General features: G+C 35.4%; 6 protein-coding genes, 6 long non-coding RNA genes and 3 pseudogenes across 25 annotated transcripts in view; 5 read left to right on the top strand and 10 right to left on the bottom strand.

The window, feature by feature from the left end:
* Nucleotides 1–4,707, bottom strand: part of LOC146935655 (phosphatidylinositol 4-phosphate 5-kinase 6-like) — a 5,544-nt gene extending 837 nt beyond the window's left edge. The window contains exons 1-7 of one of the 2 annotated variants that reach the window (XM_085750782.1): nucleotides 3,909–4,043; nucleotides 2,929–3,793; nucleotides 2,098–2,265; nucleotides 1,472–1,637; nucleotides 1,113–1,229; nucleotides 834–1,027; nucleotides 160–369 (exon numbers count right to left, since the gene is read on the bottom strand). In XM_085750782.1, the coding sequence (XP_085606908.1) occupies nucleotides 160–369; nucleotides 834–1,027; nucleotides 1,113–1,229; nucleotides 1,472–1,637; nucleotides 2,098–2,265; nucleotides 2,929–3,770 (1,697 nt within the window). In that variant the 5' untranslated portion in view covers nucleotides 3,771–3,793; nucleotides 3,909–4,043. Of the gene's footprint in view, nucleotides 1–159; nucleotides 370–833; nucleotides 1,028–1,112; nucleotides 1,230–1,471; nucleotides 1,638–2,097; nucleotides 2,266–2,928 lie in introns of both variants that reach the window. The other variant, XM_085750781.1, reaches the window with a different exon arrangement.
* Nucleotides 4,708–9,720: 5,013 nt separating this feature from the next.
* Nucleotides 9,721–15,984, bottom strand: LOC146935654 (putative disease resistance RPP13-like protein 1). The gene is made up of 3 exons (XM_085750780.1): nucleotides 11,929–15,984; nucleotides 10,152–11,495; nucleotides 9,721–9,841 (listed from the first exon to the last, which is right to left on the bottom strand). Exon 1 carries the CDS (start codon nucleotides 15,944–15,946, stop codon nucleotides 11,942–11,944), a length of 4,005 nt encoding a protein of 1,334 aa, XP_085606906.1. The 5' UTR covers nucleotides 15,947–15,984; the 3' UTR covers nucleotides 9,721–9,841; nucleotides 10,152–11,495; nucleotides 11,929–11,941.
* Nucleotides 15,985–20,903: 4,919 nt separating this feature from the next.
* On the top strand, nucleotides 20,904–25,763 carry LOC146935653 (uncharacterized). 10 transcript variants are annotated; one of them, XR_015030307.1, is made up of 9 exons: nucleotides 20,904–21,267; nucleotides 21,343–21,495; nucleotides 21,604–22,107; nucleotides 22,413–22,456; nucleotides 22,589–22,707; nucleotides 23,015–23,069; nucleotides 23,170–23,314; nucleotides 24,600–24,714; nucleotides 25,019–25,763. XR_015030307.1 is itself a non-coding variant. In XM_085750779.1 (8 exons), exons 3-8 carry the CDS (start codon nucleotides 22,096–22,098, stop codon nucleotides 25,118–25,120), a joined length of 441 nt encoding a protein of 146 aa, XP_085606905.1. In that variant the 5' UTR covers nucleotides 20,904–21,267; nucleotides 21,343–21,495; nucleotides 21,604–22,095; the 3' UTR covers nucleotides 25,121–25,763. The 10 variants fall into 10 exon arrangements, 3 of the variants coding, with proteins under 3 accessions (XP_085606905.1, XP_085606903.1, XP_085606902.1); XR_015030306.1 differs by having other exon boundaries at nucleotides 21,604–22,124; nucleotides 22,593–22,707; XR_015030305.1 differs by having other exon boundaries at nucleotides 21,604–22,124.
* A 1,375-nt stretch (nucleotides 25,764–27,138) lies between these two features.
* Nucleotides 27,139–27,729, bottom strand: LOC146935652 (uncharacterized). The gene is made up of 2 exons (XR_015033096.1): nucleotides 27,594–27,729; nucleotides 27,139–27,478 (listed from the first exon to the last, which is right to left on the bottom strand). It is a non-coding gene; the product is annotated as an uncharacterized LOC146935652 (long non-coding RNA).
* Nucleotides 27,730–42,153: 14,424 nt separating this feature from the next.
* Nucleotides 42,154–43,843, bottom strand: LOC146935651 (uncharacterized). The gene is made up of 2 exons (XR_015030309.1): nucleotides 43,191–43,843; nucleotides 42,154–42,779 (listed from the first exon to the last, which is right to left on the bottom strand). It is a non-coding gene; the product is annotated as an uncharacterized LOC146935651 (long non-coding RNA).
* A 2,128-nt stretch (nucleotides 43,844–45,971) lies between these two features.
* LOC146935650 (uncharacterized) lies at nucleotides 45,972–51,758 on the top strand. Its single transcript, XR_015030300.1, has 3 exons — nucleotides 45,972–46,136; nucleotides 49,989–50,057; nucleotides 51,443–51,758. It is a non-coding gene; the product is annotated as an uncharacterized LOC146935650 (long non-coding RNA).
* A 10,793-nt stretch (nucleotides 51,759–62,551) lies between these two features.
* LOC146935649 (kunitz type trypsin inhibitor 104 pseudogene) lies at nucleotides 62,552–63,439 on the top strand (annotated as a pseudogene).
* A 26,504-nt stretch (nucleotides 63,440–89,943) lies between these two features.
* On the bottom strand, nucleotides 89,944–97,204 carry LOC146935647 (uncharacterized). Its single transcript, XR_015033095.1, has 2 exons — nucleotides 97,116–97,204; nucleotides 89,944–90,153 (listed from the first exon to the last, which is right to left on the bottom strand). It is a non-coding gene; the product is annotated as an uncharacterized LOC146935647 (long non-coding RNA).
* LOC146935648 (uncharacterized) lies at nucleotides 91,228–95,154 on the top strand. Its single transcript, XR_015030299.1, has 5 exons — nucleotides 91,228–91,555; nucleotides 91,939–92,059; nucleotides 92,487–92,555; nucleotides 92,652–92,702; nucleotides 94,458–95,154. It is a non-coding gene; the product is annotated as an uncharacterized LOC146935648 (long non-coding RNA).
* Nucleotides 97,205–99,727: 2,523 nt separating the features above from the next.
* LOC146935646 (F-box/kelch-repeat protein At3g23880-like) lies at nucleotides 99,728–101,017 on the top strand. The gene has a single exon (XM_085757642.1). It carries the CDS (start codon nucleotides 99,728–99,730, stop codon nucleotides 100,901–100,903), a length of 1,176 nt encoding a protein of 391 aa, XP_085613768.1. The 3' UTR covers nucleotides 100,904–101,017.
* An 8,697-nt stretch (nucleotides 101,018–109,714) lies between these two features.
* LOC146935644 (putative disease resistance RPP13-like protein 1) lies at nucleotides 109,715–120,303 on the bottom strand (annotated as a pseudogene). The gene is made up of 11 exons (XR_015030298.1): nucleotides 120,172–120,303; nucleotides 119,751–120,063; nucleotides 114,142–117,902; nucleotides 113,969–114,042; nucleotides 113,078–113,142; nucleotides 112,882–112,956; nucleotides 112,556–112,775; nucleotides 112,402–112,472; nucleotides 112,037–112,127; nucleotides 111,807–111,920; nucleotides 109,715–110,169 (listed from the first exon to the last, which is right to left on the bottom strand). The product of XR_015030298.1 is annotated as a putative disease resistance RPP13-like protein 1 (transcript).
* On the bottom strand, nucleotides 118,400–119,745 carry LOC146935645 (uncharacterized). The gene has a single exon (XM_085750775.1). It carries the CDS (start codon nucleotides 119,594–119,596, stop codon nucleotides 118,535–118,537), a length of 1,062 nt encoding a protein of 353 aa, XP_085606901.1. The 5' UTR covers nucleotides 119,597–119,745; the 3' UTR covers nucleotides 118,400–118,534.
* A 3,314-nt stretch (nucleotides 120,304–123,617) lies between the features above and the next one.
* LOC146935643 (putative disease resistance protein At3g14460) lies at nucleotides 123,618–128,931 on the bottom strand. Of its 3 annotated transcripts, none has more exons than XM_085750772.1 (5): nucleotides 125,951–128,931; nucleotides 125,615–125,803; nucleotides 125,080–125,207; nucleotides 124,646–124,796; nucleotides 123,618–124,392 (listed from the first exon to the last, which is right to left on the bottom strand). In XM_085750772.1, exon 1 carries the CDS (start codon nucleotides 128,906–128,908, stop codon nucleotides 126,266–126,268), a length of 2,643 nt encoding a protein of 880 aa, XP_085606898.1. In that variant the 5' UTR covers nucleotides 128,909–128,931; the 3' UTR covers nucleotides 123,618–124,392; nucleotides 124,646–124,796; nucleotides 125,080–125,207; nucleotides 125,615–125,803; nucleotides 125,951–126,265. The 3 variants fall into 3 exon arrangements, with proteins under 3 accessions (XP_085606898.1, XP_085606899.1, XP_085606900.1); XM_085750773.1 differs by having other exon boundaries at nucleotides 123,669–124,392; nucleotides 124,646–124,823; XM_085750774.1 differs by having other exon boundaries at nucleotides 123,669–124,392; nucleotides 124,646–124,793.
* A 228-nt stretch (nucleotides 128,932–129,159) lies between these two features.
* LOC146935642 (putative disease resistance RPP13-like protein 1) lies at nucleotides 129,160–130,232 on the bottom strand (annotated as a pseudogene).
* A 1,769-nt stretch (nucleotides 130,233–132,001) lies between these two features.
* Nucleotides 132,002–132,825, bottom strand: LOC146935641 (uncharacterized). Its single transcript, XR_015030297.1, has 2 exons — nucleotides 132,430–132,825; nucleotides 132,002–132,316 (listed from the first exon to the last, which is right to left on the bottom strand). It is a non-coding gene; the product is annotated as an uncharacterized LOC146935641 (long non-coding RNA).
* Nucleotides 132,826–144,179: the final 11,354 nt, after the last annotated feature.

The raw sequence follows: 144,179 nt of genomic DNA, 5'->3' as shown, positions 1-144,179 counted from the left end.
AATGAATAAAAATGTATGAGAATCAAACAGTGTAAAAGTGAAAGAGTTCAATAACAGAAAATATTTTATGTTTGGTCTAATTGGATTCATGTGTAAACAGCGAAAACTAAAGTTCTCAAAATAATTGAAACTGCAAAGATGAGTTGATTGAAAATATACCGACTAGGATCTACGATGAGATGATCTGCATCCACTCCTGAAAGACGGGGGCCTCCATCATCGAATTCAGATGGCGTGTGAGCTCCCGAACTGCGACTGCAAGGTGTAACATTGCCACTAGGACTTGTATCTCGAAAGTGAAGACCAACCAACATACTGTAATCCATAATTCTTTCATGTTGAAGAAAGTCACAGTCCCTATCAACTTGTCTGCATGAAGGCATGTATAGAAATATCTCCGACGTCAAAAATAAAAGAAAAAGAAATATGATCAACTAAATTACAAATATTTGATAGGAAAAACTGTATTAGGGAGGCCTTCTAACTTATATTTAAAGTTTCAAACAGGTTCTTTATCTTTTTAAAGTGAAACCATAATTCTTTCATTCATTGAATCCGAGCAAAAATGGCATCGAAGTTCCAATGTAAAGCCAAAGTGGCACCAAAATTCAAAAGTAAAGACATAATAATAAATTACATTTCAGAAGAAGGCTAAAATAAGGTCATTTTGTTCACGGTTAGCATTGACTTTCCACCAATAACTTCAAAACGGACTTTTTGTCCCAAGAAGCCAATAATACGTTTAATGAAACCAAAACTTGTAAAGTGTGGTGTCCTACATGCTACAGGCACACATAAATAGTGGCAGAACAAGCACTAAGCAAGAAATTCACCTGCAAAATTCTTCGAACCAAGACTTCTGCAACCGAAATATAAAATTTAAGTCAAGATCCTTTAGTGTTGTTGTTGGCTCTACTTCTGCCTCCGGTTTATCAGTAGTGCGACCAAACGTCGAACCTTTCAAGTCAAACCGTCTATGGATGACATATTGAGAACAAAATATATTTCCCATTATGACAAAGCGAACCTGAAATTTAATGAAATGTGACTGATTAAGAATCAAAGTTTTATTTTTATACCAAATTAAAAGTTTATAAACACCTAGACATTACCTTCTTTTGTGCACTTCCTGTTAGTTTTACACAATGGAGGCCGAAGAACTTCGTGACCAGCGTATTCTCAAAAGCCCGGACGTGTTTATAATAAGCAGGAAGCATTTTCAGAAAAACCTGCAATCATGTAATAATTTTTCGATTGAAATATGATTCAGTAGATTAATGATCTTTATAATGCAATGCAGGCATCATGTGAAAACTATCACATCAAAGTGGACTAATACATATTTATGACAAACTTTCATATTTCTAAATCTATCGTAATTTTTGTTCTTTTATAAGCATATAAAGTGAAGGGTTGAGAGAATTGATAAAAAAGGCTTATATTATATCTAGCCAATGAAAATGGAACTCACTTTTACTTCTGCTTTCTTCATGGTTTTGATCATATACCGGTCATCGTTCGTCAAATAGAAAAAGCTTCCACTTTTTCCAGGAGATGAGAGTTCCCGAAGAGCTTCATTCCCACATATTGATATCATGTAATCAGCAGGATCAACTTTGAACAGCTTTCTGAGAGCCCTGAAAATAAAAATGCAATCAAATACACCCTCATGTTCTGTGAATTTAGACTATTTGTAATACTAGGTTAAGAAACAATTGCAATATCAACCATGCACAAGAGGCTTCGAAAAATGCTTCTTTTACAAATTCTGAAAACAGATCTAGATTTTTTAGAAATTTCGAAAATACTAAAACATTGTTTTCGTTGTTTCTGAAAATGCATTCTGCCTACCCTCTATCTTCTCTCTATCACAATTGTTCACTACTTCAGCCTTTCATCTCCGTGTTAGCAACTTAAAATGAACATAAATTTTAGAACTCGAAAACTGAAAAATATTTTTAGAACATAAATTTCAAGAGTTACTCTCAACAAGTAAACACTTCGTAGATTATGTTACAGAGCATGATTCGTTCATCTAGTTAGGACAAAATTTTTGCTGACATAAATAGAAAACTGATCATTCAATCCTATATATACCTGAATACTACCGGACAGTAGTCTTTCCATCTAAATTCGCATGAAGGGTGAGGTGGCGTATGCTTGGATCCTTCTGGTGGAAATCTAGTCCAAACTTTCTCTTTTGGATCAAATGCAGAAGACTTCAAATCAAGTGATGCACTTGGAGCAGGTCTTCCAACGGAATGTCTGTGCTATGGTACAAGAAATTAGTAAATGTGCAGTGAAAATTAGAATCAAGGAAGGAAATTTATTTGCTACAATGTGAAATTCATCACTGCACCATATAGCTATCAGTGTTAATGTTACCAAATTACAACAGTTACTGAGTTTTCATGAGGAAATTTTAATATATATTCTCCACGAGGGCTTTACGGGTTAAAATACTAGTACAATACAAGTATCACTCAGAAACAATAAGAAAAGGAAAAAAAAAAAACACTATGTTTGGTTTCGCTTTTGGAGGAGGAAAAATTAATTCCAAAAGTTGGGGAATTGATTTTGATATGTTTTGATATTATCGAATAAAATTGATTTGGCCTCCAGAATTGATTCTAACTTAAGCTAGAATTTGAAGTTTTTGCCTCTACAATTGACTTTTAGCCTCTAATTTATCGTGCAACCCCCTTTTATATACATGTATTCAGACATAAATCGCTTAAAAATCAGCTCACTTTTAGCGAGAATCTCTTTCTTATTGGTACAATAGCAAGAATCTCTATTACAAAATCAGTTCATTAAAAATCAATGTCTATTACTGCAGAACCAAACACAATAATTAAGCTCAGCGACACCATAAAGATGCTGAGTAAACAAAATACATGAAAACAACAATTTTTCTGATCAGTATACCTGATACCTAGTTGCAGATTCAACATAAGCTCATAGTTTTTATGTCCTTTAGATATAGTCTCTCCTGGTCTTTTAGGAGCTTTTATTCTCAACCGCGGCGATTTATTCCAGCTTTGAACAGAATTGCCTCCCAACTCATCAAATGCAGATTTTCTACCTCCTTCAGAGCTATGATTACTAAGCCTTCCATCAGCTGAACTCCGTCTAGGCTTCCCATTACCACGAGTTCCTTTCTTATGAATCGGTTTTTCTGTTCCTTTATCTTCCTCTAAACCCGGCCAATTCAATATCTTGTCCGAAGGATATGTCGTAATGTCCTCACAAGGACAAATCATACATTCAATCAACTCAACGGTGAAAACCTCTTGAGGATCCCATTCAAGATGAGCATCACTAGAACCAGATGGATAATAAGTACCACTTTGTTCTTTCGGATCTTTACTCCAAACACCGACATAAAAACTACCATCAGACCACCTAAACGTACCATTCCCTTTCGGCAAACCATTTTCCCAACAACCATCATACCTATTCCCATTTTGCCACATCATTGTACCGTTCCCATTGAACAAACCATTCCTCCATTGACCAATATAATGGTTACCATTTTTCCATTGATACCTACCATGTCCATTTTGCACACCCTTTTTCCACTCACCATCATAAAAATCACCATTAGGATAACTCTCATTACCCTCCCCATTTTTCAAATTCATAACCCAATTCCCTTTATAAGTATCACCAGATGAACCTATATAAGTCCCTTTACCATGCATATAACAAGTCTTGAATTCACCTTCATACGTAGCACCACTAGGCCAACTAAACCTACCTTTCCCCATTGTAAAACCTTGAATCCATTCACCTACATACATACAACCATCAATCCAAAGATACTTACCTTGACCATGTGGAAACTTATCAAGCCATTGTCCTGTGTAAAAATCACCATTAGGCATAGTCTTTTCAACATGACTTACCTCTTGTGAAGACGATGACGACGATTGTTTGTCGTCGTCATCTTCATCATCTACATTGGCTACAGACATTGGTTTGAAAATGCTGTTTGCCCTTTTCTTTGCAGTTGCTGATTTCCTAACTGTTGATTCCCAGGCTTTAACAATGCCATTCAGCTCCCTGCTCATTCTCTTGAAAGTCTCCACTTTGAAAATCTACAATTTTCAAACACCTTCATCCATCAATACCCAAATGAAAAAGATTTGATTTTTATATCTCAATGAAGAAACCCAGATGAAAATAATGCTGCAGAATGCATTTCTGCATCAAACCCAGAAATTATAAAGATTCAATTTTTCTTCCTCAATGAAGAAACCCAGATGTAAAAATTGTTGTAGAATGAAATTTAGCATCAAACCCAGAAATTAAAAACACCCCAAATTTTGAAACAATGACAACAATGTACGAAATCAAATCAAAATGTTGAAACCAAACACATGACTAAATTTTTATGTTTTTTTCTAACGTTGTTGTGTGTAACAACAACAATAATAGGTTGTGTTTAGATTGTGGAGGAGACAACGTTGTTGTTTTGTTTGACGAGGAAACCAAAACGTTTCTTTGGAACCAATGTAAATTTTTGTTTTTGTTTTTTTCTTTCTTTTCTTTTTTGTTTCAAAAAAATTCGTTTTTTTTTTTCTCTCTCTCTTTTTTTCTTTGTTTTTGTTTGTTTGTTTTGTTCAATTGGATTCCATTCAACTCTAGGTTTTGTGGATTCCGATTTTGGCTCCTAAAAGAATAGAAAACCATACAACTGTAAGAAAGTGAGAAAATGTGTTAGAAAGAAGATTTAGATTTTATGTAGTCAAAACTTAATGCAATTATGATGTTAGGATAGATTTGGTCGTTCGATCAAGATTAAAATATCTAAATTTATATTAGTAGTTTAAATAATAAGGAAAAATTTGTTTTAAATTTGGATTGTCTGATATTAATTGTACGCTAGATCTCTTTCGACTACATGACTTCATGCAGCTTCAACCGCATGCTAATCGGATCTCGGATGAATGCTTAGGTGTCTCTCAAATTCCCATCACCTATATTTTAGAATGTAAGATAGTTTTGTTCTAATTTTAGTGTTTTTATGTTTTGCAACTCCATATATTCGTTATTATCCCTTAATTCGTTGCTCAAATAGATAATGGCAATTGGTTTTAGGCATTTGGATTGTTTGTGTCTAGTTCTTCATGTTTCTTGAGCCAAAACAACTCAATCACATGCAATTGTCGTTGAATCAATGAGATTTATGTATCCATAGGATGAGAAGTGAAATGGAGAACTAATTTACAATCCTTTTTCATAACAATTTAATATCAACAATATATTTTTCTAATCCCAATCTTTAAGATTACCTTTTAACTAGGTTGGATGCTTTGCATATGATATACTCATGTTTTTCCATTTGCATATGGGAGACAGCTATGCTATTTGAAAACACGAAAGCTGACATGATATCTCAACACTGAATACAAATGAGTGTGGATTTCAGACATGAGGAAAGGAAAGAAAGACTCGATATGAGAGAAAAAATAATACAAAAGTTGTAAAGAAAAATGTCAATAACATTTTTAACATTCATTATTTTATCGAATGAAATCAACGTAAATCCTAAATTTTGAAAATGAATCTCAAATAAAATTAAGAGATTCACATGAATTTTATTCAATAAAAGAATCTTAGAAAATGTTAAAAAAATAGTTTAAGAAACTAATTTTCTTTTTGTATCTGATCTTGATCCATCGAGTTGGGATGTGTTGATTTCATAAATTTATGTCCACAAATAATCAAAATCTTATCAGAAAATATGTACTTCCTCCGATCATATTTATAAACAATTTTTTTTATATTTATTAAATAATTGATGTATTTAAAATATAATATAGTTCAAATACATCACTTATTTAATTAATCTAAAAATGTAAAAGTTACTTATAAATGTGATCATAATGAGTAATTCGTATGGAATGTGAGAGTCATTCTTTTCACACTTACATATATGTCTACAAGAGTTGGGCTAAATATTTTTTCGTCACTCTTTAGTATAATTTTATTTTGAGTGAAACGTACATAGATCCCACTATTTTTTATGAGACACGTTTTCAAAGGATGAAACTCACGTTATATTATATATAATTCAATATATAATAAAATATAGTTGAATGTATTTCCCTTATACAAAAGAGTGTACACTGCAAATTTTATTTGAACACAAATACACATAAAAAATATTTAAATGCATTCATATAAATGACGAAAAATAAATAAAAAATAATTTAGTCACATTATATATGAAAATAATTTTATTTATGTTTATGACTAAGTAATACTCCCTCCGGTCCTTATTATAGAAACAATTGACTTTTTAGGTTCATTGTGTAAATAATGTATTTAATCTATATTTACAAAAAGATACATTAATTATTTTATGAACCTAACTGTTTGGGTTATCCATGACTTCTCTAACTGTTTGGAATGACATCCCCATTTGTATTAGAAGCCACTATGGTCAAAATATATTAGGGTTGCCATGTTATAGGTTTGTTAATCCTTAAGGAGGTTTTGGCCGGATCCCCCTCCTTTTTTCTTATTTTGAATGTTCCCTCTTTTTATATTTAATATATCTGAGGTGTTGTAGCTTTCTGCTACACTACCTCCCTTTTGGATAAAAAAAAAATTTATGAACCTAAAAAGTCAATTGTTTCTTATAATAAGGACCGAAGGTACTACTTAACTCTTAAGTCAAACTCAAGAATTTTTTTTTCGACCCTATTCTGAAAAAAATTTCCAGCTCTGACCCCCTATGAGATGAACCTAAAAAGTCAATTGTTTCTTATAATAAGGACCGAAGGTACTACTTAACTCTTAAGTCAAACTCAAGAATTTTTTTTTTCGACCCTATTCTGAAAAAAATTTCCAGCTCTGACCCCCTATGAGATATATATACAGAAATGACCCTCTTTCTGATTTTTTTTTACTTCCAGGAAGCGCCACGTGTCACTCCCTGATTTGCTGACTTTTTTTATTATTTAATGATTACCGCCAGATGGAATGGCGGTAATGACTTTTTTTGCGTCAGTCAAACAGCCAATGACAGCGCGCCACGTGTCCATGTGTAACTGAAAATTGGGAAAAAATTTGATATGGTCTGGGCGGGAATCGAATTAATGATTACCGCCAGATGGAATGGCGGTAATGACTTTTTTTGCGTCAGTCATGACTTTTTTTGCGTCAGTCAAACAGCCAATGACAGCGCGCCACGTGTCCATGTGTAACTGAAAATTGGGAAAAAATTTGATATGGTCTGGGCGGGAATCGAACCATGCACATACAACCCAATTGCATTTAACCTTACCACTGAGCTGTCATGAACAAATTTGTTAATTACACAATCTAACAAATATTAATATTAACATTACATACAGTTTCACATCAATAGTATTCTTTTTTTGTTACAAGGCTAAAACACATCAATAGTAGTATATATATAAAATAAGATTTTTTTATGTGATAGCACAAGTAAAAGTTCTAGTAATATTTTAAAATCAATAGTATACATAAAATTTATAATTTCAACTAATTATAATATTTTTTTCGTAAAACTGATATGATGAAAGTTCAAATAAAAATTTGAATGCTTGTAAAACAAATTGAAAATTAAAAGATAAGAAAATTAGTTTTAAAAATATTATTGAATTGAAGAGTTCGAGAACTAATAAAAAATTATTATATTTATTGAAACAAATTATGTTAAATAGTGACATTGAAAATAAAATACAATCAAAATAAAATATTAAGAATAAAAACCAATTATGTATATCTTTTTACCAATAGTTGACGTCACATAAAAAACCTTACTTTATATATATACTACTATTGATGTGTTTTAGCCTTGTAACAAAAAAAGTATACTATTGATGTGAAACTGTATGTAATGTTAATATTAATATTTGTTAGATTGTGTAATAAACAAATTGTTCATGACAGCTTAGTGGTAAGGTTGAATGCATCTGGGTTGTATGTGCATGGAATCCTGCCCATATTCCCGCCCATACCATATCAAATTTTTTCCCAATTTTCAGTTACACGTGGACACGTGGCGCGTTGTCATTGGCTGTTTGACTGACGCAAAAAAAGTCATTACCGCCATTCCATCTGGCGGTAATCATTAAATAATAAAAAAAGTCAGCAAATCAGGGAGTGACACGTGGCGCTTCCTGGCAGTAAAAAAAAAATCAGAAAGAGGGTCGTCATTTCTGTATATATATCTCATAGGGGGTCAGAGCTGGAATTTTTTTTCAGAATAGGGTCGCAAAAAAAAATAATTCCAAACTCAAACCATTTCAAACCTTAACATCTTGAGATTCCAAAAGGCTAGTCGTCTAGTGGGAGTACAAGCTAGGTTTTTTTTGAGAAATTAGACAAACTAGGTGACTTGTGATTTTGTGAGGGTCACATTGAATAACACATTATTGGATCATGACATCTCAACTCTTCTTCGGTGGGATTTATCTTGTCATTACTCATAGAAAACTTCTTTTTCTCCATATTTCTAGATAATTACCTGATAAAGTTTACTATAATCATAGACGTAAATGAATAGTGTTTAGGCGCACACATCAAAATATTTTTTTAATAATAAAAAAGAAATTGATAACAAAATGATGTATTTTAAGAAAAAGATTTTTTTATGTGTGTGTGATTAAATACCATTCTTCTAAGTTTGTGCATATACAAGAATATCTCTCTAATTATCCTCTAAAAAAAGAATATCTCTAATTACTTACGGAAAAATCTGTGTTTTGTCAGGTATATATCTAGACCTTTTCAATAGGAGAAATGATATTTGTACAACCAATTTGCAACAACTTTTTGACAAGTTTCTCTCTCATACTCACATCATGTTTTTATTCTCTCTCTCTCTCTCTCTCTCTCTCTCTCTCTCTCTCTCTCTCTCTCTCTCTCTCTCTCTCTCTCTCTATTCTTTTTTTGACCAATAGAAATAAAGGAAATGGAAGTTGTCTTGAAAGTTGTCACCAACGGTTGTTCATGTATCATTACTCTTTCAATAATGACCCTATTTTTTATTAAAAATTTAGATGATACATTTATTCTTGACAAAGAAAAAAAAGGATGATACATGTTGAAGGTGACCGCAAACGTCATTGGCAGTGGTGGATCTATATGCAATTGAATACTCCCTCCGTTCTATAATAACTGAGTCATTTGTAAAAAAATATTGTTCCAAAAAAATTGACCCATTTCATTTTTTAATACAATATTAATTGTTTTTTTTTCAATTATAACTCTAATTAATACTACTTTTAACCACTCCCATTTATATATATTCTACTTTACATATATGATAAAGACGAATGCACCAATAAAGACACTCAAAACTATTTTTCTTTCTCTTTCACTTATACACTTTTTCTTAACATGTGTGAAATGAATAAAAGGCTCAATTAAAATGGAACGGAGAGAGTATTTGATTTTCTTCAAATATATCCACTGACTGTCACAATAAATTACAAATAAATATTCTGAGTAACCAATTTGCTTATCCCAAAACTTCTGTTACTTCCCAAAACAATTCAGCATTTGTCTTGTAGTCTCAAGGTGAATGCTTGCATGGAAACAATAATTTCTTTAAGCTTCTCTTTGGTCTCTAAATCAACCAAGTCACCATCGTTGTCGAATTTTCCCGGTGGCCGGTGTGCATTGAGGTAAAACTCTGGTTTGTTGATGAAATGAAGATAAAGAAAAACTCCGATTAGACGGAGATGAAAATGAAATTGTGTTCTTCTCCCACCACCAACAGCACTTACAGCTGCATCAACTTTCCCAGCCCACACATTTGGAGGTCTTGATCCCCAATCCAATGCATTCTTCAAAGGTGCTATAATGTTATATTACATTATACAAAGGATGAGTTAGTAAAAAAAATTAAATTATCATCAATAGATAGTAGCATGCAAGAGTTGACTAGCATTTGTTTTTGTTAAACAAATGTGTGTAATATTTCAATAATGAGGTGCTATACATTGCTGAAAAAACTTCGTTAAACTTCTCATCGATTCGACTTTCACTAAAACTTGTTTACCAACATACTATATAACAACTTATCATGAACAAACTTCACAAGTTTACTGATCCTTACCATTAAATTTTCTAAAATGAAGAAAAATTATAAAAGGAAAGAACCATACGAGTGATGGAGTAGTTGTAATCAGGAGAAGCAAAGAGACATAAATCGGCTTCTAAAACCTTCTGAAGAAACACTTGCAGTTCTGTCAGATATGTGCCATCCACCTCGTGTTCATCATCGACAACTCTGATATCTCGATCACACGCCCTCAATTTGCTCCTTTGTTAGCTCTATTTCTACATCCCGCCACACCGAAGCACAATCCCAGCATACTCATATTTAGTATCGATTAATATACTGTTAAGTTTATAATAACCATGAAAAAATGAATGAAATTTTATAGTCTATAATTGAGTTTTAGTTAAGACAAACAGTTCAGAAGTAATGAATTCGAACTTTGGCTATAATAATCTTTTCTCAGAATTTACTTATTTTATGGCAAAATTTCAGATTATCGGAACTCTTACTCTAACTATCATAGGGTTAAAAGAAAATAGCCTATAGTTTTAGTAGGTACTAGCATTTACCAGCATCGAGACCTCTGTTGTAAGAAGCTTCGAGATACACCGCCAGTACTTTATCCTGGCAGCAGGTTTACCAGTCCATACGTACATTTGGTGTTCTAGGAAAACCACTTGCAGAAACTAGTCAAAGAACAATGAAAGGAAATTAGCAGAGACAAGTTATATATATAAAGTTTTATGAACTTTTGAATGCACTATAATCTAGCTTGGTTATCTAATAAATAAAAATATTTGACTAACAAAACCACTTGGAGACACTACAAAAGGAATGCAAAAGCCACCACTTGATCACTCTGAGCATATACTTTCTAGGAATCATACTCAAGCTCTATTAAGCTAATTCCAACTAAGCATATATGATATGTTAGTAATCATCATACTATAAAACTGAGTCATACCATACATAAATCAAGAAAAAGAGGGTGTTTTAGTGTCTCTGACAAAACCAGGTAGACTTTTGCTATGCTCAACTACACTCTTGACAAAATAGACTTTCTTCTTTTATACAAATCAGTGACCTGACAAAATAACACAAGAATGTCAAGAATTTGTCAAAAATCTCCTACCACATGTTGGTATATTAATCATTTGGAGAAAACAAAAATCATTAGGTTTCTAGAACTGAATAATGTTTGATTAACAGAACAGATCTACAACAAATAATGGACTGAAGTTCTGTTTGTGTTAAAGAAAAAGGAACTTATCATTAGCAGGAAGTTGAAAGGGCTGATGATGCATTTTCCGGCAATATATTACAATTTTCAAAGCTACTAAACTTGATAGAAAGGAAACTGAGTACAAAAGCGTACCTGTGTTTAATATTCCATCGCGGCAGCCTCTTTATAAACAAGGCATTTGTTGCGTCCTGAATAAGTTTGCTCCTAATTTAAGAAGGAATTGTAAGATACAAAGCATATATAGTGAAACAAATTTAATGAGGTTTATCAGTTTCTTAGACTCATGGTTTAGAAGTCAAAATCCAAAATATCCAATAGAAACTATATGACTAGAATTGACGGAGAAACCAAAGCCACAAGTTGTCTTCAAGTAAGCAAATCAAAGCAGTAAAGACCGCAATAAAAAGGAATTAAAGTAAAGCTCTATCACAATGTTCAGTTAATGGTTTTAGAACTTTGATCAGTAACTCAATATAACACAGCTGTGGAGGATTTTCTTTTACCTTAGCATTGACAAAGGGAATAATAAAAACTCGAATGCAAGTGAAACAAGCTCATATGCATCAATATATGAAAATAAAATAATTTTTGGTGACTTTCATGACAGGAAAGTTGAAAGAAGTATATATTTTGGTACCTCGACGTGATACTCAAGTGATCATTTCGCCATTGATAAGTACGGAGGGAATGTGAGCAATCTTACGCCACTCTTTCCCCCGCTTCTTCTGCCAACTTGCTTTCAGTAACGGACACTTTTTGATATTCAATACTTTAAGCGAGGAAGGCAACTTCCCTTTTTTTGGCAGCGACTTGAGCTTGGGAGCGTCAATAATATCAAAATGTTGGAGAGAAGTTAGATGTTGAAGCCACTTCCCATCCAAGTATTTTATATCTTGAAGTAAAGATATCTTTAAGGAAACGAGAGAAGCGGGTAGCAATGGAACTTCCGTTTTCATCAGCGCGTTCACAATATCATCACCTCGAATTATCAACTCTAAAAGAGAAGTAAGACGTTCCCAAGTTGTATTCCACAAAACTCCTCCAACATTGCCAACACTCAGTTCCCGTAAACTGCTAGGCAAGTCATCTATGGAAAACAATTGCAGGTTTGGAAGGTCGTGAATTTTCATTTCTTGAAGGCTAGCTAGGGTGTTTATTGATTCTGGTAGGGACTGAAGCTTCCTACAGTTACACAGAGATAAATGAATGAGGTTAGGAATGGGGAATCCACCAAGGGAAAATGACTCCAGTTCATCGCAATGCTCTATTTTGATGGTTCTAAGAAGCAAGAGTTTCTGTTGTGACGCATCTTCTGAAATTAATATTGATTCCAGATTCTTACTACCGTAAATACATAGACTTCTAAGGACAGGGAGAGAGCATACGGTAAACGATGTCATAGAATTACAACTATCGGATATTTCCAAATGCTCAAGTGATTTGTAATTGTGAAAGGATTCATAAGGAAGGAACTCTAGATTCTCACACTTCCAGATTTTAAGCGATTGTATGGTTTTGGGCAGACCATTTCTCGGGAAGGACGTTAGAGATGGAATATTCCTTAAGGAAATATTTCGAAGAGCATTGAGGCAAATCATCAATTGGCTGAACACATCCGATGAATGCCTTGCCTCCATTAGTAGAGGACAGTCCTCTAACTCAAGTTCGCTAAGGGAAGGAACGTTGTTGGGCGACATCTGTTTGAGATTGGGACAATATTTAAGTGACAAACTCGTAAGACTAGGAAGGTTTCCTGGTATATTTCCTTTGAGTTTCGGACAATTACTTAGTAGCAAGCGGGTAAGACTAGGAAACTCGATAGATGCACCTCCAATCAGTTTCCATTCCTCCCACTCTTGCATATTCATAAAGCTCAAAGTCTCCAAGAAGGGAAATGGTTGAAACAAAGGAGAACTACTATTTCCATAAAACTCAGAACCAAGTGTCTTTAATGATTTCATCCCTTCAATGATGATCTCTTTTAGATTTTGTAACTGTCCAAGGGGTATGTTTCCTTTGAGTTTTGGACATTGTCGCAGTGACAGGCGATTTAGACGAGGAAACTCTACAGTTGTACCTCCAATCAACTTCCAATCTTCCCACTCTAGCATCTTATCAAATTCTAGTGTCTCCAAGAAGGAAAAGGGTTGAAACAAATGAGAAATACTTCCCACGAACTCGGTACCAATACTCTTTATTGATTTCATCTCGCTAATGAAGAGTTCTTTAAGATTACCTAATTGTCCGAGGGGTGGCAGCACTGAACAGTTTTCACAATGTGAGATTCTCAAACACACCATGTTGCCAAATAAAGAACTACCCAACCAATTTGGAAAGTTGTTTCCACCATAGCCATTGATGGTTAGACTCTTCAAATTTGTCGATGGCCGCAATTGTTCAAGTACAGCACTTTGTATTTGTGAATTTGATGAACTAGTGCCAGACCACTGTAGTACCAACTCGTCAATTTGTTTTTTCATCTCTAAGTTTGCTTGAAAAGCATGGGATGAATCAGTTACATTTTGAAGTTCTGAGATGGTAAGGTTTTCCCGTAGATGGGAATGTTTTCCCAAATCTGAAAGCTTCAATCCAACGTCCTGAATGCTTATAACAAAGTCCGACAAAGTTTGGAGATTTTCTAGTCTGGATATTTGTACAGGCATTTCCTTCAATCGAGTGCCTCTGATGTCAAGGTGACGTAGATTTACTAATTTTCCCATGTCGTTCGGCAATTCAGTGAGTCTCTTGCAGTCAGTCAGCAACAAGGTCTGCAGATTGTAAAGCTTGCATGTTTCAGAGGGTAACATTTTGATCTCAGTGTGAGAGAGATTTAAGTACCGTAGGTATATCAAATTTCCAATAGAATTGGGCAACTCAGTGATATTCTGGTAGTTTGACAGAGACAACACGTGTAACTGAGTCATTTGTGGCATCAAGTCACAAACTAACTTCCCTGGCACAAAATAGTAAGGCGACCACCACCTTCTTTGTAATGGCAAGGGTAGAAAGGTTCGAAGACATTTTAATCTATCCAATTTATCAAATTTATCGTATGAGTCATATCTCCCTTTATTGTATGACAAATAACGTACCTTTTTATGTGTCTTCTGTTCACCCAATCTAATACAATATGAAGATGAAACTACCATTGCCAAATCATTAATGAGGTCATGCATTTCAAAGCCCATTTCCTCACCACCAGTCGAAGTTTGACGTAACAAAGATCTCGACACTAGTTCATCAAAGTACTCTTCGGCTTCTTTTTCCCAACTTTTCACACTTTTGGGCTGAGGTACTAAGCCTTCTGCAATCCACAGTTGAAGTACCATTTTTTTCTCTATGATTGAGTTCTTCGGAAAAATTGCACAATAAGCAAAACATCCTTTTATAGGAGCAGGAAGATGACGATAGCTCAACAGCAGAGCTGGTTGCACCTCATCATCTGTCAATTCCCAAATACTACTTTTTAAAACATCATTCCAATAATCCTCTGACAATTTCCTGCGAAGAAGACCCCCAAGTGCTACTGCAGATAATGGTAACCCATCACATTTTTTGGCGATTTCTCTGCCAATTTTTTCTAGATTGGATCGTTGTTGGTAGTTACTTGCTACAAATGCATGTCTGGCAAGTAAAGACCAACAATCTTCCTTTTCCAATGATCTTAAACGGTGGACATAAAGAAAGGGTTGCATCGGTAGTGCAACTCTTTCATCTCGTGTTGTGATGATGATCTTGCTCCCCATTTCCCCAACATTTAAGATGTCATTCAAACTATTCCAACCAACATATCTTCCATACCATATATCATCCAATACTAGCAAGAACTTTTTGTCTCGTAAACTTTGCTGCAATTGAACTTGCAGACCATTCAAATCATTAGTCATGGTTTTTTCAGAAGTAACAGATTCAAGAAGGGTTTTAGTGATAGTGAGAACGTCAAAATCTTTTGAGACATGTGCCCACCCTCTCGCCTCAAATTTCTGCTTCACATCAGAATCATTGTAAAGGAGTTTAGCTAGTGTAGTTTTTCCTAGCCCTCCCATCCCTACAATGGAAATCACTCCTATTTTACTTCGACCATCGCTAACATCCTCTGCAAGTAGAAACTCTTTCAGTTTCTTTTTGTCATCATCTCTTCCATAAACAGCAGATTCATCTCCCACAACAGAACTTGTAGGAGTTATATGCCAAACACTACTGGAACCACTTTCTTTCAATCCAAGATTCTGGTTTCTCAAATGTTCTAATCTTACAAATAATATTTGCAGTTTAGAATTGGTCTTTCTATTAAAACATTTGAAACGAGAATAAAGTGTTTTCAGCACCTGAGCAGTAGCAGTTTGGGTTTCATACTCAGCCTCCACTTTGGATTGCAATGCCTTGGTATTGATTTCGTCAAACAAATCTTCAGCTTCAAAGACAGCATCATGCAGCATTTCCAGCCATTGCTTGACAGCAGGATTAGTGATCTGCTTCTCCTCAGCATCATGAAGTACAGCCTGAAGACTCATCAACGTTATCTTTAGCTTTTCCAAGAGTGCAACATCAAGCTTGGTGCTCCGAAATAAATCAGCGAACTCACCAGAAACAATCTTTTCCATCAACACGTCCAAAGAAGCTGCAAGAAGTGCTTCTCCAACAATAGTCGCCATAAGTTTGTTAAAATTTGCAGCAAGAAGAAGAATTAACAACCAGACTGATCAGTTGTTATTATTCAAATGTATGAAATCAAGTTACAGATACCTTACTTGGCTGTTGGTTGGTAAGTACCTTACTTGATTGTTGGTAAAAGAATTCTTGCAAGCGAAAATGATTCTTTTAAGGCTTAACCTGAGTAGTGGAGCATCTTTAAGGGTAAAAGACTTCTTGCAAGCAAAAATGATTCTTTTTCGCTACAGTAATGCCATCTATGGAGTGACATTCATCCAAATATATTAAAACAGTCCCCCAAATCAAGATATTAATGGTTTTTCTATCTCCCATAACATCTTTTTATTATTCTTAATTGGATCATTAACTGGTTGTAAACTCGAATAAGATAAGCATCCTCTCCCACCCTTACCATGGTTATGACAGCACCACCATGTTAAGTTACAGCTGTTGGATCTTGTGTTGGGGGTCTGCTGCAATAACTTGACCAAGAAGATGATGAAGATGAATATGATGAAGTGTGCACATAAATTCCAAAGATTGTTGTATATCTTGATTGTTGGGAAGAGGCTGCTGCACTTGAAACCTGAAAAGTTTAATAGTTATGCATGTAAACTCCAAGCGTATGGGGTTGCCATACTAACCTTTAGGTTCGATTCGCCCCCACCAATAACTGTATATTGGATGCAATAAGGAATGACCGGCGAATCCCCTTCAGGATACTATGAGTTCCTTGACGTGTATTGCACAACCACACCAAGCGTATCTCCTAACAGTATTTTACAGATTTATGGTTCCAGCAATTCACTCATGCATTAGAGAATTGATGGATGATTTAGAGTAAGAGAATGAGGGAGAATTATGTTGTTAATGCAACAAAATTCTGTCCAAAATTGTGTGTTGTTGTTCTGTTGTGTGTGTCCAACTAATGCCCAAATGTCAAACATTTATAGTGCATTATATGACTCTTCACATGAGAGAAAACACCCCTTTGACTTGAATCAATGCTATGATTCATTAAGCACCCATTTGCCAAAGATTATGATCATATACACTTGAATCAATGTTATGGTTCATTAAGCACCCTTTTACCAAAGGTTATAACCATATACACTTGAATCAATCTTATGGTTCATTAAGCACCCTTTTGCCAAATGTTATAACCATATACATTTGAATCAATGCAAATTTTCATTAAGCATCTCTTTGCCAAAGGTTCCAATGTATATGAATGATTCCCATGAAGAGTTACAACTTTTGGTTCTAAAGTGATTCCATTATTTTGGAAATCACCAACAATCCCCCACCATTTTCAAAATACTAAATCACATAAATCCGGAAATTCCATGCCTTCAGATAATGGTATCTCGCGATTTGAACCATTACTTAGTAAGTTAAGTTTTCGCTCATTCCCAAATAGTATGGTAGGCAAGCTTTGAACCAACTATTCATTAGAACAAGTGTGCATAACTTACACATAGAATCTCGGTACCATTGATAAAGAGACTTGTAAGATGACACATTAAGAAGGCCTTGTGTCATATATCCCTTTTCATGAGAATTTAAGAGTCAAACCCTTGAACTCCGTGAAGCGGCCAAACTTCATTCTCACATAGGTAGACTATATCGGAAATGCCCCATAAGTATGCATTCCAGCAAATATATGCTATATGTCCATTAAGAGGAAAACCTCATCCTACCCTTTTTCTTCTTATGGTCCAAGTACTTTTGCCCCTTGGGATGTTATCTATTGTCAAGTACTTCAATTACTCTAATAGTGTACTTTCACCATTGAACCCAAGACTTGATGCTACTCAAGTGTGGGTTGAGTTTCCACCATTGGTAATCAATTAGATTTGGGTTTGTACCACATCCCTAATAATGTCTTCAATGTATTCAACATCATTTCCAAAGACATCATTCCTTGTCAATCATTTCGTCAAATAATTGCAAGATTTTCTTTTAACTTTTATAAACTTTGAATATTCAATTCTTCACATAGATTTTGTATTCTCATAGCTATGTCTATGGATCAACTTATATACTCTTGATAGTATTTACCAACTATCATCAAACCATGACACACTTTTGTCAATTGAGTATATTGTAATAATGCACAAACTTTTATGTCATTACACCTTTGCTATAACAATATTTAACATGCATTTCAATTTGAACTTCAACTTTTCTTTTATATCTAGCCAAGATATATCATACATTGAATGCATTAAACATACATAGCAAACTAAAAATTGATCATAAAAGAATGTCATAACCAAACTTCATAAGATGGGATTAAACATGTAAGTCATATACTCCACATAAAATTAAATATAACACAATCATTTTGATTTTAGTTATCATATAACTAATACATATATCATAAATTCATTGTGTTAAATTCAAGTTTATGTTTAAATATGTTCAATACTAAATTTCAATAAACAATGACATAGAAGAATAAACAATGAACCAAAATCATTAATATTTTCTATGACTTTCTTCCATGAACATATATCAACTTACAATAATTCAAAACATACCCAAATTATTTTAACATCATGATAAACAAGAAATTAACCATTACTTTTCATATTATCATGTACATATAATATCAACACAATATTAATGATAATAATTTCTTACACAAAGTAAATAATATCATTAAAGCAACCACTTGATATTTTGACAATTTATCTACACTACTTTCATAAATAAAATAGTGTTTAAACATTCTTAACATATTACTATACTCATCAAAATTCATATACTTGAACAATTTCTAAATCATGTATATACATGTCACCACATGTTAAATCTAACATATTCATATTTACTTAGATACTATACACATGCATTTAGAACACCAAATATTTCATAATAGGTAATCATTTATATGCATATTATCTCATGTTCAAATTAACATCAAACAGATTTCAAACGATAAATTTCATACATATCAAAATTTATCATGCATATATTATCTACAACCACATGTAAACTTAACACAAGCACATCACATATGAAATATTTATCCATAAATTTCCATAACATATATTCATAAATGGAATTTGTTTACCGTTCACCGTAGTCATGGATGAATATGTAAGATTTCATCTCTCCCAAAAATTGCAGCCTTTAATCACAAGTAAATCATAAATCGAACCTAAAGATTGTTGGATCTTGTGTTGGGGGTCTGCTGCAATAACTTGACCAAGAAGATGATGAAGATGAATATGATGAAGTGTGCACATAAATTCCAAAGATTGTTGTATATCTTGATTGTTGGGAAGAGGCTGCTGCACTTGAAACCTGAAAAGTTTAATAGTTATGCATGTAAACTCCAAGCGTATGGGGTTGCCATACTAACCTTTAGGTTCGATTCGCCCCCACCAATAACTGTATATTGGATGCAATAAGGAATGACCGGCGAATCCCCTTCAGGATACTATGAGTTCCTTGACGTGTATTGCACAACCACACCAAGCGTATCTCCTAACAGTATTTTACAGATTTATGGTTCCAGCAATTCACTCATGCATTAGAGAATTGATGGATGATTTAGAGTAAGAGAATGAGGGAGAATTATGTTGTTAATGCAACAAAATTCTGTCCAAAATTGTGTGTTGTTGTTCTGTTGTGTGTGTCCAACTAATGCCCAAATGTCAAACATTTATAGTGCATTATATGACTCTTCACATGAGAGAAAACACCCCTTTGACTTGAATCAATGCTATGATTCATTAAGCACCCATTTGCCAAAGATTATGATCATATACACTTGAATCAATGTTATGGTTCATTAAGCACCCTTTTACCAAAGGTTATAACCATATACACTTGAATCAATCTTATGGTTCATTAAGCACCCTTTTGCCAAATGTTATAACCATATACATTTGAATCAATGCAAATTTTCATTAAGCATCTCTTTGCCAAAGGTTCCAATGTATATAAATGATTCCCATGAAGAGTTACAACTTTTGGTTCTAAAGTGATTCCATTATTTTGGAAATCACCAACAACAGCTTTTCTTAAATCTTTGTAAACTCAAAAAATTATATTGACACATGACCATTCTCCATTCAGTTTTTGGTATGCATTGATCCATAGAAGTGCCCTTGTAAGTTTAAAAACTATTCCATTTTCTTAAAAAACACTATATATGTGTCATGGATCACGAGATTTACGTTATCAAACAACGTCTATGCACCTATATGCAACAACTTCTACTTCTACGACATATCTGTCACCTTACACACCGCGCGGTTGCCTCACATTCCCCATCTAGTGTTTAGCAAAATTTGATTATTTCTATATTACAAGCAGAACTTCTATGTACTCGCATATTCTTTCGTATAATTATAAAAAAAACATTTAAAATTTTAGATTTTTTAATATGGGGTGAATAAAATATAAATTATTCATAATTAAAAAAATCAAGCTAAGATACTGGAAGTTTGGAATAATACAACGTGCTATGAAAATTTTATAGGGAGATCAAAGTGCCATTTTTTTATTGGGACGAAAAAATAAAAATCGGTAATTTTGTCGAGGTGAAAAATATAATAAACCAAAAATATCAAATTTCAAGCGAAATTATTCAAATATAACATTTTCATTTACATTTAAATTGTTAATGTCACATGCACATTAGGTGTTTGATGTTTTTGAGTGATATAAATATGAAGTTAGGGTTTAATTGGAAAAAAGTGGGAAAGGATAAATTCCTATGGGGTTTAATTGGAAACTTCCTTTTCCCTAACTTATAGTAATGTTAGGATTCAAAATGGAATTGGTTGACATGGTTGAGATCCATAATGAATGAAGTGCATAAAAAGGTGGGGAAATGGGAAGATATATAACAAGTGGGCATCAATGGCTACATGTTTGGCCTAACTGGTGTTAAAGAGGCAAGAATCTATTCTATATATAAAAGTTGTCCCAAGCCTATTTTGAAGCCCTAATTTTTCCTAAACCCTAATGACTAAAATTCCTGTTTTAACCCTAACCTAAATCTTAATTACGAAACCTAATTTAAACCTAAACCTAACAATTTTTCCTCTCTTTCTCTCACGCGTTTCTTCTTCTTCCTCTTATCATCGTCACCACCGCCAACCCTCTCCCCCCATTCCTTATGCAATCACGTATTACCGCACGGTCAGTTCTCTCCCTCTCTCCTTCTCTCTGCGACACTGCTGCTGTGACCATGGCCTTTTCGATTTCTTTTTCTTTCTGCTTCAATCATTTAAGCGAGTTACTCGCTTGCACGCATCAATTTGTTGAACGCACAAATTGATGGATCCAAGACGGCGACCGAAGGGTGATTGTTTACGTTATGAATCTGTTTTGTTGAAGTTCGATTTGATTCTGATGATTTTTGTTTTGTGATTTTTAGGTCTGAATTCAGAGAGAGGTTTACGATAGAGAATCCAAGCAACAGATCCGTTGTTGTGGTGAGTTTTGTGAAGCGATATAGTTTTACCGTGAATTTGAATTAGGTTGGGAAAGCTGATGGAAAGAAATGGAATGGATATAAAGGTTGAATTAGGTTTAGATGTTGTGATAATTTCACCTCTGTTCCACTGAAGAAAGTTAATATAAATCTTAATCCGTGTTTTGATTTTAAATCATTTTTGTGATTTATGTGTATTTTAAGATCCGGGTCATTTTGAAGATGTGATGCAACATGTATTTGTTTATGGTATATTAAGAGGATGTAGTTGGTTCTGGAATACAAAAAGGAGGTAACAAAATCCTAAATTTTGTTGCACTTTTTCCATTCAAATTTGTATGTCTATTGTTTTGATTTAATTGTTGTGTCGTTCATGTTGTCTATTCATTCCATTGTTCAAAGAACTAGCTACAATCATAAGCAAAAAAGGTACGAAAATTGTATTTTTTGGTTGTTTCATTGGTATCACTTCAATATCTTTTTATAAATATTATTTCATCTCACCAACTTCGCAATTTGATAGAAGTGATTTAACGTGGTTTCAATTTTACTATTTCCTTCTCACACAATTTATGCTAGCATATTTTTTTTCTTCTGTTTCTTTAGGAGCTGTAACTTCTCTTATAGTTAGTGTGACTAGGTTTGAGTTCATATGTTGAAGATGATGATGGAGAGTGAGGCTTTGATGAGAAGGTGATGCTTTTACAGGTTTCTTTCCCCTTCAGGTTTTTCACTTATAGTTCTTTCCTTTTTGTGTCCTGCTTTTTGAAACATTGTATTTGCATCAGGCTTGCCTTGATTTAAAGCTATATATGTTTTGTTGTTCTCCACTTCTTTGTGTGTGTCGCTGATATTTGTTGTAGTATCTTGCTTGACAATATGTAATTACCTCTTAATTATTTAACATATGATTTTGGTTTTTGAAAGGAACATATGAATCTGCTATTATTTTTCATTCTGTGTTGCTAATCATTTGGCAAGAACATATGAAGTGTGTTACATATTTTTGCAAGTGGGCATACTTATGGAATCACATTGTAGCTTACTTTATATCAAGGTACTTTGCTATGTTCTTCTCTATTGACTTCAACCAAGGCACGAGTATTTTCTCATTTCTCTATAGTTTTTTTTTTTTTGAGGAATCATTTCTATAAAGGTGTTTGCTCATTATCTGTATCATTTTATGAAGGCAGAGTGACGTATGAGAACGATCAGAATCTTAAGGCGACTAAGCTTGGTTTGTGGCTTCTAGGGACAAAGGAAAATGAGGAAGAAACAACATTATCTATTAGAGTCTGCTCTACATGTGTAATGTCTTCCTTTTTCATATTATTTCAAGTTGCAAGTAATTTAAATTGAGTTTTAAGGTAGTTTTCTTTGACTGCTATAAGGAGCTTATTTCATAAGGTTATACTTAGATGTGTATATTTTTTATCCAAGCTTATTTTGGGTTTCTGTGGTGACTTTATCAAAATCACGGTGCGCCACCGTGATTTAGAAAAAATTATAGGGTGCAGCTTTTACAATAACCATTATTCTATCCTTTGTGTGCATTTAAAAAATTAACTAATGATTTGCCTAAAGTTTCTAATTTGTTTTACTGGTCTGATTACAGTCCCTCTCTCTGATAATTTTCTACAACTATCGAAGATTTGGTTGAATCAGCTGAGGTTAATTATTTTGTTCATGATTTTCGCAAGATTACTCTTCATTCTACTGTTTTATGCCAAAATTAATTTATTTTGTGTGTGTAACAATGTTGCTTCATAGATGCTTCAGTTCAGTGTTGGCAAGAACCTGTGAGTTTAAGACTGGTATAGGATGGTCTACCAGGCATACAATAAATGTGCATCGAGAGTTATTACTATTATTGTGAAGATTTTATGTGAAAAATGACAAGGTCTGCAATTCTGAGGCAAGTTAAATAATCTCTAATTTTAACTTAAAAGTGTATTGTCGATAAGTTTATACTTTTTTTTTCTACAATCAATGATTTAGGATACTACTGAAGGATGTTTTCTTTTTAAGCTTGAATCTCATGGATTTGATATTCGCTCTAGAGTAAACCATGTGAATCTGTGGATGCCTATTTTATCTTTCGATGAACAGCAGCGACATCCAATTTGAGTTTTCTATATCAACTCATATTTTGTATGTTTAAAAAAGATAGATATTCACCCAAATAAATAATGAAAATCCATTTCATCTTAATTTTATATATGATAGTAATTGCTATCATGATTCTCAATCTTTTTGTATGATGGACAACCAATTAAGTTAACAATCCTTAATCAACACATGGTTGACATTTACTTGCCGTGCATCGAAAAAAATTATGGTAAGCTAGAAGTTTGATCATGTCAATGTATATGGTTGTTGAATATATGGTATGGTAGACTATTATCCATTTTTACCCTCAGTTGCAGGGGTAATAGTTGCTGAATAAATTATGGTTGTTGAACTTTGGTCTGTTAGTAAAATGAGTATGTGGTAAAATAGCTATCAATGAATGTGGTCAGAGATTACGCGCTTTCTGAATGGCAGTTTATCAGAATTTAAAAAATATACATGAAAAGGACATTGAAAAAAGTTTAGTTTCATTAGTTTATACCAGATGTTATGAACAAAAACTCTTCAAAACAAATTCATGGAAACCCTTCAATCACATTAAGTCCTTATCTGTTGTATCATTAAATTTAATGATTGGATGAGTGAGGGTCATTCATGTTCTGATGTGAATGATGCAGAAATGGATACATGAGGATGCGCAAATCATGTATATTGTAGGTGCCATAGTGTCATGGTTAAACCAGATGTCCATAAAAATGGCTAATATACCTGAGCCTTTTTTTTTTGTCACATTTTTTTTGGAAATTAGGTTAAGGTTTTACCATCTACAAGCAAGCTCTTATATAGCAAGGTTATCAATCTGAGTGTGTTTATAAGGATGCCTGTCAATTAAATCCATTCATTATGATTTCAATTGGATGTGAGCTATAGGCTATCAGAAGGATATTTGCACAATTTGTTAAAATGACACAATGGACTTGCTTGCACGTTTTACCACATATTATGTAATTAGTGCACTCTATTCTATGTTGTCATAGTTTTTTATTTATTTAAGCAATCACGATTTCTCTTGCACAGGTTTATGTTATCAATGAGATAAGTACTCATCATTTCTCTAAATACATGTGAAGGTGTTGGCATGGTTTGATTTCCCTTGAAGGGCGGCTGCATTCCCCCATACATAAGCCACTACCATTTTGGATAATCATGATTATCACTTCCTGTGATTGTTTTGTAAAACTTCAGGTAAAGTTCCTAAATCTTTAGTCTTAAAACTTTTATGTCAACTATAGTGTTTTTATATAAAATTCATCATATATTGATTTCAACCTCTGAAGTATCATGAACTCGATTCGAGATGTGACTATTTTTAGTAGTGAAATTGAGTAGTTGTGATGTGATGAAGTGTAGTATTGATCAAGTGATGTTGATGGAGTTTTGTGCAGAAATGAAGAAATTAATAGGGAATACTTCTATGATATGGCTGAGTTCAAGCAAAGGGGTCGACTTCATCTGAAATTATTGTTATTTTTATGAAATTGCATTGCAGGTTTGTGAAGATGAACCTTTATCAATTATATTAAAGGTGCAAGCACAAATGAAGATAGTTTTTTTGGTACCTGTGTTGAAGCTAGGCTCCCATAAAGGATAAGTATACAAGACTCTCAAAGTGGGTTGGAAAAGTGGGCAAATGTTTAAGTCTTCCATATAATTAGTGTACATAATGAAATTTTCTGTTTTGTTGCTTTGATAGTGGATTGTACTAAAAATGAGGGGTGAACATCATGATGTGCTCTTACTTATTGCATGTAGGTGGGCAGTGGCTCTGTTGCTGTCATGACAGTGCAGCACCTGTTTCACCTGTTTTTTTTTCTGGTTCGGCACCTGTTTCTGCTGCTGTTTTTTGACTGATCTCTCCGCTTCAGGTGCTTGGGGGGCTCCGGTTTTTAGTGTTGCGATTTCCGCAGGTTGTGGCATAGTTATGGGTCTGAATTCCGGTGGTTATTATTGGATTTCAGTGTCATATCTTACGTTATTTCGCTTCGTTTCGTTAGTGGGGCTGTTATGAATTTGTGTGGGATTATAGTTTTGGTTGTTTGGGTGGATGTTACGCATATATGCGGCCTCTTTGTTTTTATTTTCCACCGTCTCTTAGCGTCTTGCGAGTGTTTTGGTTATCCATAATATTTTGCTGATTCAAAAAAAACTTATTGCCACTTAAGATCCTTTTCACATTGATATTTTTTTGGCTATACTTAGTGTTTGATTATATTAGTGCACATTTGAAGCTTCAATTTTTTTTAGTTTTTTTTATACTTAGTAATATCTTTCGTAATTTTTTTGTTGATCCTTATTCCCTTAAGTAAAGCATTTTTTCACTGATGTTAACAGTATGAATGCATGATTCAATGATATTGAAATCACTATAAAAAAAATATGATATTGAAACCATTGTCCATTTGAAAAAGCTATTGAATGAATGATTATTTATTATTTTTTGCTAATATGAATGAATGATTAAATGACATAGAAAATCATTTATGTGATTGCTACTATTTTTAAGCGTCTTTCTAACAATTGCTTCAATGATCCATAAAATGAAAAATTGGGTTAAAAATAATTGTGTACTTTGTCAAGTAATAATTATACCATCTTTTCTTCCAAAAAATTGCACCACTTTTCTTTCTATTTATTTTGTAACAAAAAAAAAATTAGAAGCAACTATACATTTTACACATGTTTTACAAACATTTCATGTGTGCATCACAAAGACCTGTGCATCAATCGTGATCTTTCAAGTTTCAAAGACGACAGTTTCTTTTAGTTGTCTCATTTTTCGTGACAATTAACGAGAGCCAAGGGCAATTACTGTGACATGTTGGATTATATTTCTCAACGCCAGTATTTTCACATTGACAATTATATGTTGTTGTCTCGAGAGTTACATCCAGAGGAGGGCGATAACCAATGAAGATGGTGAAGATATTGATGTGACGTCTAATGTTGTGTACGAAAAAGTATTTCGAAATGTGTAATATTCCATAATATATGCTATGTTGTCATTAAAAACCGTTTATTTCTTTGGTGTAACATGTTTGGTTGGCAATACAATATTTATCGATATTGTAGCTTTTGTTTGGCGATAAATTTCATTTATGTAGTTTAATTATTTAAATTTCATTCCACTATATCTCGGTCTATTATATATCAAATTATTCTAACTCATAAGACCCGTGCGGCGCACGGGTCTGCGTTCTAGTCCTTCATAATGTTGATGCCAAAGCCTTTAGTTTCTATTCCAAGGCATGTGTTTCCCATTTTTCATTGTTTCAACGTAATATAGATGTTTTAGCAGTTAACCATGATTCTCTTAGTCCCAATTCACTATCAAACATTTGGTTTATTTAAAATGACCCGTCCATTATTTGAAGATTTTTTAAGAGTCTATGTTTTGGTTGAGAAAGGTAATAAATATATGGTCAATATTGCGATAAATCTTAACTCAGATGAATAGAGTTCCATCTATAATATCTTGTCAATAATCCTTTTATTAATTATCAATATAGAACCAATAATTTACACTTATAAGAAAGAAATGAACCGGTGAACTCTTAGTTCAAAAGAAACATAAATGACATTGTTTGAAAATTCATAAACGTGACAATAGTATGATATAAAATTGAAGTTATATATATGGTAGGTCTGAAAATATAATAGAATACAATTTTTTTTTTTTGAGGGAAATAATAGAATACAATTATTGGAATCCAGGACAATAGCTAAATGGTAACTATAAAATATTTTAGCAAAATATATATTCCATATTTCTTTTTGTTAGTGTAAGAACCCACTCTTCCATGCATGGTGTAATTGTAATATCTTGAGTATGAGACTCATGCTATCCGTGGGACAAATCTTCTATAAAATCTACATTTGCCATTAATGCACTTACACCTTATGAGCCGAGTATTTGGTGGGCAATCATTACTAGTTATACAAGCAACATATCCTATAGTGAAAGAATATAATAAACTAATATTATAAAAATGAGATGAGATAAAGATTATATATGAACTACAAACTAAAGAATGAAATTTTAAAAGGATGGAAAAAAAAAACATTACCCTCAACATTATTTGCAACAAGAAATAGGAAGATAATTAAAATTATAGCATACACAAACTTATGAGCCATATCTTTGTCTCTTTGCATACAACAAATATAATTTATTTGATCATTTTATAGTGTATAATCTTTACATCCAACAAATACAATTTACCTGATTACTTTATTGGGTATAAACCTCATGGTGTGTTAAGAAAAATGTAATTATTTTTACCTCTTAAGAAATTTTAAAAGTCCCTCCCCAAATTTAGAATTATTATTGTCTCTTAAGAAGATGAATGTGTTTTTTTTTGAAGAACGAAGATGAATGTGTTATATTTGTCCATTTACCACACTTAATAGAGGCGTACCGTAAAAAACTTGCTAATCATTAGAATTTAATATTTTCGTAATTAACCTTATTTTGATGATCGAAAGGGAAAATTTAAAAAATAATAATGCATAAGTTAACCATATTGTAGTATTTTTTATATATAAAATCATTTAATCATATGGAATAGTATAAATTTTTATAGTCGCATGAATTCATCAAAATTATCATTCACATAAAGTCTTTGATTGGCATGTATATGTTGGAACAAAAGTGGTATGTACAATTCCTCTAAGGTTTTGATGATTACAAAGTATTAAATAACAATTGGATATGTTAATATATGTTCAAATTTGCAGGACCTTAGATTAAAATTTAACAAGGTCTGAACATGTGTAGTACCTTAATTTTGTCCGGGCAAATTTCAAAAATACCAAAAAAAAAGTGATAATTTTAGTTTTATATTATGTTTTCCATCATTGTTAATTTTCGTCATAATTTCTTAAAAATCATAAAAATACATAAAATATGAGAATTGCATTTATCAAGCTCATTAATTATAGGATAAGTAATAAATTTGTTGTACCCTAATTTTGTCCGGACAAATTCCAAAATCACAATAAATAAGTGTTAATTTGTTTAATTTTATTGTTTTCCATTATTATTAATCTCCTCCAAAAATTCTAAAAAAAAATGGGACTTCAAATGAGATTTGTTTTATCGAAAATTATTTGGAGCATAGGCCAGAACATTCTGGTCGTACTACAAATGAAATAAGGTGACATCAGGCATGCCAACTAAGATAACATCATCAAAGCCAACCAAGATAACATCACATGACAACTTGCACACTTCCATTAGTTCCAAACATAATCTTCAAGGTTCAATTTTAGCTTGATCTCCAAGTGTCCCAATATCTATAAATAAAAGGAGTTTTGGAGAGAAAAAGGGAGAACAGAAAATCGAGTAAGCTTTAGATAGAAAGCTTGTCACTAATATCACTTGATTCTTGTATTTTTCTGCTCTAATCCAACTATTTCCTCAACTAACCGAATGCAACGTTAATCTTAGTAGTGATTGCGTTAAATCAAATTTTAATTTAATCACTCTATCAAACTAAAAAAATATAAGTGTTCTAAATAATAATAAAATAGAAATATAAGTTAAATAAATCATTTTAAGAGGGTTAGTTGGATGTACATCTCTTTAATCCTCGAGTTGTAAGGACACAAGTTGTACAACCTGATCGTTCTAAAACTCATTTCTAAAACAGATAAACAAACTCACCACAGTCAACTTTTCACACTCCATTTTTTTTGTCAGGTAGTCTAGTGGTTAGAATTCACCTTTTTTCAAGGCGAATAAGTGGGATGTCCAGAGTTCGAACCCTGACCCTGCGTATAACAATGTGTGTCCCTGCCAACTGAGCTATACTCACGGGGACTACTCCATTTTTTTTACTTAATCAAATCAACAATATCTTTTAATCGCAATTTATCACAACAAAAGCATTTTATTAAAATCAATCAGCAAACAAACATTTGCTATCCTAGAACTACGTAGCTTTGATTTCTACATCGCACCAGAAGATACGTAGATCGCAATCTTGTCAAGCACAATAATAGCAAAACCTTTTTTTTCTCTAATTAAAAACGTTACATTTTCAATTGAATATTTAATTTTTATTCGCATTTATTAATAAGGAGAAATAAATATTTATAAAGTTAACAAACATTTTGCACAATTAATTATAGGTAACTGTTTTTTAACGGATGTCGTAGGTTGCTAATACCTTCCCTACGCATAATCGACTCCCGAACCTAAAATTTTGGGTTCAATGACCAATTTTTGTTTTTAAAGGGTTTTTCCGATGTTTTCCCTATTTTAATAAATCTTAGTGGTGACTTTATTGTCTTTCTAACAACCCTCGAATTTTTAGGCCGCTACAATATGTATAAGAGCATCATATGCACAAGAGAAGCTCAAAAACTATGGTAGAAGATCTGAAGAAAGGTCAACCAAAAGTCAACACCTTGGATCAAAAGAAAGGATGATACTATCTAAAGACTCTCATCAGACTCTAAAGGATCATCAGACTTAGAATAACTCCAAACTCAAAAGATCTTGAGGGACCCAGACTCCACGTCAGATTTTTCCACTTTTGTAGCTATCTCTATCAAAGTCTGATAGTACAATTTGTTTTCTTGTGACCACCTATATATTTTTTTTTGGTGGTGTCAGGGTTTGAACCCACGACCTTTGCATATATTATGCATTCTCCCTACCAACTGAGCTAAGTTCACGAGGAGTTGTGACCACCTATATAAACAAACAAAGATAATGAACTGATAATTCATGTTTCTGCAATGGAAATTCAAATGACTAATCAACGGAACTATCCACATCAGGCAAATGGCCAACATTCTTGATTTGAAGCTTCTGACAACGACTATAATTGTGTTGGCATTTGTTCTCCAACGTCTCTCAAATCATTGCCTATATAAGGAACTCAAGATTTGAAGAACAACAACAATATACTCTTCTATTTTTACTGTGTCATTACTCTTCCAAAATCAAATAGTGTTCTGATTTTTTTAGTTTACACCTGTGATTGTATATCAAGTGTAAGAACATATCTTGTTTATTTATAAATACCTAGAAGTCTCTTGCATGCATGCATGAGCAGTGGAAGTATCTTGCAGTTGTGATTGAGATTTACAAATCTCCTGCAATTGTGTTTGAGCACTTGAAAGTCTCTTGGAAGAGTCCTTGAGCATTGGTAATCTAGTGAGATTACAGTGAAATCCCTTGGAAGTGCAAGTGGACTAAAATTCTTATGTTTTGTGGGAGAAACTGATCGTACCTGACCAAAAGGTGACTGCCGGTGCTTTGAATGCGGTGGTTGCTACGGTGGTAGGAATGTGCTGGAATGCTTCTTGGAGCGGATGAGGGATGTGTACCTGCAGGCACTCTGACGCTCAAGTCAGTAGAGATCAGAGAGTGAGGGTTTTAGAGGAAGAAAGAGTTCTACCTTGGGGACTGCATTGAGTCCCCTATTTATAGAGGTGGAGGGATGCAGAGCCGTTGTGGTGGCACACCTGGCCCTGGCGGTTACGAAATCCTGGGAAGTGTAACCGCCAGGGAGTTTATTACGGGAACATGCAAAATGTGCAAAGAGACATTGGAGTTCTTTTGAACCGGTCTCGTTTGCTTTGTGCACCCCCTCGCGGTGAGGGGGTATGTTGCAAGCAATGTTGCCAAACGTAGAGTTTGAGCTTTTGGAGATATTGGGCCTAAGTTAATGGGCCAAAGATCTTTTGGGTCGGTCCAGAATAGTAGCCCCCCAAGTCGTGGCTCTTGGGTAAGAGTGATGACTTAAGTACGGGAATTTGATCCTTGGCGACCGATCGCTGGGAGGATATTTTCTTGTCGAGCATACTTCCCGTTGGAGGGTAAAGATAGTTTTGCTCGCCAGACTTGGAGACTTTTTCGATTCAGAATGTAGTTTGTGCAGGCGGTTCAAAGCGTTAGTAGGTTAAGACGGGCGGACTTGTTCTCCCCTAGCCCTGTTCGCCTTGTACTTGAATGAGTTTGCCAGTTTGGATGAGTCGTGCTCGACATTCTGATGTTAGCAACGGAGGATCGGACGTAAAGATTCCCTCGTTTGAGAGTTTGGTCGAATGTTATTCCGCAATTAATGCTCCCGTTTCGAGGAAGAAATTGAAGGGACATGACCTTCGGTTTCTTTATGACACGTGTAAAGGCTATTGTAGTACTTGAGTACCTATAGTCTGTAGAGTGTTCTCGGTTTGTGTTTCCGAGGTGTCATCATAATCGTTGATTCAATCTTGACGTTCCATGAACCGCTGCCAACAAACAGAGCCTTTGGATGAATGGTTTGATTAGATCTGGACCGTAGGAATGCTACAGGGAAGTAGAGTTGTACGTGAAGGGCTGTATTGGATAGAAAGTCGCGACTTTTGAGTGGTTTATGAAACGAGTATAAATAGCCCAAACGTTGTTTGGAATGTTACTTCGTTTTGTTTTCTCAGAGAGTTAGAAGTTTTCTCCAGAGTTTCTCAAAGGCGAAATCTTTCCAGTCTTTCAACTATCTACTTCGAGCCTACACCATCCATCACAACAGGTAACATCCCGACGACTTCACCTCTTTGCTTTTGTGTTTGCAATTTCTTTAGTTTCTGTCTTTCTTAGAAACCGTAGGAATGCATGCTTTTAGGGCAGAAGTATTTCCGACTCGGTGGTTTCTGTCGTTGGATATGGCAGTTTCCGTCGTGCATCGGAAGTTTTTGCAAAAGTGTTGTCTGTTTTCTATTAGTTTTTAGAAGAACATTGGCGATAGGCTTAGGCTTCATCCATAAACTTTCGGGTCTATTCGCTAGGGGTAGGTCTCCCCGATGTGTGAGTCGAGTCTGTAGTTCCTTTTATTTTTTAGAGGCAGTGTTTTGATCCCTTCCTTGTCGTGACCGACCTGATGGGTGAAGGAAGGGTGGATCTGAATGTTGGATTCACTTTTTCCCTTGCTTTTTCCAGGTCTATCATGGCAAACGAGGGAGTTGCTGCGTCTGTTGTTTCGCGGCCTGGAGAGGAGCCCTTGGAAACCGAATCTGTTTTTGCTATCGATGGCATGGGTGAAGCCCTTTTTGACACCGTCGGAGAAGTGAGGGATTGGGAGCTGGTTCTGCTGAGCACGTCTAACAGGGTGTGTTCGGAGTATGAAAACTATGTCTTTCCTATGTATGAAGTGGTTTTCAAAGACATGGGTTTCCGGCTCCCTTTCTCTAACTTCCAGCGGGAAGTGCTTTGTTGGACCAAGCTGTCACCCACCCAGATTCATCTAAACTCTTATGCTTTTATGAGGGCCTTTGAGTTGTTATGTGATTATCTTTGCATCCCTGCCTCCAAAAACGTCTTTTTCTCCTTCTTCACCGTGCAACGGGGCGCAAATTGGGTTTCTTTCCGCCAGACCCAGAAGATGTTTGAGATTTTTGCTGGGAAGGTCCGGAGCTTTAAAGAGCGCTTCTTTCTGGTTCGACCAAAGAGCGCGGCTGCTCTGGACAACCTTTTGGAGGTCGCGAAGGATGGCGTTCGGGAGCGTCGTCCTTTCTTCCACTTATGCTGGTCTCAGGACCATTTTGCCTATGAACCGAAGGACTTCGGTCGAACCATCGCTAATCTGACTGATGAAGAGAAAAGCCTGCGTCAACAACTTTGGGCCTTCGTTGAGTCTCTTTCCCAGAAGGTTAACACCGACAGACGGGGGAACCCTTTGATGAGTGCGGATGGGACCCCAGTAACAGAGCCCTGCCTCATCAATACCCATGAGTTGTTGACCTCTGATGATTCTGAAGCCTGCCTTGGTAGTTTATTTTCTTTTTGTTCTTGCCTTTTTGTTACCTTTTTATTCTGTTTCCCCTACCTTACAACGTTTCTTTATCTTTGTGTTGCAGAAAAGATGAAGAAGGATTTGGGAGCCCTCGTGAATGCGGCGAGCAAGAAGATATCGGCCAAGAAGAAACGGAAGAATGTTCAATCTCTAGAGCATCTTACTGCTGGTTCTGCCCCTGGCTTGTCTTTTGAACCTGTGGTGGACTTGAACGGAGAGGGGCCTTCTAAGGAGCTGGTGCAGGATTCTGGCAAGAGACAGAGGGTGAGGATGTCTTCCGAGGATCCAATCACGCCAATCAAGGCCGTTCCCGTTCGTTTTGATAAAGGAGACTTCCTCTAGCTTTCGAAGGTGTGGACCGAGCCGGAGCTGTGTGGCCCTCAGTCGACCCTTTTCTTGGATGATCCTGAGTTGAAGATCATCCAGGATCTGGGTCCAGTTGGTCGGAGCAAGGTGATAACTAATGGGGTTATTGCCACTATGAAGGTGTTCGAGGTCGCCGCTGCCCTGAACAATGCTTCGCTGGATAGTGAAGTTAGGGTTGATGCTTTGGCGCGGGAAATGGATGCTTTGACCTAGGGTGGCCGCTCTCGAGGAGGATCAAAGGAGCAAGAGGTCAGTTGCTGAGGAGCGTCACTGTCAGCTTGCTTCTTTGAAGGAGCAGTTGTCTGGAGCTCATACTGCTCTTGAGCAAGCGACCTCGTCTTCTCGGAAGCTGGCTGAGAAGAAGGCGTCCCTGGAGGAAGCTCTAAAGAAGGCGGACCTCCCTGGAGAGGATGAGGTGGACGACCTTGCTGTCCTAGGGCGTGCCGGTCTTGTGGACAGGATTGGTGAGCTGGAAGGAAGCTTGGTGGAGGCCGTCCAGCTTGGTTTTGATCGGGTGGTGGCCCAGCTGAAGGTGGTGAACCCGGGTATCGAGCTGAATGTCGAAGGAATTCATCCCCTTGGTGAGGTGAAAGATGGGGTGATCACTCCGCCTCCTGATCCCGAGGAAGAAGATGGGAATGTTAATGAAGCCCATGCCTGATGAGGCCTTGTAATTAATCTCTTCTTCAACCACCAAATTTGTAATGACATTGTGCGCCCTTAGTGGTTTTAGCACCTTTATTATTCTCAATTACACTATTATGATTTTCTTTCAAGTATAATGTTTTGGATTTGAATGCTCATTGTGTGAGGCTTTTTGTTGAGAGCGAATTATCTATCTTATGTGTTTAACAGACTGCAATACTTCGTATGCCCTTAACTGTTCGACTTGCGATGTTGTTCGCTTTTGAATTGCGAAGCTTTTAAGCCGAAGTGTGTTTTGTTGTGGGATGGACTACCCCCCGAAGTCATTATTTCGACAAAGTGACTTAATGGCTGGAGAGTTTAGTATGCCCGCCTAAGTTATTGTCATTTTTACTTTGACAAAATCTTTGCCCTTTTTCTTCCTAGGTAGTTAGTTACTTTGCTTGGAAAGTTCTACCTTTGCGTTGTCTAGCGTGGAAGAGTTCGGACGGGAGGTTTCCGACTGTTTACGCGGAGTTTTAGTCGGAAGTGTTGCACATCTAAGAGATTGTTTATCTGAATGTGTGTCCAAAGTTATGGACATGTAATAGTGGATGAACGAGAGAATTTTTTCTACGTTCAACGCACTGAGGCGTGAACCACCCATCGCGAGCTGGGGTTCTACCTAACATGCCTAGCAGTGATGTCGCAGCGGTAAGCGTATATACTGAGGAGTGAAAGGACTTGTTGTGTAAATTCCTCTCATCTTTTTTCTTTTTGGATTTGGATTTGAGAGCGAGGAGTTCGTTGCATCGAACTGAGTATGCACACTAGAGTGAATTGGCGTTGTCTGCCATCTAAGTGTAATACTTTTTGAGTTTTTCTACATTTCAAGTCCTTGGAATAGCGTTTTGATGGAGGTCTTCGAGTCCGTAAGCTCCCGTCCCAGTCTTCGACTTCGAATTCTCTTTTTATGACTTTCATGCTGTGACGAGCGGCTATTTTTTGTTTTAGCGCTGCTTCTCGCAAGGTCGCTCCGATCCTGACTTTGTCAACAAATTCGAGCTCTTCACGTAGATTCGCCGTGTTGGCTGGGAAGTCAGAGCTGGCGTCAGTTCGCCATGTGAGTTCAGTTAGCTCAATGGGTAAGACCGCTTCTGACCCGTATGTGAGTCGAAAAGGTTACTCGTCAGTCGTGGAATGGGGAGTAGTTCTGTAGGCCCAAAGGACCGCGTGTAACTCTTCAGCCCACTGAGTTTTGGCCGTGTCTAGCCTTCTTTGTATCCCTCGTAAAATGACCATGTTTGCAGCCTCGGCGAGGCCGTTGGCTTGAGGGTGTTCCACGGAGGTGAAGCTTTGTTTGATGCCGATATTCCTTAGGTAGTCTAGGAACCTTTGGTTCGTGAACTGTGTACTATTGTCGGATATGACTAGAGCAGGTACTCCGAATCTTGCTAGGATGTTTCTCTTGAAGAAACGGAGTACGTTTTTAGATGTGATTTTGGCCAGCGGTTCGGCTTCTATCCACTTTGTTGAGTAGTTGATAGCGGCTACGAGGTATTTTAGCTGTCCGGCGGCTTTTGGGAATGGTCCCAGAAGGTCGATGCCCCACCAAGCAAAGGGCCAAGGAGAAACCAAAGATGTTAGCTCAGCGGGAGGTGCTAGATGCATGTCCCCGTGTCGCTGGCATTTATCGCAGAGGTTTACGTAGTCTTTGGCGTCTTTTAACATGGTGGGCCAATAATACCCTGCTCGTAGAACCTTTTTTGCAAGAGTTTTGGCACCAAGGTGTTGTTCGCATATGCCGTCGTGTACGTCGGCGAGGACTTCTTGGGTCTCATTGGGTCTTAAACACTTGATTAGGGGAATGATGAAGCCTCTTTTGTATAGAGTTCCTTCCACCAAAGTGAATGAGCATGCCCTTCGTCTCAACCTTGTCTTTTCTTGAGGGTCAGAAGGGAGTTCCCCGTTCACTATGTATCGAGAGATGGTCCCCTCCAGTCTTCCATTCCGATGATCGTATTGATCTCTTGAGGGAGAGTTCCTCTATCTTGGATGCTTGGTTCACTGAGAACTTCCTGTATGACTGTTTTGTTTCCGTTCGCAGTTCGTGTACTTGCGAGTTTTGAAAGAATGTCCGCCTGAGTGTTTTGTTCGCGGGGAACGTGGGTTACTTCGACGTTTTCAAATTCTTTCATTTTCTCTAGTACTAACTGGACATACTTTTGGAGGTGGTCCTCATTTACCTAGAACTCTCCCGTGACTTGGGAAGCCACGAGTTGCGAGTCGGTAAAGATTTTCACCTTTCGGGCTCCCATGTCTTTGGCAGTTCGTAGGCCCGCTAAGAAGGCCTCATATTCTGCAGTGTTATTGGTAACAGGAAAAGACAAAGCGAGGGAGATTTCGACAACGATACCTTTGTTGTCTTCGATGATTATTCCGGCTCCGCTTCCCTTGGAGTTGGATGACCCGTCCATGATGACGGTCCAATCACAAGGGCTTTCCTCTGCTTGGAAAGTCATCTCGACGAGAAAGTCGGCGAACACTTGTGCCTTCAGTGCCTTTCTGGATTCGTAATGAATGTCGAACTCTGATAGTTTGAGTGACCATTTCATCATCCGACCGGCTACGTCTGGGCGACCCAAGATTTATCTGATGGGTTGGTCCGTCCGGACTGTAACTGTATGTGCTAGGAAGTACTGCCTCAATCTTCTGGCTGCGGTGAGGAGTGCGAGAGCTACCTTTTCGATTCTCTAGTACCTTGTTGCAGGTCCCAACAATGCTTTGCTGGTGAAGTATACCGGTCTCTGTCCCTCCGTCGTTTCTCTGATGAGGACGGCGCTTACCGCGTCAGAGGAAACAGAGATGTATATGTATAATATTTCACCTTGATCGGGTCACGATAGCACTGGTGGAGCGGAGAGCGTTTCTTTGAGATGCTTCAAGGTGGTTTCGCACTTGTCTGTCCATTCAAACTTCGTTTCTTTCCACAAGAGCTTGAAGAAAGGAAGTGCGTGTTGAGCGGATTTAGCCACGAATCTAGAGTGAGCGGTCAGCATTCCGTTGAGCGTTTGGATGCACTTTTTGGAATGGGGTGTTGGAAGCTTAGTAAATGCGCGGCATTTATCTGGGTTTGCTTCAATTCCTCTTTCTATCAGATAGAAACCAAGGAACTTACCCGCTTGGACCCCAAAGGTGCATTTTTCTGGGTTGAGTCGCATGTTGTACTTTCGAGTTTGTTCGAACACTCTTCTGAGATGGGCGGCATGATCCACCTCTTGATGGGATTTTATGATCATGTCGTCCATGTAAACTTCAAGAATGTCGCCCAGAAGTGTCTTGTCATAGACTTTGTTCATCATACGTTGATAAGTAGCCCCCGCGTTTCGCAGACCGAAGGGCATTACATTGTAGTAATAGTTCCCTGATTCGATCATGAAGGCTGTTTTCATTTTATCTTCTTTAGCCATGGGTATTTGATTATACCCAAAATAGGCGTCCATGAAGGATAAAAGTCTATAGCCGGAGGAATTATCTACGAGTTTATCGATGTTAGGAAGATGATATGCGTCTTTAGGGCAGGCCCTATTAAGATTGGTATAGTCAACACACATACGCCATTTTCCATTAGATTTCTTGACAAGTACAACATTGGAGAGCCAGGTAGTGTATTTGGCCTCAGAAATAAAATTTGCCTCAAGGAGGTCTTTTACAGCTTTTTCTGCAGCCTCTGATTTTTCAGGAGACTGCTTTCTACGCCGCTGGGCTACAACGCTAACTCCGGGATCTATTGTCAACTGGTGACAAGCGACGCTAGGGTTGATTCCAGGCATGTTGGCCGCGCTCCATGCGAATAGGTCAACGTTCTCTCTGAGGCAGGCAATCAGCTGGTTCTTGACAAGTTCGGGGAGATCCTTGCCAATTTTGAAGTTCTTCGAGGGGTCGCTTCCAAAAGGGACCAGTTCGAACTCACCATCAGGAACAGGTCTAAGAAGTTTCGCGTTGAGCGGATCCTTCTTTTCCCGTTTTTGTTCCTTCAGGTCCTCCTTGGTGAACCTAGGGTCAAGCTCCACCAAGTTGGCGTCCAGAGATCATTTTGGAACTAAAGAAAATCATTGGAAACTTCTAAAAATTCGAGATGATCTCTGATCAGAAGATGCATCAGATCTTGAAGATTGATGAGAACAAGCTCTGATGGATACATACTATGAAGGCAGGAAGTTCTAATGGACACGTTAGTAGTCTGAGTGACTAACCCATTTTTTCTTCTTCTGGAGGATTCAAAGCAAATCTGTGATAGTACTATTTGTCTTTTTGTGACCACTTGTCGAAACAAACAAAGAAGTTCAATGGCAAAAAGAGTGTAACAAATCATTCCATAAGTAGCAAAGGATTTCTCTATTACTTTAAAAGTAGTCTAATGTTTAGCTGAACTGAAAATCAATAAACCCCTCAACAACAAATCAGAACTTAGAAGAAACACTAATATACAATTCTTTTAAACACATAGTCACCCAACACAACACAGCTGGCATTGCTTTGGAAGTTTACCAGCCTGACTTAAAGTATTTATCAACAATTTTCTAGTTAAATTTTTTTAAGCTCTGATTATGCTATTTTTATATTTTATGTTTTTGGATAATTGTTGATAAAGATAGTTACTCATTAAGTTAAATTGGTTTTTAAAATAGAACACTGCTTCGTATAATAGATCAGAGGTAGGACGCATGTGTCCGGAGAGGTCACTTGGTTGAGAGTTCTCTCTTCAACCTTGAGGAACACAGTTCGAGACTTGCGCACCGCGATCAAAGGTGGAACAAGTTGTTGCGCAATTCGAATCACGAGAAAAAAAACCGCTTTTTACAGTTGTGGCTTCTATGGGGTTCAAGACTCTATAGAGTCTAGATGATCATGAAGGACTTCACTACTTCAAAACTTGCCATATTGAAGACGATGTTGATTTCGTGTTTGGCCATGGGATGTCCCTTTAGAAGGAATTCTTCTATTTCAATTTTTTATAAGGTCTTTAAAATATTGATGTAAACATCTTTAGTAGCATCTACGGCACCAAATATCTTTGTTTAATATCATTATCCTCCATAGCTGCCAATATCAAATACATTATCTAAGGAAAATCAAAGCATTAATTTAATTTTTGTTGTAAAATTAGTATGTAACGTTTCTAAGTTTTACATTGTTTTCTAGTTTTAACAACAAACATTTCAGGATAAGCTGCATCAAGTCTTGGAAGGCAGGAATGTTACTAGTAGTTAGGGGTGGGAACAGGCCAGGCCGTCCAACAGGGGCCTATGGTCTAGCCTATTTAAAGCCTAGCTCGGCCCAGCTCGTTTATTAACAAGGCCAGGCTTAAGCTTTTTATAAAGCCTATTTAATTAAATAGGCCGGGCTAAGGCTTACAAAAAAGCCTATTAAGCCCGTCGGGCCGGCCTATTAACCTTTTTATGTATAATATATCTTCCATTATTAATATCGTTGAAGTTTTTTTCTCATAAACTCAAGCCTTCATATGATTGGTTATTTAGTAGTAGATATATTGGTGTGATTAGACCTTTGTAAGATTTCATTATTTAGTAGCACATATATTCATGTACTTTAGGCCTTCGTAAATTTTGGTCAATTTAGTAGTAGGCTTACATGTGTTGCTAGACTTAAATGTAAAATAGGCTTTTAAATAGGCTTTCGGGCTTCATCAGACCTTTAAATAGGCCAGGCCAGGCCTCAAAATTGAGCCTATGACGGGTAATAGGCCAGGCTCAGGCCTATAATTTTTGAAGTAGGCCAGGCTTGGGCCTTACAAAGCCCGGCCCGGCCTAGCCTATTTCCACCCCTACAAACGATTAACCATACTCTCCTTTAAACATATGGATCCAATCTGTTGGGGGAAAAGAACAAAGAACGGGTCTACGGTGTTGGAGATAGGTCTGTGCTTTATAGACCTAGTAGTTGCAAGTCTTCTCTTCCATCTATAGGTTGCTGCTAGGTTTTGTCCGAGAGAGACGGGAGGAGCTTAAGCGAGCAGAACATCTTCAATATCTATGTTGAGCTTTGTTTGGTCATTCATCTTGCTATTTCAACAACTACAACTTTTTTGATTAATCATATGTTACAAGGGAATGATTCCTATATTACGTTCTTCTTCCTCCACCATTTGTATGTTTTTTCCTTCAATATTTTGATAAATTTTAACTCCAAATTTATCATATGCATCATTTTAATGTGGCAGAACATTCCAACAAATTGATGTTGTCATGGATTGAAAATAGAAGTTATGTTAATGTTAGTCAGGACATTTTAATCGTCATTGCAAAGCAAAGTTCAATTGCCATCATGGTATAATCTAAGGAATTTGTAAATCAACGTGATTTTTAAGAGTCTCACAAGTGTTTATGTCATATATAATCACAAGTATTTTTTTAAGGATATCAAGTTTTCTTTTACTACCATCGATCGGTCCCATAAGTTAACAATGCTTTTTGGTCCCTTAAGTTATCTTCCGTCAACCAAATAAATCCCCATTGTCAAAACCGTTAACATAAAGTCTACTCCCTCCGGTCACTATTATAAGCAAAAATCAACTTTTTTGGTTCATTCAATAAATGATGTATTTAGTCATAATAGACCAAATACATCATTTATTGAATGAATCTAAAAAGTTGATTTTTGCTTATAATAGTGACCGGAGGGAGTAAGATGGATACACATTGCAAGTGGTGCATCAAAGACCTCATGAATTTGATTAATATTAACCGTTTGATTTTTTCTCGAAATCACAACCATTAGATAATGCATGTCTAATAATTTTTTTTTTTAAGGAAGGAATGGTGCACTTCTCAACGTCCATTATATGAGTGTGTATTAGTAAAATTCCACTATCCCTTATATTCTGTCATTAACTATGACAGAAATTGTTAATTTTGACTAAAAAAACATTGCTTTTAAAAACTTCATAAAATCTTATCTCTTCGATATAGTACAATTTTACCCAATTTTTTTTACAGTTTTATACTCCCTCCGTCTCTTAAAAATTGATGTTTTAAAAATAAAGCTAGCAGAATTATTGTCGCTTTGTAATTTCAATGTAGAATTAAACAAGTTTTTCCAATTTTGCCCCTGTTAGCCTTTTACGCCTCCTGTGTAGTAACTGCATGCACACTTCTTTTTGAAAAAAGCCATCTTGAGCCATGTGTTGCACACTTCTTTTTGAAAAAAGCCATCTTGAGCCATGTGTGAAATTAACTGCATGGATTTTGAGAGAATTGCAGATGAAGGAGATGAAGAACATGAATTGGAAAGAGTAGAAGATTCTTTTGATTTTGAGATAGTTGATGATGAAGAAGATGAAGACCATGCTTTGGAAGTAGTTGAACCAAATTTTAAGGCAGCTGCAGAAGAATTTGAGTAAATGAGTTACATCCAGATTTTGTTGAAGCTGCAGAAGAAGAGGTTGGAGAAAATGAGTTGGAACCAAATGTTGAAGGAATGGTGGAGGAAGAAGATGAAGGTTTGGAAGAAAAAGAAAAGAAAAAAGTAGTGAAGGCAATGCATTGTTTGGACAGATGCACATTATTTATCTTTATTATACATTATTGGTCTATGCATTGTTTGGACAGATGCGCATTATTGGTCTATGCCTATATGCGCATTATTGATTCTTTAAAGCGCAAAGATACTGCAATAAAAAAATAGTGAGGTTAGTGAGGTTAGTTTAGTAAAAGTAGTATGTCTGTTGACTAATTTATTGCATTTCTTAATATGTGTGCAAAAATCTTAAACGACTAATATTTCGAGACGGAGGGAGTAAATTGATGTGACATTTTGATATTTGACGGGGTAATTGATCAAATGATAAAATGCTTTATCAATATATTTCCATTTTCCATAGAATTATACATCTCATAGCTATAATATTTTATTTTAGACATTTAATTGCTACTCCCTCCGTCTCGAAATATTAGTCGTTTAAGGTTTTTGCACACATATTAAGAAATGCAATAAATTAGTCAACAGACATACTACTTTTACTAAACTAACCTCACTATTTTTTTTATTGCAGTATCTTTGTGCTTTAAAGAATCAATAATGCACATATAGGCATAGACCAATAATGCGCATCTGTCCAAACAATGCATAGACCAATAATGTAAAATAAAGATAAATAATGCGCATCTGTCCAAACAATGCATTGCCTTCACTACTTTTTTCTTTTCTTTTTCTTCCAAACCTTCATCTTCTTCCTCCACCACTCCTTCAACATTTGGTTCAAACTCATTTTCTCCAACCTCTTCTTCTGCAGCTTCAACAAAATCTGGATGTAACTCATTTACTCCAATTCTTCTGCAGCTGCCTTAAAATTTGGTTCAACTACTTCCAAAGCATGGTCTTCATCTTCTTCATCATCAACTATCTCAAAATCAAAAGAATCTTCAACTCTTTCCAAATCATGTTCTTCATCTCCTTCATCTGCAATTCTCTCAAAATCCATGCAGTTAATTTCACACATGGCTCAAGATGGCTTTTTTCAAAAAGAAGTGTGCAACACATGGCTCAAGATGGCTTTTTTCAAAAAGAAGTGTGCATGCAGTTACTACACAGGAGGCGTAAAAGGCTAACAGGGGCAAAATTGGAAAAACTTGTTTAATTCTACATTGAAATTACAAAGCGACAATAATTCTGCTAGCTTTTTTTTTTTTTATTTTAAAAACGTCAATTTTTAAGAAACGGAGGGAGTATAATTCAATACTACTAACTAACTAGTTGCATAGCTCCTCCCATCAAAAAGCTACCACTAGCCATTAATTTTTTTTTTTTATAATTCAAACACTAGCAACATAGGACTAGGAAGTTTTAATGTCATTCATCAAACACATCTACCTTGGTGTAGACTAAGGTTGTAATGTCATTCACCAACACCTAAGTTTTTCAACTTTCTTCATCTTCTTCCCTCTTCCTCTTCTTCATCTTCATCCCCATCTTCATACATTCATATAAAATTTCAAACATACCCACAAAAAAAAAAACAGAAAATTAAATTCTCATCATCAACAACAACAGCAGCAATACATCACAGTTTCTCTAAATTGAAAAAATTAATTTCTCCAAATTGAGAAAAATAATTTCTCCAAATTCTCATAATCATCAACAATACATTCATATAAAATTTCAAAATTGTGATGTGTTGTGAGGGTTGTGAGGAGGTTTATTCAGTAGATATATAGTTCAAAACTCTCATTGCATACTTTAGAAATGAGTGTTATCTTCTTTTGGAGGGTTGTTAGGAGGCTTAAATGGAATATTGGTGGCAGGGTTAGGACCACTTGGCTTAACTGGTTTATGTGTTTTTTCATCATGAGGATGAGAACCAAAGCCTTGAGTAGACGGTGGATGTTTTCTGTCGTGTTGATGATGGGAACCAAAGCCTTGAGGGATGAGAATAAGAGATGCAAGGAAAAACACTAGCAAGGATGAGGAAAAAGAAGCCATCTTAATTAGTGTGATTTTAGTATTAGTGTGATTTTAGTATTGGTGCATAAAACATAGGGAATAATATCATGTTTTATACTAGTTAGAGACATTGGTGAGTGGGAGGTGCAATTATTGATGAAATACGTCAGGCTATTGCCATATGCTTACGGATTAACCTACACGTCACAAAGCAAATCAAACTTTTTAAAAGCCTAACTTATCGGTATTATTGATTGTGGATTAGGATTCAAAAATGAAAAATGAAGACCACATAATTGATTGGCATGCAGAAAAATATTGTTAAATAGGGAGAGTGGAAAAACCTAACCTATTCAAAATCCCCCTCCATCATAGTGGAAAAATATTTGAATTTCCTTTCAAACTATATCCACTTATGCATCTAGTTTATTCCGAGTTGTTGATTCCTCGGATGGGCCACAAACATAAACTATAATATAAACACAAAATTTATGTTGTAATAAGCATTAATCACAAAGTTTTACACTGTAATAAGCATTAATCACAAAGTTGAAGTGGCGGGCTTTGACTAAAAAGCTCAAGAGGGTAATTTAAAAAAGCGAATTGCATATTTTACAACTGCTATAAAATATGAAATTGTTTTTTTATAGTACAACAATTAATTGGGGAAATTATTTCATTAACAAGACAATATAAGAGAGGTTTGAAACCCCACAAATTAGAAAGTCCGTAAACTTTTGCTGACCAGCCAAGTGTAAGCGTGACAAAAATCCCGCACGCAATTATGTAGGGGTTTTAAACAAACGAAAACTAAAACCGCTACAAGATTGTTTTATATCTCGAAAATGGACATTATATCAAACCAATTATCATACCCATGAGGATCTGGATCCTCTCCAGCTTATTTCTCTCCAGCAGTCTCTCCTGCACATTTCTTACTCGTTGGATACATCCAGCGGTGGATAGACTAAAAGGGCAATAAATAAAAAACATGTTTACAAATCAAAAAAAATTAGACAAACACTATGAAAAACTTTGCAGCACCAGCCTACCATGGATTACAAGTTATGAAACAACATAACAACAAATGAAAGAATAGACTGCATTCTTTTCTAAATGAAGAAGGTCCCAACATGTGATTTGAAACTCCAATGGAGGCACTTGTGTTTTGGAGTTAAAAATTCCAAGAATATTGAATTGCATGATTGATTTTAGAAAATTGATTTGCTTGAAATTAGAACAATATCACAAAAACAAGGTGTGGCCCTGTGTTTTACTCAAATTTGATAACAGTGGAGGAGACATGCAATTGTAGTCAGAGCTGTGAAGGTAAAGATAAGTCAGTATTTTATTATTATCCTCTTTTAGAATTTCAGCCATTAGATCAATCTAACAACTCAAAACAGCGCAGGAGAGACTGCTGTAGACATTACAGCAGGAGAGGATCCGTTCGCTACCCATGAAGGGCTTTTCCACTACCTTGAAACCGCCCTGCCTCCTAAATTAATAATCCTACTCCGAGTCATATTAATGAGATGAGATAAGACCTTATACCATAAACCTTCTTGATCTACCTTAAGCCTCCAATACCATTTTCCTTAAATTGTGAAATTAACTTCCTTTTCTATCTGAACACCTAAACCTCTTTTACTCCTATCTAAACAAACATATCATCAATAAACCCAATGAATTTTATGAGCTCCCTCACTCATCCCTAACTTGTAATATAACTTGTTTTGGGGGTCAGCTGCAATAACTTGACTAAGAAGATGAAGATGAACATGATGAAGTGTATATAACTTGGTTGTTGGGAAGATGTTGCTGCACTTGAAACCTGAAAAGTTTAATGGTTATGCATGTAAAACTCAAAGTGCATGGGGTTGCCACACCAACCTTTAGGTTCGATTCGCCCCCACCAATACACTATTAAAAAAACAGTGTTTTCGGACGGAAGCTTATTTGTCTGAATTTTTCGGACGTATTTGGGACAGTTTTAAAGGAGAGAAATTTTCGTCCAAATCCGTCCCAAAATCGTCTGAAATTTTTATGGCATGTTCAAACAAGGTTTTTTCGCACGAATTTCCTTAAAAAAACAAATCCGTCCCAAATCTCTGTGAAATTTTGAAACGGATTTCGGACGGCTAATATTTGAAGGTTTTAATTTTATTTTTTAATTTGGAAAATTTCATATCTCGCTTCTCACTTAGAATTTGTACGTGTGTTGCTTTGCTCTCAAAACCACTTTCCCTCTTTCATAACCCTAAAATTAATTTCACAATCAACTTCTCAATCTCTTCAATCAATTTCTTCCAAAAACGCTCTCAAGCTCTTCAATCACGTTTTCAATCTCTAAAATCACGTCTCAAGCTCTTCAAGGTTTGCTTCTCTTCTCTTCAGATCTCAGTTTGGATTCTCAGTTTTTTTTTTAATTTCTCAAGCTTTTTAAGGTATTACCATTCACTCTCTCTATTATAATATGTGTTCTCTTCAACAAATCAACCATGTTCCCATAAACTTGTACCTGATTCTTGGTTCAATTTTAGGGTTTATTTTGTTTTACTTATTAGGGTTTTTAGTGTGCTTTACCACCTAGACCTGGATTCATGTTTGCTGTTGAAATATATATTGTTAAATTTTGGTCTTTCATTTAGTTAAGTTATGGGTTTTTTATATGGTCTGAGTTTAAGTGAGTGCTCTGACATTGTTTCTGCATAGTTTTATCGTCGAGTTATCACAAGTTTTTCTCCTTTTGACTTTGTTTATTTTGTAGAATTTATTGACACTGAGCTAAATGAAAGTGAATTGTATACGTTTCCATTGGAATAAAGTTGGACATGTATTAGGACTTTTATGTTTTTTGAAGCATAAATTTGGACAATCAGGCCTTTTATACACAGTAAGAAGCATAAATTTGTTAGGAAATTTATTTTTATCAGTCTGGAAATTTGTCAAGAAGCATAAATTCGAATTAGTATCTGGTCTCAGCACTGAATTGTACAATGTTAAAAAGACAGCAACAATTGACTTAGATGTTCTTGCTAGTTCTGTTTCAAATCCATACGAGGGAATGGTTAGGCTGAAACAACTAGTGGAAAATGAGTTGCATGAGGATGAATGAGTCATAATTTTGTGATGTCTATGAAGTTGTTCTTGCAATATGTGGATGGAAATTTGAAGGAGTTAAGAGGAGATGAAGATAGAGTTATACAGCATGTTAAAGAAATAACAGAATATTTTCATGGAGATGTTACTATAGAGGATAATCCACTTAGGATATTTGTTATTGTGAGAGATTTTATGGGAATGTTGGATAATGTTTGTAAAGAGCTTAGAAGGTCTAAAACTCCACGTACACAAATCCTCTTGCTCCTTTCAGATAGATTAGACTTAGACCTTACTTACACTTAATTTCATGTGTGTGTTCATAGGAATTAATTGAAATTTTCAAACAACTTGAGTGTAACTTTAATTTCATTTTATGGACTTTTGGTATATGTGGACTTCATATTCTTTTACCTTTATTTTATGGTGCTAGTGGCTACTTTTGTTAAAGTGTGTAGTGTGTAAATATGCAATGCTTGTATAGGTAAGCTTCTCTCATCACTTATGTGACCCTGCACGTTAGCTTTATAACTTAGTAAATGAATTATTGTTTCATAAAAGACAAGTTAATGTGTCATCTTAATATATAATACGAAGGTTCACAATGCATGCCTAATATGAAACCCTAAACCTAATTTATATCTCACAATTACCTTTGTGTCCTCCTGTCTTTTTTGAGGGTTTTGAAAAATATTTATGAAAAAACTTTGGAATAATATGAAAAATATCTATGAAAAATATTCAAACTCATGACATATTGGTTACTTCAAAGCATTTTGACCACCAAGCCACTTACTGTTTTTGTGATATCATTTGGCTTCCACTACATGATATCCAACATTAAACTCCCTTTTCTAAAAACCAATTAATTCTTTTTCCTTTCTTTCCAAACGGTTTTGAACCCTTTTTTCTCCTTCCCAATCTAAACCCAAAAGTTTGTGATTTTCAACCATTTTTTCCCTTCATACCATAGTAGTTAATAGCGGATAGCGGCGCGTAGCGGCCGACCCCAAAAATGCTATAGCGGGATAGCGCCTAGCGCTATGACCGCTATTTCATATAACTTTTTGGACAAATTATATAAATAATACTATAAACTTCTCTCAAAAAAAATATAAATAATACTATAAATTATAAACAAACATATATCACTTGTAACTTCTGAGTTGTCCCAACTGAGTTGTAACCAAGTCTGCCACTTCATTACATTCACAAAGTGTCTCAATGCATTTATGCAAACCTCTCAGCAATTTGGGATCTGTCTCAATTTCTGGTTTGCTATAAAAGTATTTAGGATTGATTGAACACCAGAAGCTGGGATCCTTCCAGTGATTAAATTGCCAAACAATGTCAAGATTATCACCAGTCCACTTATGTCTTTGAGCACATGAGTCAACAGACACAGAGTTTGATTGAACACCAGAAGCGGAAGCTGCCATGACTGTGTTGTCCACAAAAACAACAAAAATAAGGAAACAGAGAGCAGAATAGAGGATGAACAAAACAGAGGATGCTTTTTAGGGTACAGATCTGATGCTTTTGAGAGAAGATTTAATGAAGAGAGGAAGTTTTTTGAGAGAGCAGATGCGTACAGATCTGAAAGGCGCCGTAAAGAATGAAAGAAGGAAGAGAGAAACTGAAGTTATTAATTAGGGTGTGACGAAAATGACAAAAATACCCTTGTTTTTTTATTTAAAACCAAGGAGAATCTTGTATTTTCACGTAAAATGAAATAGCGGTGCAAGAGTGCAAAACCGCTATGCAGTGTTGCGGCCGCTATTGCGCCGCTATCTCATAACGCTACGCCATGGCTTATTGCATAGCGGTCCTGGACCGCACCGCACCGCGCGGCCGCTATTGGCCGCTATAGCGCCGCTATTAACTACTATGCTTCATACAGTAACTTTTTTCCAAAAATTTGTTCATTGTTTAAACATGTCGACAACTAATGATATAGTCAATCTGATGCTTATATATGAAAATCGAAATAAACCATCTCTTTTACTTTATCTGTATCATCTCTTTTTTTTTCAACTTCAATACACCATTTTTTTTTCATTGTTCCATCTCCCTCTCTCTCACTTCTCTGTTCACTATCACCATTCATTATCCACACCATCAGTGCAGTAACCAAACAATCATCACTAACCAACCGTCACCGTCGTCACCGTTAACAAACCATCGTCGCGGTCAACTTTCATCACGTCATTACCATCACCGCCATGACAATGACTCCGTCGCCGGCAGTCCCCTTGATCCCCTCTAGCGATCTCATCCTTGATGTACTTTCGTTTCTTCCTATAAGATCTTTTCTTCGATTCAGGTATGTAAGTAAGTGTTGGAACACCCTAATTTCCGACCCCACCTTTGTGAAATTGCATCACCAGAAATCACAATCACAAACACGAAATTCACCCTTCCCATTGCAGGTTGAAGAATTCAGGTGGTGGTTGCGGTTATGAAAATAGACCAATGCCTCTTCTGCTGCTATCATCTATATTTAAGTTTTTTTTTTTTAGCTTTTAACTGAATCATTGAGGAATTAAATAACTTCGAATTATGTTGTCCGTAGGAAAGAAACTAATAGAAGGTATGTATGTTCTCTCTAATCTGTTTCTCTAATCATGGTTGTGTGATATCCGGTGTTCATTCTTTTGCAAATAAATTTCCTGTAGCATCTGATTCAGTTAACTATCTATTTTGATTGTGTCTTCTTTGGTTTTTTCAACTTTCAAACTTCCTTGAGATGGACTAGACATGAGAATGTTGTGATTGTTAATCTTTTATTGTTTATTTGATAAAATTTTGTCTACACATTTTGCAGATGGGGAACAATTGTTTCATTGTGTTTATAAAAAAGTTGTTTCATTGTGATTATAGTAGAACGTGCTAAAACTACTATTACTTAATTCATATATTGCATTTACCCATGTCTGTTGTCATGTCCAGTAGAAAGAATGGAGTTTATCCTGTTAGGTTAGTTTGTTTATTTTTTCATTACTTCTAACACTACTGAATTGAACATTTATAATTTTGTTATCTAATGACATAAACCTTTTGATTGTTCTGATTTTTTTTTTAATTCTTACCTTTTGATGTTCTAAACTTTTTTTTTTTAATTTGTAGGTTCTAATGAAGGTGCACACAGTTATAGTTACTTGAATCTGAAGAGAAAAAGAGCACGAGTATTGAAAGGTCCATATTTAGTTACACTGATATCACCACTTCGTATCCGTTAAGTATAACTAATTTCCTAAATCTCTGTGAAGCGATAACTGACAATATATTTTCTCTGCAACATACTCTATTATACGATTGAAAAAAAACATCAGATTAAAACCTTACACTGCAACTCATTGTAACTACAAAATGCATGCGATCAGTTCAGCTTATGTTTTAAAGTTTGGTGACTGTTAAACCATAGTAGTTACAGTACACATAATATTTTCTGCTAAACTTTGTCACTTAATGCTGAACAGGACGCTATTTGACATCTTAGTATAGTAAATTGCTGACTGATCTCTATTATGTTATCATTCCGACAACCTTCTATGAACAACGTACCTTATTATAATCTCATTGCTTATGACATTATTACCATCAATCATAACTTCATATCTGTTACGTATAGCTAATATTCTAATTTTTCAAGAAGCAAGAACTGATGCAATTATTCACTGCAAGATAATCTAAGAAACCATGTTATCTTATCCATCAGTGCATCTAATATCTTAAATTGCGGTGACTGTTAAACCAAGATTGCAGTTACAAGGCACAAAATGCATTCAAATAAACTTTGCCTACTTTCTCCTAGAAAGGAAATTTTTTGACATCTACCCATAGTCAATTCATAACTGATCTCAAGTTAGTTATTATTCAAATCAAAATTCTATGTTTCCCTATGTAGCGGCGAGTATCCAAAATGATTAAGATATTCGTTTCGAACAACTATTCGAAAACTAATCTTTGTGGACAAACTACCATATATTTAATGTCAGTTTCAACAAATGAAACACCTGTATTTGTTAGTATATGGTGGAGATGGTTCTCATATTTTAGATTGCGGCGAATTTTTGAATCATTCAAATCATCCTAAATACAAAGTTGTTTACAAGGAAATGATTTGTTTTTAAGTTGTATTATTATTTTTAACATTGTATTTGCACAAATAGATTATGAATTAACAGTATAATTGAATATTTTGTTTGTCATCAATATGACCCGTGCGGCAGCACGGGTACAAGGTCTAGTTGTTGAAATATAAGGATGGCAAATTATTGGTGGAACTATAAATAGTATGCTTTTTGGAGTTGTTAGGTTGAAAGATGAGGTGAAATTGAAAAGGTAAAAATAGCAATGTGTGCAAGTTTTGTCATTGTCTAGCCCTTAATTGTGGCAATTCGAGTTAGCTTTATTATAACTTTGTTGTGTTTTGTGTTGATCCTGTGTGATGATGGTCTTCAAACATTTGGTCTATTTTAGAGTTAAAAGACCTTTTAGAATGTTTATTTGTTAATGTTTCTTGTTTTACTTTCTTTTTTGGTTATTGGTTCTACTCATGACATTAAATTAAATTACAGGAAAGAATTTTTGCTTCAACGAGTCACGCGTGGCTTATTATCTTGAACAAGAACCTCACCCATCATCCTCCAAAAGCTTGAACCACCTTTTCTAGAGTATGTTCCATATTCCATTATCTTCAATTGGTTTCTTTATGTGAGAATTTTGCTGTGACTCTTCTATCTGTTCATGGGGGATGTTTTCAATTAGCAGTCGTACATATAGCTACAGTAATTTGATGTTATTGATCATGCTTATGAATTTTACTACTGATTGTTACCATCACAGAATCAGGAAGATTTAAATTTTACTAAGAAATACATGAGATGTGATTAATAGCAATAATAGACTCATTTAAGCATGATCAATAAAACGAAGATTTAAACATGAATGGCTTTTTGCAAAGTAATCATGGGGGAAATAAAAAAAATGCATGAATTCTCAGACAACTACATTTTTATAGGATGTCAAATGATGCATCAAGATGTAAGATTAGTTGCAATGAGCGTGTTAGACACTATGATCAAGAACAAAGATGCATTCTTAAGTAAAGATTAAGAACACGAGATAATTAGAGTTCTCGATTCTATCAAGGATTGGAAAAGTTAATGCCAAGGGAGAATGGAAAGAATATAATTGCATAATTACTTACTGTGTTGATTCTTGCTGATTAAGACGAGGTAGAAGATCTTGTTGGGAAGACAATGGTTGCTGTCATTGTGCAATTAGACAAAGTTGTGAGAATATTAATTGACAGCATAGAAATTCCAAATAACTTATCATAGGCATGCAATGGGTGCAGATCCTCTTCATTTGGTGAGAAAATTGCAATCTCAATTTCTATTTCTAAAAACATGACACGTGGAAAACTAGACATCAATGGTTATGATTTATTCTAGGATTATTTTATTTTATTTTACTTAATAACAGAACATAAAAAATCACGCCACTTCTTTCTGGAAAACACTCCTCTTTCTCTCTCATTTGGACTTTGGAGTACACAAAACCTGGAAAATTTCTTAAACCCATTTTCTATAATGCTACCGTCGACCACACCTCATCGCTCCATCATTTCCGTCATTGATTCCCCTTTGTATTATTAAAGGTGGCTACCAATTGGTCTGTGTATATCTCATCTCATGTTCAACCCAAGCCATGATGACAACTCAAATTAGTTATGATTTAATATTAATATAACCCAAAACAGCAAGTCTATGAGACTGCAGGCACAACACATATAATTTAACACAAGAATTTGAGGAGATTAAGATTGAAATTTGAGGCATTTAAATGCAATTACAACACAACCGTTCGAGGAAATAAATTCGGACATTTGGCTACAAGTGATGGCATGCTGTAATACAACGGGCGACAGAAACAGGTGAAGGTCGTTGTGCCGATGGGGAAGGGAAAAATGTTGGAGATGAAGAGTGTGGTTGCGGGCAAGAAAGGGTCGTGGATGAAGCAGTTTTTGTTTTGTTTTTTTGGGTCTCAAACAAATACTGTTTTAATTGTTCAAAATAAATCAAAGCCTTTGATATTTAACTTTTCCACGTGTCATGTTTTTAGGAATAGAAATTGAGATTGCAATTTTCTCACCAAATGGAGAGGATCTACACCCGCATGCAATATAGCTTTTCTTTATCAGAATATACATGTTTTAAACAATCAAAATTTCTGCTATGATGTCCTTGTTTAGTTAGATAATTTATCTCAAAGAAATTACATACAAACATCAGCAACAACATTTAAAAACCTGATATTCTAAACATCAAGCCACATACTTATTAATGTAAAAAGCGATATAAAATCATATAATCAACCCTATGCTTGAGATAGAACATTCATTTAAATCCTTCTACTTGCAATGTCTCGGGTTGTGAAGACAAACAAAGGAATCCTGGATTTTGAATCTCTTCTATGAGAAAACTCAAATCAGCTTTGCCATTTTCTTCGCCATTACGACCACCAAACAAAAAAGTAAAAAAGATATTAGAAGAATATAAGAAATACATGCACATTGCATTTTGTGTTAGGACTAGGCACAAAAAGTAGTTACCTGATGTAACATCTCGATTGTTCGCTAGATTTATTTTATTATTTATTTATGTGTGTTATATGTTCTCGTATGTGATTAATTGCCTCTGTGTGTATTTTTGGGCGGGAATTGTAGAATTCAGTGTTAGAAGGGTATTTTAGTCATTTTGGACTCAGGGGTATTTTGGTCATTTTGAGAGTAGGGGTAATTTTGTAATTCTGTTGAGGATTATTTTTAATGCCTTGTGAGAGTTGTATTTTACTAAGTGCTAGGGAGTTGTAGTAATTTATTTTAATTACCGGTAGTTGACCGTTAGTATTACATTTTACCGTTAAGTGAGTAGTAACATTTTGGGTTAGAATAGAAATGGGTTAGGCCCATTAAGACTTTGTGAGTTAAGCCCAATTAGGTGAGCCTATATAAACTCTTGTTAGTGGAGAGAATAGGTTTTCACCAACATTTTCATTTGAGTAGAGATAGAGATAGAGAGAAGATAAGGGTTGAAGAGGAAGAACAAGAGAAAGGGGTTGGAGACTAGAGCTAGAAGAGGAATTCATCATCTAGGAGCTAAATTGAGGCTTGGGTTAGAGATTCTTGGTGCTAGAGGTAAGAGGGTTAGAATTCAACCATAATTCATAACTTTATCTTTTTACCCATTTTGTGAAATTGATGAATTGAACCTAATTGTTGTTTTTTCGTGCATGATTGTTGTTGTTATGTTTGAGAACATGATTTTTATGATAATTGTGTTAGTATGAGAATTAACATGATGAAATGCATAAATATTGGTATATTGTGTTCTTGAGCAAATTTGTTGAGAAATAAAGTTGTGGTGTTGATTGGTGCATGAATTTGTGTTCATTAGTTGTTGTTATTGATTTGGAACATGTGGTTGTTGAATGGATACTTTGGGTATCAAGATTGAGGAATTGATGATGATAATTGTTGTTGTGGTTGAAAGTTGTAAAAGTTGGTGAGTTGATGAATTTTGATGATTTGATGTTGTAATCTCAAAACTTGTGTATAATTGAGTGTTCTATAGTGTATATGACCTGTAAACACGTTTTGGGTTGAGTTTTGAGGTTTGGGAAGATCAAATTGGGGGTTTTTGGGTGAAAATAGGTTGAAACCCGAAAGTTGAAAGTCTGGAAAACAGACTGCACGCTAAAGCGTGCGGTAAGCGTGCAGAACCCAGACTTACGGCTTTTTGGACGCTTAAGCGAGCGTTGGATGCTTAAGTGTGTTGGGTCCTGTACAACCATTTTTGACTTTTCATTTGTGAACCTTGGGATCTATCCGAGCATTTTCTAACACTTCTTTCAACCTCTATAAACACAGTTTGCATCTATAATCCTACTAGAGTGACATTTGAATCGAATTGGATTGATTTTGAAAGATTGAGCTTGAAACTTGAAAATGGTCAAGAACACGGACTTTTCGAAACTTGATTCTTTTCAAGGAAACCAAGTGGGATTATACTTGAATAATGTTTATATGATATTTAATGATGATTACAACTGGTTCCATGGATTAATTACTTGTTTTACCTTGAAAACTTAGAATTTTGGAAAAGTGGCAAAAGTGAGACGAACTTCGTGATTTTTGTGAATTCTTCATATGTGGCCGATGAAATGCTTATGTAACCTCTACTGCACACATATGTGACTTGTGAGAATGCAAAGCATAGGCAATTGAGCTTGTTAAATTGGCTTTGGTTCATAACTTCTAATATTTCCAAAATTGTGAAATGTGAGACTAACTTGTGCAAACTCGCTTTAAAGTTCCTTTGATTGATGAACCCTTTTGTAAATGGATTTCTATGATTAATTATAGACTTGTTAATGGATGTCGGATGATGGTGATATTGTTGATTGTGTATATGTCAAGTTGTGGTGAATTGTTGCCTAGTACATATATACTAAATGTTGGTGATGGTGTGGTGATTTGTTGTGTGAACATATGCATTTGTAGTCGAGTCATATGTTCATGCATTAATGACTGATGGTGGTGGATTTTATATCCAATTGAGGTGATTAAGATGTTTTTGTTGCATCGGAGGTGACGATTGGAGGAGACTTGGTACCACATGCATCTAGATGAGTCTAGATACATTGCATATATTTTTGGTGAATTGAAATGCATTAAATTGTGCATGATGATTAAATTGTTAATTGATAATTGACATGGTGTAAATTGTGATATGTGTACGATACACTTGTTGATGAACTTGGAATGATGATATTGATTGCTTGGAGTGATATGAATGTTGTGAATACTTGTGAGTATATGTATGATTTGTTATTCATCGTTCTTGAATATATTTTTCATTTCCAATGTTCTTCTTAATTCTAATATGGATTATGATGATGTAATGCTAACCCTCAGTGGTTTACCACCTACCTTTTCGTATGGACGGGTAGATGGAGTGCATGATGCTTAGTTTGTATGCCTGATGTTGTCGAGGAGTGGAGTTCCTCTTTTATGTGCAAGTGTGTAGATTAGGGCTCTGATCTAGGGTTGTACTTGCATGCTAGATTCTGTTTTGACTATGTAATTTTGGAGTTGAGATATTGATTGTATCTGAGAGACGTATTTATTATCATGAGATTTGGAGATGTTATTCATATGGTTATATATGTTCCGTTGCTATGTTTATGAAACTTGATAATTTATACATGTATGTCGTTTCGTTTTGACGACGTAGCATCTATTTCTAGAATATATTTGTATATTCGCGCGTTTTACCGCTTATTAGAAGTAGGATGTTACACCTGACCCAAAGCTTATGGGTGGGAAGGTATAAATTCTTGTAGGGCAGGTTGATCATGCACTAATTGGGTCGATAAATTAGAATTTGGCATAACATGTCCACCCAACAGGCTATCAACACTTGCCAAATCAATTCTTTCTAAGACAATAGGTTCGCGCTGTATATAATCATCATCATTCTCACTAGCGATTGATCTTCTTATGTTACCATGGTAACCTTCAACTGCATTGACTCATATCAATTACAACACCATTAGTCACAATATGGTAAATTTATAGTTAATCCAAGCCTTAGAAGCATTACTTAGACATGAGCCCTGTACTATTTATAGTTACAAATTACTATAATAATCACACTTTAAAAGATATTTTTTAAAAAACAAATAAGTTAACAAGAGATGTGGATTGTCGAGTAACAATATTCTAGTGTTAGAACTTACTTCCTGTAAAAGACCAAGGATTGGGAAGTGGAGTAGTATTTGGTAACGAATTCGTTACCAAATACTACTCCACTTCCCAATCCTTGGTCTTTTACAGGAAGTAAGTTCTAACACTAGAATATTGTTACTCGACAATCCACATCTCTTGTTAACTTATTTGTTTTTTAAAAAATATCTTTTAAAGTGTGATTATTATAGTAATTTGTAACTATAAATAGTATGAGGCTTATGTCTAAGTAATGCTTCTAAGGCTTGGAGTAACTATAAATTTACCATATTGTGACTAATGGTGTTGTAATTGATATGAGTCAATGCAGTTGAAGGTTACCATGGTAACATAAGAAGATCAATCGCTAGTGAGAATGATGATGATTATATACAGCGCGAACCTATTGTCTTAGAAAGAATTGATTTGGCCAGTGTTGATAGCCTATTGGGTGGACATGTTATGCCAAATGCTAATTTATCGACCCAATTAGTGTAAGATCAACCTGCCCTACAAGAATTTATACCTTCCCACCCATAAGCTTTGGGGTCAGGTAACTACTTTTCGTGCCTAGTACTAACACAAAATGCAATCTGCATGTATTTCTTGTATTCTTCTAATATCTTTTTTACTTTTTAGTTTGGTGGTCGTAATGGCGAAGAAAATGGCAAGGCTGATTTAAGTTTTTAGAAGAGATTCAAAATACAGGATTCCTTTGCTTGTCTTCACAACCGGAGACAATGCAGGTAGAAGGATTTCAATGAATGTTCTATCTCAAGCATAGGGTTGATTATATGATTTTATATCTCTTCTTACATTAATTAGTATGTGGCGTTATGCTCAGAATATTGGGTTTATAAATGTTGCTGCTGATGTTTGTATGTAATTTATTTGAGATAAATTATCTAACTAAACAAGGACATCATAGCATAAATTTTGATTGTTTAAAACATGATATATTCTGATAAAGAAAAGCTATATTGCATGCCTATGATAAGTTATTTGGATTTTCTATGCTGTCAATTAATATTTTCACAACTTTGTCTAATTGCACAATGACAACAATCATTGTCTTCCCAACAAGATCTTCAACCTCGTCTTAATCAACAAGAATCAACACAGTAAGTAATTATGCTTTTATATTCTTTCCATTCTCCCTTGGCATTAAATTTTCCAATCCTTGATAGAATCGAGAACTTTAATTATCTCGTGTTCTTAATCTTTACTGAAGAATGCATCTTTTACTTTGCAATTAATTATCTCGTGTTCTTAAACTTTAATTTCCCATTGCAATTAATCTTACATCTTGATGCATCATTTGACATCCTATTAAAATGTAGTTGTTTGAGAATTCATGCATTTTTTTATTTCTCCCATGATTACTATGCAAAAAGGCATTCATGTTTAAAACTTCGTTTTACTGATCATGCTTAAATTAGTCTATTATTGCTATTAATCACGTCTCAGGTATTTCCTAGTAAAATTTAAATCCTCCTGATTCTCTATTTTAAAAGTTATCACTAAAAGTAATTTGATTGATGAGTTTGGCCTAGCTAGATATATGTTGTACTGATGTTTTGTGGTTGTTGCTACTGGTTTGTGTTTGATTGTTGTTATCTTGTATTTTGCTTTGTCTTGGAATTTCCTTTTGGTTAGAGTTATCTTTCCAAACCTCTTTACCTCTTGGCTAATTACTTTTTGAGGGCAGTTGATGTCGCCCTTGTTCCTGCTAGTGCACTTGAGTGTGTATCTGTTTGTCTTGCATTCAAGTAGGTCATCTTTTGAACAAAGTATTACTCAAATTTCTGTTAATTTACTTTTGAGTATTGACTAGTGAACAATTCAGTCATGTTATTTTTGTGATATATTGTGCTAGAACATTGAGCACATATATGAATCTAGTTTGTATAATTTTGTTTTAGCCAATGAGCATTTGTTTACTCTTGCATTATTATTTATTTTTATTTGAATCTAGTATGTATTATTGAATATGAATTTTAGGATTTTAATTTATCTCAAACTCATTAAAATAAATTAATTTTGTTGCAATTCTGTAAAAAATAAAAGCTTATAATCTCTCTCGAAAAGCGTGGTAAATATTTTAAGGTTCCGTAATTTCGTCTGAAAATCGTTGGAAAATTTGTCTGAATATTGTAGGAAAGTGAACTCAATACAGTCCGAAAATCGTAGGAAATTAAACTTAATTTCGTCCGATAACCGTTGGAAAATAAACTTAATTCCTTCTAAAATCCGTAGGAAATTAAATTTAATTCCGTCTGAAATCCATAGGAAATTATATTTAATTCCGTCCGAATGCGTCTGAAATCTATTCCAATGTCCCACAAACTTAAACTTTAGAGTTTGTGTGAAAAACGTGCGAAATCCGTCAGAAACATTTTTCTGACGGAATTTGGGACAAAATTATGATTTGCGACGCGGCCTTTTCGGACAACGTCCTATCAGTCCGAAAACACATTTTCGTTCGAATTCCGTGGGAATTGTCCGTAAATTCCGTCCCACAACCGTTTGAAATTTCGTCCAAAAATGACCTTTTTTTAGTAGTGATAACTATATATTGGATGCAATAGGAATGACCAGCGAATCCCCTTCAGATACTATGAGTTCCTTAATGTGTATTGCACAACCACACCAAGCGTATCTCCTAGCAGTATTTTACAGATTTATGGTTCCAGTAATTCACTCATGCTTTAGAGAATTGATGGATGATTTAGAGTAAGAGAATGAAGGAGAATTATGTTGTTAATGTAACAAAATTCCTATTTTGTGTGTGGTTGTGCCAAACTAATGCCCAAATTTCAAGCATTTATAGTGCATTATATGACCCTTCACATGAGAGAAATCACCCATTTGACTTGAATTAATGTTATGGTTCATTAATCACCCTTTTGCTAAAGGTTATGATCATATACACTTGAATCAATGCAAAGGTTCATTAAGCTCCCTTTTTGCCAAAGGTTCCAATGTATATGAAAGATTCTCATGAAGAGTACAACTTTTGGTTCTAAGGTGATTCCATTATTTTGCAACTAAGAATTCTGGATACATCCTCTAACCAAATAGGAGATATATCAACACCAAATAACAGACATTTATGGGAGTTAACTTTAAGGTCTCAAATTAATTTAAAAAGGAAAAGCCATGCTTTGTTTTTTATTTAAAAAGGGGAAAAGCCATGCTTTTTTTTATTTAAAAAGGAGAAAAGCCATGCTTTTTTTTTTATTTAAAAAGGAAAAGCCATGCTTTTTTTTTTTTGTGGTGTCTAGGGTTCGAACCCCGGAACTTGCATATATTATGCATTGTCCTTACCAACTGAGCTAAGCTCACAAATTGTAATTTTTGACCAAGATTTCTCACAAAAAATGAGAGTATCAACATCCACAAAAAAGGAGCTTGCGAGGATATTAATCAACATCGTCATGTAATTGCTCACAAGTCATTTTTCAATAATCTTTTGTTGCTCGCATTCCCACTAGTGTTTTCTTCCGTGACTGTTTTTCTTCACACTTTTGTTGTTTGACTCACATTATTATTTTTAGGAAGAGCAAGGTTTACGTAAAAGGAATTATGGTATTAGCAATAACTAGTATTATAGAAGGATAAAAACAGCAGCTAGTATTACAAGTAAACAAATTAGAGGCACTAGACAAAGGTCTTGGTGGGCTGCCCCTTCTACCGAGACTAGATTGAATTGGTCACTCAGATCTATACGGCTAAATTATGTATTTGATTCCTTAACTTACTTCTGATTTTTAGTTTGATACTATAATTATAATTAATTGTTGTTACGTTGAAGTCCTTTAACGTTGTTTTTATAAGTCAAATTCGTCTATTTCTGTTAACTTTTAACCTCAATGTATAAGGGGGGCTAATATTGCACGTGATTCACCAAATATCACATTAATTTTAACCGTTTGATCTTTTTGTTGAAAAGACAATCACTACCTCATGTATCTCTACTAGATCTAATATTGCATCACCAATACGTAATTTTTCTTTACCTTTCTTCATCCTTTCATGAAAAAATTAATAGGATCTAATGAAGTTTATTGGACATCAAGCATCAAGTATCTTTAACTTGGTCCTCAATTATCTCTAAATAATATCTAATAATTTATACAATGAATATTTTATATTCTAATAATATCTAATAATTTATGCAATGAATATTTTATATTCTAATACACCCCGTAGTCGAAACTGGAGGTTGCCGAATGTTGAGACTATCTCTGAAATCATCAAACAACTGCAGCGGAAGGCCCTTGGTAAATATGTCAGCTATTTGATAACGAGACGGAACATGTAAGACCCTTACTTGACCTTTAGCAACCTTGTCACACACGAAGTGAATATCCATTTCAATATGTTTTGTGCATTGATGTTTGATGAGATTTCCTGACAAATAAACAGCGCTGACGTTGTCACAGTAGAATAGAGTAGCTTTTGTGACCGGACACTGAAGTTCTAATAGTAAGTTTTGAATCCAACATGATTCAAGAACAACATTAGCAACACCACGATACTCTGCTTCAACACTAGAACGAGATAAGATTGGTTGTCTTTTTGCTGACCAAGATACCAAATTATCCCCAAGATACACAATACCCAGAAGTGGATCTCCTAGTATCTGAACACCCTCCCCAGTTCGCATCAGTATAAGTGGTGAGTGTATAAACTAGGGAGGATAGATATGTAGGCCGTGGGTTAACTTTTACCCTTAATGTACCTAATAATCCGCTTCAAGGCAGTCATGTGTTGTGTTCGTGGATCATGCATCAAAAGACACACTTGTTGGGCAACATAAGTAATATCAGGCCTAGTGAAAGTTAAATATTGCAATGCACCTACAAGACTTCGATACTCAATGGGATCATGATATGGATTTCCTGAGACTCCACTTAGCTTTGCTTTAGAATATAAAATTATCTAATTACTTTAACTAATGGAAATGGCATTAAGGGAACTAAATGTAACAACGAGCTTGTTGATTATTTAGACATTTCAAATATCACCTGAAAATGGAATGAAGTAGCTCATTTGTTCATTTCTTTGTTTGTTTGGCGTTTGTTAAGTAGTAGGATTCTCAAGAAGGATAATTTGTTTTGGTGCGGAGTTATTCAGTCAGATTCTAAAATTTGTCTCGGTAGTTATGGTTTGGAGGAAAGTGTCGATCATATATATATTTTTTTTGGATTGTGCATATTTTGGGAGAATCTGACCTCTCGTGACCAAATGCAATGGTTTGGTCACGTGACCAACTAAGAATTACTCCTCCTCCCAATCAAATTTTTTCTATATGCATGAACAGGAAATCATACCCCTAACTACATGTTTAAGGGGGTCAAGTCCCCTACCACTTGATGTTATTGAAAAATAAAAGAATTATATATTTTCAATTACTTTATGTTGTTATAGATTTTCTCTTTTCGGGGTGGAGAAGCTAAGTCAAGCAATAAACTAAAAAATAAAAATTAAAATAAAGAATTTTGTGGAGTTATACGGTTTCATAAATTCCCCTTTGTGTAGTATATGTTTTTGGACATAAGAGAGAGAGAGAGAGAGTAGTATGTTTTTGGTTTACTTGTACAGTTTTGGTCCTATACGCATTTCACTGGACGATTGAAACAAGGGAAATTTTCACCATTTTCCTTCTGAAATTTTGCATCTGTACAAAATTTCCCGATGCATAGAAAGAACACAAGTGAAGTGTTTATCATTGACACGCTATCTATCATAATGTAAGACTAATTTATATTTTGTCTTAATAGATGTATTAGGCCATGATGGTACATGCAAAGAATAGAAAAATAAATTCATGTTATTAATTAATTGAACTTTTATTCATATATTCATCAATCATATGCATTGCATAGTAACATGATCAAGTCCTATAAATACCTAGCCTGGCAACGAACAGCAAAAACACAAAACAACTACATCCTCTTATACATATAATAATTAATTAACAACCATGTCAACTAGATCCCTCACCATATTCATCATTGCTCATGTGTGGCTCTTTATGATCACAACATCAGTTGCACAAATTGTCATAGACACAAGTGGCGAACCTGTTGAGGACGATGAGGAGTACTTCATCAGGCCCGCTATCACAGGCAATGGAGGAGGTTCCATTTTGGTCACCAGAAATGGGCCATGTCCTTTGCACGTTGGTCTTGACAACAGTGAAGGTGCACTTGGAGTGGCTGTGAAATTCACTCCTTTTGCTCCTCGTCATGATGATGACGATGATGATGTGAGGCTTAACAGAGACTTGAGAGTAACATTTCAAGGTTTCACAGGTTGTGGGCAGTCGACAGATTGGAGGTTGGGTGAGAAGGACGCAACGAGTGGAAGGAGGCTGATTGTTACCGGAAGAGATAATGGTGCAGCATCACATGGTAACTTTTTTAGGATTGTGCAGACCCAATCTGGTGGTATCTATAACATCCAATGGTGCCCTACAGAGGCGTGCCCTAGTTGTAAGGTACAATGTGGGACTGTTGGTGTTATTCGTGAGAATGGCAAGATTCTGTTGGCCCTTGATGGTGGTGCCCTTCCAGTTGTGTTCCAGAAAGAATGATTGTTAGTACAATGCTGAAGTTTGTTTATGTGGTGTGTTTATGTACTTCTCCTTGTTGCTCTAAATGTAAGGTTAATAAACATATATATGTAAGGTTATCGTTACAATCATTGAACCAGTGAAAGGGAGACTTTTATTCTGGTTGATTTGATTCAAGTATATATACAATAAAGCTTTGAACTGTTATGTATCTTCTTTGTTTACTAAAGAAGTATTGTTGTCCTAACTCCTAATTACAATTATAATGATAATGATGATGAAATGTTCGAAGCAAAAGTGAAAATATATTAAAATAAAAGTAGTTGTGATATTTGTATAACCATTTGTGACAACTTTTATGACATTTTTATTTTTTCTCTTACTTTTTCTCTCTTATTGACAAAAACAATGAAGAGAAAAAACGGAAGAGACATATTTAGAGCACAATGTTAGAACAAGAGAGTTGTCAAAAAATTGCCACAAAAAAACGTACAAATATCATTTCTCAAATAAAAAAGAAGACAAATACTTGAGGGATAACCGAAAAGAACTTGAATATATTCATTTAAGCAAACCCTAAAGGGTTATACAAACATTAACAACATAAAAATGGAACAACCATAATGGTGATGGGCAAACAACCCGAAATATATAATATACATAACTCAAGAAACATCCACCGCGAGTACCAGTACAACCCAAAAAACCCGCATAGAGGGGGAAACCAGACTGTAAAAAAAAGATGGCATGTGAATGAGTATAGTACATGAAGTTTAGAGAGTGAACTCGATCGCCATTATTGTAGATGATCCACAACCAATAGCTCACCACGACTATAGCATGAGGAGTCTCGAAGTAACTTGAAACCCATGTCACATAGAGATCGCTCTTTCAAACAAACACTCAAACCCAGGAAAACCCGGATCCAAGCTAAAAATATCATAAAATTAATCCAATCATGTAGAGAAACCATAACCCAACAACGAAATTGTAGTGAACGCAGCGGTGGAACGACTAGCACGTAAACGACCACTTGTACATCTCAGTTGGGGTTGATGATAACTAAACATCAAATGACCTTTAGATCTTGAAGATAACCAATAACCTAACTAGTGAAATCAAACCAAAATCCAACAAACAAAGAGAAGAAACAAATTTAGACTGAACCAACTATAAGCAAAAATTGACCCGGGTTAAGGAGACGAATCCGGTTGAAACAATTGCCTTCAGGAGCGTCTAAGCTTCAACAACGACTCTTTGATGTGCTGGCAATTTCACAACGTCTCTTTCACACCTCTATATAAAGGAGTGAAGACTTAGAGATTTGGTAATGCTGAACGAAAGACTCACAACATTTTTACAAGTGCCAAACCTCTGCTAAAATTGTTCTGCATTCACTTAGAATTTCTGTGTCTCAAGTTTTATCTTAGAAATTCTTAAGTCTTAGAGTCTGTCTCTGTTTTGTATTGTGAGCACCTCTGATTGTATATCAAGTGTTCAACCTTAAACAATTTTCTGTGTAATTTTGTTTAGAAGTCTCTTGCAGTTGTGCTTGAGCATAGAAGTCTCTTGATTGTGTTCTTGAGCATAGGAAGACTCTTGCAAAGTGTGCTTGAGCAATTGTAATCTGATATTACATTTAGTGAAATCTCCTTGGAAGTGCAAGGGGGACTGGACTACTTCCGGATTGTGCAAGGAACCAGTATAATTGCTTTGTGTCTTTCTTCTTCTTCTTCTCTCTCTCTCTCTCTCTCTCTCTCTTTCTCTCTCTCTCTGTTTTATTCCGCTGCGTGTAGATTCTGATTATCACTTCAGAAGCGGTATCACTTAGATTCTGATCAGTGTGTTCAGTTTTTAGGAGAAACGAAGAATTTTCCAAAACACAATTCAACCCCCCTTCTTGTGTTTTTGTCACCTTCAGGGTCCATTTTAATATAATCAAAATGTGAATGCATATTTTTCGCTATTTTTTATTCACAATTTCATTAACATGTAGTTTTAAGCCCTACTATAAATTATGAAAATACCCAGAATAAAATTAAAATATGTGAAAAATTACTAAAGTCAATTAGGTATGTTTACTTAAAAGTGAATTTTAATTTACTCTAATAAAAATAATAATGATAATAATAATCTATACTATATATATATATAAAGAAAAGAACCCCTTTCAACACTTTTGGGCTAACTTTTACTCTTTCCAAAAACGCCCTCAATTTTCAATACAAATAACACATGTGACAAATAGATAAGAATAAATTTAAATGTTAAAAAAAATGTAACAAACACGATATGAATATATATATATATATATATATATATATATATATATATATATATTCATATGTCTGGTTTTTTTTCCTTTATCATTTAAAAAGTGTATCAAACTAGATGAATATATTTATACTTATTTTTTCATTATCCCAATTATAGTCTTAAACAATTTTTATATAATAAAGATTGTTGTCGGTATCATTAAAAAAAAAAGAATTTAGATAATATTTATATTGTTGGTGTCATTGAAATAGATAATCATGATTAGTTTGGTTTATTATAACTTGAAAGCAACAAACATTTATGTCTTGTAGCGTGGATACAAAACAGAGTAGTAAAACTAATCTTCTGCTGTTTATCACTTAGTTATAATAAGTGTCCTATGAAGGACATTCTTTCACCAATGGTCGTTGTTGAAAGTACATTCTTGATATGAATACACTAATAGTTTTACTTTCAATAGTGTTATGGTGGTTGAAAGTACATTCTTGATGGCATAACCCGTCTGTTTGTCTCGGTTTATCACTTAGTTTGTCATGTCTTCTTTCGTATGTCTCTTGTTTTTTTGGATCATTGTTCGCCGATGTTTTTGAATTCTCTCTTTATACACCTTGTGCTGGTTAAGATTTGATTGCTAATTTTAAATAGACTTTATTTTGGCTCCTTAAAAAAAATTACGAGATCAAAATGAAAATCATAAATAAGTTAAAAGATCAAATATATAATTTAACCGATCCATAAACACTAAATATGATTCTTAGTATTGGGCGTGAGCTTGAAATGTATGAGAGTAATGTGAAGTGTGAACATAAATAAAGTATGAGCTTGCTTGGAGAGGATGAGAGTAATGTGAACATATAGTTTTAGAGTAATGATATTTTGACATCCATTTGATGACAACTTTGTTGACAACCTTGTTTTTCTCACTTCTTATTGGTCAAAAACAATGGAGAGAGAAAAAGGAAGAGAAAGGATAACAATATCATGTGAGTATGAGAGAGAAAGTTGTCTAAAAGTTGTCAAAAAGTGGTTGTCAAAATATCATTTCTCATAGTTTTAGCATGATATCATAAAACGTATGTGAGAACTTTATTTTTATTTATTTCTTATAACATAGACATAAAGGACAGAAAAAACCAAAATGTCGGCGAGTGGGCGAGTATATTCATTTTCTCCTTGACCATAAACATATTTTTTTCTCCTTAGATTTCTCTGTCCTTTTATGGAACTTTCATTTTTAATTGGACGAGAAAGCTTCATCACAGTGCATTCGAAAACGAAAGTTTCGTAGTTATTAATCAACACCACTATTCCACCACGTCTTAATCATATATTTTGAAGGTACCACGTTTTATTATGCTAACAAGTTACAGGGACTTGCTTTTGGGGTGAGTCATAGCATGCCATGCTATAACATCATCTTGACAATTTATAGAGACTTTATTTACACAATAGACTTTAGAATAAATTACACAAGAGGTCCTTCAAATTATTTAATTATAAAAAATTGTGCCTTTAAATATTTTTTGTATCACTTAGGTTTTTAAGTTATTAATTGTAATTTTTAGGTCATGAGAAACTCACATTAATTTTTAATATGTAAAATTCCCTAAATTGTAACCACTAAATAATTTAAAGGACCTAATTGATACGAAAAAGACGTAAATGACCAACTTGTTACAATTAATTAACCGAAATAAACTAAATTATACAAAATAAACTTAAAAAACCAATTTATTACAATTAAATAACTTAAAGAATATTTGCCGTAATTTATCCTAGACTTTACTATAGTTACATAATAACATTTATCCTAGACTTTGCTATAGGTACGTAATAACAAATGCCTTAAGTTTGAAGGAAGTAATGTGAACAGATAGTGTTAGCTTGCTTGAAGAGGGTTAGAGTAATGTGAACATATGTATTATAATGATACCTTAAATTAAAACGTGCGAGAGAGAGAGTGTGTTTATTTTTATCTATTTATTATAACATAGACAAAAAGGACAGTAAAATCCAAAATGTCGGCGGGGGGCAAGTATATAGAATTTTCATTTTTAAGCGGATAAGAAATTGCAGTTGAAAAAGAAAGTTTTCATGAGTACGTATATATCTACTCTCCTTTCACTTCTCTTGGTCTTTTTGTATGGAATTTTCATTTCTTAGTTGATAAGAAAGTTTCATAGTTGCATTTGAAAAAGAAATTTTTCATGAGTATTAGTATATGCATATCTACTCTCCTTTTGCTTCTCTTTGTCCTTTTTGTATGGAATTTAATTTGTAAGTTGATAAGGAAGTTGCATAGTTGCATTCGAAATAGAAGGTTTTCATGAGTATAGCATATACATATTTTATCTCCGAGCAATGATATTTGAACAACCATTTGCTAACAACTTTTATGACAACCTCCGTTTTCTCTCTTTTCATTGGTCAAAAACAATGAAGAGAGAAAAAGAAAGAGAGACAGAGTAAGAATATAATGTGAGTATGAGAGAGAAAATTACTAAAAATTCTCAAAAAAGGTTGTACAAATATCATTTCTCTTTATCTCCTTTCATTTGGAAGGTACCACGTTTAATTATTGTAATAATTTTTTTGAAGATGCATTTTATTATTTTAATAAAATGAAAGGAACTTACTTTTGGCCTTAGGGGTGGGTCATCTCATGCTAACATCATCTTGACTAGACTTTCTTTAATTGAGAAATTTACACTGATTTTCTATTTTAACGTTGAAAGGGATTTGATTTAGTTTGCTTTTTATATTAAAATTCCGTATTATTGTTTTTTTAAGATATTCGTGCACGGAAATTCATCCAACACCTCACTTTTATATACAGAATTTGTTAGATTTTGATATTTGTACATATTGTAATGTAAATTAGTTACTTAAAATCACACTATAGATGTGTGAACTAAAGAAAGAGGTAATCAATATATCAATATAGTCTCAAGTAACAACAACAAACACACATGTCTAATTGTGAAATAACACCACACGTATAATCAAAGCAAACATGATAAGAAAGAAGAGAGAACAATACACCAATATTTGTTTACCTACTTCAGACAAATTTAATCTAACATCTTGGGGAGAGAGCAACTCTCCAATCCACTATAAAATGAGTGATACATAAATGTTAAAGAAATTAGTTTCCAAGCTCACAAAGAACAAATTCTAATCTCTATCCATTTTTCAAAGTCACTCAAAACCGATAATGAATCATAAGAGAAAACAATAAAGAAAACTTTTTCATCATTCCTTCAATGAGATATTACTACCTAAGTTGTTTGTGAAGTGTCTCCCTTTGCCAATAACCTCACCCAAATACACTCCACCCTAAAGTTCTCTCCGTTGGTTTTGCTAAGACACTCTCTCTTCAAGCCTTGCAGAAAATTGAAGAATGAAGTCTTATGTAATGTTCAAACGCAGACAAAACCGTGTACCTTTTGATGGATAAGGTGCAAGATCAAGTACTGCTGCACAATCTGAAAGAACCTTTAAATACAAATCTTCACATCCAGAAGATCAAATCATTAGCAACAAGAATAGTAAATACAAGATCATCATAAATTTCATGAAAACCTTTGCTAATGTAACTAGGTTGGAAGCAATAAGATTACTACTATCATATATTGTAAACGACGATATCATTCTATATCATGGATATTAAAAATGCTTTCTTAAATTGTGTAACTTTTTAAGAAATGTATGTTAACCAACCACCTGAATTTCAAGATTTAAAACATCTAGAGTAATTTGTGTATAAATTTAAAAAGTTACTATAAGGTTTAAAACAAGCTCCCAGAGCATCGTACAACAGACTTAATAATTTTTTTTGAAAAATGGTTTTACTCGTGGTCTAGTTGACACAACTTTCTTCAAAAAGACCTTAAAGAATGATATATATTTTATTTGTTTAAATATATGTTGATGATATAATCTTTTGTTCTACTAATGAAACCATGTGCAAGGAATTTTATAAGCCGATCCATGCATAGTTTGAGATGAGTATGAAAGGACAATTGAAATTCTTCCTTGGCGTTCAAATCAATCAATGCAAAGACAGAGTATATGTTCATTAGTCTAAATACATAACGAAACTTTTGAAGCAATTCAACCTACTTGATTCTAAATTAATGACTACTTTTATGCATTGAACGTAAATTTAATCTAAGCAAGGATGATATAATCAGTAAAGTAGATCAAAAAGGTATACAAAGGCATGATAGGTTTTGTTCTCTACCTAACCGCGTCCAGACCCGATATCTTATTTAGTTTTTGCTTGTATGTTAGGTTCCAATCAGATCCTAGAGAAACTCATTTAACTATTGTAAGAGAATCTTGGTTTCCTTGATAAAAAATCGAAAGATTACAAGCTAGTTGGGTTTTGCGAGGCTCGCTATGCTGGAGATGAAATTGAAAGAAAAAGCACCAACATAGGTTTTCAATTCATTGGAGAAAATCTGATCTTCTAGACTAGTAGAAGACAGTCAACTATTTCCAGAAAGTTTTAGGATTTGTTGACACCAGGTGTCAACGAATTCGTTGATACCAAATCTCAACCGTCTATTTCATTTAGTCAAAATGCTCATATTTAATCGGCTTTTATATTTCCTAGGCATCCTTTCTATCAATCACACACTATTACTTTTTCAATCGGAAGTCAAACAAAAATATCATGAATATTTGAAAACCATGGTGTGCTCATGGCTTGTGATACTCCATATTCTGTGTAGGAAAAAATTTCTTCTCTGCTAGACACATCCATTGATATTATTCTTGTCTACAACTCATACTGTGTTGGTAAATTTGTTGTATGGATCGCATCTCATGAACATAATTTAAGCCAATTCATGAAACTGATCGCAATTGGAAGAGGAAGGTAGTGAATCAAGGATTCTCAGGTATTTGGAATTCCAATTTGTTGATAAATCATAAATTTGAAATAGAGTTTAATGAAATAAATCATAATTCTCTCCCAATATTTCAATCCCAAACTTTCGGTCAATAAAAACTTAAATCTCAAACTATTTTCCTATTGTTAACTTTTATTTAGAATGTTATAGAGAAGGAAAAAGCTTGGGCGAGAGATATGGAAGATTAGTGAGAGGCTCTTGAATGGTGTGATGAAGAAAGAGGGTAAAAAAGATTGAGCAAAGTAGCGATCACGTAAGATTTGAAGTTAATTAATATGAACCTTTAGATTAAAATAAATAAATGAACAAAATCTAGTGTCAACGGATCCTAAATATGAAGGTGAGAAAAACACAAGATGGGGGGTTGAATTGTGTTTTGAAAAATTCTTCGTTTCTCCTAAAACTGAACACACTGATCAGAAGCTAAGTGAAACAGCTTCTGAAGTGATAATCAGAATCTACACGCAGCGGAATAAAACAGAGAGAGAAGAAGAACGACACAAAGCAATTATACTGGTTCCTTCCACAATCCGGAAGTAGTCCAGTCCCCCTTGCACTTCCAAGGAGATTTCACTAAGAGTAATATCTGATTACGATTGCTCAAGCACACCTGCAAAAGACTTCATTTGCTCAAGCACACTTTGCAAGAGTCTTCCTATGCTCAAGAACACAATCAAGAGACATCCATGCTCAAGCACAACTGTAAGACACTTCTAGCTAAACAAAATTACACAGAAAATTGTTTAAGGTTGAACACTTGATATACAATCAGAGGTGCTCACAATACAAATCAGATACAGACTCAATAACTTAAGAATTTCTAAGATGAAACTTGATACACAGAAATTCTAAGTGAATGCAGAACAATTTCAGCAGAGGTTTGACACTTGTAAAAATGTTGTGAGACTTTTGTTCAGCATTACCAAAACTCTAAGTCTTCACTCCTTTATATAGAGGTGTGAAAAAGACGTTATGAAATTGCCAGCACATCAAAGAGTTGGTGTTGAAGCTTGATCTTTCACCAATGATCTCTTGCCTGATTTGGTTGTTGTCCTATGAAGAACCAATTTGAAATCCATTCCTTATCCAAAGGAACATCTATGCAGGTGAAGCCGTATTCTGGATCTGTTTTCTTGTCTTGTAGCGTGGACACAAAACAGAGTAGTGGAGAAGGTGGTTGTACAGTTCGTACAAAGTACAATGTCAACGCTTTCATCCAAAATTGCAAGCACGTGTCTTCAAATACCTTTGAAATGACCGTTGCAAAATTCCTCTGATCTTTTGTTGTCCTTTGATGAGTTTCGATCCATGACACAACTCTTGAATCCTTGAATTTCTCAAATTCAGTTGATCTTCAACTTCTGGTGATAATCAGCTTCTGATGAGCTTCAGCTTCTGATCAAGTCGCGTCTGAACTATCTGCTTCTGATGACTATCTGCTTCTGTTGACTTTCAACTTATGATGACCTTCAGCTTCTGATGACCTTCAGCTTCTGATGACGTCATCATTCTTCAGGAGCACTTATAACTTCAGATGCACTTCATTTCAGATGCTTTCAAGCTTCCTTTTCTTTAGTCCATAGCTCTCTTTTTGTTCTTCAGAACCTTTATTTGATATAATTTTTAACTATGGTCATGTACACTTGAACAAATATTAACCAGTCCAATTTACAATTTTTAATACCTTGTTATCAGTAAAACTCTTTAAGCTTCATTGTTAAACACATTTTGTTCCAACAAACTATATATATATATATATATATATATATATATATATATATATATATATATATATATATATATATATATATATTATGCAATGTCCTTACCACCTTCCTGTCATTTTTTTTTTGATGGCGGACATGATTCGAACCCCGGACCTTGCATATATTATGCATTGTCCGTAGCAACTGAGGTAAACTCACGAGGACCCTTTCTGTCATATTTAATAAAATCCTGTTTTGTTTCAAAGAAAAAAAAATCTACACCACCACGTCTTAATCATCTTTTAGACCATGTCTTATTATAGTATTAGGATTCAATGAAATCATTCAAATAATAAAAATAAATAAAAGTAAAATAAGATTTTAGCAGGCCACTTAACAAAAATTAAAATTAGATTTTTTTTTTTGTCATTATTGTTGACGACATGTCTCAAGCAATACTAGGAAGTTAACGACATGGCTCAAGCATTACTAGGAAAATTCATAGAAAATTAAAGTTACATAGTTCACAGTATATATATATATACCCTATAGCTATCGTGGATAGATAAAACTAGTATTCACCTAAAAAAAAAAAAAAAATACTATTTTCAATTTCATGGCTAAGATTGTAAGACCAAGATCCACTTTTAGTCGTGGTCATAAAGTGACCATAAAGTGACCAAGAAGGTTGTTCATGTTTGGTCTAAGAAAGTTCATCACATTAATGAAGTAGAAACCAATCCTCTTTATGGTCATGTGGCTTTCATCTTCTATGTACTCATTGGTTTCATCCAAATTAGTTATCCAGATAATCCAACTGCATTTCAAATCCATCCAAAGACAATGTTAGTGTCTGTTGCTAGCTTTTTACTATATTGTTTGTCATGTTGGATTAAGCTTAAGTTTAAGTTTGCCACAAGGGTTGATACCCTCATTGAACTGTTTGGATCCCTTTTAATAATTTCTTTGGTTTTGATGTTTTTTCCAAAGAATTGGGGATTATGTGGGTACATTATTATATACACAATATGGTTCATTTGTCATCTCATTGTCATAGGGGCGGATCCAGACTTTAGGTACATGTGGAGCTAAAATTTCAAATAAATAATAATACAAACAATTTTTTTTAATCGACAAATATTATTACCTCATTGTTTGATACAATACAATACAATGAAAATCATCTCATATCCATTTATTGAAAATGAGATAAAATGACATCATTGTTAATTGTTAATAGAGCATCTCTTAACCACTGATTACTCATTTTATTACATAGGTTACTCTTCACAACTTTTATAGCTGAAAAAAAACATGTTCAACACTTGCAGTTGCTACCGTGCGTGTGTGCTATATGTGTTTTATCTACTAAATAAAAAAATAGGGAAAAGCATGTGGAGCTATAGTCCCACATAGCTCCAACATGCATCCGCCCCTGCATTGTCATCATTATTGGGCTACGTCAACAAGTGACAAGGAAGTTGCCACCACTTTTGCCAAGTACTTCAATAGATTTGAATTAGTAACAAATATTTCAAGGGGTTAGGGTTAGGTTCATAATATTTCATTTGATGAGAAAAGAGAATATTAGTGTGATCTATTTTAAAAAGTAGGGTACATTAATCTTCCATGTATTTTATTGCTCAATGCTCATAGATGAACTCCTTCAAATTTTTTTTTTTTTTAGAAATATTAAGATCTCAACTTTTTTTCAAAAGTTGGATTTTTTGCTTGATAATTATTGTACCTATATAAAAAGTTGAATTACCAATGGTAACGACTACTTAGTATTAATTTGAAGTCTTTTAATAGAGACGTATTTCATCTGTTCTGTATTTAATTATTTGTAGCTAATTCAGTTTCTTTATCTAAAAAAATTATTTCAACAGATCCATTTTAATATTAGAAGTGTAGTCTTGCACGTTACAAATTGTTTAAAGTTTAATTTTTGACTAAACCATACCATAAAAAACATGATAAAGAACAAAAAGTATTACAGGAGCTGCAGCCCCTCTAATTCTGCCAATTTCACAACCCATCAAATGTTTCTTATCACTTCAGAAAAGAACCATAGCATTTTCCTTTTCGTTTCAAGAAGCTTGAAATTCAAACTTTCAAGTTTCATCTCAGACAACGGCCAAGTTCACCCAAATATATTAAAAAGAACAAAAGTGCAAGAAAAGAACCTTAGCATCCTTGGTTTTAAAGAGGTAAGGTTTCACTTATGTTTCTTTGTTGTTATATATCTGATACAATATGTTAGTTAAGGAGTGTAAACAACGTTGTTTCTAGAGTTGAAACAATAATACCTAGCATTATTTCATGTGATATGAAGCGTTGAAACTATCATTGTATCGCAAACGATTTCACTGGGTTTATACCATCTCTATTGCAAGTATATATTATAGTTGTAAGTATCGCCTCAGAACCACTGCATTTGTCTCCCCATACACGTCTTCCATCTACAACCAAGTTGATTTATATTGCAAAGGCAATTGTACTAATAGACACAAGAGAACCTTGGTTGATTTTGTTCAATTATCCATCTTTGTATTTCTTCTAACTTTGATATTTTTTTTTTTTTTGGTTTTACACAAATGAGTTTGTATGTGTCATTCTTGAGTTTAAACAACTCTAACAAGTAGTACATAGATTTTGTTAATTTACATGCCTTTGTACCACTTTCTTTTGGGTTTGTTGTGTAATATGTGCTGAATTTTGCTTAGTAATATTCATTATTTCTAGCTCTTATAGTTTGTTTTCAAGGGATTAACTACCATACATCCAACCAAAAGTTAACTATTTCAGAAGCAAAGGGGAAAAGTGAGAAAAAAAAAGTGTAAAATTATAGTGTGCTAATAATCTGTGTTACATGCAGGACTTGATAGTAGCTAAAATGAAATTCATTAAGTTTTACAAAGTACAGTTTATCAGAGCGGCTCAACTCGAACCACCTGCGCACTTATCATTAAACCATGAGTCTTAACCAGCATAAACCAACATAAAGATGGCGCTATGATCAACTAAACTTTTGAGTCTTGCCAACATTTGAATGTGATAGAACAATTGAGAAGCATCACTTATTGAATCAAACTATTGATAAAGGTAGCATCACCAATGGGCTTCTTAAACTTTATTTATATTCAATATAAAATAGTTTTTTCTGTAATTGCAACAGAAGCACCTTTCTTAAAACCCTGAATTTGGTGAACACCAGTGATCTTGCAGACTTAGTTGCCGCAATATTTATATGTACAATTAAGTCACATTAAATAGCAACAGAATAATCTCATCTTATGAAACAAAAAATAATTCAAAAGTAACACGACAAACATAATTTACAAGAAAATTGTAAGTAGCGTACATCAGTTAAGAATCACCTTAAAGTATAGTTTTCTAGCCAAATAGTTGGATATAGCAGATGATGTAATCTACATGATACCATGGTCTCCAAATTAAACATGGAAGAATCAAACACGCGACAAAGAAATGTTGAAATATAGCAAATGAAACAAAATAGAAACGATAATTCAGTAACTTGCAGAAAAATAAATAAATCTTAACACATGCTATCTATAGCTAGGGAAAGATTTCTCTTGGCAAAATTGTTGTTAATATACTGCATCGATGCTTACTCCGATCTCTTGGAAAAAATAATGCACCTCATAATTTTCTAGATAGTATCCTCCATCTGACCATGTCTGCAAAACCCAAATTTAGATGCAATATATGTTGCAAATCAGACCAAAAGTGAAAGCATGAAATTATGTTCTATTCAATCCTTACTATATATAGGAGCATCAGAGAGACTTGTAATGTATCTACAGACATTTCATAACAAGAGAGACCAAGGGAAATAAAACAAAACGGCCAAATCAGAATGAAAAAAAAGTTTTTAGAAGTTTAATGCATATTTACCTTCTCAAGTCTATGATCTCAGCCTTTGTTAAGGGTGAGTTTTGCAGCAAGAAGTCGACTATTCCCTCAGGTATTGCCGAAGGTCGGTATGTTATTATTTTCAGCAATTTCAAGTTTTGTAAGTAAGGGAAATCAAGCTTCCATAAACCAGGAACTGAGCAAAGAGTCTATGCAATGAGGGAGGGTGAATCATGATCAATTTAACGCAAGTCATGTTTTAAAAAATAAAATGAAATAAAAAAGCAAGCAGAATGAATGAAAATATTGTAATTAAAAGTGAAAATGAAAATTTATGTTTTTCCTAAACCAAATAGTCACTAAAGTACCTCAAGAGTAGAGGAAGAGACTGTCAATGATTCGATAAGAGAAAGCTCAACTAGCCAGTTGAGAAGAACCAAGGGACATTTTTCGATATAATATGATCGGACTGCTACATCAATTTTTACATGTTTGATAGAAGAGAGATTGTTATTGTTCCCACTGAGTTTCTCAATAGGATTACCCTTAAAATCAAAGCTACAGAGACTTGGAGTAGATAACTCGATTTTGCAACATTGTTGAGTAGCAAATGTATTGATTCTTAAATAAACAAGTGTGTCACTTGATATGAACAGGTTTTGTTCTTCGACACAACAGTGAATGATCAAACTTTTCAAGCTGTTAAATGACGAAAAGGGCTCTGCACGGTTATCATCACCGCTACCTTGAAAGGCTAAGTATTTTAGACACAAGCTGGTTAACGCAGGCAATTTCAGAGAAGTTGGGAATAATGGTGAAGGATGACCAAATTGTTTGTTTGTACAAAGAATAAGAGATGTTAAAGTTTGACATGAAACGCAGGGAAGTGGATAGTGTTGATGATAAAAGCTCAAATCTACATCTAATAGCTGGATACCGTGGTCAAATGCGTATTTTATAACCCACTTGAGGAGGCGAGGCCGGATGACACATTCACGGTGAAGATTGAGAGTGTGCAGTGCGGTTTTGTTATCACGTAGAGACAAAAATTGAGACACGAATCTGGTGAAACCCTTCCGAGTCTCGAAGTGGCAAGAACTTATTGAAAGAACAGGAATATACTTCCAGAGATTCTTCCATCTCGCCGACAGAACGCAGGTTTGAACGACCTCTTTGGTGTTCAAAATCGACAGTATGAGAAGTAACAAGCAATTCGGTAAATCACTGATTCTGTCTTTATTTTCATCGATGTTATGAGTTTTCATCGTTTCAGAAGCCAGAAGCAATTGTGATGCGGAAATGTTGATAGTTGAGAGTGAGCAAAACCCTAATGCTTTGGTTTTATCAATATGCGTGTTGCTCCATTGTTGTAGTAGTTAGTAGTTACGTTTTCTTTTTCTATTTACACCCAACAATAATTTTATTTTTACACCCAAATTTTGTTAAAATTTATTAATAATATCAAAATGGTCCTTGTGCTTCTAATTATTCAAAACACCTTTTCCATCTCTCACTTTGAATCTTCATATGCTCTCTTACAAACATTGACGGATGTAGGAGCAATTTCAATGAAATTCTACATCAATGATGATTTTACGAGTTTTTGGCTAAGTGGTGATATAGCGGAGTATTATCAAAGAGAGAAAATGAATGAATCTCTTGGTTTTCATTAATTGTAATGTGATCAATACAATGTTATTTATACAAAAGTAGAGTTGTATGCTAAGAAGCGTAAGCTAGCAACTAGAGGAACAAAGCTCTAAATGATAACTTGCTCAGCAAGTTGTCTCTATAACAGAGATGGAGAAGCTAAACTGTAATAGTCCCCCTCAAGTTGGAGGTTTATATATGTCAACTAAACCCAACTTGATCAATAGAGAACTGAATGGCTGAGGAAGTAAAGATTTTGTAAAAAAATCTGCAAGTTGATTTTGGGATGAAACTGGAAGAAGCTTCATGATTCCTGCAGCAAGCTTCTCTCTAACAATATGACAGTCAATCTCCAAATGCTTGGTTCTCTCATGAAAGACTGGATTAGCTGATATATGAAGTGCACTTTGATTGTCACAATACAAGACAGGAACCCTAGTGCATGAAATCTGCAGATCCTTCAAGAGATACAACAACCATTGAAGCTCACATGTAGCTGCTCCAAGTGCCCTATACTCAGCCTCAGAGGAAGATCTAGAAACTGTGAGTTGTTTCTTAGTTCTCCATGAGATCAATGAGTCTCCAAGGAAGAAACATTGTCCAGAAATGGACCTTCTAGTGTCTCTGCAACCTGCCCAGTCAGCATCTGAGTATCCCTGTATGTAAGGAAGTGATGATCTTGGAAAATAGAGACCTTTGCCAGGGCATGTCTTGAGGTATTTGAGCACTCTTAAGGCTGCATTATAATGTGTTTGGGTTGGCTGAGACAAGAACTGGCTCAATTGCTGGGTAATGAAAGTAATGTCAGGTCTGGTGGCATTCAAATACAAGAGTCTACCAACAAGCCTTCTATATGCAGGAATGTCTGTAAATGGAGGAGAATCATCATGATAGAGCTTAATGGATGGATCTGAAGGAGTGGCCACAGGTTTAGAGTCCAAGAAACCTGTATCAGATAGCAGATCCAAGCAGTATTTCCTTTGACATAATGAGATACCCAGTTTTGAATGAGCAACTTCCAAACCCAGGAAATATTTGAGCTGTCCCAAATCCTTGATTTTGAATGAATTGTGAAGAATGTTTTTAATGAAAACAAATTCATCCAAAGAGTTACCAGCTAGTATGATGTCATCTACATATACTAGTAATGCAGTGAACTGATGAGTGCTATGTTTGATGAATAAAGAATGATCTGCTGCAGCTTGTTTATAACCATGACTAAGTAACAGAGATGCCAGTTTTTCATACCATTTCCTACTAGCCTGTTTGAGTCCATATAAGGATTTAAGAAGCTTGCAGCACTGATTAGGCTTATTGGTGGCAACACCTGGGGGAATGTCCATGTACACATCTTCTTGGAGATCCCCATGCAGAAAAGCATTGGTCACATCCAGTTGGTGAAGATGCCAATTGTTCAATGAGGCTAGAGCTAAAACTAATCTGATGGTGGTGTGCTTGGCTACAGGTGAGTAGGTGTCAAAGTAGTCTAAACCTTCTACTTGATTGTAGCCCTTAGCAACAAGTCTAGCCTTGTATCTCTCAATAGTGCCATCTGCATGATGTTTGACTTTATAAATCCACCTACAGCCTATAGGTTTAGCATTTGGGGGTAAATCAATGATTTTCCAAGTTCCAGTATTTTCAAGTGCAGTGAGCTCAACTTGCATAGCTTTCCTCCAACATTCAAACTTATTTGCCTCAGTGTAGGATTTAGGTTCAGTATGAGCATGAAGAGACAAAATGAAATGAGAATGAGGATTAGAAATATTATGATATGAAACAAAATTGCAAATAGAATTCAAGTGATTAGCAGATGCAGATGCAGATGCTTTATTGGAACAGACAAAATCCTTCAAGTAGGAAGGAGTGGTTTTATTTCTGGAAGAATGTCTAATTAAAGGAGGAATAGGTGCATCAGAAATAGGATGAGATGCAGGAGTGGTGTGAGAAACAATGTCAGTGGAAGAAGAAGGAAGATTGGTATCACAGTCAGGTGGAATGGAAGAAGATGATGGAATGGATGTGAAATATTCCCAATCATGACTCTTAAAAGAGGGATTTGATTTGTAAGGTAAAATACATTCATGAAAAACTACATGTCTGGAAATGAAAAGTTCTCTGGTGTGTAAATCATGTTGGAACAAAATGTGTTTAACAATGAACCTTAAAGGATTTTGATGATAACAAGGTATTAAAAAATTGTAAATTGGACTAGCTAATATTTGTTCAAGTGTACAGAACCATAATTATAAAGTTACATCATCATTGGTTCTGAATGAGCAAATAAAGAGCTATGGAAACAACAAAAATTTGAAGCTTGGACGCTCCTGAAGGCATCTTGCTACTGAAGAGAAAAAGCGCTCCTGAAGAAATAGCGCTCCTGAAGTAAGCTGCTCCTGAAGAATAGTGCTTCTGAAGACAAGAGGTCCAGAAGCCACATCATCAGAAGCTGCGTCATCAGAAGCTGCAGAAGTCATATCATCAGAAGCTGCATCATCAGAAGCTGCCTCATCAGAAGCCATTTCACCAGAAGTTGAATATCAACTGGATTTGCAAAGAATCAAGAATTGAAGAATCATCAATGCAAAAGCTGTCTATTGGATTCGAAAACACAAACAAAGGATTAGTGGAGTTTGCAACGGTCATTTCAAAGGTGTTTGAAGGCGTGTGTTTGCAATTTGGACGAAAGCGTTGACATTGTACTTTGTACGAATTGTACAACCACGTTCTCCACTACTCTGTTTTGTGTCCGCACTACAGGACAAGAAAACAGCTCCAGAATACGGTTTCGCCTGCATAGATGTTCCTTTGGATAAGGAATGGATTTCAAATTTGTTCTTCATAGGACAACAGCCAAATCAGGCAAAAGATTATTGGTGAAAGATCAAGCTTCAACAACGACTCTTTGGTGTGCTGGCAATTTCACAACGTCTCTCTCACACCTCTATATAAAGGAGTGAAGACTTAGAGAATTGGTAATGCAAGAACGCTGAACGAAAGACTCACAAAATTTTCACAAGTACCAAACCTCTGCTGAAATTGTTCTGCATTCACTTAGAATTTCTGTGTCTCAAAGTCATATCTTAGAAATTCTTAAGTCCATTGAGTCTGTATCTGATTTGTATTGTGAGCACCTCTGATTGTATATCAAGTGTTCAACCTTAAACAATTTTCTGTGTAATTTTGTTTAGTTAGGAAGTCTCTTGCAGTTGTGCTTGAGCAGGAAGTCTCTTGATTGTGTTCTTGAGCAAAGGAAGTCTCTTGCTTGTGTGCTTGAGCATTGGAAGTCTCTTGCTTGTGTGCTTGAGCATTTGTAATCAGATATTACTCATAGTGAAATCTCCTTGGAAGTGCAAGGGGGACTGGACTACTTCCGGATTGTGGAAGGAACCAGTATAATTGCTTTGTGTCGTTCTTCTTCTCTCTCTCTCTGTTTTATTCCGCTGCATTTAGATTCTGATTATCACTTCAGAAGCTGTCTCACTTAGCTTCTGATCAGTGTGTTCAGTTTTTAGGAGAAACGAAGAATTTTTCAAAAACACAATTCAACCCCCCTTCTTGTGTTTTTCTCACCTTCAAATCATACAAAATGTAACCCTTGAAACCTGACTTGTATCCCAAGAAAACAGACTTTCTGGCTCTAGTTTCAAGTTTAGTTCTATGACTTTGAATGGATGAAGCATAACAAAGACAACCAAAGACCTTAAAATCAGTAGCATCAGGTGGAGTATTATAAAGTAAATGGTATGGAGACTGATTTTGAAGAACAGGAGTTGGAACCCTATTGATCAAATAGACAGCATGAAGGAAAGCATAAGACCAAAAAGACAAAGGCAGTTTAGATTGGTAAAGTAAGGCTCTGCCTATGTTTAATATATGTTGATGCTTTCTTTCAACTCTCCCATTTTGTTGGGGAGTTTCAACACATGACCTTTGGTGCAAAATTCCTTTGGAAGCATAAAAGTCATTGAGGAGAAATTCAGAACCATTGTCAGTTCTGATGATTTTAGGTGTGACATGAAACTGGTTATCAATCATAGCAACAAAGTTTTTGACATGAAGGGGAACTTCAGCTTTAGATTTTAGTAAAATGATCCACAGAAATCTAGTGTGATCATCAACAATGGTGAGAAAATATTTGTGTCCATGAATAGAATGAATTGCAAGAGGACCCCATATGTCAAAATGAAGCAACTGAAATTTACTATCAGCATGTGAAATACTATGAGAGAAAGGCAATTTCTTATGTCTAGCAAAATGACAAATGTCACATGCAGCTTTATTATCAACAATAATAGTGGGATACAAATGATTCATATATGAGAGTCTCTGATTGGACAAATGTCCAAGCCTGAAATGCCACAATGCAGATTCAGGTATCCTAGAGTTATCAAAGACACTTTGAGACTTAGAAATACTAGAATCAGAGATATTACAAGCACTATGTGCCACTTTATTTGGTAAAGACTGAAAACTATGAGGAAGTTGCAGCTTCTGATTGTCAAACTGCATAGACAACTTGTAAAGACCATCTGACTTATTACCCAAACCAATCATCCTCTGTGATGTCACATCCTGTATAATACAACTATTAGAACCAAAATTGACACTACAAGATAAAGATTCAGAGAGTTTTGAAACAGAAATGAGATTAACTTTGAATTCAGGAGAGTACAAAACATGAGTCAGATACAAATGAGGAGTAAAATGGACAGTTCCAGCATAATGCACATATAGAGAAGTACCATTAGGAAGGGTAACAAGAACAGGTTTGGTTTTGTAAAATGAGGTAAAGTGAGTTTTAGAGAAACATATGTGATCATTAGCTCCTGAATCTATAATCCAGACAGGCATGGAATTCATATGAAGAGAACAAGAAAAAGCACTATGTATACCTGACTGGTAGGTAGCAAGAGGAATGGATTGAGAAGAAGTAATTTGATTTGAAGTAGAGGCAGAAGGAGGCACAGAAGGGGCTACAGCTGCAGGCAATAAAGTTGCTTGTTGAAGTAGGCTCACAAGGTGCTCATATCTGTCTTGAGAAATACTGAAACCTGAATCACCATTCCCCTGCTCAATGTTACTTGTATTTCCAGTTTCAACTGTAACATTGTTAGTAGATCCATGAGAGAGAGTATTAGAGTTTGGTGGTTTATTTGAATTTGGGAATCCATGCTTCAAGTAGCATGTGTCTATGGTGTGATTAGTTCTATTGCAAAAGGTGCAATGCCTAGAAGAATTCTTCTGGTTACCATAATGACCTCTACCACGACCATAAGGCTTCTTAGAGTCAGTAGCATTGATCAAAGCATTGGATTCTTCAGTAGGAAGAGGAAGTATAGGTGCATTATTACTCTCTTCCTGAATCACCAAGGAATATACTCTGTTTAAAGAAGGAAGAGGATCCATGAGCAAGATCTGAGTCTTGACAACAGAAAATTGTTCATTCAAACCAACAAGGAACTGCATGATTTGATCTTCAACACGGTATTCATGAGCAAGAGTTGAAGATTCACAACGGCATTGGTGAAGACATGAGCACTTTGGAAGAGGCCTATGTGAATTAAGTTCTTCCCAAAGTGCACGCATTTCAGTAAAATATTCTGAAACCGTTTTTGTTCCTTGCTTGAGGTTGTTAATGGAAGAACGAAGAGTAGAAATTCTGATCCTATCAGCTTTGGAGAATCTCTCTTTCAGATCCTCCCAAACTTCTGATGCATAATCATAGAAAACAATCGTTTGAGCTATGGATTCAGAAACTGAATTGATAATCCATGAGTGTATCAGATGATTGCACCGTTCCCACGCTGCTCTGTTCAAATCCAGAGCATCTGGTTGTGGAAGAACGCCATTGATGAAGGCGAGTTTGTTCTTCGCTCCCAAGGCACGCTTCATGGAACGACTCCACGCTAAGTAATTGGAGCCATTGAGCTTAGGGATGATAGTAACCGAATTTGGACCTTCGCTCGGATGAACATAGAAAACCGATTCAACATCTGGTTGATTCGGTGCAGCTTGAATGATGATAGGTGCTTGACGAGGAGGCATAGTGCGTAAAACGCAAAATCAAGATGAAGAGAATGCGTAAAACGCAGAAATTGAAGAAATTGAAGAAGAATTCACCGATTGAAGCAAAGAAGAAGAACAAAGAAGCTAAGAGAAAAAGCTTCCGTGAGCAACAATGGCGGAAAACAGAGAAGAATCAAAGGTTGAAGATGAAGATTGGAGCGGAAGCAACCGTAACAGAAAACGGTTAGGATCGAAACTTCTCTCTCAAGAGAGAGAAATCTGATACCATATTATCAAAGAGAGAAAATGAATGAATCTCTTGGTTTTCATTAATTGTAATGTGATCAATACAATGTTATTTATACAAAAGTAGAGTTGTATGCTAAGAAGCGTAAGCTAGCAACTAGAGGAACAAAGCTCTAAATGATAACTTGCTCAGCAAGTTGTCTCTATAACAGAGATGGAGAAGCTAAACTGTAATACGGAGCCCAAAAAAACCAAGCCAATCTAAATCAATAAAATTAACCAAGAAAAAGGAGTGGGGATTTTTTTTTTCGATTTCTTTTTGTCCCTTTATGTTTGAAAATTGTTTCTGGATTCTCTTCGATTTTATGTTATTTCTTCGGGTTTAGAGGTATACTTTAATTTTAGCTTACATACATTATTGTAAACTCGGTTTACGTACATTGCCATAAACACTTTTTAAATGATTTACTTAAACTGAGTTTACATTACTCATATTTTTTTCCCTTCAGTTTTAGAGATTTATGTAAACTGAGTTGCATACGGTAGTGTATGTAAAATGAGTTTACAGTAGTGTATGTAATTTGAGTTTATGTTCAAGCATGTACACTCAATTTACATACACTATGAATTACGTAAACTAAGTTAGTTTATGTACTGTCAATTTGTTGGATAAAACATTGAATCATATATTTTATTTTAAGGATATTTTAGTCATTTTAAAGTATAGCCAATTTTTTTTTTACTGTGACTAGAAAAACTGTTAAGTTTTTTCCACATGACCCCCTCAATTTTTTTTTTTCCGATTACGATATTTTAATATGAAATGATAATTTATTTGATAGAAATATAAAATGATAATTAATTGTACTGAAATAGTGTGATATATGTTTTTGATGATAAATTTGTACCAAAATAAATAAATAATAAGGGATGCATGGCACGTGATCCACAAATGAAGGAGTTGAGGATTTGAAATGCTAACTAAAAAATATTCTTCATCATACTATAAGAGGCAAAACAAATGATTGGCAAAAGGTGTGAAGAATTTGATGAAATCAGTGTGTTTCTCCCTTGGTCCTTTTCAAAGGAATTCTCTCTTATTATTTTCTATACTTTTACGGTTAGCATTTTCTGCTGCAGATTTCCAAATGGCTTGTATACAATAAATATTATGATTGATGAAATTTCAAAACCCTGATGATGCCAGAACCTGGAAAGGGAAGCAAATGTTAACCATCAACACGTGAAATTTAAAATATTGATTGATGAAATAATAACAAGAAGAAAAAACCCACTTGGGTTAGCATGGTGGTATTGAGTTGGAACTTGGGAGTGTGCTCCTTCTCAAGGTCTCTGGTTCGATTCTCACCGGTGCTAATTTGGATGAGCTAGTTTAGCTTCTTCAAAAAAAAAAAAAAAAAGAAGAAGAAGAAAAAAAAGTATTTCAGTGACTCACCCGGTCATGTCATAAATGTGAGCATTTCATTGTTGACAAGTACAAAGGGAATTCCTTCAAATAAAAAGTACAAAGGGAATGTGAGCAATCTTCCACCATTCTTTCCCTAGCTTCCTCCGTAGACTGTCTTTCAATTTTGTTCTACGACAAGTACAAAGGGAATTCCTTCAAATAAAAAGTACAAAGGGAATGTGAGCAATCTTCCACCATTCTTTCCCTAGCTTCCTCCGTAGACTGTCTTTCAATTTTGTTCTACAAAATACGAGTTTTAACGCATGTAATTTAAGTTCAACGAGTTATATTAATTTTAACAATCTCAAATACATCGAACAAAATAATTCAACAGCATAAAATACGTAACAAAATAAATCATACCAGATCACGGATCAACCAAACTAAATTCCTCATCTGCTTTCTCCACTAGATCAAGATTTCTTCGAAGTTCCTAGGTCGGATAATTTTTTTTCCCGAATATCCTTGAAAGATCCGACCAAAGAAACGTCCAACTCGATTGGTCCTTTAGTACTGTACTGACCAAAGAATCATGAGTTTCATTTGTATGAAAGCACTCTTCTGGATGAGTCGGACGATGGACGTCGATAATCAACACCTTCCTTATGTCTATCAGTTTACACTTGATTTGATCCTTCAACCCGGAGAGCGTGGCATTGTAACACCCTATTTCTAATAAGCGGTAAAACGTACGAATACATCAGACATATTCTAGAAATAGATGCTACGTCTCCGAATAAACCACAAAACATACATGCATAAAGATCAAGTTACACAACATAGCAGCGTAACGTACATATAATTCATAAAAACATCTCCAGATCTCAACAAAATACAATTGTATTCTCCAATTCTCAAATAACAAATAACATCTCAACTCCAAATACATAGTCCAATAAAAACCAACATGCAATAACTACCCTAGATCAGAGCCCTAATCTAGGCACTTGCATGAAAAAGAGGAACTCCACTCCTCGGCATCATCAAGCAAACAACTAAACTACACCTGCACGCCGTCTACCCATCCATACAGAGAGGTAGGCGGTCCACCACAGACCACTGAGGGTTAGCATTACATCATCATAATCCATAAAAGATTTAAACAAGAACATTGGAAATGAAAGATATATTCAAGAATACAGAATAACAAATCATACATGTATTCACAAGTATTCATGATTCTCATACCATTCAAAACCATTCCATATCATCATTCCAAGTTCATATCAACAAGTGTATCATACACGTATCACATATACATAACCCTCCCTCCTAGAACACTAGCATCACATGATTATTACTATCCCCCGTCACTTACATTTCAATCTATCACATTATAGCATAGCATGCATATTCCACCTCTAATCAAGTCATCAATAAAAGCTCATCATTTATCAACATCAATCAATGAAAACATTACTCACTTCATTACTCATCTATCATGCTTATCTCAACAAGTACAATTCATCATATCGAAGTTATAAGCAAGCCATCATCATTATCAAAGAACATCACTACATCATATATGTATATATACATATACAAATATCACCTCATCATTATTATTAAAATAAGCAACATCAATTGATTCACCAAGTGTATAAGCACAAACAATTAAGACATGCAATTAGAGCATAATACAATTATTCACAACCATCCACAAAATTCACCAATATACATATACATCCATCCACACCATCACAACATTCACCAAATTTCACCAATACACAAATTCACCAAGTCATATATTCAATTATGACACAACTCATCAATTATTCAAATGCATGCAATGTTCTAGACTCTTCTCTAGATGCATGTGGTACCAAAACACCTCAAGGTCGTCACCTTCGATGCAACAAAAACATCGTACTCACCTCAATTGGATATAAAATCCGCCACCATCAGTCTTGGATATAAAATCCACCACCATCAGTCATGAATGCATGAACATATGACTCAACTACAAATGCATATGTTCACACAAACAATAATCACCTCACCATCACCAATACTTGTATATATGCAATCATCAACAATTCACCACCAATTTATCATATATACAATCACCAACAACATCAAAAATCACAACATGAAGTTGTCACATAATTACACCACTAACAATCAACATTTAACATGTTCAACAAACAACATAACATAAACATGTTCATCACCATTCAATTATATATATGCATCGACAACAATTCACCACCACTTGACATATATACAATCACCAACAACATCCACAATTCAATCAACATATAGTTTTCACATATATATATCATCAATCATCTCCACATAAATCAACATATAGTTGCCACAATTCCACATAATTCCTTATAATCCAAATAAAGGAACAAATACAACATATGATCACAAACATCATATTCATCACTCAATAACCATTCATACACCATTTCATAGTCATATTAATCTATTCATAAAGGGTTCATAAGCAATTGGCTCTCAAAAATCATCTTTAGTCAAGTTCGTCTCTCAAAATCACAACAATTAAATTAATTGAACATTTAAGTCAAAACCAAGTAAACAAGTTCCAATGCCTCAACTAAGCATACCTCTAGACCACATATGAGTGCAGTAGAGGATACCTTGGCGTTTCACCGGCCAAATACGACGAATTCTTGAAAAACTCAAAGTTCGTCTCATTTTATCACTTTTCCAAAATTTTCCATTTTCAAAGAAAAACAAGTTCAAACTTGACGAAACCAATCACAACCATTTTTAGAAATCATATAAACATTATACAACTCTAATCCCGCTGCAATTTCCGGAGAAAAACGAGTTTTCGGAAAAAAAATCGACGTTTAGACCGTTTTTATAAAAGTTAGACGATTTTCACAAATCCAAGTCCAAACCAATTCAAATCATGTTCCAGTAGGATTATAGGTATAAACAGAGGTTAATTAAGTCCAAAGAAACATTTTAGAAGTATCAGATTGGTCCCCAAGTGCACGAAACGAAAAATTAAAAGTGGCTAAACCTGTGAAGGTTCGCTTAAGCGAAGGCACAGTTCGCTTGAGCGAACTCAAGTCAGAACCTACATGCTGGTTCGCTTACACGTTCGCTTAAGCGAAACATCACAGTTCTGCAGCAAAAATATTACGGGTTCCAACCCTTTTCACCCCAAAATCCAATTTTCAATCCCCCAATTCACCAAAACAAGTTCCAGAAAGTGTTTATAGGTCAATATAAGTTCAATACACTTAAACACATACAAGTTTTGGAATTAAAGCATCAACATAACAAAATTCACCAAATAATCATCACTTCTTCAACTTTCAACAACAATACAAAATCTTTTCATCAATTCATCAATCTTGATACCCAAAGCACCAATTCAACAACAACATATTCCAAATCAATAACAACAACCAATGAACACAAATTCATGCATAATTCAACACCACAACATCAATTCTTATCAAACTTGCTCAAGAACACAAAGCACCAACAACTATGCAATTAAACATGTTAATTCACATACTAACATACAATTATCTTATAAATCATGTTCTCAAACATAACAACAACAATCATGCACGAATTTACAACAATTAGATTCAATTCATCGATTTCACAAAAATGGGTAAAGAGAAAAAGTTATGGATTATGGTTGAAATCTAACCCTCTTACCTCTAACACCAAGATTCTCTAACCCAAACCTCAATTTTGCTCCTAGATGTTGAATCCCCTCTTTGCCTTCTAACCCTTGTTGTTGTTGTTGCCTCTAGTCTCTATCTCTTCTCTTCCCAAATGAAATGAAATGAATAATGTTTGTAAAACCTAGTGTTACCAACAACTAGAGTTTATATACTAGCTCTACTCAATTGGGCTTATCTCTTAAACCTTAATGGGCCTAACCCATTTCTATTCTAACACCCAAAATGTCACTACTCACTTAATGGTAAATTATAACACTAACGACCACTTAATGGTAATTAAAATAATTACCACACCCTCTCTAGTAACTTGGTAAAATAATACTTCTACTAAACATTAAAAATAATCCTCATCCAAAATTACAAGATTACCCCTACTCTCAAAATGACCAAAATGCCCCTAAGTCCAAAATGACTAAAATACCCTTCTACACCGAATTCTACAATTCCCAACCAAAAATACACACAGAGGCAAATAATCACATAAGAGCACATATATCACACATAAATAAATAATAAAATAAAAACTAGCGAAAATCGGGCTGTTACAGGCATCATTTCGGATCCTAAACAGATGGGGTTTCCCCCATTGTAGTAAATTGTAGCTAGTTAGGTGCTCAAATCAATGACTGAAGTGTCTATGTTTTTTTGGTGTGATTTACATTATATGAAAACAAGCACACCAATTTATAGAATGTTTTGTCGTTGTCTGTAACACCCCGTTTTTCCAACATATAATTATTATAAAATAGATCAGAGTTCATCACAAACAGGATGTCACATTTCGTTCTTCAAAATATCATTAAATATAAATAGAGTTAAAATCCACTCTTTATTTAAAACAACTGCTGTCAATAATTTCAAATATGTCGCTGCGGGAAAATTATTAAATGTTTAAACAATACTTGGCACTAAAGGCCTCAACGTCATCAACATAATTAATTCCATCTAAAAATGGTCCAACAATAAATTCATAAAAAGAATACGTAACAATGGAAAATCAAATACAATTAATTCCTATCCCGTTACGTATCAGAGCGACTCCTAAGACGACACGAGGAATCAACTAACATCAGCGGTTACTCCTGGTTATCTGCACGTTACCCACGTAGAGGCAACATTCAAACAGAAGGGGTGAGATTTCACATTCAATAATAATAAGCATATAATTCATTAAAAGAATTTAACAACATAAATCAACAACAGTACATCAGCAACATTACTTCACATAACTTCAACAACAAAACTTCGCTCAACAACGCGTCAACAATGACTTGACAATGCAACAACAATGACTCAACAATGCAACAACAACGAATCAACAAATGCAGTATGCATGTGGTACCATCAGAGCATCAAGCTCTCTTCACTAATGTCGTAATTCGACTTGACTGGCTACAACCCCCTTCGCTTAAAATTAACAGAGCTACAACTCCCTTTGCTAATGTCATAATTCGACATGTCAGGCTACAGCCCCCTTCGCTTAAAATGATTATGTATTGACACAACCAATGCAACAACAACAACAACGACTTCACATTATGACTTCATAATTCATCAATCATGAACAACATCATATAACATCATATTCAACACCTAACAATCATTCACATATCTTCATTTAATCATATCAAACTATCCACAAATAATTTGCCAAGTATTTGGTTTTACAACTTTCGTCTCTCATTTTACAAATCATTCACATCAATCATTTTCGACAAAGTTCGTCTCTCATTTTACAACTTTAAAATAATTGAAACAAATAAACCAAGACCAAACAACTAGGATCGAATGCCTCAACTATGGATACACCTAAACCATATATGAGTGCAGTAGAGTATACATGTGCGTTTCACCGGCTAAATACAATAGAATTATAAAATTCACCAAGTTCGACTCATAGAATCATTTTACAAAACCAATTTACTTTCAAAACAAAACCAAGTTAGACTCATCACATCATAGGTTAAATCATCTATATATAAAAGTTAACCAGTAAGCTAATGTTTGCCCTAATTTAAACCTAAACCTAGGGATTAAATTTCCTGTTTTAACCCTGACATAAAGCTTAATTACGAAACCTAATTTAAACCTAAACCTAACAATTTTTCCTCTCTTTCTCTCACGCGTTTGCCAACCTCCTCCCCCCATTTCGTATACAATCACGTATTACCGCACGGTGGTATCTCCTTCTCTCTGCGACACTGCTGCTGTGACCATGGCCTTTCCGATTTCTTTTTCTTTCTGCTTCAATCGTTTAAGCCAGTTACTCGCTTGCACGCATCAATTTGTTGAACGCACAAATTGATGGATCCAAGACGGCGACTGAAGGGTGATTGTTTGACGGAACAGTTACACAAAGCCATGGTACAAAAATATTCATCGTTGAGGTCGAAAAACCCAATGAAGCGATAGCTGTTGTGTCGTAGCATATTAGCTAAAGATGGATTTCCTACTCCTGTTCAAAATCTCGATAGCTGCTTGGCTGTTTTATGGTTAGTGATTAAGTTTAATTTCATTTTAATTTTGCAAACGGAAATTCAATTCTCACAACTTTATTTGATGTGGATATGACTGTAACAACTTTATTTTTGGCTTCTGTTTTTTGATTTAACCATCATTTCATTGTTTTTATATTCTTAGTCACTAGATTTATTACACTTGATCAGATGTGCTGATTTTAATTTAATTATGTTTTTTAGTTGAATTTTGATGCTAACTTGCAAAGCTTTAGCTAATGTACACAAAGTAAGAATTATGCTACACTAATATGCATTTGATATCCAAATTATGTATGTTTTGTTGTACTGTAAGACTGTTGTGGATTTGGACATACTCAATATAGCTTATTTATAATCTTTTGTTGGGATCACTATAGTGACAGGGCGATCAAAACAAAACTAAGACAAAATCTGAACCTGATATGCGTTTGGAGGCTATCGAAGGCATGAATTGTTATCATTAAATGTGATTAAAATGAACACACCAATGCTAGGAAGGTATGTATTTCTTATTGCTGTTTTAGGTGTCTCATTTTTAGAGCTTATTTTTGTTCTTTCTTTTATAATCCTTTATTGAAATTTATATTTGGTACTTGATTGAGTTGTTTAGTTGGAAAGTGCTTGAAATCAGAATAAAAAGTGAATGAGTTCACATACAATTGTTTTTTGTTCAATTTCCAAGTAAAAAATATTATGAGAAGCCAATATTAAGATTTTGATTTCCCCTTTCATTGTTTGTGATGTTCGATTTTGAAAAAGTTGTTACCATGGTGGACATGCTTCGTAACCGACCTCGCTGACATGATTTATGAGAAGCGCAAAAAAAAAAAATTCTCACAAGATTTCGTTCGCTCTCTCTCTCATCTTGATTTTTATGTTTGTTTTTACTAATTATTGCAATTTTTTATTTTCATTAATGTTGCAGTTTATTGGAAGGACGAAAAGGGTATATGGCTTCAACTGGATTCTCCTAATTTTCCTTCCTTCCGATTCGGTATATACTCTTTGTTACTTCCTCTGCCCTCTCTCTCTCTCTCTCTCTCTCTCTCTCTCTCTCTAACTTACAGGGTTCCTCTTATATATGTGTTAGGCATGGTTGGTTCAATATTCGTCAAGGGTGTTGCTGAACAAAGTTTAAAAGGTGAGGCGAGTATGCTTAACTAATCTCTACTGATTCATAATCAATATACATGTATTTTATGATCTGTTTAACTCTTCATTTTGTCCTCATTATTAAACTAATTGGTACTCCTTAGCATATTGAAGATCACATTATATAACATTTGTAATTGTAAATGGTAGCTTCCTTAGGATATGTCAGACCACCCATTTCAATAATCTATAATGTTTGTTTGGGGCTGTTTGTATAATAGCAGATCTTTTATTATTTAATTCGTCTATAATTGTGTCTTTACAGTCCATGTAGGTATTGTAATCATAGTGTGAGCATCATGTAAGCTTTTCTTTTAATTGTCAATTTCTTAGTGTTTCTTAACTAATAGAAAGAGTTTCTTTTAAAATTGATTTTGTTTCTAATCTTCAATAAACTATAAGTAAGAGAAATATTTTTTGCTTGGAATTAAGTTTTTCTAAACTAAAATTAAGTTTTTGTGTGAATTTTTTTAAAGTATGGTATTTCAAAATGAAGCTATTTGCTTTGAATTCATTTTAGATAATGAAGTTACATTTGACATTTCCATCAAAACACCAGTGCTACCCTGATAGTGGCAATCATACATTAGTGATTAGTCCTTGGACAAAAAAGTTTTAGATACATTTAATTGAAACTTAGATTGAAAACATCACCACTTCTTCCAGCAATTTCCTTTCATTTTTGTTTACTGTTAATTAGTGTGTATAATTTGGATCTCAAAAATTATGTGCAGTGTCATATGATCAATATTTTTTTTGGTACAATTTTTTATTTGATTGTGTACTACATTACATAAACTTTTGACAGTATCCTGAATAGAGTTCAGTTGAAAAATACTTGCAATTCCTATTTTTCTTTTATTATGCTATATTTTTATCACGCTAATGATTTTATTTTGTTGCACTTCCTGTTGTTGTCAGAATCTCACTTCTAAAAATTGTTGTTGCCACTAGGTACTGCTCTCTTTCATTCATTTCTTTACAATGAAACCGCATGATCTTTTTAGTTGATCATTTGGTGTGTGAATCGTTACGTCCTTCAAGTAATTACATAATTATGGCTCTTATGTTAATACTGATTCATAATCAAAATTCTTGAAAAGTAAAGATACAGTGAGGTTCGGCAACTTATTCTGCAAGTCAATTATGATTTTTCTAAGAAAATTGTATGCCACGATTTCTCTTATGAATCATGATTCTGCAAGTCAATCATAATTCGTTTATTTTGACCAATCATGTTGCTAATATACAAGAATTGCTTGAATATGGTTATAAAATGCATTACATTGAGAACCGTGTATCTTCTAATAGCCTTTCAAGTTAATCACAATTCTTCTAAAAAAATTGTTTGCATATGGTTCTGAAATAGTTGTGAAGATTCAGTGTACCTTTGTGTATTGAACCTCTTGATTTGTTTGATAGGGTGTAACCTGCTTTGTGTATTGAACCTCTTGCTTTGTTTGATAGGGTGGAACCTGCTTTGTATAAATAAATAGTTTTTCTTTTTTAAAAATTTTCCTTCGTCATTTTATCGAGGCAGATTCCTACACTTAATAGATTCTATGCTTGAATACTTGATTGTATGATTCAGTTACTTTCAATGGTTGCTCCATGAATATTTTAAGCATTTTGAACTTTTGATTGGCTCATGAAATACAAATATATCTCTCTGTTACATTTAATTTCATTAGAATGTTGCAAATATAGAGGTTCAGCAAGTAATACGCCGTTTTGTTTTATGTAGGAAACTGTTGAAGGAGTTGATTCAATTTAAGCAATAAGGATGATGTTGATGGAGCTGAGTCAGACGCGACTCTGACTAGCAAAACTCTGGGAAAGGCAGTTGATGTTAGTGTTCAGTCATTGGACGACATTGTGCTAGGTGGTTGTGATGGATCAAGCACAAAGGGTCCGAAAATTGTCCCTGATTCAAGTGCTAAGGGTCTGAAACTGGTGTCTGATGAAAATGCTAAGGGTCCGAAACTGGTGTCTGATTCAAATGCTATGGATGAAGGATCTGCAGATGATTTGATTGTGACTCAGACTAAAAATACATTAGGAAAGAGAGCTGTTGATAGTGTTGTTTCGGTCATTGATGTTGATGTTGGTGATAGTGTGGCTTCGACTGCAAAGGAGCCAAAACTGGTCCGTGTGAAGGTTGAAGTTGATGAATGAAGTGTTTTGCTATAATATGTACTCCCAGTTGCGTTGATGATGTCCAAGTTTGTTGTCCTTTCCTTTTGTTTTGTTTTCGTTTTTAGTTGTCGCGTTGATGTCTTCAATGCTATTTTGTTTGTCAGACTTTTTGTGTTTCCGATTATGACCTCCTGTTATGGCGTCTTTTGTTGGTGTCAGTGGATGTTTTGAATCGAACGATTGATTAGCACAATTTCATGACCATTTGAATTATCTAATGTATTTTGCAAGTTGAATGTTTCTGATTTCTTTTTGCCATGCGCTGCACTAGAAATGTCCATTTATATATGTTTATTCGATTTCCTGACATAGGGACTGATGTAGGTGAAAATTTGCACAACAAAACTTATTTAAAAATAGACTTTGTGCTTAGATCAAGTAATGCATGTACATTAGAGAACACTAATGAATCAACTTGAGGTAGGAGTTTTGGTGTTTTTGTGCAGCTGTTTGGTTTTTTGGGGCGGAACACAAACTGTCCAACTGTCTGGCACTGATAGCCTGCAGTTGGTTCGGTTTTTAGTGGCTGTGTTGTGTCCTGTGGCTGCTATTTTTGGGTGTGTGGAAAAGGGAGTTTTTTCTTTCCTGTTGTTGCTGCTGCTGCTCAAAGCCTATGCGCTGGGCCGTTTTGTTTTGGTGTTTTGTTCTGTTGCCCCTTCCTCTTTTCTTAAGAGGTTGGGAGTTTAATAAATTGGCTATTAAAAAAAAACTAATAATCAACTTGAAAGTGAACAGATCAATTTAAAGTAGTTACAACTCATAGATAGGCATGCCACTTTGATGATGGGATCAAATTATTAGATGAACATTAGATCATGACTGATGCAACTTATAATTTTTATTGAGATAAATTAAAATACTTTGAATTCAATTATAGGGCCTACTATTAAAAAAATAAAGCAACTGCTATATTGCAGAAAAATATGAGTATACAATATCCCTATCCAAGTATAAGTGATATAAGGTTTTATAATTGGAATGGTTTTGTGTCTAATATGTTTTAGAATTTTTGCCAAAGTCCATCTGCCATAAGGTATAAATACTATCTTCCAAAGTATTTTTAATATTCTAATGCATATTGCAGAAAACTAATATGCTACATTTTTAATATTGCAGAAAACTAATATGTTTTAGAATTGGAATGACTTGCTTTATTGATATTCTAATGCATGTTAAGGATTACTTAACTGTACAATGTCACCTATTATAATAGACCCGCGCGACAGTGCGGGTCAAAGGTCTAGAATCGTAAATTGCTGCCGCACAGGGTCATTAAATTTATATGTTATGTTACCGTAACATGGTCGATGTCGTGGAAATTTTTTAATATGGTACATTACAAAGGTTTCTGACAATTTATTTTATGAATTGAATTATACTATTTTTTCGATTCAAGTAAAATGTTTACTTTCATATTTGCGCTATATTTTTTCTTTTGAATGACCCGTGCGTTAGCACGGGTCGATGGTCTAGTACTCTTAAACACCTTAATTGAACTCCTAAAACACAATTTATGGAGTTTGGAAACAAACCATAGGGTTTCAGGTTGACTTGGAAATAGTTATGCTAAATTTCCTTAAAATTTCTCCAAGACCTACTTGGAGTGTTTCCATCATAACTCAAAATCTAAAAATCATTTTTACGTCAAACCAAAGCCACTGGAAAGCTAACAAAATTATCTAAAAATTTCATGTTTACACCAAAAGCCAATTCAAAACAGAAATGTGTAAAAAGATGCAAGAACGCGAAACAGGGCAAGCTGTCAGACAGGTAGCTCTCGGAAAAACTCCATTTTTCACTCCAAAATCCCAATTTTAAATCCCCTAAGCCCAAATTTGGTACCAAACTTTGTTTAAACGTTTCTAAACATGAAAAGACACTCAAATCCATATAAAACTTGAACCAAAACATCCTTTCAACAAAAATCACCATTTGACCCATTTTTCATGAAAACCTTCAAGAACAACACAAATTCATAGCAAGCTCTATGATTATGATTACCCATGGCATCAATCATCAACAACAACATCTCATAACAACAACAGCAGCAGTTAATCATGAATTCATTGAATTATCTACTTTTTCAACAATCAATTCCAAATCAAAACCTAATTTCTCTAATCATCAAAATCAGACAACAACAACCATGTTAAACCCTATTTCAGAATTATAAACCCATTATTAGAGAAGCTAGTCCCACCCTTACCTTAGATTGGTTGAATTCGGACTCTACAAGCTTGCTCCTCTTCTCTTCTCTGACTCCTCACTTTCTCCCTTTTTCTCCCAAAAGCAGTTTCTAGGTATTCTGTATTCTGACTTTCTAATTTTCTATTCTTAACTTACTTTTTCTCCCTTATTCCCATTCTGCCCCTCAACCTCTATATTCTATTTTAATTAATAATTCCTCCACTAAATAAAGCTCATAATAGCTACTAATAAATACCAACATATAACATATCACAAATATTCAAATAAATTATATTAAAAGACACTAAAACTCAATAAAATAAATAAGGGTCTTGCTAACAAGTGCCCTAAGGGCATTGTTTAGGAACCAAAAAAAAGAAACTATGTATTGAAAATACAAGTCAAACACTTTTAAAAGTCATAACCGTACAATTTCCAATGCAAAAATTGCCACTTTTAGATGCTTAAACAATGCCCTTAGGGCACTTGTTAGCATTTTCCAATAAATATAATAAATTAGGGCGTTAAATTGTCGACCACAAAAACTGTCTGTGTAATGTGGACCACATAAAAAATCTTGTAATGAGCAGGTTCGGATTTTATAATCAGAATTTTTCCTCACCCTAAAAAGTGAAAATTTTAACACAGTCTTGAACCGGTTCCGAATATAAACCAAACATTTTTGGGATGTGTTTGCATTATATAATCCAAAATAGTTGAGAGTTTACACAGTTACTTGTTCAACAAGAATAACATATTGGTTACATTTTTCTTTGGTCAGACCAATTTCATTGATTGGTCAGACCAGCTTTAACACATTTTTTGACCCCCATTTATGAATCGTTACACCCTATGCACTCCTTCTTCACAAATTTCTCTCTATAATTAAATACCATCAATCTTTCACAATTTCTCATTTCATCTCGTGACATTCTCTCCTTCTCTTTTCTTCTGCAATGTGCTTTCACCGTTGACCTTTCATACAAAAAAGTTACTCTAATATTGTAGGGATTATATGAACGGTCAACAGTGATAGTGCGACTCTGCAAATTTACACAACATGTTTGGGTGTAACGATGATTTATTTGTCTGGGTGTTAGGTTGACCAGCAAAGTCTCACTCGCTCAAGAAAAGAAACAAACCTTACCTCAACTTCTTTTCCCCTCCATCTTCTTGCACCACAGGTTTAATGTTAGATGTTTAATAAATTAGCATCAGGTGTTTAACAATTTTGTGTAATAGGCTTCAGTTTTATTGTAATGTACTATGAAAGTTTTTATATATTAATAAATAGAGAATTTGTATCATGTTTGTCTCTTTAATTTAATTTTAGTTTTGTTGTCATTTTCAATTATATCATCTTAATAATATAGGCCAATGTTGTTCTTAAAATCTGGGCAACACAAGAATTCAGATTATATAATCTAAAAGTTCCTTAAATTTGGTTCGGATTAGAATCCGAATAAAATGTATGTTGGAGAAAAATAGGACGGTGAGAAACACATAGTATGGAAAAAGTAATAATAAAACAAAAACATCTTTAGGCCAATTTAGAATTTTTTTTTTTTAATGGGAAATGTTATGGCACATGTTAAGATTTTTCTAATTACACCCCATATATTCCTGGTTACACCCTAAAATGCCAAAATTACCCTAAAATAAAATTTAATTTAATCTTAAACTCAGTTTAAGTAGGTCATGTAAACTTAGTTTAAGTTGGTAATGTAAACTGAGTTTCAACTCAATTTAAGTACGTTAAAAAAAATCATGTAAACTTAGTTTAAGTAGGTCATGTAAACTGAGTTTGAGTGTACATACTAAAAGTTAAATTTTGCTTTAACCTTGTTAAATGATTATACGCAATCTTATTTTAAGTATGTACATGTAAACTCACTTTAAGTAAGTTATGTAAACTAAGTTTACATGTAGCTACTTAAAGTGAATTCAAGTTAACCTCTACAATGTTAGTTAACGTTGTACGTGCTGCACAATTAAATAACTATGTTGTGCATTACATATCAACGTTGAACAACAAGAAAAAAATAGAATCAACGTTGAACAACAAGAAAAAAATAGAAACTCTAGCATCATTGTAAAAGAAAAAGAAATTCAAGTACTTATATGCAATAAAGTATGGAAGAAAGATGTTTTGCTTCACACTTAAATCTTCTATAGAGATTGATTGAATATCCATGATTGTTTTTGAGTGAAAGAAACTGAAATTTTAGACTGACAATGAATGAAATCAAAGTTTTAAGAAAATTTATATAAAAGGGCAATTTTGGTATTATCATAAAATTTTAAGTAAATTTGGGTGTAACTAGAATTACATGGGGTGTGAATAGAAAAACACTAACCTTATTTGCTTCAAATTTTCTTTTAAAAATCTACTTAAAAAGTATTGTTTTGGAAGAGGAAAGATGGAAGAGAGGTTTTGGGGTGTAATCAAGAAAGAAGAAAGAGGCATTTTGAAAATTAAATTTTATGCAAGGGTGTAATTACCTTTTTTAATTTATTTTTTCATTCTTGATAAGCAAACAGACACTTACTACAAAAGCGTGTTCAGCACAAAACGTTACTATATATTGCATTCATTAGGGTTCAGGTTAGAGCCACAATTGGAGATTGAAGATGGCTTATTCTGGTAGCGATAGGCATGATAAAAAATGGCATCGTGTCTGCGATTCGCTTCACGAGCCACCGCCGCTCCCAACTCTTCCCTCCGATGTTATTCCAGAAATCCTATGTAGGCTACGGGTAAAGTTCATCCTTCGATTCCGATGCGTTTGCAAGTCATGGAATTCTCTAATATCTGATCCCAAATTCGTCAAGAAGCAACTCCGTGTGTCCACCACTCAGAACCTCCACTTGCTAGATTATGCCCTTGACTCCCGCAAGTACATTCTCACATCTTACCCACTCGACCCTGTTTTCACAAACATAACCTCTAACTTCACACAATCTGATTGGCCTTATGCCAAGTTTTATCCCTTCATTGGCTCTTGCAATGGCATTGTGTGTATTGCAGGCAGCATTGTGGGTATTGAAGACGACAAACGTACAGGCTTAGTTATATGTTGGAACCCTTCCACAAGAAAATTCAAGGAGTTGCCCCTTTTTGAAAAGCCCACCACTGGTCTAAATGTCATGACATTTGGCTTTGGCTATGATTCCTCAAAGGATAATTACAAGGTGGTTGTTGTTTTTGACTACCTAGTTCTTGATGAGGATGATAGTTTTTTTAACAAAACTCAAGTAAAGGTTCATACTTTGGGTACTAATATTTGGAGAACCATTCAGGAGTATCCTTTTGGTGGTCTTATTGTTCCCGTTGTGAAGGGGGAATTTGTGAGTGGCACGATTAATTGGTTGTTCTCTAAAGAACAGTTCTGGGGATGTCCACGCATTATTGTTTCATTTGATTTGGCAAAGGAGTCTTATCAAAAGATTTCACCTCCTAATTTGGGAGGGGTGGATGTGTGTGACTTGTCGGCTTTGGGTGTTTTGAGGGATTGCTTGTGTGTGACAACTTATGGCAATGATGTTTGGATTATGAAGGAATATGGAAATAAAGAGTCTTGGACTAAATTGTTCAATATTCCTTACATGAGAGATTCTTCTAAACCTAAGGTCTTTGCCAAGGCAATATATGTTTTTGAGGATGATCAAGTGTTGCTGGAGTTGTATGATTCTGACTTGAATTTGGTTCTTTACAATCCCAGAAGCGGTACTTTCAAGGCTACTAATTTAAAAAATATTCCAGAAGTCTGTGTTGAAAGTTTAATATCGCCTAGTTCCCTATGCTAGGATGTAGATGTAGTGCTATGTCACTTGAGCATAGGTTTTATTTCCCAGGAAATTAAAGGTTGCATGTTATTTCTTGGATTATTAATTAATTGTCGAATGTTATTTCTTCAGAAACTGCTGTCATTTTCATTTATATTATTTGTTTGTTACATGTTTTTGTTCTCTCTGCATACATTACATTTGATATAGTTCACAATTATGCATTGCATTATATGGTTCCTCGTTTGGTTTCCTACGATTCTAATTATGATTTTGATGTTTTTCAAAGGCACCATAGTATTTATTTTTTGCAATGTATGCACAAGGATGCACAAATTTATATAATGTTTGCGTCAAATCTTACATAGTACATTATGAATTGAGATATCTGATAAGTGCCAGGAAGTAGTACTTTTAATGTTTATTTATGGCACGTTTGTTACTTGTTTCACAAGTTATCCAGGGAAAAGCCGAGAGAAAAGTGAAATTTTGACCTTTTACGCTTTAGTCATCTTACTCTACCCATTTGTGCAGGAATTGAGTGTCCAAACATCAAGCAAGTGCAAAAACAACAAATTTGGGCAAAGGCCAGCTCGCCATGGCGAGCCAAAGGCGAGCTAAATGGCGAGGACTTCCAGAGAGCACCAGGCAACTTCGCCACTGAGATGGCCATGGCGAGAAATTTCGCCAGGCGAAGTTCTGGCGAGGCAAAGGCGAAGAAAGGCGGTTTGATCTGATTTTTGGTGACGTGGCAGAATCCCATTGGTGAAGAAAACTGAGCTCGCCATGGCGAGCAATATTCTGCCAGGCGAAATTGACTTTTGCAGATTTGTATAAAAGCTCATTTTCTCTCTTTTCTAGATATTAAGTTAGTTCTTATCTTAGCTTTTCTCATAGTTTTCACATAGGTAGATATTTCTTAGGGAGAAATAAGGTAGATCATATAGAGTGAGAGTGATTTTGGAAGTTGGATCTTTATTTCTTTGTTGAGACATCACAAGTGTAATGAATCCTTCCTTTTCAATCCATCCTTGCAAGGCTTCCATGATGATGTGTAGCTAAATACCCTTTGTTGGGATGTGAGGTACTTGATCTTGCAAACATGTAACTCTTTTGATCTTGCAATATATGATTTTAGCAATTTATATTCAATATTGTTGTTATTCTTGTGTTAATGCTTTCAATAAGATTCAAGATGATTTGGACACAAACTCTTGAATCTTGAGCTAGAATAGCAATATATCTTAGGTTAACTTACTTGACATTTTTGTTAATCTTGTGATAATCACCATACTCAAGAGCTAAATGCTTTCGTATAACTTAACCAGGCTGGACACGGTCGATTAGGTTATCCGATCGACTTTGTTATCGTTTAAGGAATTTGGACACAAATGTTTAAACGATAACTTAGAAATAATTATATCACTTTGGACACGAAGGATAGTTTAGAATTGATTGTGATAATGTTGCTTATGAAGCTAGAATTCATATGGATCAATTAGGTTACGTGTGACGCTTGGTTAAGGAACGCTACTCCTAACAAGTTTCAATCCTTATTTATCTCAACTTTTACTTTTTGCAATTAGTTTAGCTAGATACATTTCAATTCAAACAAACAAGTACTCTTAATACTTTGAATGATAATCGATGTTAAACTGTCATTGATAACGCACTATTCCCTGTGGAGACGATACACAAATACTTACCTCGTTTGATGCGAAATATTCTTACATCAAAATGGCGCCGTTGCCGGGGATTGGTGTTTAGTTATCATAGATAGAACGATTGATTTATCGTTTTAAGCATTTGTATATAATCCGTAAATATTTTTTTCTTTATTTGATAGTTTTTTGTACTAACCCCTTGTTGATAAACAAAGAAAAGTTCTTGTAGTTGTTTCCGTTTTAGGATCACCACCTAGCCAAAATCATGGCTGATCATGGTTACTTCAACTTCTATACTCCACCCGAGTATGAATCCTATCCTCAGTATCAGCAACATTCTTATGGAGATGAGAGATACAAGGTGATAGAAAATACTTTGAATATCTTCATGCAACAATCCATGATAAACATGCAAGATACCAACCAAAGATTGAAGACTTTATCACTTCAAATTGGGTTGATTCAAGCACAAATCATGGATAACCAAGCCAACAATCAATCCACTCTTGGAGAACAAGAAAATAATCCAAACATGTTTGAGAGAGTCGGAGAGATTGTTGAAGAAGTTGTTGTTCAAAATGAGGTAGTTACAATTGTTGATATTGAAGAAGCAACGATGGTTGAGAAAAAGGAACGGTTACTAATCAAGGAAGATTTAATGGTAACAAGAGGGAAGAAGATGAACAAGGTAGAAATCGATCGAGTCATTGATGAAATTAACGCCTTGTTCAAACCAAAGCTAGGGAGGTCATGGACTCCAAATCTTTTGTTCCTAAAGTTCATGGAATTCCTACCAAAACGTAGGGTTTCGAAAGATGATGTGCTATCCGTTTCATTTTGGCCACCCTAACGGAAAAGGCGTCGAGCTAACGACGTTAAACAAGCGCTAGTTGGGAGGCAACCCAATTTTGTAAGTTTATTTATTGTTTTAATGCATAATAGGGTTTAGAGTCATTTACATAACAAAGCCAATCCAAAACAAAAGCAACCTAAGAAAAAAATTCGGGTTTGAAATTTTCAAGTTCGCCATGGCGAGCTCAGCTTCGCCTGGCGAAATTTACAGGTCATTTGACCTGCTTACCAGAAACCTCGCTATGGCGAGAAAAACCTCCGCCTGGCGAAATTGCCAAAATGGCAGTTACGTTTTCCCATGCCACTAACTCACCATAACTCCTCCCAACCACCCATTAACCCTCATTATCTCAAAAATTTCGGTTTCTTTTTCCTCTCTCTTCACCAACCCTATTTTCTAACTTCAAACCCTAAAATTCCAAAGAAAGTTCCACAAAACTTCAACCTTCATTGCAATCAAGTCCACTTTCATCTTCAATTTCATTTTTGTGCTTGCATTTAACTTCAACCAGGTTTGTGTTCTTCTCAATTTCTTAATTTAATTTATGAACAGTGTATGAACAAACCTTAGGGTAGTGGATAACTTTGGATCTGTGTTTTTTTTTCTTTATGACCCAAACCACTTAGATGAAACAGAATCATTTCTGCTTGGTTCATTGTTCCTTTCATGATTAATCCACAACTTTTTGAAACTTGTGTATAAATTTTTAATAAAAAGGATTTTTGTGGTATAAATTTAAAAAATTCATGAACCTGTGATTTTGTTCATCTTTGTGCTGTCCTTTAGGTCGAAATTACTTTGTAAAAGTTTAAGGGGTTACAAAATAGAAGGAATGGATGACAACTGGTGAATTTTTGTGAAAAAGGGCAAATTTCGAAATTCTGGGTTCCCTCGCCATTTAGTTCGCCATGGCGAGGTGTTCATAAAAAAACCCAGAAAATTTCAACCATTTTCGCCATGGTGAGCTCAGCCTTCGCCTGGCGAAATTCACTGGACTCAGAATTTTTTTTTATTCTGCTTTGACTATAATTCTTTCTAATCTTTTGTCCTGTGAATTGTATGGGTTTCCTGGTTGTGTTGTCTTACAGGTATGGCTCCTAAAAATTCTCAAAAGGCATCATCTTCCGCTAAGGGAAAAAGGAAACAATCTGAAACTGTTGAGGCTTCAAGGCCATATGATGAGCACAGGTTCTTCAGTGCTGACCATCAGGACAGGTATCAGGAACTCTGCAGCCGAAAGATTTGGCATGACAAGCAGTTCCAAATCTCAGCTCAAGGGAAATACAAAGTGTTGGCTGCCATCATTCAGAGGAGAAAATGGGAGAAACTGGTTGCCCCACACCCTCAACTCAACACTGAAATTGTGCGTGAGTTCTATGCGAACGCCATGCCTCTAGAGGGAGAAGGTTTTAGCTTTACAACCATGGTAAGGGGCAGGGTGATCACCTTTGATCGCGAAGGCATCAATGATTACCTTGGGAAACCGTACAAACTCAAGACCCCAGATGAGCTGTGTCCCTTCCACATCCAACAAAACAAAGGGAATTGGGATCACTCAGCCATTCAAGAAACAATTCGACAACCGGGGAAGGGGTATGAGAAGAGTGTGACTGGGAGGGATACAGTGAAGAAGTGTAACATGACCCCCATTGCTCAAACCCTCTTGAAACTGATCTTGTTTAATGTTAAACCCAAAAGTCACCTCTCCACTTGCACCATAGATATCCCACCCCTCTTGTACTACATTCTCACCGATCAACCGGTTGACATTGCCCGCATCATTGCTGAAGAACTTAAAGATGTTGCTTTAAGCAACAAGGATAGGGTCCCTTTAGCCTTTCCTGGATTGATAATGGGGTTGATCATTAGCCTCCGCATTAGAATCCCTAGCCATGTCCATGAGGAGCTGCAGAATCCAATCACTGATGCTATCATTGCAAGGCACAGTGACAAAGAGAAAAAGGGTAAGAAAGGTACTGGAGCTTCATCATCGCACCAACCTCAAGCTCCAGCATCAGCTGATGATTTCTCACACATGGACCCAGCTCAGAGGCAGTGTTTTACTTACACTTGGGACTACCTGGATGCTAACAAGAGGGCGATGACTTCATTGCATGACTCTATGTACCGGATGCAGCTACATGCCGGTTACCCACAGGTGGCAGACCATCAGGTTCCTTTCCCAGAGGCTTTTCAGGCTTATTGTGCTTGGCCTGGGGACAGGCCATTTGTCTATGGAGGGGGTGGTTCTTCAGATATGCATATTGATGATCCAGCTGATGATGATCAGGGTGGGGCAGATTTACATGATCCGGATGCGGTGGTGAGTGCAACAAATTCTAGTGAAGACACTCAGAGTTACGAAGAGGAGGAGTTTTAGGGAGCAGAACTTGAAAGCACATCTGAATTGAGAACATTTGAAGATGCTTTCAGTCAATTCCTTATTTCTAGAACTCATCTTTTATTGCTTTTTGTTAATTACTCTTTGAACTATTTGCTTCTGTTGATGTTTACTTTGTTATGTATGACTTTAGTACTTTGGGATATTTTGAATTATGTATTGTTCCGTACTATGGGATTATGTATTGTGTTATTGTTTTAGACAATGTGTTTAATTACGGGTTGTGAGCATTGTTTTAGTAACGTATTGTGTTATTTTATTTTTGTGGATGTACTTCATTTTGAGCTATTTTTGTGGATGTACTTCATTTTGAGCTATTTTTTAAAAATTTGTGGAAGTTTATTTTGGTTATTACTATTGCTTGTTTGAAAGAAATTGAAAAAATGCTCAAAACTTCAAATTGCAATGTGCTTGAAAGATAGCCAAAGTGAGCATACCTCAGATGATTGATAATGATTCATTGTTGTGATTAAAGCGCATAGCCAAGGTACAAGTTTCCGGTTTTTCTAGATTTTTACTTGAATGTGAAACGGGTACTTTGCACAATTTCATGTAATTTAGTTCTTTGTAATAATATATTTGTTTGTGAACCACGTAGTACTAGCCTAAAAGTGAGGAAACCTCAAATGTTTGTACATATGCAAGGAGACCGGATTCATTGTTTAACTCAATTGTGTTATTTTAAATCCGATATTTGTTTTAAAATTGTGTGAAGGCATGGAAGTGATCAAGGAATATTTTTGTTAATGAGAGAAACGTACTTGACCACAAATAGCCTACCTTGTGAGAAGAGCGAGTATTTGCTAACCCACTTGAGCCAAATGAGTCGGAGTCCTCAATTTTGAACTGTCAATTCATAAGCACAATGCTTGATGAATTTGCCTTTAAAACTTTTCAAAATCCAGTTCATTTTTGACGCACTTTAGGACTCTGAGTTGTTTTTAATTGTTGAACCCTAAACTTTCATTGTTATTTGTCCCTTTTGCCTTAGAGTAGAGGAACATTCAAATAGGGTATTTGTTGATTCAAGTTGGGGAGAGAAGGTAGATGTAAATCTTATGTCAAGTACTTTGGTGTAAATTTATCTTTGATCAAGACAACATGTTGTTGTAAATACAAAAGAAAAGAAAAACAATGTGTACATGAAAAAAAAAAAAAAAAAAAAAAAGAAAGAAAAATCCAAAAAGAAAATAAGTTGTCAAGATCAAAGTGCTTCATGTTTAAGCACCAAGGGTTGTAATGATTGGTAGGAAAGATTGTGAATTTTTATGGTTGATACAAGGAATGTTCCTCTTTGATAGGCTTTTTGATTTCAATTGCCCCACATATGACATTTCTTTTGTAGCCAAGCCAAGTTATAACCCTCAAAGACCCTTTTGATCCATGTTTTTATGCCTTTTGAAACGATTTTTGGATGGACACATAACTTGATTGGAATGTTAACTTGATTGCCGGATGTGTGTTCATAATCCTCATTCATTTGATTTCAATTGTTTATCTACTTTCATAGAAGTGTGTTAGGTGTGGTTCGTAAATAAATATATTATTGTTTTGAACTATTTGACATGTACTTTGTGTTTAGAACTCATTTCACATTTGCAGTGGATTGCCAGATAAGTCGGAAGCTTCAGACTTGCCCGCGCATTTTTGTCAAATCATTCATCTGTAAAAGCTTTCAAAGTCTTTCTTACTTGTGTCTTGGCGTAGCTTGTTATGTTTTTGTTATTTTGTTTGAGGACAAACAAAGAGTTAAGTTGGGGAGAGTTTGATAAGTGCCAGGAAGTAGTACTTTTAATGTTTATTTATGGCACGTTTGTTACTTGTTTCACAAGTTATCCAGGGAAAAGCCGAGAGAAAAGTGAAATTTTGACCTTTTACGCTTTAGTCATCTTACTCTACCCATTTGTGCAGGAATTGAGTGTCCAAACATCAAGCAAGTGCAAAAACAACAAATTTGGGCAAAGGCCAGCTCGCCATGGCGAGCCAAAGGCGAGCTAAATGGCGAGGACTTCCAGAGAGCACCAGGCAACTTCGCCACTGAGATGGCCATGGCGAGAAATTTCGCCAGGCGAAGTTCTGGCGAGGCAAAGGCGAAGAAAGGCGGTTTGATCTGATTTTTGGTGACGTGGCAGAATCCCATTGGTGAAGAAAACTGAGCTCGCCATGGCGAGCAATATTCTGCCAGGCGAAATTGACTTTTGCAGATTTGTATAAAAGCTCATTTTCTCTCTTTTCTAGATATTAAGTTAGTTCTTATCTTAGCTTTTCTCATAGTTTTCACATAGGTAGATATTTCTTAGGGAGAAATAAGGTAGATCATATAGAGTGAGAGTGATTTTGGAAGTTGGATCTTTATTTCTTTGTTGAGACATCACAAGTGTAATGAATCCTTCCTTTTCAATCCATCCTTGCAAGGCTTCCATGATGATGTGTAGCTAAATACCCTTTGTTGGGATGTGAGGTACTTGATCTTGCAAACATGTAACTCTTTTGATCTTGCAATATATGATTTTAGCAATTTATATTCAATATTGTTGTTATTCTTGTGTTAATGCTTTCAATAAGATTCAAGATGATTTGGACACAAACTCTTGAATCTTGAGCTAGAATAGCAATATATCTTAGGTTAACTTACTTGACATTTTTGTTAATCTTGTGATAATCACCATACTCAAGAGCTAAATGCTTTCGTATAACTTAACCAGGCTGGACACGGTCGATTAGGTTATCCGATCGACTTTGTTATCGTTTAAGGAATTTGGACACGAATGTTTAAACGATAACTTAGAAATAATTATATCACTTTGGACACGAAGGATAGTTTAGAATTGATTGTGATAATGTTGCTTATGAAGCTAGAATTCATATGGATCAATTAGGTTACGTGTGACGCTTGGTTAAGGAACGCTACTCCTAACAAGTTTCAATCCTTATTTATCTCAACTTTTACTTTTTGCAATTAGTTTAGCTAGATACATTTCAATTCAAACAAACAAGTACTCTTAATACTTTGAATGATAATCGATGTTAAACTGTCATTGATAACGCACTATTCCCTGTGGAGACGATACACAAATACTTACCTCGTTTGATGCGAAATATTCTTACATCAATATCGCAATGGTCACAATGGGTATATAAAGAACGACGAAGTTATAGGAGTTTTGAGCAAAATGAATTTTACTTATACTGAACTGGTTTTCTATCAACTAAGGTAGTATAGTGTCCTTAAGAGTTAACTATTGCAGATTAATCATTTTTAATTTGCTAGATTATTGGCTTATTTTTCTGTTTTTGTTTTGTTGAATAACAAGCTCATTTCATTTCTAAGAAATACTGCATTTTGTTAACCGTAAATCTGTAGTGGGAACTTCCCAAACAAGTTGTAATATTTATTCTACGAAAGTGGCATGAAGATGGAACATTTATTAAGAGGGTACATCAAACAAAGATTACAAACATGTGTATCAAACTTCTTGTTGCTGCCGTGCTCTGTTGCTTTTGGGTTCCCTGGGAGATGTTGGTGGGTTTTCTTCCTTTTCTGTTGTATGGACTGTGGTGGATCGATGTAGTGTTCTTTTATGTGTTTTTTGCGGTCTTGTTGTGTATCTTCTGATTCGTTTCAGGTTCTATTTCCGCTTTGTTTGGATGGGAACCCATGTTTTAGACTTTCACATTTTGTTACCATAAATAGGTTTTGAAGCTTGATACAATCAAATTGTCGATAAAACTCCAAAATGGCATTTTCTTTTGACCCTATTTTTTTTCCTCCTTTTCATTGAGGAAATACGAAATCGATAACAATAACATGTTTCAGAGTTCACAATTGAATATAACATACTTAATATTTTGAGAATCAACATTGACATCATATCATTTAAGTGACAGACAACAAATCGTTTCAAATCTTATTCGAAAAACTAATTGAGTATACTTCATTTCATTTTTTCCACGTATAAGTATAAATATTTGTACTGTCATTCTTGATTTAGAGAACCACTTTCAACTGATATTATACAAAAAGTTCAAAGATGCCTTTAATGTTGGGAAAGAATGCAACTGATATTATAAAAAAGGTTCACAATTGTATAATTGACTAATAGCAGCGGCCAATACAACTTATTAATGCCAAGGCTAACAATTTTGCTCAGTATTATTTCCAGCAGACCCGTTATGTGCATTTGTTTACTGCGGATAGGTCCTATCAGTCGCAGCATAACAATTATTAAGTGAATAAACAAATAAACAAGAACCAGCCTGCTTAGCATGATCCAGACTTTTTACTTTAACTTGATTCTGCCAGCCAGCAGATGCCACTGAGCTTGAATCGCCTTGTTGAGAAAAATTGACATAGACCAATCTGTGTCTCCTGCACGAAGATTAGCTTTATAAATTGCTTACCTTCTCTGAACTATTTTTCATTTTTCAACTCATCAGTTAAACTGAAATGTTTCTTTCAACAAAGGTAGAACTGTTCTTTTCAACTGAAATGTCTCAACTCTCAAGGGATTACTTTTCTGTTTTTTTTTTTTTTTTTGTTTTTTGAATAGGACTTTCTATGATTGCTACAAGCCTATTGCATTTCGAAGACATTTAAGATATACTAGATATCGTGTTAAACATTAATCTGTAGTGGGAAATTGCAAACTGGGAGGGTCTTTTATTTTCATTTTTTTCCCTTTTCATTACATCTAGACATTTATTATAACCAAAAAAACTATCTAACCGATTGAAGAGGCTTAACTAATCATAGCTAACACAGTATGTAGCTGTAAAAGTTATAGGCATGATATTAAAAATTAAATATATGGGAAGCAATAATATTAGGGTCATGCTATAACCAGTGCCCTCGAGACGGGGCACTGGTTAAGGAAGCCAAAATAAGATAATTTTAAGTTGAAAATAACACTTTTGAAACTTTTGAGGAGTTAACAGCACAACTTCCAATGCATTATTACTATATTTGCTTCCTTAACCAGTGCCCCGGGAGCACCGGTTAGCAAGTCTTAGAGAAATGTTAATATCCCAAGTTTACTCATGCTCATATGTTGCAAAAATTCAGTTATTTATTTCCCTTTTGAAATTATGCATGCTATGTTATGTTTTGGTAGTGGATTTTGATTTGCCAATCAAGTCTTGTGCTCTGCAATCTTTTTGAAGTATAAGACAACGTGTAACATGTGACTAATTTCATACAAACTATATAAGCTTTGTATCTTACCATTCCTTCTTAATATATCTTAGAAATATATTTGTGCTATCAAATTTAGTAGCTTTCTAGTATCTTCCACATTTAGAACAGGAAGGAATAATTAGTTTATCAGTATTGTCTATATCTATCATGTTGTGAAGATTAATTTGTGTGTCAGTGTTGTCTGGTTTTATCCTAATATGGACTATACAGTTGATATGTTGCAGTTTTTCTTGTGACTGTCTAGTAATTTAAACCAACTCGCAAACACACCCTAAAGGTACACAAATACGGTACATAATAAAAGCCTAACTGAGGAGTAACAAAAGAACTGCAGCATGTTCGGCTAACTGCATTAGATAAATGTCAATGCTACATTGTTTGGTAATGCAGACAATGTTGACTCACAAAACAATCTTTACAGCTTGGTAGACCATATATGTAATTAGTTGCAATGAAATCCACTTCAAAGAGAAAAGGCACATGAGTCATCTCTTATGTAAGTTTAAATAGTTAATACACCAAGTCGGTATTTGATTTAGGTCCAATTACATGCAACTAGAAAGTTAACATATGCAATGCATCGGTGAAGTATATATGTTTTTTGTCATACTCTAAATTGTGAAAATACAGTTAGATTTTAAGACTGTAAACTTTCAAATAATTTTGAAAAACAGTATAAATAGCATAATTATTTTTAGAGTAACAAAGACAAGAAATGGAGACACTAACAAAGATATAAATGTATTTGAGATTCATGTGCCATAAGAGACAAAAAATCTCATTAAGATAATTTTTATGGCCCAATGCATTACCTTTATGAATTTGGGCAGAATCCTTTAGCAATCATCTCCTTCCAAACACCAGACATGCCAAAATTGAAACATATTTCCAAAAACTTGTAACTCAATTTTTAATACTGCAACAAACTAGAGGATAAACTGGATCAGACAATAGTGAAAATTGCTAAAGATTGGGAAGAATGGTACCTCCAGCAGAAAGGTAGAAAAAATCATAATAATTGTTGTATTGGGAATATTGGTACCTCCAGGCTTCAACAAAAGCATGTTGCATAAGGGACCGAAAAGAGGCATGGATTCTCAAAGGACCGAGAAGAGCATGGCTTCAACAATTTACTGACACCGACCATAGAACGGTAAAAGTCATACAAACATACAGTGAAAGATTAACATAAATGAAAGATTGTAAGAAGTATTTTGTAGTTTAATTCTTCAAGTAAGCCAAAAAAACAGAAGACAAGCACCTCAATAAAAATGAAGTAAAATATAACTCCATCACAAAGTGCAATAATGGGTTTAGAAATTTGGGCAGTATATTTGAGATATAACACTTCACGGCATAAAACAGCTGGGGGGGGGGGGGGGGTATATTTGAGATAATGTTGTTTACCTCTTCTGGACACTGGGAAATGCACAGCGATGTTGAGGACACCCTTCCGGACCATTGGTGTTCCTTAAAACCTATTATATGAATATAATTTGTTTTTAAATGAAGATAAACATGTTTAACAGATTTCCTCTCAGGCAGAAGAACAAATACTCACAACTATATAGGCTCTCAAAGTGCATCATTTGGTTAAGTGCTTCATTTGGTGGTATCTTATTAACAAATACTCAATCATGCATTGGCTATACCACAAATAAAAAACTCTTTTTGCAATCCTCTTAGTTTGTGAGGTCGGGTATTCCAATTTCATAAAAGCTTGCATGTTAACCTCTGATTCCAATATTAATGTACTCTAGATTGCTCATAAGTAATTTCTCCTGAAAGGTCAAATGTTAAGGGTTAGGGGACTGAGTTGACTGAAAAAGATAAAATATTGTAGAAAAGGTATAAAGGTGGGATATAATGTGAAGGACAGAGAATAACCCTTCAAATAGCTCCTGCTCTAAATTTTTCAATTCCTTTATGCCCATGTTTGAAAGGTCCTTGCTCGAAAATTGTCTTTAATAATTAAAAAAAAAAAAAAAAAGTATCAGTAGACAACAGAAAAACAAGAGGTAATGCAAATAACAATAATGTGTGTTTATGTGTGTATAAGCTAACAGAATGAGAAAACACATACAATGGTTTTGTCTCTAGCTTTGAAGTTTGCTCTCTTAAAATCTCCATCATCTTAGAATCTATCTTCTGAGCAAAAATGTATTATTAAACAAAACAATCTCATAAAGAATCTAATTAAGGAGAAAAGTAAACAAATATGATGGAAGAAATTTTAAAACAGTAGTTATGTAGGCAAACAAAATAACATCTAAGATAAAATACCAACAATAAAAACTTAGATAGGATACACAAATATTACTTGAGCTAGCTCAATAAAACTTAGATACCTCTAGTGCACCATATCTATCATGAAGTTGCACCTTCGGAAACAGCCTGATCACTGTAACTAACTAAATGACTAGAGTTCAGTTAGTTTATATAGCATGCAGGTCTAGTTAGTAAGAGTTTACTTGTTCTATCCATTGTGATCATTCAAAAAGCAGAAGCAAAAATCAGAATCTAGAACATTCTAGAGAATCTCTCAAATTGAATAAATCAAGTATTCATCTGTTCTGCATAGGACCATCAGTCAAACCTGAAATGCATTGCATAGTTATAATAATAAATATCCTGAAAGATTCTCGTATATCTAATTTTTTTTTCTTAATATCATATATATTGATTAATGAATTTAATGCACAGAAGTAAAACAGTCACATAAACTGATATGCATACAATGGTAAGAGCAAGATCAAATATATCCACCTCTAGATATCAGTTTTCTTGATCCAACTTGCATATCCATTTTTTTTTTCCTTTCATAAAAGAGTAGAAACCACCATGCCCTCAGGTTTCTACTAACAAAGAAAAGATCACTTTTTTATACATGCACCACTCTATATACTAACACGGGGGAAAAAACTGAAAGTTAATAACAAGAATCAGATTGGAAAAGGGTACAATAAAAACTCACATGCAGTAGAACAGAATTGATGGGAGAGTGATGAAGCATTTTATTTCAATTTTAGTCCCAAACGGTGCCAGAACCTAGAAAGGGCAGGCAAATGTTATCCATCAACACGAGAAATTAATTTTTTTTTATTGATGACAAAATAATAAGTAACAAGAAGTATTTCAGTGACACACCTGGGTGTGATGCTCGTGTGATTATTTCGTCGTTGATAAATATGAAAGGAATGTGAGCAATCTTGCGCCACTCTTTCCCGTGCTTCCTCCGCAAACTTTCTTCTAGCAATGGGCAGTAATAGATACTTAGTACTTTAAGAGAGGAAGGAAATCCCTCTTTTGGTAACCACTTGAGCTTGTCACATATTGAAAAATCAAGGTTTTGAAGAGAGGTAAGTTGTTGAAGCCACTTCCCGTCCAAGCATTCTATATCTTGAAGATAATGGATGTATAAGAAAACAAGAGAAGCAGGTAGCAATGGAACTTTCACTTTTATCATCGCCTTCACAATATCATCACCTGTGATACGCAACACTGATAAAGAAGTGTGACGTTCCCAAGTTGTATTCCACAAAATCCCTCCAACATTTCCAACTCTCAGTTCCCTTAAACTGATAGGCAAATCATCCATGGAAAAGGATTGCAGATTTGGAAGGTTATAAATTGCCATTTCTTGAATGCTGGAAAGAGTTTTTATTGATTCAGGCAGTGAAAGAAGCTTCTTACACTCACACACCGATAAATTAATGAGGTTAGGAATGGACAATCCACCAATGGAAAATGACTCCAGTTCATTGCAATTCGCTATGTTGATGGTCCTAAGAAACAAGAGATTATGTTGTGTCGCGTCTTCTGCAATTAATATCGATTTCAGATTCTTACAACTAGTAATACATAGACTTTGGAGAGAAATGAGAGAGGGCAAGGTAAACGATGTCATTGAATTACAACTATCATATATTTTCAAATGCTCGAGTGATTTGTAACTGTGAAAGGAATCCTGAGGAAGGAACTCCAGATTCTCACAATTCCTTATTTCAAGAGATTGTAAGGTTTTGGGAAGACCGTCTCTCGGAAAGGATGTTAGAGAAGGAATGTTTTGTAAGGTAATCTTTCGAAGAGTGTTTAGACAAATCATCAATTGGTTGAATACATCTGACGGTGGCCTTGTAATTATAATGTTGCAATTATCATCTGAATGCATTGACTCAGCCAGTAGAGGACAATTCTCTAAATCAAGTTCACTAAGGGAAGGAAGGTTGTTGTGTGTCATCCCTTTGAGTTCGGGACAATAATGAAGTGACAGACTTGTAAGACTCGGAAGGTTGCCTGGTATATTTCCTTTGAGTTTCGGACAATTATATAGTAACAAGCGTGTAAGACTAGGAAACTCTATAGATGTATCTCCAATTTGCTTCCATTCCTCCCACTCTTCCATATGCATAAAGCTCAAAGTCTCCAAGAAGAGGAATGGTTCAAACAGAGGAGAACTACTACTTCAATAAAACTCGGGACCAAGTGTTCTAACTGAGTTCATCCCTTGAAAATTGAGTTCTTTAAGATTACCTAATTGTCCCAGGGGTATGTTTCCTTTGAGCTTCGGACAACGTCGCAACGACAGACATTTTAGACGAGGAAACTCTGTAGTTGTACCTCTAGTCAATTTCCAGTTCTCCCACTCTAGCATTCTATCAAATTCTAGAGTCTCCAAAACGGAAAATGGTTGAAATGAAGGACAATCACTTCCATAGAACTCAGCACCAACACTCTTTACAGATTTCATCTCATTAATGAAGAGTTTTTTCAGATTGTGTAATTGCCCAAGGGGTGGCAGTCTAGAACAATTTTCACAATGCGAGATCGTCAAACACACCATGTTTTCAAACAAATAACCACCCAACCAATTTGGAAAGTTATTTCCACCATAGCCACTGATGGTGAGAGTCTTCAAATTTGTCGACAGACGCAGCCTTTCAAATACAACACTCTGTATTTGTGAATTTGAATGAGTAGCACCAGACCATTCTAGTAGCAACTCATCCATTTGGTTTTTCATCTCCAGATTTGCTTGAAAAACATGGGATGGGTTAATTACATTTTGAAGCTGCGAGATTGAAAGGCTTCCCCGTAGTTGGGGATATTTTCCTAGATCTTCAATCTTCAATCCAACGTCCTGAATGCTGACAGCTAAGTCTGACAAGGTCTGGAGATTTTCTAGTCTGGATATTTGTACGGGAATCTCGTTCAATTGAGTGCCTCTGATGTCAAGGTGGCGTAGACTCAGTAATTTTCCCATGTCTTTTGGCAATTCAGTGAGACTTCGGCAATTTGATAACAACAGGGTCTGCAGATTGTAAAGTTTGCATGTTTCAGAAGGTAACATTTGAATCCTAGTGTGAGAGAGATTTAAGTATCGCAGGTATATCAAATTTCCAATTGACTTGGGCAGCTCAGTGATATTCCAGTAGTTTGACAGAGACAACACATGTAATTGTTTCGTTTGTGGCAACAAGTCAAAAACTAATTGACTCGATATGAAATAGGAAGACGAGAACGATTCTAATGGTAAGGGTAGAAAGGTTCGTAGACATTTTGATTCATGCAATTTATCAAATTTATCGTATGAGTCATATTTCCCTTTGTTGTATGACAAATGGCGTACCCTTTCATGTGGCTTTTGTTCGTCCAACCAAATACAATATGGAGATGAGACCATCTTAGCCAAATCATTGACGAGGTCATGCATCTCAAAGCTTACTTGCTCATCATCAGTGAATCGTTGGCGTATCAAAGACCTTGACACTAGTTCATCAAAGTATTCTTCAGCTACACTTTCCCAGCTTTTCTCACTTTTGGCCAGAGGTACTAAGCCTTCTGCAATCCACAATTGAACTATCATGTTTTTCTCTAAGATTGAGCTCTTTGGAAAAATTGAACAATATGCAAAACATCCTTTTAAAGAAGCAGGGAGATATCGATAGCTCAACAGCAAGGCTGGTTGAACCTCATTATTTGTTGATTCCCAAATACTACTTTTCAATACATCATTCCAGTAATCTTGTGACAATTTGTTGCGAAGAAGACCCCCTAGTGCCACTGCAGCTAATGGTAAGCCATCGCATTTTTTGGCAATTTCTCTGCCGATTTTTTCTAAATTGGATAGTTGGTGCTTATTTGCTACGAATGAATGTTTGGCTAGTAAATCCCAGCAATCTTCAGGTTCCAAAGATCTCAAGTGGTGGACAGAAAGAAAGGTTTGCATTGGTAGTGCAACTCTTTCATCTCGTGTTGTGATGATGACCTTACTCCCTATTGCCCCAACATTAAAGATGTCATTCAAACTATTCCAACCAACATAACTTCCATACCATAAGTCATCCAATACTAGCAAAAACTTTTTGTTGCATAAACTTTGCTGCAATTGTACTTGGAGACTATTCAAGTCATTTGTCGTAATTATTTGTGAAGTGACAGACTGAAGAAGGGTTTTGGTGATAGTAAGAACATCGAAATCTTTTGAGACATGTGCCCACCCTCTAGCCTGAAATTTCCGCGTCGCATCATGGTCATTGTAAAGGATTTTAGCTAGTGTTGTTTTTCCAAGCCCTCCCATACCCACAATGGAAATCACTCCTATTTTACTTCCACCATCACTACTATCCTCTGACAGCAGAAACTCTTTAAGTTTCTTTTTGTCATCATCTCTGCCACGGATAGAAGATTCATCTACCCGAACAGAACTTGTTGGAGTTACTTTCCAAACACTGCTGGAAATACCTTCTTTCAATTCAAGTTTCTGTTTTCTCAAACATTCTAATCTTTCGAATAGTATTTGCAGTTTAGAATTGATCTTTCTATTCAAACTTTTGAAAGGAGAAGAAAGTTTTTTCAGCACCTGAGTAGTAGCACTTCGGGTTTCATACTCAGCTTCCACTTTGCATCTTATTATGAATTAGAGGATTCCATGGTTCTAGATCAAATGCAATGGAGAGATAGATTGTATAGTTCTCTCTAGGAGTCATCACAAAGATGCAAATGAATAAAAGATGTGAAATAGTACATAGGTGTAGCTTATTTATAGTGATGTGGAGTAACTAACTCCCTAACTAACTTTCTACTAGATTACTTGCTCTCCAAGTTATCTAGATTGCTTGTACTCCAAGTTACCTTCTCCACTATACTCTAATAGTCCCCCTCAAACTCAAAATGGGGGAAATTCACCAATTTGAGTTTGAAATACAATGAAAGTACAATTTATTCTTACTGAAGCAGTAACTAAGTAAAATGGGGGGTAAAACAAGTAAATGGGAAAAGAAACAGCAAAACTAATGAAGCCCAGTAATGGCCCACTTCTGATGTACGCAGCTTCTGGTGTAACCAGCTTTCTATAACACGCTTCTGATGTAACCAACAAAACAGCTTCTGAACCAAAGCACAACCAAATGATGCCCAGCTTCTGAACTCACCCTCTTCACGTCTTTGTCCAGAGTGATTATCTTCTTCACTCTACTCTTCGGAAACTCTGGTTCAAACAACAACGTTTTCTCTTCTTCCTCTGCTATGACCATAGCAATTACAATTCCCAATTCATTTCGGATTCAGACTTTCGGAAGATCTGATCGATGCGGCGAGTACCAACCGGAACAGCTTTAGGCCGATCCACAACCGCCGTTGGTTTATCAGATTGCACAGTTTCAGACGGCACTGGAAGCGAATCGAGTAGAAAATCACTTATTGGACGGCTTCTCTTCACCGTGATTCTTATATGTTCAAGTTTCACCGTCTTTCGCTTCTTCTCAATTGCAACTTCCGCAGACTTTTCAGCAAGTATCAAAACGTACTGCTTCTGGAATTCTTCTGATGCACACACTGATTGCAATTGATTCGGAATCAGATTGTGCCTCCCTCGATCCCAAGGTATCCACAACAAACGAAATTGGATTCGTCGGAGAACTGCAAAAACTGAGAACAGCAAGAACGAACCAATTCTTCCGCCGGGATCGAAATCGACGATTGATTCGTCATGTAACTTGAGAAACTGAATCTTGTTGTTGTCTGCAGAAGCGATTGGTTCCTGTTTTCTGGCGAAGCAGCAAACGCCGTAAACAGATCCAAAGCATGTGATAACGGTATCGATGGTGAGATGCTTCGATTGCTTGAACGCTGCTTCAGAAACTATGAACTCAGATTCGCGCTTGTTCGAATTAGTTGATTTGGCAGAAACGAGCAACTTCGAATCAAGACTCAGTGTGTTCTGGTTTTCTTCCGAAGCTTCAAGAACAGAGTTTTGATCGCTGCAACTTGAATCAACAAGAAAACAAGGAACTGAACCGATCTGGACGGTGAATCCATCAAGGACTGGTGCGATCCATGATGAAGGAGGAGGAGCAGGAACTGAATCGTCGAAACTGCCGAAAACAATCGAAGCTTGCGAAGTGGAAGAACAAGAATTTTCTGATGCGGAAGCTTCAAGATCTTCTTCTTCATCACCATCGGAATCTTCTTCTTCATCAGAAACTGGATCAAATTCGCTATCTCCATAGCGCTCTGATACCATATTATGAATTAGAGGATTCCATGGTTCTAGATCAAATGCAATGGAGAGATAGATTGTATAGTTCTCTCTAGGAGTCATCACAAAGATGCAAATGAATAAAAGATGTGAAATAGTACATAGGTGTAGCTTATTTATAGTGATGTGGAGTAACTAACTCCCTAACTAACTTTCTACTAGATTACTTGCTCTCCAAGTTATCTAGATTGCTTGTACTCCAAGTTACCTTCTCCACTATACTCTAATACATCTCAAAGCCTCGGTGTTGATCTCATCAAACAAATCGTCAGCTTCAAAGACAGCATCTCGCAGCATATCCAGCCATTTCTTGACAGCAGGGTTTGTAATCTGCTTCTCCTCAGCATCATGAAGTACAGCTTGAAGACTCAGCAGTGTTATGTTCAGCTTTTCCAAGAGGGCAACATCAAGTTTGGTACTCCGAAAGAAATTAACGAACTCACCAGAAACAATCTTTTGCAACAACACCTCCAAAGATGCTGCAAGAAGGGCTTCTCCCACAACGGTCGCCATAAGTTCCTTAAAAGTAGCTGCCACAAGAAGAAGAAAAATTAGCTTCATAAATTAAAGTCACAACAATATGCAAGCTTCTTACAAGCAGCGTAGCGTATATTACTTTGAATTTTGAAGTCACTTACCACAGTTATCAGTTGTTACAACTTACAAGCAGTGTCTCCTGCAAGTATGAGGTAAAAGCACTAGTATTTTTCTTTGATTTTCAGGTCACTAACAATGAAATTAAGTTACTAACCCTCACTTATCAGTTAACAGTAGTAGGTAACAGCTTACTTTGTTATATATTAAATATTAATATTAAATTAATTGTTATTGGTGCTATAAAGCATCTCATATAGACTATGTTTTGTGCACTAAAGATTCTTTTTTGCATCTTTTGGAGCGTCTGCACATGGATTAATTGTCTCGATGTAACTTTAAGAAATAAACAATGTTGCTAATCCTAATCGATATGTCACGGATACACATAAATAACAAGTAAACAATCTGGTCACTCGATGTGTGTGAAAGGTTGACGTTATAGTTTTGAATGTATCGAAATTGCAAACACATTTTTAAATGTTTTTTAATAATTTTTTATCCTCATATTTCTTTTTTGCTAATCAATTCAATTAGGGGTGGGCATGGTTCGGTTAACCTAAAAAACCGAACCGAACCGAACCGAAATTTTGAAATGGTTTGGGAGAACCGAACCGAACCGTTTCAGGTATGGAGCTAACCGAACTGAACCAAAGTTATGGTTCGGTTAACCGTTTTCTTACCTATGAACCGAACCGAACCGAACCAAAACCAATATTTTGAACCGAAATGTATTTTTTTTTTTATCCTTTTGTGAATTTAATTGTGCTTTTTTATCCTTTTTTTATTCAAAATGCAAAATATTTTTTATTTACTTTTTTAAGAACAACTTATTTTATGAAAATGCCTTATTTAAAAAAAAAAAACTGCTTATTCAAAACAGCTTATTTGAATAAGATCAAATAATAACCATTTTTCCTAATATATCATGCAGAATTCAAAAGTACTGCAAAATATGACAAATCACAGTAACCTTTTGAATGTTATGTGGATGGAAATGCAATATTTTGAATGTTCTATGGATCTAAACTCTGTTGACTCTTCTCGATTTTATTTATGTAACCTTTTCATTTAACTCCTCCTAGCTCTTTGTCCTTTTCTTTTCTTATTTATGTAACCTTTTCGATTGTTCCGTATAGACATGAAAATTAGTGAGAAAGAAAGGAATTGTTTCGGAATGCATCACTATTGTTGAAGTTACTTTGTTTTGTGCTAGTTTTATTTAGTATAGTGACTGTAATCCACTGGCCATTGAGGATTTGTTGTGTGATAGACATAGTTACATCGTGGTTTTTTTCTGCCAAAATAGTTTAATCATTGCCCGTTAATTTTCAGCTAAGCATCTCCTGCAAAATTCTGCAGTGTTACGTTCTTCCCGTCCTTGGTTTCGTTCATGTTTTATTCACATTGCGACACAGTTTGTATTTCTGTTGCCATATTTATATTATCCAGGACAGTTTGAAACTTTGCTCTTCTTGTTAAGAGCTTGTCTTCGTTTTATTTCAAGGTTATATGCCTCTATACAGGCCCGGCCCTGAGGGGGTGCAAATAGCTCAACAGAGCTGGGCCTCCCTCAGCCATGGGCCTCAAAAATTTAATACCCACTAGTACTACTGCCCTCCAATTTTTTTTAATACCCCCATCCATTTTCTGTCCCCTTGTTTTAGTATTTTAAGCCTATTAGAATTAGGTCCTCTTGTTTTTGGTGTTAGGTGGGGGTTCCTCATGTATACGGTAGTCATTTTCACCTTTGGGTGTACCGCATATATACGGCACCTTATATTTATCTTTTAAAAAATATAAATAGAACATAGCTCTTTTAAAAAAAAAATACGTTTTGATTTTATCACTGACCTCTTTTCATTCCCAGAGTCGAGCCTCCGAATTCTTAGGGACGGCCCTGCCTCTATATATATGCAACAAGGCTCTTCCATCCTTCATGCAATTGAAACCGATGGCTTTGAAAATGTTAATGCATAGAGAGAAGGGACATACTTTGTTTTATGTTTAGTGTATGTGATATTAATTAATGAATCATGGCTTTAATGAATTTGGCCTTTAGTATAGTATTACAGTGATGCTATATCTCGCGACTTGTATCCTCGCGAATATATCACGAACCTAATTTTAACACACAATATACTACTTCTCTGATAAATATTTACCATAAGATTAAAATATTTACCACTAACTAATAACCGTTAAGCTGTTTTGAATAAACTGTTTTTTAAAATAAGGTGTTTTCCATAAAATAAGTTGTTTTCAATAAGTTGTTTTTTTTTTAAATTAGTTGTTTTGAATAAGCTGTTTTTCAAATAAGTTGTTTTGAATAAGTTGATTTTTTAAAATAAGTTGTTTTCATAAAATAAGGTGTTTTGCATAAAATAAGCTTTTTTATATAAGCTATTTCAAATAAGTTGTTTTTTTTGGAAAGATCCAACAAAGAGTTCAAGTGGTTTCTTAAAAAAAAAAAAAAAAGAGTTCAAGTGGTTTGGTTCGGTTCAAACGGTTCGGTTCGGTTCAAGATGGTTCGGTTATGGTTCAAGAACAGTTAATAAATTAACGGTTCGGTTCGTGAACCATTATAATGGTTCAGTTATTTTTGGTTCGGTTTGGTTCGGTTTGCGTGGTTCGGTTCGGTTCATGGTTCTTTTTGCCCACCCCTAAATTCAATTCATAAAAATAAGGTCTATAGTAATAGCACCAAACATATTCAGAGACTTGAGAACCCGTTTAACTACTCCCTCAGTCCTTCTATATAAGCATCATTTAACTAAAAATTTGTCTCTAAATATAAACCTCTTTTCAAATTATTATATGCATTTATAATTTTTTTTAAATATATCCCTAATTAATACTAGTAACTTATCTTGAAATATGAAAAATCAAATTTAATACACGTACAAACAAATGACAATTTGCTAATATTAACACACAAAATAGACACATTAATTGCACTAACAATTTTTTTTTTTTAAGAAATATGAAAAAGGTAAAGGGTGCTTGTATACATGGATAGTATTTTCCATGAATCACATGACCAAAACCGGTCACAACCAATCAAAACTTGACACCTCACACACATGAATTAAATAAACATAACAAAGAGAGAAATTTTTCCAATAAAAAGTAGAGGCTGGAAAACTCAAAAGTTATCCAACAAAAAAATTTCCAACTTTCATCTCATGCCTCCATTTATCAGTCAAGATTCACCTTCCATCTTCTATTATTTATGAAAATATGTAGGAAAATGAATGTATATGTTGGAATTAAAGAGTCCAAAGATATATCCCTTAGTCAAGTTGTGTTTAGTAAAGATGAAGCCTATAACTTGTATCAACAACATGCCTTCAAAGTGAGTTTTAGTGTGAGAAAAGGAGATGAATGTTATTATGATAATGAGAAAAAGAAATGTAAAGCTTTAACGTTTAATTGTTGTAACAAGTAGCATGTTTGTCACTTGTAAACAAAAGATTGAAATGTGACTCAATGAATGTCAAGTAGTTTGAGAACTACATAGTTTCATTAATTCTAGTTGCAATTTTGTCTTTTGAACTTCTGGTTTGCATAAGTGAGCATAACTCCAATAACACCAATCTTTCAATTTTGTGTCATGGCTCCTCAACCTCTCGAATTTGTACAATGAACTCAATACAAATTGCTGTCAATGAATAACCAAACCTCAATTACTAGCTGAATTGAAAATCAACATCTCCTACATTATTTGAGACCAAAACTGAACTGTGTTACAAACCAAAATGGTTGACACACATTGTAAAACCAAACACCAGCAAAATTGGTTCCCCCCAAAGCCCATTTTGCAAAAACCATTTCCAACATCAATACAAAAATCTGATCGAGTGATCCCATATTCTCTTCATCTCTCAGTCTCTTTTAATTTCCCCTTCTTCCCAATTAACCACAGGCTTCCAGCAGGGAAAATAAATAATCACCGTCATCAACATCGATGTTGCCTCCGTTTTCACCGCCACCCTTGTTGTCGTTCTAGCATGGCCATCGTTGCACCTTTTGTCACGTCACCGCTTTCTACATTGCCACCCTCGTTTGTTGTCCGGCATAACCATTGTTGCACTTTCTCTCTCTTTGCTGGTAGTGATTTTTTTCACTGGTTTGAATACAAGGCATCCATTTCATTTCTTATGGACAAACAACAAATTTCGCTAGTACATATTCTTGCTTTGTCTTGTACTCTCCCACCCAATGGATTAGTTTTTAGGGTCGGACTTTCGTTATATGCTTAAATCCTAACAGTGATATGAATAAATTACAAATCAGTGAAATTGCATCATGCACTTGCCATGATATTCATAGAACATTCTTTTTATTTTACTCATGATCAATTCGACTTTAAGTAAAACTCGTTAAATAACATACTAGTATAGACTATATAACAGTTATCATGAACATACTTCACAAATTTACCAATCCTTACGATCAAATTTGCTAATTAAATAGGGAATTAAAATTGAAAAAAATTATAAAAGTAAAGAAGCATACGAGTGATGGAGTAGTTGTAATCAAGAGAAGCAAAAGGAGACATGAATCAGCTTCTATGTTAGCTCAAGATCGGTGTTCAACATCAGAAACCCTGATATCTCGATGCACTCCACGTGAATGCCATCAATTTGCTCCTTTGTTAGCTCTGCTGCTGCATCCCACCACACCGAAGCACAACCTCAACATATTTAGATTCATTTATGGAGTGATATATTGTTCAATTTACCATATAAAAACCATGAAAAAATGAATGAATATTTAGTCTATAAGTTAAGACGAATCGTTCAGAAATACTGAGTTTGAACTTTGACTAAAATAATCTTTTCTCATAAATTACTTATTTTATGGCAGACTTTTAGATTACCGGAACTTTTTCTCTAACTATCGTAGGGTTATGAAAATAGTCTATAGTTTTAGTAGGTAATAGCATTTACCAGCATGAACGAGGCCTCTGTTGTAAGAAGCTTTGCGTATAGAGCCACATATAGCTGCCACTTTAATCAACGGTTTCTCTTCCATTATAGAGCCACAGCAAATAATGGACGGAAGTTATGTTTTGGTCCTAAAGAAAAAGAAACTTATCATTAGCAGGAAAATGAGAGGGCTGATGATGCATTTTCAGGCAACATATTACAATTTTCGAAGCTACTAAACTTGATAGGAAACTGAGTGCAAACGAGTATCTGTGGTTTATATTCCATCACGGCAGCATCTGTGCAAACAAGGCATTTGTCGTGTCCTGAATATGTATGATCCTAATTTAAAGCACAATAACTTACTGAAACAAAAATATATATTTCTAATTTTCAGGTAATTTGCATATTTCATAATTCTATAAATTATATTAAATCATCAAATCAACACACATTTCAATTTTCTATCGTGAATTTCTAAGCAATAAATCAAGTTCTTCATCGTTCAATGCGAATGTAAAACATGCCTTTTAGGTAGAAGTTAACAAACACTCACAATCATGTAGCCTTTGAGAGTGCATCACTTGGTTAAATGCTAAATGGGTGATATCACTACATCAGTCCTATTATCCTATAACCAAACCATTACCACACATATGCATACTTTTTTGCAATCCTCTTGGTTTGTGAAAGTTATAGGACTGAGTTGACTAGATTGCTCCAGTTTCTTGATGAGTTATTTCTCCTGAAAGGTCGAATGTTGAGGATTATGGACTGAATTGATTGACAATTGTTTTGAACAAAAACCATATAAGTTATATTTTACTGACGGCTGACTATCAATATAAATTTTTTGTAGAAAAGGGATAAAGTGAGATATAATGTGAAGAACCTTTCTTTTCAGGATAGAGAGTAACCCTTCAATATGCTGCTGCTCAAAAATTTGCAATTCCTTTAAGCCCAACAATTGCACTGAAAAATAAACAATCACCAAACACACAATCATATGAAGCACTGAAGCATAGTCAAAGTTGAAAGACATAAAGGGCATACTATAGGGTTGATTTCATATGACTTTAGGATAGAAGACTGGAAATGGCAGCAAATGTAATTCATCAATGTATGAAAATAAAATATTTGTTGGTGACTTTTATAACAGGAAAATTGAAAGAAGTATATGTTTTGCTGACTCACCTCGACATGATACTCATGTGATCATTTGTCCATTGATAAGTACCGATGGAATGTGAGCAATCTTACGCCACTCTTTCCCCCGCTTCTTCTGCCAACTTGCTTTCAATAACGGACACTTTTTGATATTCAATACTTTAAGCGAGGAAGGCAACTTCCCTTTCTTTGGCAGCGACTTGAGCTTGGGAGCAACAATAATATCAAAATGTTGGAGAGAAGTGAGATGTTGAAGCCACTTCCCATCCAAGTATTTTATATCTTGAAGTAAAGATATCTTTAAGGAAACGAGAGAAGCGGGTAGCAATGGAACTTCCGTTTTCATCAGCGCGTTCACAATATCATCACCCCGAATTATCAACTCTAAAAGAGAAGTAAGACGTTCCCAAGTTGTATTCCACAAAACTCCTCCAACATTACCAACACTCAGTTCCCGTAAACTGCTAGGAAAATCATCTATGGAAAACAATTTCAGATTTGGAAGGTCGTGAATTTTCATTTCTTGAAGGCTAGCTAGGGTGTTTATTGATTCTGGTAGGGAATGAAGCTTCCTACAGTTACACAGAGATAAATGAATGAGGTTAGGAATGGGGAATCCACCAAGGGAAAATGACTCCAGTTCACCGCAGTGCTCTATTTTGATGGTTCTAAGAAGCAAGAGTTTCTGTTGTGACGCATCTTCTGAAATTAATATCGATTTCAGATTCTTACTGCCATAAATACATAGACTTCTGAGTACAGGGAGACAACACACGGTAAATGATGTCATAGAATTACAACTATCAGATATTTCCATAAATTCAAGTGATTTGTAATTCTGAAAGGATTCATAAGGAAGGAACTCTAGATTCTCACACTTCCAGATTTTAAGCGATTGTAAGGTTTTGGGAAGACCATCTTCCGGGAAGGATGTTAGAGATGGAATATTCCTTAAGGAAATATTTCGAAGAGAACTGAGGCAAATCATCAATTGGTTGAACACATCCGATGAATGCCTTGCCTCCATCAGTAGAGGACAGTCCTCTAACTCAAGTTCACTAAGGGAAGGAAAGTTGTTGGGCGACATCTGTTTGAGATTGGGACAATATTTAAGTGACAAACTTGTAAGACTAGGAAGGTTTCCTGGTATACTTCCTTTGAGTTTCGGACAATTATTTAGTAACAAGCGTGTAAGACTAGGAAACTCGATAGATGTACCTCCAATCAGCTTCCATTCCTCCCACTCTTGCATATTCATAAAGCTCAAAGTCTCCAAGAAGGGAAATGGTTGAAACAAAGGAGAATTACTACTTCCATAAAACTCAGCACCAAGTGTCTTTAATGATTTCATCCCTTCAAAAATGATCTCTTTTAGATTATGCAATTGTCCAAGGGGTATGTTTCCTTTGAGTTTCGGACATTGTTGCAGTGTCAAACGTTTTAGATGAGGAAACACTGCACCTGTACCTCCAATCAACTTCCAATCTTCCCACTCTAGCATTGTATCAAATTCTAGAGTCTCCAAGATGGAAAATGGTTGAAACGAATGAGAAATACTTCCATTGAACTCAGTACCAATACTATTTATTGATTTCATCTCACTAATAAAGAGTTCTTTCAGATTACTTAATTGTCCGAGGGGTGGCAGCACCATGTTGCCAAATAAAGAACTACCCAACCAATTTGGAAAGTTGTTTCCACCATAGCCATTGATGGTTAGACTCTTCAAATTTGTCGATGGCCGCAATTGTTCAAGTACAGCACTTTGTATTTGTGAATTTGATGGACTAGTGCCAGACCATTGTAGTACCAACTCGTCAATTTGTTTTTTCATCTCTAAGTTTGCTTGAAAAGCATGAGATGAATCAGTTACATTTTGAAGTTGTGAGATGGTAAGGTTTTCCCCTAGATGAGAATGTTTTCCCAAGTCTGAAATCTTCAATCCAACGTCCTGAATGCTTACAACAAAGTCCGACAAAGTTTGGAGATTTTCTAGTCTGGATATTTGTACAGGCATTTCCTTCAATCGAGTGCCTCTGATGTCAAGGTGACGTAGATTTACTAATTTTCCCATGTCGTTCGGCAATTCAGTGAGTCTCTTGCAGTCAGTCAGCAACAAGGTCTGCAGATTGTAAAGCTTGCATGTTTCAGAGGGTAACATTTTGATCTCAGTGTGAGAGAGATTTAAGTACCGTAGGTATATCAAATTTCCAATAGAATTGGGCAACTCAGTGATATTCTGGTAGTTTGACAGAGACAACACGTGTAACTGAGTCATTTGTGGCATCAAGTCACAAACTAACTTCCCTGGCACAAAATAGTAAGGCGACCACCACCTTCTTTGTAATGGCAAGGGTAGAAAGGTTCGAAGACATTTTAATCTATCCAATTTATCAAATTTATCGTATGAGTCATATCTCCCTTTATTGTATGACAAATAACGTACCTTTTTATGTGTCTTCTGTTCACCCAATCTAATACAATATGAAGATGAAACTACCATTGCCAAATCATTAATGAGGTCATGCATTTCAAAGCCCATTTCCTCACCACCAGTCGAAGTTTGACGTAACAAAGATCTCGACACTAGTTCATCAAAGTACTCTTCGGCTTCTTTTTCCCAACTTTTCACACTTTTGGGCTGAGGTACTAAGCCTTCTGCAATCCACAGTTGAAGTACCATTTTTTTCTCTATGATTGAGTTCTTCGGAAAAATTGAACAATAAGCAAAACATCCTTTTATAGGAGCAGGAAGATGACGATAGCTCAACAGCAGAGCTGGTTGCACCTCATCATCTGTCAATTCCCAAATACTACTTTTTAAAACATCATTCCAATAATCCTCTGACAATTTCCTGCGAAGAAGACCCCCAAGTGCTACTGCAGATAATGGTAACCCATCACATTTTTTGGCGATTTCTCTGCCAATTTTTTCTAGATTGGATCGTTGTTGGTAGTTACTTGCTACAAATGCATGTCTGGCAAGTAAAGACCAACAATCTTCCTTTTCCAATGATCTTAAACGGTGGACAGAAAGAAAGGTTTGCATTGGTAATGCAACTCTTTCATCCCGTGTTGTGATGATGATCTTGCTCCCCATTTCCCCAACATTTAAGATGTCATTCAAACTATTCCAACCAACATATCTTCCATACCATATATCATCCAATACCAGCAAGAACTTTTTGTCTCGTAAACTTTGCTGCAATTGAACTTGCAGACCATTCAAATCATTAGTCATGGTTTTTTCAGAAGTAACAGATTCAAGAAGGGTTTTAGTGATAGTGAGAACGTCAAAATCTTTTGAGACATGTGCCCACCCTCTCGCCTCAAATTTCTGCTTCACATCAGAATCATTGTAAAGGAGTTTAGCTAGTGTAGTTTTTCCTAGCCCTCCCATCCCTACAATGGAAATCACTCCTATTTTACTTCGACCATCGCTAACATCCTCTGCAAGTAGAAACTCTTTCAGTTTCTTTTTGTCATCATCTCTTCCATAAACAGCAGATTCATCTCCCACAACAGAACTTGTAGGAGTTATATGCCAAACACTACTGGAACCACTTTCTTTCAATCCAAGATTCTGGTTTCTCAAATGTTCTAATCTTACAAATAATATTTGCAGTTTAGAATTGGTTTTTCTATTAAAACATTTGAAACGAGAATAGTGTTTTCAGCACCTGAGCAGTAGCAGTTTGGGTTTCATACTCAGCCTCCACTTTGGATTGCAATGCCTTGGTATTGATTTCGTCAAACAAATCTTCAGCTTCAAAGACAGCATCATGCAGCATTTCCAGCCATTGCTTGACAGCAGGATTAGTGATCTGCTTCTCCTCAGCATCATGAAGTACAGCCTGAAGACTCATCAACGTTATCTTTAGCTTTTCCAAGAGTGCAACATCAAGCTTGGTGCTCCGAAATAAATCAGCAAACTCACCAGAAACAATCTTTTCCATCAACACGTCCAAAGAAGCTGCAAGAAGTGCTTCTCCAATAATAGTCGCCATAAGTTTGTTAAAATTTGCAGTAAGAAGAAGAATTAACAACCAGACTGATCAGTTGTTATTATTCAAATGTATGAAATCAAGTTACAGATACTTTACTTGGCTGTTGGTAAGTACCTTACTTGATTGTTGGTAAAAAAAATTCTTGCAAGCGAAAATGATTCTTTTAAGGCTTAACCTGAGTAGTGGAGCATCTTTAAGGGTAAAAGACTTCTTGCAAGCAAAAATGATTCTTTTTCGCTACAGTAATGCCATCTATGGAGTGACATTCATCCAAATATATTAAAACAGTCCCCCAAATATCAAGATATTAATGGTTTTTCTATCTCCCATAACATCTTTTTATTATTCTTAATTGGATCATTAACTGGTTGTAAACTCGAATAAGATAAGCATCCTCTCCCACCCTTACCATGGTTATGACAGCACCACCATGTTAAGTTACAGCTTTTCTTAAATCTTTGTAAACTCAAAAAATTATATTGACACATGACCATTCTCCATTCAGTTTTTGGTATGCATTGATCCATAGAAGTGCCCTTGTAAGTTTAAAAACTATTCCATTTTCTTAAAAAACACTATATATGTGTCATGGATCACGAGATTTACGTTATCAGACAACATCTATGCACCTATATGCAACAACTTCTACTTCTACGACATATCTGTCACCTTACACACCGCGCGGTTGCCTCACATTCCCCATCTAGTGTTTAGCAAAATTTGATTATTTCTATATTACAAGCAGAACTTCTATGTACTCGCATATTCTTTTGTATAATTATAAAAAAAACATTTAAAAATTTAGATTTTTTAATATGGGGTGAATAAAATATAAATTATTCATAATTAAAAAAATCAAGCTAAGATACTGGAAGTTTGGAATAATACAACGTGCTATGAAAATTTTATAGGGAGATCAAAGTGCCATTTTTTTTATTGGGACGAAAAAAATAAAAATCGGTAATTTTGTCGAGGTGAAAAATATAATAAACCAAAAATATCAAATTTCAAGCGAAATTATTCAAATATAACATTTTCATTTACATTTAAATTGTTAATGTCACATGCACATTAGATTTTTGATGTTTTTGAGTGATATAAATATGAAGTTAGGGTTTAATTGGAAAAAAGTGGGAAAGGATAAATTCCTATGGGGTTTAATTGGAAACTTCCTTTTCCCTAACTTATAGTAATGTTAGGATTCAAAATGGAATTGGTTGACATGGTTGAGATCCATAATGAATGAAGTGCATAAAAAGGTGGGGAAATGGGAAGATATATAACAAGTGGGCATCAATGGCTACATGTTTGGCCTAACTGGTGTTAAAGAGGCAAGAATCCTTCATAATGTTGATGCCAAAGCCTTTAGTTTCTATTCCAAGGCATGTGTTTCCCATTTTTCATTGTTTCAACGTAATATATATGTTTTAGCAGTTAACCATGATTCTCTTAGTCCCAATTCACTATCAAACATTTGGTTTATTTAAAATGACCCGTCCATTATTTGAAGATTTTTTAAGAGTCTATGTTTTGGTTGAGAAAGGTAATAAATATATGGTCAATATTGCGATAAATCTTAACTCAGATGAATAGAGTTCCATCTATAATATCTTGTCAATAATCCTTCTATTAATTATCAATATAGAACCAATAATTTACACTTATAAGAAAGAAATGAACCGGTGAACTCTTAGTTCAAAAGAAACATAACTGACATTGTTTGAAAATTCATAAACGTGACAATACTATGATATAAAATTGAAGTATACGGTAGGTCTGAAAATATAATAGAATACAATTTTTTTTTTTTTGAGGGAAATAATAGAATACAATTATTGGAATCCAGGACAATAGCTAAATGGTAACTATAAAATATTTTAGCAAAATATATATTCCATATTTCTTTTTGTTAGTGTAAGAATCCACTCTTCCATGCATGGTGTAATTGTAATATCTTGAGTATGAGACTCATGCTATCCGTGGGACAAATCTTCTATAAAATCTACATTTGCCATTAATGCACTTACACCTTATGAGCCGAGTATTTGGTGGGCAATCATTACTAGTTATACAAGCAACATATCCTATAGTGAAAGAATATAATAAACTAATATTATGAAAATGAGATGAGATAAAGATTATATATGAACTACAAACTAAAGAATGAAATTTTAAAAGAATGGAAAAAAAACATTACCCTCAACATTATTTGCAACAAGAAATAGGAAGATAATTAAAATTATAGCATACACAAACTTATGAGCCATATCTTTGTCTCTTTGCATACAACAAATATAAGTTATTTGATCATTTTATAGTGTATAATCTTTACATCCAACAAATACAATTTACCTGATTACTTTATTGGGTATAAACCTCATGGTGTGTTAAGAAAAATGTAATTATTTTTACCTCTTAAGAAATTTTAAAAGTCCCTCCCTAAATTTAGAATTATTATTGTCTCTCAAGAAGATGAATGTGTTTTTTTTTTTTGAAGAACGAAGATGAATGTGTTGTATTTGTCCATTTACCACACTTAATAGAGGCGTACCGTAAAAAACTTGCTAATCATTAGAATTTAATATTTTGGTAATTAACCTTATTTTGATGATCGAAAGGGAAAATTTAAAAAATAATAATGCATAAGTTAACCATATTGTAGTATTTTTTATATATAAAATCATTTAATCATATGGAATAGTATAAATTTTTATAGCCGCATGAATTCATCAAAATTATCATTCACATAAAGTCTTTGATTGGCATGTATATGTTGGAACAAAAGTGGTCTGTACAATTCCTCTAAGGTTTTGATGATTACAAAGTATTAAATAACAATTGGATATGTTAATATATGTTCAAATTTGCAGGACCTTAGATTAAAATTTAACAAGGTCTGAACATGTGTAGTACCTTAATTTTGTCCGGGCAAATTTCAAAAATACCAAAAAAAAGTGATAATTTTAGTTTTATATTATGTTTTTCCATCATTGTTAATTTTCATCATAATTTCTTAAAAATCATAAAAATACATAAAATATGAGAATTGCATTTATCAAGCTCATTAATTATAGGATAAGTAATAAATTTGTTGTACCCTAATTTTGTCCGGACAAATTCCAAAATCACAAAAAATAAATGTTAATTTGTTTAATTTTATTGTTTTCCATTATTATTAATCTCCTCCAAAAATTCTAAAAAAAAATGGGACTTCAAATGAGATTTGTTTTATCGAAAATTATTTGGAGCATAGGCCAGAACATTCTGGTCGTACTACAAATGAAATAAGGTGACATCAGGCAGGCCAACTAAGATAACATCATCAATGCCAACCAAGATAACATCACATGACAACTTGCACACTTCCATTAGTTCCAAACATAATCTTCAAGGTTCAATTTTAGCTTGATCTCCAAGTGTCCCAATATCTATAAATAAAAGGAGTTTTCGAGAGAAAAAGGGAGAACAGAAAATCGAGTAAGCTTTAGATAGAAAGCTTGTCACTAATATCACTTGATTCTTGTATTTTTCTGCTCTAATCCAACTATTTCCTCAACTAACCGAATGCAACGTTAATCTTAGTAGTGATTGCGTTAAATCAAATTTTAATTTAATCACTCTATCAAACTAAAAAAAAAATATAAGTGTTCTAAATAATAATAAAATAGAAATATAAGTTAAATAAATCATTTTAAGAGGGTTAGTTGGATGTACATCTCTTTAATCCTCGAGTTGTAAGGACACAAGTTGTACAACTTGATCGTTCTAAAACTCATTTCTAAAACAGATAAACAAACTCACCACAGTCAACTTTTCACACTCCATTTTTTTTGTCAGGTAGTGTAGTGGTTAGAATTCACCTTTTTTCAAGGTGAATAAGTGGGATGTCCAGAGTTCGAACCCTGACCCTGCGTATAACAATGTGTGTCCCTGCCAACTGAGCTATACTCACGGGGACTACTCCATTTTTTTTTTACTTAATCAAATCAACAATATCTTTTAATCGCAATTTATCACAACAAAAGCATTTTATTAAAATCAATCAACAAACAAACATTTGCTATCCTAGAACTACGTAGCTTTGATTTCTACATCGCACCAGAAGATAAGTAGATCGCAATCTTGTCAAGCACAATAATAGCAAAACCTTTTTTTTCTCTAATTAAAAATGTTACATTTTCAATTGAATATTTAATTTTTATTCACATTTATTAATAAGGAGAAATAAATATTTATAAAGTTAACAAACATTTTGCACAATTAATTATAGGTAACTGTTTTTTAACGGATGTCGTAGGTTGCTAATACCTTCCCTACGCATAATCGACTCCCGAACCTAAAATTTTGGGTTCAATGACCAATTTTCGTTTTTAAAGGGTTTTTCCGATGTTTTCCCTATTTTAATAAATCTTAGTGGCGACTTTATTGTCTTTCTAACAACCCTCAAATTTTTAGGCCGCTACAATATGTATAAGAGCATCATATGCACAAGAGAAGCTCAAAAACTATGGTAGAAGATCTGAAGAAAGGTCAACCAGAAGTCAACACCTTGGATCAGAAGAAAGGATGATACAATCTAAAGACTCTCATCAGACTCTAAAGGATCATCAGACTTAGAATAACTCCAAACTCAAAAGATCTTGAGGGACCCAGACTCCACGTCAGATTTTTCCACTTTTGTAGCTATCTCTATCAAAGTCTGATAGTACAATTTGTTTTCTTGTGACCACCTATATATTTTTTTTGGTGGTGTCAGGGTTTGAACCCACGACCTTTGCATATATTATGCATTCTCCCTACCAACTGAGCTAAGTTCACGAGGAGTTGTGACCACCTATATAAACAAACAAAGATAATGAACTGATAATTCATGTTTCTGCAATGGAAATTCAAATGACTAATCAACAGAACTATCCACATCAGGCAAAGGGCCAACGTTCTTGATTTGAAGCTTCTGACAACGACTATAATTGTGCTGGCATTTGTTCTCCAACGTCTCTCAAATCATTGCCTATATAAGGAACTCAAGATTTGAAGAACAACAACAATATACTCTTCTATTTTTATTGTGTCATTACTCTTCCAAAATCAAATAGTGTTCTGATTTTTTTAGTTTACACCTGTGATTGTATATCAAGTGTAAGAACATATCTTGTTTATTTATAAATACCTAGAAGTCTCTTGCATGCATGCATGAGCAGTGGAAGTATCTTGCAGTTGTGATTGAGATTTACAAATCTCCTGCAATTGTGTTTGAGCACTTGAAAGTCTCTTCGAAGAGTCCTTAAGCATTTGTAATCTAGTCAGATTACAGTGAAATCCCTTGGAAGTGCAAGTGGACTAAAATTCTTATGTTTTGTGGGAGAAACTGATCGTACCTGACCAGAAGGTGACTGCCGGTGCTTTGAATGCGGTTGTTGATACGGTGGTAGGAATGTGCTGGAATGCTTCTTGGAGCGGATGAGGGGTATGCACCTGCAGACACTCTGACGCTCAAGTCAGTAGAGATCAGAGAGTGAGGGTTTTAGAGGAAGAAAGAGTTCTACCTTGGGGACTGCATTGAGTCCCCTATTTATAGAGGTGGAGGGCTGCAGAGCCGTTGTAGTGGCACACCTGGCCCTGGCGATTACGAAATCCTGGGAAGTGTAACCGCCAGGGAGTTTATTACAGGAACATGCAGAATGTGCAAAGAGACGTTGGATTTCTTTTGAACCGGTCTCGTTTGCTTTATGCACCCCCCTCGCGGTGAGGGGGTATGTTGCGAGCAATGTTGCCAAACGTAGAGTTTGAGCTTTTGGAGATATTGGGCCTAAGTTAATGGGCCAAAGATCTTTTGGGTCGGTCCAAAACAGTAGCCCCCCAAGTCGTGGCTCTTGGGTAAGAGTGATGACTTAAGTACGGGCATTTGATCCTTGGCGACCGATCGCTTGGAGGATATTTTCTTGTCGAGCATACTTCCCGTTGGAGGGTAAAGATAGTTTTGCTCGCCAGACTTGGAGACTTTTTCGATTCAGAATGTAGTTTGTGCGGGCGGTTCAAAGCGTTAGTAGGTTAAGACGGGCGGACTTGTTCTCCCCTAGCCCTGTTCGCCTTGTACTTGAATGAGTTTTCCAGTTTGGATGAGTCGTGCTCGACATTCTGATGTTCGGAACGGAGGATCGGACGTAAAGATTCCCTCGTTTGAGAGTTTGGTCGAATGTTATTCCGCAATTAATGCTCCCGTTTCGAGGAAGAAATTGAAGGGACATGACCTTCGGTTTCTTTATGACACGTGTAAAGGATATTGTAGTACTTGAGTACCTATAGTCTGTAGAGTGTTATCGGTTTTTGTTTCCGAGGTGTCATCATAATCGTTGATTAAATCTTGACGTTCCATGAACCGCTGCCAACAAACAGAGCCTTTGGATGAATGGTTTGATTAGATCTGGACCGTAGGAATGCTACAGGGAAGTAGAGTTGTACGTGAAGGGCTGTATTGGATAGAAAGTCGCGACTTTTGAGTGGTTTATGAAACGAGTATAAATAGCCCAAACATTGTTTGGAATGTTACTTCGTTTTGTTTTCTCAGAGAGTTAGAAGTTTTCTCCAGAGTTTCTCAAAGGCGAAATCTTTCCAGTCTTTCAACTATCTACTTCGAGTCCACACCATCCATCACAACAGGTAACATCCCGACGACTTCACCTCTTTGCTTTTGTGTTTGCAATTTCTTTAGTTTCTGTCTTTCTTAGAAACCGTAGGAATGCATGCCTTTAGGGCAGAAGTATTTCCGAATCGGTGGTTTATGTTGTTGGATATGGCATTTTCCGTCGTGCATCGGAAGTTTTTGCAAAAGTGCTGTATGTTTTCTATTAGTGTTTAGAAGAACATTGGAGACAGGCTTAGGCTTCATCCATAAGCTTTCGGGTCTGTTCGCTAGGGGTAGGTCTCCCCGATGTGTGAGTCGAGTCTGTAGTTCCTTTTATTTTTTAGAGGCGGTGTTTTGATCCCTTCCTTGCCGTGACCGACCTGATGGGTGAAGGAAGGGTGGATCTGAATGTTGGATTCACTTTTTCCCTTGCTTTTTCCAGGTCTATCATGGCAAACGAGGGAGTTGCTGCATCTGTTGTTTCGCGGCCCGGAGAGGAGCCCTTGGAAACCGAATCTGTTTTTGCTATCGATGGCGTGGGTGAAGCCCCTTTTGACACCGTCGGAGAAGTGAGGGATTGGGAGCTGGTTTTGCTGAGCACGTCTAACAGGGTGTGTTCGGAGTATAAAAACGATGTCTTTCCCATGTATGAAGTGGTTTTCAAAGACATGGGTTTCCGGCTCCCTTTCTCTAACTTCCAGCGGGAAGTACTTCGTTGGACCAAGCTGTCACCCACCCAGATTCATCTAAACTCTTATGCTTTTATGAGGGCCTTTGAGTTGTTATGTGATTATCTTTGCATCCCTGCCTCCAAAAACGTCTTTTTCTCCTTCTTCACCGTGCAACGGGACGCAGATTGGGTTTCTTTCCGCCAGACCCAGAAGATGTTTGAGATTTTTGCTGGGAAGGTCCGGAGCTTTAAAGAGCGCTTCTTTCTGGTTCAACCAAAGAGCGCGGCTGCTCTGGACAACCTTTTGGAGGTCGCGAAGGATGGCGTTCGGGAGCGTCGTCCTTTCTTCCACTAATGCTGGTCTCAGGACCATTTTGCCTATGAACCGAAGGACTTCGGTCGAGCCATCGCTAATCTGACTGATGAAGAGAAAAGCCTGCGTCAACAAATTTGGGCCTTCGTTGAGTCTCTTCCCCAAAGGGTTAACACCGACAGATGGGGGAACCCTTTGATGAGTGCGGATGGGACCCCAGTAACAGAGCCCTGCCTCATCAATACCCATGAGTTGTTGACCTATGATGTTTCTGAAGCCTGCCTTGGTAGTTTATTTTTTTTTTGTTCTTGCCTTTTTGTTACCTTCTTATTCTGTTTCCCCTAACTGACAACGTTTCTTTATCTTTGTGTTGCAGAAAAGATGAATAAGGATTTGGTAGCCCTCGTGAATGCGGCGAGCAAGAAGATATCGGCCAAGAAGAAACGGAAGAATGTTCAATCTCTAGAGCATCTTACTGATGGTTCTTCCCCTGGCTCGTCTTTTGAACCTGTGGTGGACTTGGACGGAGAGGGGCCTTCTGAGGAGCTGGTGCAGGATTCTGGCAAGAGACAGAGGGTGAGGATGTCTTCCGAGGATCCAATCACGCCAATCAAGGCCGTTCCCGTCCGTTCTGAGAAAGGAGACTTCCTCCAGCTTCCGAAGGTGTGGACCGAGCCGGAGCTATGTGGCCCTCAGTCGACCCTTTTCTTGGATGATCCTGAGTTGAAGATCATCCAGGATCTGGGTCCAGTTGGTCAAAGCAAGGCGATAACTGATGGGGTTATTGCCACTATGAAGGCGTTCGAGGTCGCCGCTGCCCTGAACAATGCTTCGCTGGATAGTGAAGTTCGGGTTGATGCTTTGGCGCGGGAAATGGATGCTTTGACCGCTAGGGTGGCCGCTCTCGAGGAGGATCAAAGGAGCAAGAGGTCAGTTGCTGAGGAGCGTCACTGTCAGCTTGCTTCTTTGAAGGAGCAGTTGTCTGGAGCTCATACTGCTCTTGAGCAAGCGACCTCGTCTTCTCAGAAGCTGGGCGAGGAGAAGGCATCCCTGGAGGAATCTCTGAAGAAGGCGGACCTCCCTGGAGAGGATGAGGCGGACGACCTTGCTGTCCTAGGGCGTGCCGGTCTTGTGGACAGGATTGGTGAGCTGGAAGGAAGCTTGGTGGAGGCTGTCCAACTTGGTTTTGATCGGGTGGTGGTCCAGCTGAAGGTGGTGAACCCGGTATCGAGCTGAATGTCGAAGGAATTCATCCCCTTAGTGAGGTGAAAGATGGGGTGATCACTCCGCCTCCTGATCCCGAGGAAGAAGACGGGCATGTTGATGAAGCCCAGGCCTGATGAGGCCTTGTAATTAATCTCTTCTTCAACCACCAAATTTGTAATGACATTGTGCGCCCTTAGTGGTTTTAGCACCTTTATTATTCTCAATTACACTTGTATGATTATCTTTCAAGTATAATGTTTTGGATTTGAATGCTCATTGTGTGAGGCTTTTTGTTGAGAGCGAATTATCTATCTTATGTGTTTGACAGACTGCAATAATTCGTATGCCCTTAACTGTTCGACTTGCGATGTTGTTGGCTTTTAAATTGTGAAGCTTTTAAGCCGAAGCGTGTTTTGTGGTGGGATGGACTACCCCCCGAAGTCATTATTTCGACGAAGTGACTTAATGGCTGGAGAGTTTAGTATGCCCGCCTAACTTATTGTCATTTTTACTTTGACAAAAGCTTTGCCCTTTTTCTTCCTAGGTAGTTAGTTACTTTGCTTGGAAAGTTCTACCTTTGCGTTGTCTAGCGTGGAAGAGTTCGGGCGGGAGGTTTTCGACTGTTTACGCGGGGTTTTAGTCGGAAGTGTTGCACATCCAAGAGATTGTTTATCTGAATGTGTGTCCAAAGTTATGGACATGTAACAGTGGATGAACGAGAGAATTTTTTCTAAGTTCAACGCACCGAGGCGTGAATCACCCATCGCGAGCTGGGGTTCTACCTAACATGCCGAGCAGTGATGTTGCAGCGGTAAGCGTACATACTGAGGAGTGAAAGGACTTGTTGTGTAAATTCCTCTCATCCTTTTTCTTTTTGGATTTGGATTTGAGAGCGAAGAGTTCGTTGCATCGAACTGAGTATGCACACTAGAGTGAATTGGCGTTGTCTGCCATCTAAGTGTAATACTTTTTGAGTTTTTCTACATTCTAAGTCCTTGGAATAATGTTTTGATGGAGGTCTTCGAGTCCGTAAGCTCCCGTCCTGGTCTTCATCCGGATCCTGAAGGGGCCATCCCAGTTGGCAGCGAGTTTCCCTTATGCGGAATCTTTCTGGTTTCGCCGGAGGACGAGGTCGCCTACTTCGAATTCTCTTTTTATGACTTTCTTGCTGTGACGAGCGGCTATTTTTTGTTTTAGCGCTGCTTCTTGCAAGGTCGCTCAGATCCTGACTTTGTCAACGAATTTGAGCTCTTCACGTAGATTCGCGGTGTTGGCTGGGAAGTCAGAGCTGGCGTCAGTTCGCCACGTGAGTTCAATTAGCTCAATGGGTAAGACCGCTTCTGACCCGTATGTGAGTCGAAAAGGTGACTCGCCAGTCATGGAATGGGGAGTAGTTCTGTAGGCCCAAAGGACCGCGTGTAACTCTTCAGCCCACTGAGTTTTGGCCGTGTCTAGCCTTCTTCGTATCCCTCGTAAAATGACCATGTTTGCAGCCTCGGCGAGGCCATTGGCTTGAGGGTGTTCCACGGAGGTGAAGCTTTGTTTGATGTCGATATTCCTTAGGTAGTCCAGGAACCTTTGGTCCGTGAACTGTGTACTATTGTCGGATATGACTAGAGCAGGTACTCCAAATCTTGCTAGGATGTTTCTCTTGAAGAAACGGAGTACGTTTTTAGCTGTGATTTTGGCCAACAGTTCGGCTTCTATCCATTTTGTTGAGTAGTTGATAGCGACTACGAGGTATTTTAGCTGTCCGGCGGCTTTAGGGAATGGTCCCAGAAGGTCGATGCCCCACCAAGCAAAGTGATGACATCCTGTCATTACGTAATATTAGGGACTTATTGTGACATTTTGATAGAGTTCTCATGCAATTTATACTGTTCTAGAGTGCAAAAAGCTTAAAATTTGAAGTCTGTTCGAAGGAAATCGCGCCACGCCAATTTCAAGCCGTGCTGCCATTTTTGAAGCAAAATTACACACTTCCTGTAAAGAGGAAATCGCGGCACGCCATTATACAAGGCGCGGCGCGATTTTGATGGGTCAGGCCCATGACTTCTATAAATACTGCACTCAATCTGAAGAACAGGGGTTACGATTTTGGAGAGCAAAGTGCGATTTTGAGACATCAGAGACGGCTAGAAGGGCGATTTCTTCAACCTTTTACCAATTCATGTATGTTTTAATTATTTCATTGATTATGCTATTTGTAAACTCGATTATGAGTAGCTAAATCTCTCAGAGATTAGGTCAGAGATGAATCTATGTAACCCTAATTGATACATGTTGCTGTGAAACTCTATTACTTATTAATGGTATTCTAGTTTTCATTCAATTCAATTGTTCTTAATGCTTTTTATATCCTGATCAAATATAAACATGATTTTGTGAGAACGAATGACTACTGACCATAGCTTTCGACTTAGACCTAATTGAATTGTTCTAATAAACATGGTTAGTCTAGGAATGGATAATCGTTTGTTAGTGATATTAGGTTAACGTGCTTAAACCTTTGATGATTATTAGACCACCTAAGGAATTAGGGGCTGTAGTTTAAAAAGAGGGTCCTAACTCAAGGGATTGATTAGGGCTAATTTGTTAACTATCGTGAAACTAGAGAATCATTAGTAATAATAGGTGCAGTAACCAATTAGGGGAAACATAGAGGATTCGACAGACCTGATCTCATCTCTCTCTCTCTCCATATTTTCTTAATCAACTTTATTTCTTTTATTTGATTTCGTAAAATCAAACCAAATCTACTGCCTAGTGGCAAACCAAAAATAACTTTTATACATCCTAATTATATAACGCAATTGAATTATTGAAGTTATAAACAGTCATCGTGGGATCGATATTTTTACTACTTCGATAGTATTTGGTGCACTTGTCAAACGCCTATCAAGTTTTTGGCGCCGTTGCCGGGGACTGTTGAATTATTTCAACAAGGCAATTGCGTTATTATTTAGGATTTCTGTCTTTTATATTTTTGTATATATATTTATAAAAAAAAATATTATGCTCTTTTTTTTTCTTCTCATTGTACTGTGCTACTGAAAAGTTTATCCAAGTTTTGCAGCTATGATAGACAGGTTACTCCTCTATGACACAGAAGAGATTGCTAAGTTGCAGTATGAAAAATATATGCTATCTTTTAAGATCAAAATTTTGGACAACAAAATCTCGAGTTGTGGTCATTATGAGGCGAATCAACCAGGTAGTGATGGTGAAGGGAAGAAAGAGGTGATCAACATCGATTACAATACTCAACTTCAGAATATTTTAGATGATTTCTTGGTGTCAAATCAAGTTTTATTTGAAAAGTTTGATGTTCAGTGTGGTGATCTTGTTGAGAAAGCACATGAGTCTCAGAGGAAGCTGGTTCAGATGGAGATTGAGTGTCACAAGGTTGTGGTGGAAGAAAATCCAAAAGTGAGGAGTGCTGACATTTTCCCGAAGTCTGAACAAACAGGGGTTAAGGAAATCACTCGTGTGCAAATGGATGCATGTCCTTCTCTAAGGTGGGAGAGCTTAAATTCCAAAGGTTTAACTGTGAGTGCATGGGAGCATCTACTTCTTTGTTACAAATTCATGGAATTCCTTCCAAACAAGAGGAAGAAGAAGGATGATGTGTTCTTTTTGACATATTTGCCACCCTAACAGTGGTTGAAACGTCAAGCTCAATGACGGTAAAGAAGCGCTGGGTGGGAGGCAACCCACTATTTATTTTTCAGGTATGATTTTATTGCTTTCAAAAACAAAAACACAAAAATATTTTTCTTTTCTTTTAATACAAGGCAGGAAAGTCTAAAAATTTGTTCAAGTATACCTCCTGCCAAGAAAATCATGCAAGGTACTGATGTCTTGCATGATTCTCTCCTCAAAAGTTTTTCAGAAATTAAAGGAACTCAGGCATTTTTCAAGAAAACAAAAATTTTGGCCTGAGGAAGCAAAACATGCTCTCTGTTTGACCAAAATCGCGTCGCGCCTGTATATGGCCGCAACACGATTTTCACAAGCAAAGAACCAAACTCCCTGTTTTGAGGAAATCGCGGCACGCCTGATATTAGCCGCGGCGCGATTTTTCTCCTCAGCCTATAAAAACCTCACTGTTCATCATCATTTTCATTCCATTCTTCCTACTTTTCTTTGCCAAAAATTTCCCTAGACTTCCCATTTACGAATTTTTCCCATCTTCATCTACTTTATCACTTCCTAAACATCATCAAACCACAATCCAACCACGAATTCAACAATCCAAACCATTATCATTCACAGCCCTTCACAATTTTCCCAAACTTCACAAAACTTTCCTTTCACCATCTTCCTTAACCACAAATGGCCTCCGACCCACGAAACACCCGCTCAAAGAAAGCCACCAACCCCAAGCCATCCACAAGCAAAGCCAAACGCCCTCGTGCCACATCCGAACCACCCGAAAACGCCATTCATTTTATCAATGACCAAGCCCAAGAGTTCCACCAATCCATGAAAAGTTTTGAAGTTGTGGGGGAGAGAAAGTTTGACTTCACAAGGCTTGTTAAGTATCCGTTCTTTGAGGCTGAATTACGAAGGAGAGGGTGGACGAAGTTGAATGAGATGATCGGTGAAGCGAACAACAAAATCGTGATCGTCGAATTCTTTGCAAATGCACGGGTTTCCTATACACCCTTTCAATCTTTTGTTCGGGGAAAGATAATTGATTTCAGCCCGGAAGCCCTTAATGAATGGCTGAATGTTCAACCGCCGGAGGAGTGTTGGGTTGAGAAACTGAGGAGGGAAATCACTGACGATTTCAATGCCACCAAGCAAGATCAAGGGGATGGCATCTTTGAGGGATTAAGGACACCGGGGGCTGAACACCCGGATGATGATGTGAACATGGGCTGATCTACTGATGGATTAGCATTTTCTGCTTTGTATTTTATTTTCAGTCATTTTTCTTTTGATGTATTTTCCTTATTTTCTTTTTATGTCGAAGTCCATTGAACAACTTATTTCCCTATTGTAATTGCTCCTGCACTTGTTTATTATTAATGAATTTGTTTTGTTTCATGTGACCTATTCTAGTTTAGTAACAGTTGTTTGATGAAATGGTATTCCAAAAGTTCTAAAGGAGGGGTGACTTGATTCAAA

The sequence above is a fragment of the Medicago sativa genome, chromosome 3 (genome assembly GCF_051527215.1).
Source record: "Medicago sativa cultivar Bolivia chromosome 3, Bolivia_mono, whole genome shotgun sequence".
NCBI lineage: Eukaryota > Viridiplantae > Streptophyta > Magnoliopsida > Fabales > Fabaceae > Medicago > Medicago sativa.
This window is presented reverse-complemented; position numbering and strand designations above follow the sequence as displayed.

Coding starts and splice junctions, on each gene's coding strand:
- LOC146935654 (XM_085750780.1), bottom strand. CDS start 15,946: ATGGCGACTATTGTTGGAGAAGCACTTCTTGCAGCTTCTTTGGACGTG.
- LOC146935653 (XM_085750777.1), top strand. CDS start 22,386: ATGAAGTGTGTTACATATTTTTGCAAGTGGGCATACTTATGGAATCAC. Junction 22,457..22,592: donor GTAGCTTACTTTATATCAAG/GTACTTTGCTAT, acceptor TTATGAAGGCAG/AGTGACGTATGAGAACGATC. Junction 23,070..24,599: donor ATTTGGTTGAATCAGCTGAG/GTTAATTATTTT, acceptor ATACATGTGAAG/GTGTTGGCATGGTTTGATTT.
- LOC146935643 (XM_085750772.1), bottom strand. CDS start 128,908: ATGGTACTTCAACTGTGGATTGCAGAAGGCTTAGTACCTCAGCCCAAA.
- LOC146935646 (XM_085757642.1), top strand. CDS start 99,728: ATGGCTTATTCTGGTAGCGATAGGCATGATAAAAAATGGCATCGTGTC.
- LOC146935645 (XM_085750775.1), bottom strand. CDS start 119,596: ATGACTCCTAGAGAGAACTATACAATCTATCTCTCCATTGCATTTGAT.